The 144,179-nt window shown below is 45.7% G+C and overlaps 2 protein-coding genes, 1 long non-coding RNA gene and 1 pseudogene across 4 annotated transcripts in view; 1 reads left to right on the top strand and 3 right to left on the bottom strand.

Moving 5' to 3' along the window:
- The window catches only part of LOC126545807 (valacyclovir hydrolase-like), a 17,187-nt gene extending 12,868 nt beyond the window's left edge, over positions 1-4,319 (bottom strand). Inside the window, exons 1-2 of one of the 2 annotated variants that reach the window (XM_055061811.1) lie at positions 4,156-4,319; positions 2,757-2,818 (exon numbers count right to left, since the gene is read on the bottom strand). In XM_055061811.1, the coding sequence (XP_054917786.1) occupies positions 2,757-2,818; positions 4,156-4,310 (217 nt within the window). In that variant the 5' untranslated portion in view covers positions 4,311-4,319. Of the gene's footprint in view, positions 1-2,756; positions 2,819-3,857; positions 3,956-4,017 lie in introns of both variants that reach the window. The other variant, XM_050193811.3, reaches the window with a different exon arrangement.
- Positions 4,320-15,921: 11,602 nt separating this feature from the next.
- LOC126545798 (uncharacterized) lies at positions 15,922-19,730 on the bottom strand. Its single transcript, XR_011892793.1, has 3 exons — positions 19,650-19,730; positions 19,139-19,568; positions 15,922-18,928 (listed from the first exon to the last, which is right to left on the bottom strand). It is a non-coding gene; the product is annotated as an uncharacterized lncRNA (long non-coding RNA).
- Positions 19,731-20,964: 1,234 nt separating this feature from the next.
- LOC126543284 (uncharacterized) lies at positions 20,965-119,643 on the top strand. The gene is made up of 15 exons (XM_055061813.2): positions 20,965-20,982; positions 24,220-24,272; positions 44,810-45,240; positions 45,889-46,045; positions 51,463-52,056; positions 56,053-56,281; positions 61,770-61,806; positions 81,375-81,438; positions 81,642-81,713; positions 83,707-83,909; positions 90,285-90,393; positions 94,812-94,904; positions 103,918-104,024; positions 107,411-107,531; positions 113,417-119,643. Exons 2-15 carry the CDS (start codon positions 24,228-24,230, stop codon positions 113,480-113,482), a joined length of 2,328 nt encoding a protein of 775 aa, XP_054917788.1. The 5' UTR covers positions 20,965-20,982; positions 24,220-24,227; the 3' UTR covers positions 113,483-119,643.
- On the bottom strand, positions 53,363-53,595 carry LOC126546440 (U2 spliceosomal RNA; annotated as a pseudogene).
- Positions 119,644-144,179: the final 24,536 nt, after the last annotated feature.

Here is a 144,179-nt window from a genome sequence, read left to right on the forward strand (position 1 = left end):
TTTTCTAGGATTTAGAGGTCCAGGACCTTCATTTAATGCAAAAAATAAAGAGGTCTAAAATATCATGTCAGTACCCTTTTAATTTAAGACTATAAATGACATTGACCTCACCTGTTGGGCATGGGTAATGAATAATTTGGCAGGAAAAAAGCCTAATAGCATATCATGTTTCAGAAACTAGACTTTCCTAAATCTGCATAAGTGAAGAACTACATCTCTACAGTTTAATGTGCGGTGCAAACTTCCAGCATGTTCAATTAAATTAAGAAAGGACCATTTTGTAACATCTTACAATTTATGCCTCCTTAAGAAAAAATTTTTTGTACTTCGGCAGCCTTACAAGGTACTACAAAATTTTGTGGGAAAGTGTATGCTGATCTTCTTTGTCAGGCAGTGAAATAAATGGTAACCATTAAAACACATTACCAATACAGCATCATGTGAAATCCGTGACCTGTTGTGAACTCTAATACAAAAGAATTGGGCTACATTTATACAGCCCCCAAGAAATCAAACAAGCAGCAAAAATATTTGCACAAATTGAGGATGTGACAGTCTAAGGCCATAACAGTTCATGGAAGGGGTGCTTGCTGAGCCTCTAGGGCTAGCAATTTAGCTTTAGTAAAGGCTAGAACTTGGCAAAACAAGAGAAGAATGGTGTGCTCTCACATTAAAAAATGAAAATAATTTTAGAAGTTTAATATCTTCACATGACTCATTCTACATTATAATACAAATCAAATAGTGTTTGTTAAGGAATTTATATTCAATAAGAAAATTCACTATTTGAAATTGTCGAACATTTGTTTTGCTCTAACACATCTGATAACACTTACTGTAGCCTTCGGAGAGAGAGATGAATGCAAGTGAGGACTGTTCTGAGTCATTCTGCTGCCGGAGAGCGGCGAATGCTGTGCAGATGCACTAGTTCCTGAGCAAATGTATGGGGAAGGTAACGTCTCAATAACTTCAGTTATTCAAAGAATACCTTGATTTTAGGTAGCCTATATACAAATTTGTCTTGATTTGGGCAAAGCAATTTATTATTTGGTCAGTCTCACCATACTTGCATGGATACCATTTAAGACAATGTGTAATGCTATAGTATCATATTTTGTGCATCTGGTGCATCTGGTGACATGTTGTTTCCTTGTTACATTAACCCCATAAGTGTTTGGATGAGCTCCGCTTGTTGATGCAATCCTGGTTAATTTTGCTTTGGACGAGCTCAGCACGCTAATGGCGATAATCCCATCTTCAAGACAATTTGAACAGGCTGAGCACATCCACTTGGTTTTTTTTTCTTCTGCTGCACGGATGGGTGCAGTGCCAGCGTTCAAAAATGGTGGTTCGTTCAGTCTTTTAATGTGTTCGCATTCTTAGGGTGCTTCACGCACTTTTGGTGCGCTTTCCAGGGGCTCCAATCTATGTGCTCCAGATGCGCATCGATTGTTGTGTTCACTGAAGGAGCAAAATATGACGCTGTAGCATTATGTATTATGTGTTATGTATGTATGCATGCATGTGTACATTCATCTAACCATTTTCCCACCTATTTAGGTCACTGTGTAGTCCGTGGTCAAATGGTTTGGGGCCATAGGGCACCGGGCTGCTGTGCTTAGGTGACAGGGTTCGAAATCAACCAAACTGGGTCACTGAGTATATGGCAACGTATGTGCCACTTCTCAACAAGCCTTTTCCATGCCAACATGGGTCGCTTTAGATGTGGGACTAGTTGGCAATGCTGTTCGAAGAAACCATTTTATGGTGACTTGGAGCACTGCGTATGTGCCACTCGGTGAATCTCTTTGATGCCAGCTTGGGTCACTGGGTATGTGCCAGTAGGTGTGTGCCGCTCTTCAATGAACGCCTTCGACGCCAACTTGGGCAACTAGGTATGTGCCACTGGGAATGTGCTGCTTTACAATGATGAAAAGAATTCCTTAAATTTCTTCGATGCTGAGTGGAATCGAATCTCCGTCACAAGGGTTGTTCCTCAAAGACAGCAGCCCGACGCATTAGCAGGCTGCGCCACAAATGCATTGGGTATGTGCCGCTCTTCAATGAACCTCTCGCCAACTTGGGTGACTGAGTATGTGCCACTGAGTGTGTCGCAAGCGAGGGAACAATTATCAGCATTTGCAGGCACTGGCACACCATGCGTCTCGTCTCGGAGGCTGTGCGTGAACTTTTTGGCAGCGCCATTAGATGGCGCAGCATGTCGAGAAAGAAACACGAGATGCATTACTCAGCATTCGCACACACCCACACAACATGCATATGGAAGGCCACGTGCAGGCTTCCTGGTTGCGGCACTAGATAGTGCTGAGACAAACAAAAGAGGAATCCCACTGCAGTACACACCTCATATGTAACTTGTTTTGACTGTGGCGATTTGTTGTGTCGCTATATTGATTCAATGCTAAACACATTACTGTCAATAGTCATCATGAGATGGTTTCCACCGCTTTTTGTTTCCCCATCCGCACTGCATGTGCAATTTTGCAGAGCTCAGCACCTCCAAATACTGAAAAATCGCACACACGAGAGGGCTGATAGCATACTTGCTGCACCTGCAAATTGGCAAGTGTTAAATCACAAGCAAACTAGCACCAAAGAGTTTTTAGATTTTAACCTTTTTCAAGAGCAATTTTTGTGTTGGGAGGAAGGAGGAGGAGCCTTTATAAAGGACAAATAATTCATGGCACTAGACTGAACACTACTACTGTGCTGTACACGTGAACTGAACTACTTACTTAGCCACCAACTCTGTATGTAAGTGGTCCTTTCTCCATCTCCTTGACTATATCCTCTCCCCCTATATTGCAATTGTAATTTATTTTGCATAAGAGTAAGTCTGCGCTTGGTGACATGCTAGGCAAAACAGGTAGGCAAGAACCATGGTGCATGAGTGCCTGCAAGGCTGCCATCCAGTGCAGAAAAAAAAAGGGACGAATGCATACATAATGACAGGAGTGAGAGTATGGATTGAGAGGGAAGTAGAGTGGAAAACAAAGAAGGAAGGATGATGCCATAATTAAAGGACAGAAGTGAGATGTGATAGAGATGACGATGATCTAGTGAGGAGAAAATAGCGACTCCCTGACGGAGGGATGCGGAGTAGCAGTAAAGGAATACGGGTAGGATCAGGGGGGCGGGGGATGAAGCACAATGTTATGATAGACCTTGAAACACAAGACGTGTGAATGCCTTGGCGAATTCCCGGAACTCTGCAGGTGTGGTGGACAGGGGATGACGTAGGGCAACAGGGATGGATAGAAAATCCTTAATGGAAGCAGAGAGCAGAGACTCGCGGTGCCTGGTTGTCCTGCTGTGAAGTGGCTCGGCTCGTCCGGATCTCTTGCCGACGTACACTGAGGCTGACAGCTGGCAGTCGCGGAGGTAACTATCGAGGCGGCTGCAGAGCACGTGGACTGTGAATGCCTTGACGCTCATTCAGAGACAACCAGCCCAAAGATGCTAGGCGTGCACGGTATGGCCTTCCTGCCTTGTCGTGAGCCCGAGCGCAAATATTTCACGAAGCCCGGCGCTGGACGCCATCGATCAAGTCAGTCAATTATATGGCCTTAGCGAGGGTACCAGACAACGCAGCAACATTCAAGCAGAGGAAGGACATGCGGTGTAGAAGAATCGTAGCGCCGCAGGACCGTAGTGAATTTGTGGCACGATACGAAGCCAAATGTGCGCCGAGCTTTAGCGACGACGCCGGCAACGTGAAGTCCTTCACTCTCATACCCCTTCCCGTCACGCCGCTTCAGTTACATAGTTACAGTGCGGCCAGCAGGAATCTTGTTCTCTTTTGCCGAAGAAAACAACCAACTACTACTGCTACTCACCAATCGCACCGGGTAGCAAGACGACCGGACGAGGCCCATTACCAACAATTTCCACGTGAATTTTGTAATCTAGAGCATCTACATAAATACGACGAGGTCTGGAAAGAAAACGGGACTCATGAGGTGATACCCAAACGAACCATATAAATTAACCACTTACTTGGACGTGATAGCTGGCTTCAACGAAGTGGAATATCTAGCGAAACTACACCAGTAGGGCTGCAGTCTAAGTAAAGGACACGACAACACGGCTTTTGGGAAAGCGAAAAATGGGCGCATTGTTGTCAGAAACACTCACGTTACTAGCTGACAAGAAACGAAGACAGCAGGAATAGTTAAAACGGAGTAAGCAATAAAGACGACCTCAACATGCCATTGATGCCATAACCAGGGATTAGCCGCTGCCAAAGCAGCCGACGTGGCCGAAGCCAAGCCAGTTCTAGTCATGCACATATATCGCAGCCTCCCTCATCACTCTGCACTCTTAGGCAAAGTTACACCCTTTGGATTGCCTCTTCTGCCACACAACAATCGTTATCTGCCTTGATGCGTTTCCTTTCTTTAACGCTGCGAGCCCGGTACTTTCCAGTAACGAACGGCACGCGCGTTATCAGCATAGAACAGTTTACACCCTTTGGATTGCCCCTTCTGATAACGCGCGTGCCGTTCGTTACTGGAAAGTTCCGGGCCCGCAGCGTTAAAGAAAGGAAACGCATCAAGGCAGATAACGATTATTGTTGTGTGGCAGAAGGGGCAAGCCAAAGGGTGTAACTTTGCTTAATAGTGTAAAAGCAGTTGCACCCTTTGGGGTGTATATTTGTCCCACAACGATAATCGTCATCTGTCTTGCCCGCGTTTCCTTTCTTTAACGCTGCGAGCCCGGTACTTCCCAGTCACGAACGGCATGCGCGTTATCAGTGTGACGCAGCATTCTCGACAGGAAAGTAGCGAGCGCCGAGTTTTCAAGAAAGGAAACGAAAGCAAGGCAGATGACGATTATCGTTGTGGGACAAATATACATCCCAAAGGGTGCAAACTGTTTTTAGAGTGCACAACAACAATCTACACTCTAAGAAAAGTTTACAACCTTTGGAGTGCATCTGCTTGATGCGTTTCCTTTCTTTAACGCTGCGAGCCCGGTACTTTCCAGTAACGAACGGCATGCGCGTTATCAGCATGATAGCATTCCCGACAGGAAAGTAGCGGGCGCGGCGTTTTCAAGAAAGGAAACGCATCAAGGCAGATGACGATTATCGTTCACTCTAAGAACAGTTTACACCCTTTGACGTGCCCCTTCTGCCACACAACGATAATCGTCATCTGCCTTGATGCGTTTCCTTTCTTTAACGCTGCGAGCCCGGAACTTTCCAGAAACGAACGGCACGCGCGTTATCAGCAGGGGCACTCCAAAGGGTGTAAACTGTTCTATGCTGATAACGCGCGTGCCGTTCGTTACTGGAAAGTTCCGGGCTCGCAGCGTTAAAGAAAGGAAACGCATCAAGGCAGATGACGAGTATCGTTGTGTGGCAGAAGGGGCACACCAAAGGGTGTAAACTAGTGTACACTCTACACTCTTAAAACGGTTGCACCCTTTGGGGTGTATATTTGTCCCACAACAATAATCGTCATCTGCCTTGCTTGCGCTTCCTTTCTTGAAACTCGGCGCTCGCTACTTTCCTGTCGAGAATGCAGCGTTACACTGATAACGCACATGCCGTTCGTGACTGGGAAGTACCGGGCTCGCAGCGTTAAAGAAAGGAAACGCGGGCAAGACAGATGACGATTATCGTTGTGGGACAAGATACGCCCCAAAGGGTGTAAATTTTTCGAAGAGTGCACTCTAAAAACAGTTTGCACCCTTTGGGGTGTATATTTGTCCCACAACAATAATCGTCATCTGCCTTGCTTGCGTTTCCTTTCTTTAAAACTCGGCGCTCGCTACTTTCCTGTCGAGAATGCTGCGTCACACTGATAACGCGTTCGTGACTGGGAAGTACCGGGCTCGCAGCGTTAAAGAAAGGAAACGCGAGCAAGACAGATGACGATTATTGTTGTGGGACAAATATACACCCCAAAGGGTGCAAACTGTTTTTAGAGTGCACTCTTCGAAAAATTTACACCCTTTGGGGCGTATCTTGTCCCACAACGATAATCGTCATCTGTCTTGCCCGCGTTTCCTTTCTTTAACGCTGCGAGCCCGGTACTTCCCAGTCACGAACGGCATGCGCGTTATCAGTGTAACGCTGCATTCTCGACAGGAAAGTAGCGAGCGCCGAGTTTCAAGAAAGGAAGCGCAAGCAAGGCAGATGACGATTATTGTTGTGGGACAAATATACACCCCAAAGGGTGCTACCGTTTTAAGAGTGTAGAGTGTACACTAGTTTACACCCTTTGGTGTGCCCCTTCTGCATGCCGTTCGTGACTGGGAAGTACCGGGCTCGCAGCGTTAAAGAAAGGAAACGCGGGCAAGACAGATGACGATTATTGTTGTGGGACAAATATACACCCCTAAGGGTGCAACTGTTTTAGAGTGCACTCCAAAGGGTGTAAACTTTTCGTATACACTCTTAAAATGGTTGCACCATTTGGGGTGTATATTTGTCCCACAACAATAATCGTCATCTGCCTTGCTTGCGTTTCCTTTCCTGAAAACTCGGCGCTCGCTACTTTCCTGTCGAGAATGCTGCGTCACACTGATAACGCGCATGCCGTTCGTGACTGGAAAGTGCCGGACTCGCAGCGTTAAATAAAGGAAACGCGGGCAACACGGATGACGATTATGGTTGTGGGACAAGATACGCCCCAAAGGGCGTAAACATTGTTAAGAGTGTACACTCTAAAAACAGTTGCACCCTTTGGGGTGTATATTTGTCCCACAACAATAATCGTCATCTGCCTTGCTTGCGTTTCCTTTCTTTAAAACTCGGCGCTCGCTACTTTCCTGTCGAGAATGCTGCGTCACACTGATAACGCGTTCGTGACTGGGAAGTACCGGGCTCGCAGCGTTAAAGAAAGGAAACGCGAGCAAGACAGATGACGATTATTGTTGTGGGACAAATATACACCCCAAAGGGTGCAACTGTTTTTAGAGTGTACACTCTTAACAATGTTTACGCCCTTTGGGGCGTATCTTGTCCCACAACCATAATCGTCATCCGTGTTGCCCGCGTTTCCTTTATTTAACGCTGCGAGTCCGGCACTTTCCAGTCACGAACGGCATGCGCGTTATCAGTGTGACGCAGCATTCTCGACAGGAAAGTAGCGAGCGCCGAGTTTTCAGGAAAGGAAACGCAAGCAAGGCAGATGACGATTATTGTTGTGGGACAAATATACACCCCAAATGGTGCAACCATTTTAAGAGTGTATACGAAAAGTTTACACCCTTTGGAGTGCACTCTAAAACAGTTGCACCCTTAGGGGTGTATATTTGTCCCACAACAATAATCGTCATCTGTCTTGCCCGCGTTTCCTTTCTTTAACGCTGCGAGCCCGGTACTTCCCAGTCACGAACGGCATGCGCGTTATCAGTGTGACGCAGCATTCTCGACAGGAAAGTAGCGAGCGCCGAGTTTCAAGAAAGGAAACGCAAGCAAGGCAGATGACGATTATTGTTGTGGGACAAATATACACCCCAAAGGGTGCAACCGTTTTAAGAGTGTGCCCCTTCTGCCACACAACGATAATCGTCATCTGCCTTGATGCGTTTCCTTTCTTTAACGCTGCGAGCCCGGTACTTTCCAGTAACGAACGGCACGCGCGTTATCAGTATGATAGCATTGCCGACAGGAAATGCTATCATGCTGATAACGCGGGTTATGTTGTTGTGTGGCAGAAGGGGCCCTCCAACGGGTGCAAACTCTTCTTAGAGTGTAGCCCGCCAACGCATTGTGCTATATACCTTCGTGCAAGAAATACCAATCTTGGAGGTTTTGTTCTTGCTGGCTTCATGCTCACGACCGACTGTCACTATTGCGGCCAAGCCTAGCCAAGCCACGCTATGCCTCCCAGCAAGCCATGGCAAGCCGAAGGGAAAGAAATAATGAGAGCACAGCACACCATAGCACACCGGCAAAGCGACTGAATTAAAGACGATGAATTCCCACTAGCCACAAGTTATACCGTGGTAAATCCTCATGAACTGTGGCCCAGAGGCGACTTCTACCCACCTGAAGTAACTGTGGTGCCGACCTCCCCGAGTTGTGCCCTGAAGCATCATTTGCTTACAACCTCGGAGCTTGACCGCTGCTTCGCAAAAGATAGCTTGCCGGACGAAGGTTCAAATAACTGCAATTATTCTTGCGCACAGATTTCTTCAACTTGTCAACAGCGTTCTCATTTGATAACGTGTGTTGTGTACGTTGCGCTTCAAGCTGTGCCTCTAAACTTTTACTTTCAGACACAGTTGTAGTAGCAGACAATGCACACAGACTTGTCCCCTCACCTGCATTCCGAGGAATGCAACAACATTATAGCATTGATGAAGCAGTGCTACGAAGAGGTACGTATTTGTCGCTGGGTTAATGCTTTTGTGACATATCTGTGCTTTTACAGAACAAATGGGCAAAGTTCATTGGGGCCTGCAATGACGTCGACGTTGCAATGAGGAGGTGTTTAAAAAAAGAGGTAATCGTAAAATACATTGCTTGCTGTTGAACATCGAAGGGCATACGAATTAACTGTACCTATTATTGTTTACAGCGACTAGAAAAGCGTGCGAAGAACTACGACAAATCGTACGCGAAGCGATTTCGCGAGAAACAGTCGTGAAGCTTGCCCTTGTTTAGTGTATTGTAGCAGAAAAATGGCATAAAACATCGTATGCTTCCTTTGTGGCTGCGTTCAACTTTTTTTTTTGTATTGCACACACACGGTACGCTATGAAAAGAAATGAAAAAAAAATAGAAATAACCACCTATTAGCAATACAAGCAAGAGTCGCCCTATTCCCTTTCACTAGGAGTGTGTGAATATTCTAAATTTTGATTATGAATCGGCTGCTCAGTCTGTATTGATTTGTATTCATTTTGAGAATTCACTGTGCGAAATTGTTGAAAAATTTGTGGAGGCTGCTCCAAATGATTCTGGTGCAGGAGAGCCACAGTTGCTCCTGAACAAACGCGCGGGGAAGATAATTCTGCTTAATAATTTACAGTCATTCAATTAATACATCACTTTTAGACAGCGTACATTCTGCCTTGGTTTAGATGATGCAAATTCTTGTTTGGCCAGCTCGCCATGTTCACATTCCTCTAAAACAATACGAGGTGCTGTAGGATCATACTTCAACAAACGCACCATTCAACGTACATCTTGTAACATGCTATTCCTTTGCTTATTACTATCATTGTTATAATGCACCATGTATCCGTGTTGTATATGGGCATTATTTGTCTTCCTCCCTTCTTTGTTTTCTCTCTCTTGTATCACAATTTTCTCCTCCTGTGGCTTAGCATGAGAGAACACAAGCAATGTTTTCTGAACCCGTGTGAACCATGCTAAACCCATGTGAAGACAGTCCTTTCCTTTTGGGCGTCTTTCCCATAGGCTTTTTTGCATTATAAATTTCTGCACCATTATTACCAAACCTCAAAAACTTGATATTGATCCTGTTTCTTCTGTTGGTCGACCTCCATTACAACAAAGTATAAAAATGGGTTGCATAAAAAAATGCAGGCATAAAATTGCACTTGTCATACAGCAGTTCAGTTCACGCAGTAGATCTACTCAATCCTCTCAAGAGGGGAAAGCGAAAATGGTGCTGCCACAGCCTCTCCCGCTTCTTTGCTGACTCAGTGTACACACTTTTTAGACAGCCCTTGTTGATGAAGGTACATATTACCATAGTTTCCTCAAAGACACAAATCAAGTGCGACACAAAAAGCTTTGCAATGCCTTTGTATACCACTTTTTCTATTGCACAGGGCATTCTCTTTTTTTTTTTGCATATTTTACTATCTATACACAATGTTTAAAAATCACCTGTGGCACAATAGCACAATGCCAGTCTTCAGCTGGTCTAAAAAATTACTTAAATTTTGGAATTTTATGTGCCAAAGCCACAATCTAATTATGAGACAAGCCGTAGTAGATGATTCCAGATTAATTTTGGCCACCTTGGATTCTTTAATGCGCACCCAATGCACGGTATACAGGCGTTCTTGCATTTCGCACCCGTCAAAATGCAGCTGCTGTGGCAGGGACTTAATCCCACAACCTCGTGCTTCTCAGCACAATGCCATAGCCGCTAAGCTACACTCCAAGAGGCAATCACATGCATGAGAAATCAAAATACACAAACAACTTATTAACACAATTGAAGTAATGAAGTTTATAACTAATTTGTGAAATTAGTTATGAGGATTATACCAGTTTCAAGATATTAATTTCCAAAGTGTGCAATGAAATACATTGGTGTTCCAGTTACATTTAAGAGTGGATAAACTGCTTTTTACTGTAAATTTGAAGGTGCACATCTCGGAAGTGGTGCCATCCTTGAAATTTGTTCAAAGTGGATATGCCTTGCAAACTCACTGGCTACAATTTAAAAATTTAATCATATTTATTTATTTAAAATTTTCTTAGCTGCCTCGTATGAGGCATTGGGTAAGGGGGCATCACCGTAAGGACTAAAGGAGTATATATAATGGGTATATAAAAAAAAATAATATACGTGCATGATTAATAGACACTATAAAATTGTATACACAACATTTTATACAAACATTACAGCATTACACAAAAATGATGGGAGATGATAATGTACATATTAGAGGAAAGATAGTTCTTTCAGCAAACAAAATAACAATGTACAAAAGCATCCACTCCAATCTCATAGGATAAAAAATACAAGAATAATAAGCAATATAATGAAGCCATAAACAACAGAGCACACAGAATGCACATAACTGCAAAACAAAAGAAAATACAATGAATTTTGTTGAAGTTATGCAGCGCATTATGAACTCGTGAGCTGGCGGAATTTATCAGGGTTTGTTTTGGAGACGATGAAATCGGGAAGAGCGTTCCATAACCAAACGGCATGAGGAAGCACCGACCAATTGAATGCACGAGTGCTTCCATAGATGCATGTGAAGCTGAGGTGATTATGTAATCTGCAGGATGTGCAAGGTGCGACTTCAAGATTTTCTAACCGCATGAACATACTTGTCAAGTAATGATGAGTGCAAAATCATGTTGAGTTCTTAAGGGCGCAAGTGAAATATCAAGCTTTATTTGCAAGATGCTTGAATTATAGGTATAGTTATGCGAGATAAACCTAGCGGCCCTATATTGAACTGATTCTAAAAGCTGATTAGGTTATGATAGGGTGACCAGATTGGAGAGGCAAATTCGAGCTGCAGGCGAACTAACGTCTGATAAGCTAGCTTGCAGATATTGGAGGGTGAATTATGTAGGTTTTGGCATAAGTACCCCAGTGATTTTGAAGCATTGGCACATATAGTAGTAACGTGATGGTTCGAGGAAAGGCTCGGTACAAGATTAATGCCTAAGTACTTGTATGAAGTAGCTGGAAAAAACTTTATTATTTGTGTGATAAGGGAAACCAGAGATTGAGTGTTTACGACTGAAAGACATTACTTTGCATTTAGATGAATTTAGAGTCATTAATGAAGTGTTACAGCAATCCAAAATAAGCTGAAGGTCGTTTTGAAGAAGGAGGTGGTCATCGAGGCTGGTTATAGGGCAGTAAATAATGCAGTCTGCGAACATTCGCACTTGGGATGCTAAGTTATTGGGAAAATCATTAATGTAGATTAAAAATAGTAGTGGCCAAAGAACACTACCTTGTGGTATGCCGGAGGTGACATAGGAAAGGGGCGAAGAAAGATTGTTAACGATTGTAAACTGTTGGCAATTATAAAGTTCTGGAGCCAAGTTAGTGTCAGTGAATCTAATCTTAATGCGGTTAACTTTGAAATCAGGCGGCGATGGGCTACGCAATCAAATGCCTTGGAAAAGTCTAGGAAAATGCTGTCAGTCTATCAATGTGCCATAATTAGCTAAACACATAATTAGTGAATTTTTTTTTTATTTGACAATTATGCATTTAATTTGTTGCACAAATAATGTCCACCTCTTCGAGCAATCCAGTTCAAGGATTAGAATGGTGCTATCTGCCACAGGCATATTTTTAAAAATTCTGTATAGCTAAAATAAAAAAATGGTATGCTTATAAGCCATAGAAGGGCCCAATGTAGTGAGAAAAATTCCAAGGACCATACTGAAACATTGCTATGATATAACTTGGAACTGGACAGTGTTCCATGATGCCAAATCAGCATTGCTGGTAGCAGAGTGCTTTTTGAAGAAAGCACTACATCCTCATGCTACAAACCGCAGAGCTTCACAACAGTGCCCAGCGAAGTCGCCACACCTTCACGTTTTAATGCGCAATTACTCGCTGTGTCTTGGTTGACAATGAACTTGCCGACAGCGAGGCAAGATCGGCCTTCTCTACCTCTGACAAAATGCGGATTGCCTACTCGTGACCGAACTCAATGATCAAGTCAACCATGCAGGACTTTACAATGACATAGAGGGCTCATGCTGTCAACATCCACAGACGCCTGCATGTATTTGATCCACATAGAAAATTCCATATGCCACTGAAGGTTACATGTATCCAAGCATCTTTGCTACTCAGGATTCATCTAGGCATTACTTCCACCTGTTGCTATGCATATCTCATCAGTTGGTCAAATAGCCCCGACCGTGAACACTGCAAGATGTGTGAAACAATGGAACACATGTCATGTGTTCGCACAGCATTTGTGCGAGAGAGATGGACGATGGACAGTTTCCTAGGCAGCATCGGCAGGCAACCACTGTCAGGGGGCATTGTTCTCAGCCCATGCATAGCCTGATCCTATAACTGTCAGGCAAGCAATGAAAGCGTTGTTGGAGTTCGTTGCATGCCATGAGCCTGGACAAGTGGCCTTTTGTGTTATGTAGTTAACATTCACTCGCTCCCTTTTCCTCATTGTCATTCATCACTATACCTTCACTCCCATTCGTTCTTTCACAGCAGACTGGAGTCCATCAGCTCAGGCCAACCTCTCTACATTTCCTGTAAATTAAATCTCTCTCTCTGATTTGACATTGGCATGCAAAGAGGGTATCTGTATTAATAAACATTCAAACATTGCTTATGCCTGTTAGGAAGAGTGGAGTGGTATTATGCACCGAGGAGCAGGTTGTGTACTTCACATGCTGCAATCACAGCCTTGGCAACCAAACCGAAATCACATTATCCCATCCTCTACTGTATGTACAAAAATTATGCAGTGTGAATATAGTAGGTGACATCTAATACACCTGCAAAGTCTAGAAGTCAACATGCATACATCCAGCAGCCAATGAATTTGCAGATTCCTTCTCTGCATTCTTGTGATCTGCATTCCTGCCTTAACCCTGTCCAGCCGGTGGAATGGCATGAACTTTCCACACCCTTGAGAGAGAGAGAGGATACCTACGCTGCAATTTTTCTGAAGCACCAAGACATTTATAAAGTTATTACTATATCAAACGCAGATTAAATCTAAACTCGAGTATGCGTCTGCTGTCTGGGATCCGGGTATACGTAACCTTGCAGACGCAATAGAATCTGTTCAGAATCGTTCAGCTCGCCTTATCTTATCAAACTATTCCTGTACTGCCAGTGTTTCACTGATGAAGTCTGATCTTGGGCTTCCTAACTTGCTTTTAAGAAGAAAAATGTGACGTCTTTGTGTGTTCCATAAAATTTTTTTCATGAACCAGTCATTGAAGCGGAAATTTTATCGCAACCATCGTATTTGTCATCCCGCACTAATCACCAGCATAAAGTCACCATCCCTTTTTGCCATACTAACCTGTTTCAGGATTCATTTATACCCAAGACTAGTTCAGAATGAAACCACCTTCCTGGCACCATCACCAGCATTGAAGATGCAGTTATTCAAGGCCGCCGTCGTTGAACACTTCTCAGATTAACCTGTGCTGCTATTTGTTAATTCCGTTTCCTGTTACACATGTGCAATAAATAGTGTTGCTTACGGTATTGTCATTGAAGGCCTCTATTATTGACCTCTGTTAGAATAACTTGCTCAGTTCATTATTAGTTTTCTATCTTATTTCATACATAACAATGTTGTTTCTGTTATTACAATTGCATAAACACAGTGTACCCACCCCCTCTGTAATGCCTTTTGGGCCCTGAGGGTATTGCAATAAATAAATAAATAAATGATGAACCACTTTCAGCTAAACATTGGCCGCAATGTCAGAAAAGCTTGCTGCTCTGGTGATCATACACACTTATATTAAAAACTTCCAGGGTGTGTACATGAGGACATGATCGAAATTCTATGCCGCCAGCTTCAATAACATTAAGTACAGAGCCCATGTGCAAATGTTGATCATTTGCAAATGTTCACCACCATGAACAGATGTGTACAATTGTGTGCTGTGTAGACAAACAACAGCTACTGAGCCAAGAGACATTAAAGGAACACTAAAGAAACACTAAAGGCAAAAATGGAGTTGAAAGAAATTCAAAAATGACAAATGTCCCACTTTTTCTAAGAGTGAAACTTCTGTAGATCAGAAAATCTCCTGTAGGAATGTCCCAGTGAGCCAGTTGGCAACATTACTATAACAACAATAAACAGCATGAAACCTAGAATAAAGCTTTTTTTCCAATTCGAGAAAAAATTATGTAAATATGAGAGAAGTATGGTGCTTTGACTTTGTAATTATGAAACCAGCTTTTGCTGACATACATCCCAGTGGCAATTATTTATCAGGAGTTTGCACAGAATACAGTTCCTGTGCTTCACCAACAGCACAAGATGTGTTGCAAGGCACATCCATTTATAAATCACAGTAATAAATCTTGACCACGTGTAAAAGAAGACATGCTGCTTCATTGTTACAGCGGAGCTGTATATGGCTAGGGTACCATAGAATTTTCATGTCCGCACACAAAAACTATTATCGTCAATAGCTCATACCCCATAAACACTCATATCCCTGAAGCAAGCAAGAAAAAAAAAAAAAAATGCAATGGCTCTAGCCCTGCAAGATTCATGGCTACTCACTTTGCGTGGGTTAGTTACTATGACAGTACCCCTGTGGTCATTGTCGGTGATTTCAATGTGGATGTGTTGGGACCGAAAAGGGAGCGGTTTATGCGTTTCGTGTTGCAGACATATTGCTTGCGATGCCACACCGACCCGGCTCAGCCGACCAGCCAGCAGCGTACGTGCATTGATTTGAAATTATCAAAGAATGTGTTTGCAGTTGCAAGTATGCCGATCAGTGTATATCATAGCAACCCCAAAGCCATTGTGACCATCGTTACTAAGTGACAATGAGTGATGCCAATAAAGTCTTTACCACAAACTTTCTTACCACAATGTTTACAGTTCCACTGGTCATCCACCTTTGCAGGGTGGAATGGCATTGAATTTTTTGTACTTTGGTAACAAGTTTACAGATGTATAAATTCATTCCTAAATCCTGATTTTTAAGGTTTTTTTTCGTGTAATTGTTTTGATATCATCCAGTGCACCCAGTAGTAGATCCCAGCAATAGTGAGGGCACTGTTTTGTGGGAGTGAGTCACGAAAGGCAAACAGAATGAAAATGAGGAAAAACTAGACTACTACAAAATATGCCCCTAATTTACGATGCTAACCTTTACTTTACTGTGCCATATTGATCAAGGTGATTGATATTTTTTCACATGCTGCCACACTACGATGATATTTGTCAACAAACACTACCCACTGTAGAGCCCGATGACTTTCATTTCAGCTTCTTGGAGTGTAATTTCACCAAACGCTGCCTACATTGCACTTAGCAAAAAGAACTATGCAAACTGTGTTTTTAGCTGCTTGGGCCGCAGCTTTTTAGACAGCAGCAGCAGTAAAGGCAGTGGATTATGCTGTTACATGCGACTATTGCCTCTGATTTATGCATTTCATTACTGAGGCCTTTAACTTTTACATACACTCAGGTACAAGCGTTGTTTTGCGTTTATGTTTCTCCAACGTTGAACAGACATTTGTGCCCAAAGTGGTTCACATTTATTGTATGTTTCGACAGCAATGTACAAGACTAAACATAATGCACATGATCAAATAAGGCTTTCACTTGGATCAAAGTATTGTCTGCTGCACCTTGATCTCCTGTAATGACACGCCAAGTAATTTTTTTCCGCGCACCAGCATCAGCTTGAAGTGTTATTAAAACATGTTTGACTAGTCCGCAAGTTCAGCAAGAAGGGCTGCGCATGTTTTGCACTCATGTATTTGTTGCACCAGAAGCACGGTGAGATTGAAAAGTGGAAGCTTTGGTACAAAAATAAGACATTAGAACTGAAGTGAATCTTTTCTGTATAATTGGCGAGTCACACTCATTTTTGAACTGTAGGGACCAGCTACTTCTCTGCATGTCAGAAGTACCTCTCCTACTGTATAGTTTTGTGTTTTTCAGGGTTTATTAATAGCATTATACATCAGAAAAGTGATTTCTCACTGTACTTCTTTTTAGTGCATGTAGTATAACAAACATCTATTCGAAACATTTGGCCTGATCACTTTTGCATTGGCATGGTCTCCACACTACGGACAGTTGCAGCAACTTCTTTCGGATGACGCTCACCTTGTCTGTTACCCAAACAATTAAAAAAACTACCAGCCACATTATTTTTTTCGGATTTCACACTGTTCACACAAGGAAAAGCCAGTTATTTCTTTTCCAGAGACTACCTAGAGTGGACCAGCATTTATTGTGCTGAATTGCCTGCTTGGCTTACAGTAGGAATGGGGCAGTGTCTGCACAGTTTTCTAATTGATCTCAGCAACCTCAGAAGTTTTGTACACATGTAAAGTAAGGCTAGCCATAAGAACAGCAAAGGTGACCAAAGGATTTTGTGAATTCCGAAGCCAAGAAAATCTAGAATTAGTGTGTAGTGTGAAATGTAATAGAATTACATGTAGTGTGAAATGAAATAGAACATTGTGCGAGCTACTATTATAAGTGCAGACTGAGCATCAAATGCTGCCCACATGCTTATGCTGCTCTGGCACTTATCATAGGTGCAATTAACAAAAAGCTAATTTTTGAGCTAAAGTAATGCACAAACAAGCCAACAAGTAGGAGATTATGAAGAATTCAAACAAGTTGTGTACACAATATCCGTAGTATCCAGTGTGGAAAAGGTCACTTGATCATTTAGTTGTGCATTGAGCTGGTCAGTGAATTCAGTGTCCAGGCCACTTGGCAATAATATACCATTGCTCGACTCAGCAAGTACATCACTCTCGGAACAAGCAAGGCCACTTTCCGATTCATTTAGGATAGGCAGTGCCTGCGCCATCACAGATGTGTTCTCGAGGTCAGGCTCGCTCAAGCCTGAAATGGTCAGGAAAACTGCTGGTTCTGGCAAGTCTGTGCAAGCCTCCGTCATTTGCTTGTCATCGGATGGTGCCTTGGCAATTTCAGTGTCGCCCTCTGGCAGTGAAGCACTTTCAGCTGTTACACGATTAGCAGTAGCAGGTAAATCACCGGTACTACTTGCCATCGCATCCTTTGGATGCTTGTCTGAAACATGTTTTTTGTAAACACTGAATTCATTGCAGGCAAAACTGCACTGCCTACATGGGTACATTTTCTTTCCACCATGTTTTTTAGTGTTAAGGATATGTTTACGCATGTTTTCTTGATTGCTGCAGCGATAGCTGCAGTAAGGACAGCTGTAGGGTTTGAGGCCAAAGTGAATGCGGCTGTGCCGCTGCACATGGCCCCTGCGTGAAGACTTGTAGTCACAATGGGAGCACTGAAAATGCTGTTCACCCATGTGCTGTCTCCGATGACTTGGAGGCAACTGGCCCTTCCTGTTACTTCGATGGCAACTATTGCAAATAAACTGGAGTTTTGGGTTCAATGGGCGCTTTCTTCTGCAAACTGACACTGCACTTTTATGGGCACACTTCTGATCAGGGACACTGTGACACTGTCCAATGAAGTCCTGTTGCAACACAGGGGTGCTGGCTGCAGGAGAAGGGGGCTGCGAGCCAGCCTTGCACCGGTGAACAGCAAGCTCATGCCGACGCAGCATGCTGCGACGCACAGCCTGAAAGTGACAATGGGTGCAGTGAAATTTCCTAAGTCCTAAGTGGTGCTTAATGTGAATGTTCAGAGTACTGCGATGGGCAAAATGTTGATCACATATATGACATGCAAAGGGCTTTTCACCAGTGTGTACGTGCATGTGCAATTTCATGTAGGGCTTGCTGATTAGCTTCCGGCAATGTGGACAAAAGAGTCGCGGTGCGATTTTGCGCTGCTTCGGCACATTTGTGGCTCCCTCCATGGCTCCAAGCTCATTAGAAGCAGCAGTCGCTTTAGATGTCTTAGATGCTGTCGAGCTTCCATACAGGAACTGCTTGCTTGCTTGCCTCGAAATTGTGCAGCGACGTTCATGAAGCTTGAATTCACAAGTAGTTAGAAACTGGGTTTTACATGCAACACAATGCAGTACTGGTTGTTGACTTTGCACTGGTGTAGTGCTCCGTTTAAGAGTGCCCTGAATGGTTTGTTTGGCATGTCTTGAAGCAGCATGCTGGGAATTCATAACTACATTAGAATGCCTGTCTGGCGCCGGTGACTTATCCAGCTGAACTTCTGCACCATTACCGCCAATACACTGGTTTGCAGACGATAGCCGAGTTGTAGAAACAGCAACGTGCTTGTCGTGTTGCTGCTTACTTTGGGGAGAGTCAGAAGGGCATTTGCGGCGTCGCTTTGCTATGTCACGGACCTTGCACACTTTGTCTGTCTTCGTGCATTCCTGGCCTTTCTCCTGAATTGGTGCTATCGAGGGTACTGCACATCGTTGGCTGGATTTTATTCTAGCTGTTGTAATGCCACCGCTTCGCTTGAGATGGTACAAAGTTTCTTTGTGTCTCAATAATGTAAACTTATTGCGATAGTGTCTGTTGCATGGGATACAAATGAATCCTTCCGGAATGGCAGCAGGTTCCTTTGTAGCTTGTGATGGGAGCTCCTGCATGCAGGCATACCCAAAATGTTAGCGTATGCACATAATCTTAGGAGCACAGCATTTCTGTATTACGTTTGCCTGAAACGCAACCGAACTAGAATGCCGATTTACTTAAGGTTTTATAAAAGAGTAAATCCACTGTAGCACTTCTTAAAAAAAGGTTTGCCAGTTACTTTATGTCTCAAACACTACGCAGCTTCACGTCTAACTCACCCCGTGTTGAGGCACCGCCTTCCAGTCGGAACGAGCGGTCGGCCCCCAGCCAGGTTTCCACTTGCCGCCCGTGTGCGACGTCGGTGGGTAAAGGTCATTGTCGCTGTCTTCACCGTCTTCCAAGTCGTAATCTGCGTGGTCTACTTTTGTGGCAGTAGTTGGAATAACAGCTTGGATGCTTTGAAGCTCGAGTGAAGAAAAAAAATCGTCCGCCCGCAGTGATGACGGCTCATATGGATGTTCGGCTGTTGGTGACGCCACGGATGTAAGTGCACTGTCATTACGCACAATTTTGTAACAGTGCTGCTTGCGATGCGCGATGTAGTTTTTCAGACCGGAGATTGTTGCGCTGCACTTAAGACACAAATGCGTGTCGTCGTCTTCAGTGTCGTACATCGAACCGCTATTCCAGGACCGGTATCAACTTGACCTGAAAGTGAAGATCGTAATGGTACTTATACTACAGTTGACAACGTAACATCATTACTCCATTTAAAGATAAACCTATTACCTATTCTTAAAGATAGCCACCACTTGAATACCATAAGCATCCAGTGTACAACTCGGCAAAACTAAACCCCACTATCAAAACCATCCAACCATGCATGTTGTCAATGGCTGGTCGGCTGTCAACACTCAAAGTAGGGCCAGAGCACCCGTGTGGGATTCTAGCTCTACACGTTTCGACATTGCACTGTGCCGTACGGTTATTAGTGTCCTGCATTAGAGTGTACTACACTCTACCTGCATCGTGACTAGCATGGAGGAAGGTATCCCGTGTTTTCGATGTCGACGGTTTTATAAAAAAAAATAATGAAAGATAAAAAATATCGACGTAGGAACGGCTCTGCGTTGGCGCCAAGCTTTCTCACCGTAGAAATATAGGTCGGAAAGTGATATGACAAGGTCGTATTTTTATTAGGCGCTGTTCTACTTCAAAACGTTGCAATAAGGCGTAAGCTGTCCTCCGAGATTTCGGCGTTCCGTAGTTTCAAAACGTATCGCTCTGTAGTGGCGAAATACGTGTTTTTTTTGTTTTTTTTTGTGCACTAGTTTGGCCACTCGTCCTCAGACAAGCAAAACGCGCTGCGCACAAAATCAGATGTGCGTGAACGGTCAAGAAAAAGGCCCGATAGTAATGAGCAAACTGTAAACGCAGTAAAGGCTTCAAAACAGCCACAGGTACCAGGACACAACCAAGACAAGTAAGCAAGTGTTGATATTCATCGCAACCATAGAGGTAATTACGTACACAATTACACTAGTGCATTAAATCTATGGTACAATTTATAGTTACGTGATTACATAGAGTTTCTCACATGTAATATAGTGAGAAACTCTATGCGTATTGACTATGCTATGCGTACTTACTGACCCGTGGTACTAACTGTACTGATAGCAGCAGCTGCTTGAGAACCTTTGGAGTTGGTTCTTGATTATCCGCCCCCTTTTACGCTCTAAATTCGATAAGTAGAGTCTACATCATTCTCCCGATAATGAAAACTAATCGTATCAATCTCCAAGGCCATGCTTTTGCGGCGGACGCAAAGTTTACGTCATGGGCGCCATCAATTTAAACCACCTTGTTGTTGCTTATATAAACGGGGTACGTCAAAATAACTACCGCCAAATTTGAACCTCCTGAAGGCTGAAGGTTGGTCACATTCAAACTTGCATCTTGTGACTGCCGAACTGTCGTCGCTGTGAGGCGGAGTGTTACTTCAACAGGCTCATCGTGCGTTCTACTTCTATTCGTACGTAGTGACCGAATTATATATATAGCTTTCGTTCTGACGCCATTCAAATACCCTATATTTTAAGAAGGCAACTGGCGAAACACCGGAGTGAGTTTGTGCCTACTTGTACTGCTTGATGATATTAGCAGTCGACCAGTACACACTATAACGGTTGCTGTTTGCGAGTTTTGGCGCATCTGCGGCTATCACATTGTCGGTGACCGAGACAATGTTATTCACTGTCAAAAGACGTTAACCTTTATTGGTTGCGGCGTGTGGGCCCATCAGATTGTTCTCCACGGTATTGTCATGTTATCCAAAATCATATCTGATGTCAAGCTTAAATAAACTCATTTGACAATTCGGCACTTACTAATGAATTCATTTCTTGAGGAACAGTGGTGTATTTAAAGAACAAAAAATTAATTATGGGGTTTTACGTGCCAAAACCACGATCGATTATGAGGCACGCCGTAGTGGGGGACTCCGTAAATTTGGATCACCTGGGGTTCTTTAACGTATACGGGTGTTTTCGCATTTCGTCCCCATCGAATTGCGGCCGCCGTGGCCGGGATTCGATATCGCGACCTCGTGTTTAGCAGCCCAACACCATAGCAACTAAGCAACCGCGGCGCGTAGCGGCGTATTTTGCTTAGATTGATTTGTGCGAAACATTTATGGGAAGAGCTTTTGTTTGTGTCTTTTAATGGTGGAGCGGCCGGTGATAAGTACTAAAATTTGCGCAAGTACTAGATTGTGCCTTGGAATTATGATCCGAGTGTTAAATGGTTCTTCGTAATAAGATCACATTTGTCTGTTTGCGTGTATTTTATTAACATTCAGAGTATTGTACACGACCGCGGAATGAAAATAATTTTGTATTTTCAGCGGTTTGCACTCTCAGAGAATGCGACTTTATCGTGAAAAGCAGATGCTGTTTTTATAGTTAATAAATACTCTTGCGAAATGTCACTAGGTGTTTTGGTACATGGTAGGCCAGTTGAAAAGACAGGCGTACGAAACATGGACACAATCAATCAAATAATATAAATGCAACATAAGTGGCTAAAAGGAGAATATAATCATAGTGTAGCCGCAGCCCTTCGAATCGGGTTGTGTATAGATTCGGCCAGAAGTAGTAGCAAAGAAAGATCACATAGTAAATAAGTATTGAGGTCCTATAGTTACAAACTGCAGGTGGGACCTACTGTATTAATGCAATAAAAAGGTAACATTGTGAGCAAATCATAGGCTAAAATCTATATGTTAGCAGCTGCAACAACAGTAAAAAAATTCAATGGCTAGCGTAAAAATAGTTATGGAACACAGTTTAAAGAAGTTAATGGAATGCAGTGAGAGAAATGGAAATGACACTAAAAATGCTGGTGTTTGTGTTGTCCTTTTCCTTCCTCTTGGGTCTGCATTCTACATGCCTGCCTTTTCATACCATGAATCCATACCAACTTGCCTAGCTTTCTGTCATTCTAAGGATGCTTACAACTCTGTTATGCTTTTATGTCGTCTCTTGTATCTCTGCTGGTATTATTTCTTTTTCTAGCTTACACTGCTATCGTTTTCCAAGCAGAGCTCCTATGTCAATAAGCATGCTCGTCTCTAACCATGCCAGAACAAACTCAAGGCATCGAATGTTCAATAATGACACTATAAGGTACCATGTTGAGTCATAAATGCCACCTGGAAGCCCACACCACGAGGTGTTTTCATCAAGTTGATCAGCTGGTTGGGTAGATCCACATCTGTTTAGTTATATTGTAGCATCTGAGGGAGATTTGGGTCGTATAAACATCCAGATTTTCTAAACATGGAAAATGGTGAGAAAAATAACATGACATAGTGTCCCGCTCTAATAAGGAAAGTCAGCATCTCATTGACTGAAGAGTTTAGTGATGTTACATAATGGTTTCTTGCCTTTGCACCTTGTAAACCTCTGGAATCCTTCACATAAACTGTGAAGGTGATCGCATTTTGTATGGAACATATCCACACCATTCTAGCACTTGGTAGCATCTCAACAGCAGCAATCTAACAGAAGTAGATTCCACTCCACCTGTTTTCTTGTGTATTAATAGCAAGTTTTGGAAATGGAGGATCCAGGGGCCATTTTGACCAGGCATACAAAAGAATGCAAAAGGCACACAATGGAATTTAGATTTTTGAGTGCACAAAGCTACTTGGGGACATTAGTTCTAAAACTCCTTAATACTAGCAGTAGCAATACAGCCTAGGGTATTCAGTGTCTTGCACTCATGAAATACTTTAGTTCATTGTTTTAACAATGTACCAAAGTATTCTAAGCCATTTCATTGGCAGTGCAGAACCATGGCCCCTAACAGTACACATGCTATGAAAAGTGTTATCAAATTTTTGTCACAATGAAAACAAAAAAAACATTCTGTTGCTCCACCTCACAAATCTCTTTCTTACCAATATTTTTTCGAATTATTGTGTCTCTTAAGAAGCTAGTGAGATTGGCAAGCAGTAATTAATTTATAACAGCCCTTGTAAGTAAGTTTTAAGTGTTTACTTAAATGAAAATGTTACTTCCTAATGTTTTTTTGATTGAAAGTAAGACTTCACTCATTGGGTCAATATACTGCATTTGTCACTCAATAAACATTAAAAACAATTTGAAATCTAATTACCTTTCTTCTAAGTCAGTGTTTAGCATGTTAGCATCATTACTATTTTATGGTAAAGTTATTTTCACGACAATAAAGGTCCATTCTTTTGCTCTCTTTTGTAATCTGTAGATCACTTTATCTAGAAGACAGGTGCACTCACAAAAAAAAAAAGTATCAAGGCTCTGTTTCTGCACACTGGTGCACAAATTTGCCTTGCCACTACTGTGTTGCTTCATGAATGTAAAGCTGCTTCCCAATTTAACAACACGAGTGGCTGTTATTCATAGCATAGATGTTCATGATAAATATGGCATGGGGTTGGCTGGCATGTGGCAAAGGGGGGAAGGAAAATTTTCAAGGGTAAAGAAGGGAACTCAGTTCTGGGGATGTATATGCACATTCTCTCGGTTGTGAGAGAGGAGTTGAACTGATGACAAGTTGCTCTGCAACACTTTCGAGCCTTGTTCACTCCTCTCGGAAGCATTTAGAGCATTTCTCTTCATTTGCGCACGAAATGAAGTTGAATGAAGACATTAAGTGTTTATACCCAACATGAAAATTTGTTTTGTATATACCATCATAGGTTGGCATGCTTCGTGTCATCTGATTAAACTTGCTTTTTGAGAATTTGAGTCTCAACTATATGTAGCTATACTCAGGATTTTCTGGACAGACAATAATATATTGTTCCTCTCATCACCAGATCCCAAAATGATTGATGACCTCATTCCAGAAAAGAAAGAGAATCTGCCTCCGGTGAGTTAGCATAGAAAAATTTGCACTTCTGTTTAGGTGCTCCTCATAACGTGGCCATGTACTTTTAAAAGGAGTATAAAGACTGTAGTGTGGCCAAGTACTCATTTAGTGTCGTCCATTCCAATGAAACAACTTAGCTGCCCCTTTTAAATAGAGACAACTGGGAACATAGCAAAGCAAGCATATCTGCTTCGACCAGTGACGTGATGTGAAGTCTTCTGCTATTAAGTATCTTTAATGTTGGATTGAGTTTTGAAGGTTGAGTGGCAGCTGCATAAATTGCTGAATAGTTTGTGTTTGTTTGGCTAGTTGGAAGTAGCTGCACAAGCTGAGCATTGTAATTAATATATTGCTTGCCATAGGTGCCATTCCAGAGCACCGTTCATAGGATTCACATGCTGTTGGAGAGAATATTAGGCAGAAACAGCATGTTTTCACTGTGATGATTGGTGTCTGTAATGATCACGTCTGTAAAATCGCAGTAGTGTATTATTGATTTCACTGACCTCTGTGCTAGAGAAGATCACTACGTGGCAGTGCATTTGAAGTGATGTGTTCATACGTAGTACCGTCATCTGGTGTAGCATGCTATGCGTATGGCCAGGCAGACATCTTCAGCATCTGTTAAAGAATGTTTCTCTCTCACTGTGCAACAACGCAAGAATTCACTGTGAATTTCTTATGCAGTTGCCTCCAAATTGCTGCAGTGCAATATTTATGAAAGCTTCTTGGTGCACCCATGTGTATACTAACTACAGTGAAAGCATTTTGTCCTTTGCTGCTGCTTTGCAGCATGTCCTGGTGCAAGCCAGAGGTGTGACAGCCATGATTCATGTTATGTTTATGTTGCAAGCTCTATGTGAAATGCATCTGACTCAGCAGCTCACAGCTTGATAGCTTGTCACAAACCCATCAACTGATGTATTTTCTACAAGCTACCACATGCTACAGTGATTTTGTTTCATCTTTGGGTGACTGTGCTGCCTACTGTTGGAGAGGGCTAAGTAGCTATTGGAGTCTTCGAGATTAATAATTAAATAATCTCCTGCCACCCTTTTCTAGTGATGCCGGCAACTGCATACCCTTGTGTTCTGTCTATTCTCAGATCTCCTTTAAATTCACGATTTTCTGAAATCATTATCATCATTACCATGGTGTCGCGACCAAGAGTGCCTACCATTTCATAGTAAAATATTTAGCGCGCACAATTGGCAAGGACAGAGTGAAGGGAGACACTACTATGAATTCGTACCAACTCGCCCAACTATGAGTTCTGCTGCAGTGCCTACCAGAATACATGCAATGCCCAGCTAACTAGTTCATTGTGATAGCGTAGTTTTTTTTTTTTCTCTGATACTTTTCATGTGTCATTGCTGCAGAGCTGGTCCATTGTTTTATGATCGGAAGTATATGGCACTTGCTTAGAATGTAGGTTTTTAATTTAGTTATACTCCTGATTATACACTGCAGTGCTTATTTGCCAGATCATCTGGATATGTGCTGTGGTGGGCAAATAATGGGATGGTGTGGTTAAATTGCCTTGTTGCCTTTTGAGGTTCTGGAGGACTGCTTGCACGTATGCTCTATGCATCAGTAATATTGACTCGTTGGTACACTATAAGATGTTATGCTCCAGCATTTCCAATGTGCTAGTGACTCTGTGGTTAGTCTTTTCATGTCAAGATACTTTTGCCATGGCATTGCTGCCATTCATGAAGCAAGTATTTAGAACATGGCAACTGACCGTGGGTGTGTGGCAGGTGCCCAGCATGAATTCGGGCATTCGCTACTCACCATTAAAGAGGAATATAAAGTTCAGGTGAATTGCTAATTAGGCTTTTGAAATACTAAAAAGATCAGTTTAAGATGAGTGGAGACATGACAAGCCAGAAGAAAGGCGACAAAAGAATGAAAGACACATGGCATTGCCGCTTTGAACGTTCTTGCCCTAGTTCTTGGTGAAATCACGGATTTCAAGTGTTTGCTGGGGCCCAATTAAATTTTTGTTCATAAACAAGGATTACACTGCATTCTAAAGCAACCAAAGAATCGCCCTAGTAATAATTTGGAACGTTACCCACAGAAAAATGGCCCATACACATGAAAATATGTTCAAATTAATGATGTCGCACTGATGTATTGGCACTGTCATTGTGATATGAAATTCGGAAAGGGAAACCTCAGCCTTCATTTTCTTTGCCAGTAACCATCACTTTCCCACCAAATAAATGCAAACAATGTCTCAACTGGTTTAGTGCTGCTTTTTAGTGTCCCTTTTAAGGGAATGCAGTCTACCACTAAATATATCAAGGTTGACTAACCAGTGAGACCATTTTGACTTTATCTCTTGCTTTGTAGGAAATATATTGCAGTTCATCATTCCTGGCAAAAGAGATGGCTTTACATGCCTTTTGCACAGGTTATGAGATGTTCTCTGTAGTGGTAACACATGCGCACACACACACACGGCAGGCAGGTGGACCGGCAGACAGAATTGGGCTCTTGGCGAAATTATTACGTTTATGCCAATCCTACTGACAGTGACCGCCATTTTGGCATCTGTTGTGTGAAGTCAGGAACTGTAGTGCTGCCACGGTGTCAACTGCTTCGAAAGAGTCAGAAACCTCATCGGACGTCTTGCTCCGCGCACCCAGCAGTGCAGCAAGAGCATCGCCAGGAGGTGTGAAAACCGGCTGCTTCAAGCATAGAGTCTCTATGCTTCAGGCTTACTGGAGTGCACGGTAGCTGCTCGCAGCATCTGGCATTGCACTCGTGTTGCATGATGCTTGCTTGTCCAAGTATAAGTTTTGTTACCATTCAACAACAACATTGCCCTTTCACGATATACGGCCTACAGCACCGGAGAACGTCCAACTGTGGCATCAGCACGAACCTTACACTTGCAAAAATAATCCACCATCATGCAACCATTCTTCGGAAAAAGCATATTTTGAAGGTAGCGCATTTTCATTGCAATTGTTGCGAATGCAAAATTATCTCAACAAATTTTTATGTGATTTATCGGTGTAGTTAAGGAGAGCAGCCCGAGGTTGTACCAGCAGGAGCTAGGGTGGTATCTTTCGGCAATATTTCATTGTTTCAATGGCACTCTTTGGCCATGTCTAGCAATTGTGCCATTAAACATTATACATCATCATCATTGTTTCATTGCCCTAAAATTAGTGTGCGTTAACGTATGAGATATTATGACTCTTACTGTGGCAGTTACTGGCATTTATTGTGAACGATTGCATCTATTTATGCCTTCTCTTTTTTTCTGTCCACCTTTGAGTGCTGCCTAAGGTCGTGGAATTGCAGAGCCAGTATTTATGCTCAATGTTGTAGAGAAATTGAGACTGACCTTTGTTTATGGCGTTATAACACATAACTATATCAGTAACCTTATCTGTGACTCTGTGGTGGATGGTGCCTTAAGCTAAGCAAGGCTTCAGCCTCTTTATTTCTTTTTCCATTTGCTACTTGCTGCTTGGCTGAGCCACTTTAACAAGAAACTAATCCTTGTGATAAAAAAAAGCTAACTAATCAGGTTACTTTGTGCAAGGCTTGGCAGCTAGTTTGTGACATGCTGCTGCCTGTAGTATGTAGGCTGCTTACAATCTTTGAATGCATGCACATTGTGCTAAACACACATTGGCCTGCTTAATTCAACAGCAGTAATCAAGTTGTACAGTGACCCTGATGGCTACAGAAGACAGAAGCCCTCCAAAATCCCATTCCTTGAATACATCAGTAGGCACTTCCGCTACAGCACTGTCTGTCCCTTGGCACATCGCAGGCATCCTTGCATATAGAACCCGCTCACTTGTCACGTTACCTGCAATATAGTACACAAGGCGAGCATGACTGCATGCATTGCTTTGCGTAGTCAGTATATGTGTAGTCAGTATTGTAATTGTCACAAATTTTTTTCGTTTCATTGCGATAGCAATTATATGGACACTCCAGGCACTTTTCTGCCGTCGCCGCTGCCACACGCCGTATGCTGTATGTGCGAATAAAAGCGTGCGAAGGTGAACCTGGGATCGCTGCACAATCTCACTCCCGCAACGAAGGAAGTGCGCCGTCGTCCGTTGTGCGCAAGGCTCCAGGGGGAGGGTAGGGAGGGGGAGGGGTGCGTTCTGCTCCCGGCGTTCCGGGCCGCTGTATCTTGAAAGATATCTGCGACGGGTACACAGCCTGCCATGCGCTGTTTTCGGGGCTTAGTTCGCCTTTATGCGAGAGGCAGCATGAAGATCAATTCGCTACCTGCTGCTGCCGCGCTTCCTCACTCCAGCGTTTTGACAGTGAGCTTACGTGGTCTGTGCTCATGTTTGCTCGTGCGCGCGTGACACTGTGCTTGTTAATTTAGTTAGTATGCCCGTGTTTAAAACCATATACGGTCGATAAAACTACTATCCTTACTTTGTAAGCTGTCCACTAACTTCCTATCGCAGTCGATGCTTCGCATTTCGGGTGAAACTGCAACTTTTTATGACATACTTAATACTAATTAACGCACGATAACACAAGGGAGCTTTGCAGATAAAAAAAAAACATGTGGAGCGGTAATCTATGAATGTAACTACTCTGGTTCTGTCAATCTCATCCTTGTTTTCTTCACTCGAATGCTCAAATGCCTCTTGCATATCTCAACAGCCGACCAGTCCCCTGCGCTCTCGACCTAGTGGAGGGATTGCGCAAGGCGTCGCTTCCGGGCAAGGGAAATGCGCCGCGTTCTTCACAGCCGCCCTAGCCGAAGCGCTCATGCGAAAACAAAGTAATGCATGGTAACAACATCGTTTTTCCAGCTCCTACAATCGCTTCCGGTGCTTGCAGTACATAAAAGTGTGGCCTTCGAGATCTAGCTTCGGTATACGGTTCTGCGATATACAACAAAAAATGCAAATAGAAGTTTTCTACCGCACCAAATGCGCTGAAATTTCGTGAACTTGTCGTGGGACCCGTAAGCATGCCATGTGTAATCAAAACTCGAAAACTGGGTGTCATGGCCACTTTTAAAGAATGTTCCTTGCTTTTTTTACTATGCATGTGCAGTAGAATGCCATTGTTACATTCCTATTCATTACATTTTCCCCGCTCTGAAGTAGCGGCTCCGCTTAGTTTCCATTGGGCCATGTTTATTAGCTTCCCATTTGTTACGTTTGCCTTCCTTGTTACATACGTAAACTGACGGCTGTAAGAGTTGGAGGACAATCCCACCGCTAGCAACCAGTTGTAAGGTTTAGACATAGTTGAAGGGAGGGACTTCCCATCACTGGCTACCAGTTGTACGGGCTGTAGTCGGGCATGAAATAAGTGGTAGCTGGCCCATGCCATCGTCCAACTCACCCACGCTTGAGACGTGGTTGTAGGGAGGAACTTGCTCTCATCGAGAACTAGGAGTACGGGATTTATTTACAGTATTTACATTACGACAGGAGGTACATTTCAACACTCTAGCATGACTCCCAAATTGAGCATGAAAGATGAAGCACATGAGCACACGAGGGAGCACACGAGGGAGCACCATTAGCAGCCGACAAACTGCTGCTTAAAAACCCTCCATCCTCCCTAGATAACTAGGTGAGGGAAAACTGCTGTCCAACTTTCGTGCAATCTGACCGTCCACAGTCTTTGGAGGCATAGTCGACCCGCCTTTGAGGGGGAAGGCTCACACACTCACATACGCACTTTGAATTCCCAGAACCCACCGAGTTGAGCGGGTCCTCGTAGCCAGGTTGTCACGCTTGACCCCAACAGGTGCGTCTTCCAGAGCTGACTTCTCAGGTAGCCTCCACGACTCTCAGCAGACTGTGACGAATTCTGGGGCCCGTGAAAACGCACCGCAAGACGCATTTTTCCAGCAGCTCTCTTGCTGCAAGTAGACCATGAAGGCGACAGCGAATCAAGTAACAATATTCGGTCCGCCGAACGTGGCTAGACTCGCTGGCTCATCGAAGGAGGCGCATGGTTGATTAAGTTTGCTGTGGTCTCCAGTTCTCCGAAGGAGGTGGATGGTCGGTTAACTTTGCGGGCGTCGCCAGTTCTCCAAAGGAGGTGCATGGTCGGTTAACATTTCTGGCGTTGCCAGTTCTCCGAAGCGACTTGTCGCAGCGCTCCGCGAAAGGTTCGAAGGTGGCTTCTCCGAAGGACGCCACCCCCGCAGGCCGATCGTAACACGGCGCACCACTGACGTGGCATCGTGCGTCAGCGGCACTTACATTGACCGTCGCATGTCACCGCTGAAAGCGGTCATTTCATAGAAGCTGCCATGCGGCGCAGAAGGATCGCCGGATCACTGTCACTTCGTACAGATCATCGCTGGTCGCCGATCACAACATGGTTCATGAAAAGGACTGCCAAGGAAGAAGGCACAAAGGGTTGCCCTACTCCGACGTTTTCAGACGCTTCCTCATGACCTTCGCTCTTAAAACAGTTGCACCGTCTGGGGTGTTTATCTGTCCTACAACGATAATCGTCATCTGCCTTGCTTGCGTTTCCTTTCATGAAAACGCTACGCTCGCTACTTTCTGTCGAGAATGCTATGTCACGCTGATAACGCGCGTACCGTTCACGACCTGGAAGTACCGGGCTTACAGCGTTAAACAAAAAAAAAAAAAAACCAATATGCGGGTAAGACAGATGATTATTGTTGTGGGACCAGGTACGACCCCAAAGGGTGTAAATTTTTATCTGCGTTTTATTTTTATTTTTTTGTAGCTAGATGGTGCGCGATATGTTAAACAACCAAAGCGGTTCTCTGCGTCCTCTAATAGGATTTCGTTTACCCGTGGCTGAGATTTTAGGGCGGACGATTGCGATGAGAGTTCCGTCCACAGATCCCACAACTTCGAGAATCTTGCCGCGGTCAAGGACGCGTTCTTGACAGCGGCTTTCTCCTGCACCGTGGATAAAAATCTCACACCCGTTTTCGGTTTCCCTCAACCGTAATGACCCTAGCGACGGCGGTAATGATGCGACTGACTTACGGTTGCGACAACCCAATAGCTTCTACATTCCAGACGCACTGCTGAAAGCAACCCGCGGGGAAAAAAAAAAACGCAGCGCGCACACTTACGTTGCAGTGTTAACGCTACTAAATCTTGTGGTCCGTGAAATTCTAGCTCGTCGCAAATCCATCGCACTCCGTTTTTTTGCAGAGCCTAATAATGCCTTCGGAACTCTCCTTCGCTCATGTCGGACGCGTCGCGCCGTTGGCCCTTGTCGCGCCGTTGTCTTTGGCCAACGCTCGCCAGTAACACAACCAAAGAAGCCGCTATCGGCGTCTCCCTCTTCGTGCCGGTCAGCGCTAGACTAAGCCACATTGCCCTAGCAACCCCCGAGGTCATGCTCGCGACCGCGCGCGAGCCACGGCCGCTGGACTCCAGCGAACCACTTCTCTGCGGTTCCGCTCGTCGAGACGAAGGGTTCGCTTTCCAAATGATTGACAACCTGTGTGACGACCAGCAAATTTGTAGTCACGGCCGCCAGGGATGAAAACGAAGCGCCGACCAATGGCATTCGTGAGAGCGAACAGATTCCAAAGCGAACCGTCACAGAATATGGCCCCAAGCTTGTTACAGCTAACTGGAATGTTAATCAAGGCAGCACTGACCGGCTTGTCTTCTCCAACCTGGAAAAATGGTTTCACACCACCTTACAGCCCTGTAAATTTCTATTATGTATTGAAGGCCATTGTCGTGCGTTACCCTCTACACTCTAAAAAAAAGTTTGCACCCTTTGAGGTGTATCTCTGCCACACAACGATAATCGTCATCTGCCTTGCTTGCGTTTCCTTTCTTGAAAACGTCGCGCCCGCTACTTTTTTGTCGGGAATGCTATGTCATGCTGATAACGCGCATGTCGTTCGTTAGTGGAAAGTACCGGGCTCGCAGCGTTGAAGAAAGGAAATGCGGACAACACAGATGACGATTATCGTTCACTCTTAGAAAAATTTACACCCTTTGGGGCGTATCTTGTCCCACAACAATAATCGTCATCCGTCTTGCCCGCGTTTCCTTTCTCTAACGCGGCGAGCCCGGTACTTCCCAGTCACGAGCGGCATGCGCGTTATCAGTGTGACGCAGCATTCTCGACAGGAAAGTAGCGAGCGCCGAGTTTTCAGGAAAGGAAACGCAAGCAAGGCAGATGACGATTATTGTTGTGGGACAAATTTACACCCCGAAGGGTGCAACCGTTTTAAGAGTGTTGTGTGGCAAATATACACCCCAAAGGGTGCAACTGTTTTTAGAGTGTACTTGGTCTTTCTATAACATATTTTCTTCTCAATATGTTTTTGAGTGTTGTGTGATTCTGTGTGCCAGTCTCGTGTTTCTGGGTATTTACTTTTGTACAATTGTTTATTTTATATTTGTGTTTTGTACAAGCTTTACACTTGTTCTGAATGTCTTTGCCTATTGTATTTATTTTCCTGCCTGTATATACTGATATTTACTTAAAGAATCCCTGTCCCAACTAACCGTTGGCTAGTGATGGAGATGCACATGCAACAATCTGTCTTGTTATAACGGACATGATATCAATAAATTGAAGCCTCACATATTCCTTACCGCTGGGGACAAACAAAACAAAGTAAAAAAAAAATAAACAGGGTAGTCTATTGTTCAGCTCGAGCCTTTCTGCGAGACTTACAGTGCGCAATTAAGTGTTGTGCCACTGCCGCCCAGGGCTCAGTCCCCGGCACGGAGGCCTGCTGGCCGTGCATCCACTGAACTTGACTCGCGCGCGAGGCGTCCGCGTGATCCGGGGCGGCGCCCCTTCGCCCCACTGCTTGCGGAGGCCGCGCTTGGGTGGGAGGAGGGCGGCAGGTTTGCGACATGTGGCTTGCGCTGCGAATAGCGTCCGCTATATTTAGGGCTCTTTGGGGTCGGGCATTGAGGTTTTCGTTCACTGACGCGTTCGGACGCGTGCAAAGCGGCGGCGGCTGAGTCGCGACGTATCCAGCCGCCCTGCCATGGGCAACCAGCCCGGTGTGGCCAGGATGGACACTTCGGACCCGGTGAGCCTCCGCGTGAGTGGTTAAACGGTACCGAGTTCTGCTGGCAAAAGGGTGACGGGGCTGCGGGACACGCCTTATTGGTGGACACGTAGCCGAAACTACAGAGCTCGGGAAGTGTGCGTCAATGACCATCCAAACTACGAATACTCAATAGTTTGCCTGCCCAAGTACTATAGCCGCCGACGCGTACGGGCCCACGTACTTCTGCTCCCACCGTGGAGGACATTTAGTCAGCCAGGCAGGCGGCCGTGCATGCAGTTGGTGCCAATGCCAAGTTCACGGGCGGCGCGCGGTGCCTCCGTCACGTGTTCTGTCGGATGCGGTGGCGACGCTTATGCTTGACCGCCCACGCCCCTCATCTCTTCCGTAATTGGTTTCTTGGTCGCGATACGTTGCTTGGTAAGGTGTACACGACTACATCGATGCGTGGTACACGCCTTGGCATCTCGACCCTATGTCAGAACCCGTGTGCACCTCAATGAATTCGACAGCTCAATGGCAAGTTGCGTCCAACTTGTATTGCACAATCAGTGGCATTGAAACTACGTCGAAAATCGCAACGCGTTCGTTCACCAGCATGTAGATGATGACAGCCAGAAAAATCCGGTCCATGTGTAATGCTTACGCTATACACGTGTCCACCATTTGAATGCACCCCGTTTTCTTTTAACACTACAGTAATGCCAGTGATTCCTTTAGGTTCACGGATCTGAACTCATTGAAAAAAATCACTTTCCTGGCACTTTGGTCATGTGTACAAAACGATGTGACAAAAAGTTCTGTTGCTCTTCCGCAAAAAAAATCACCCCTCACCAAGTTAGGACATTGCAGATAAGTCCGGCGCTTATATGACACGGTAACGATCGTGGCTTGAAAATGTTGCACATGCGCGCCGGGGCAATTGGCAATTTAAACGAAAACCTTCGCGCCCACATTTTCGGAGTAGCCAGTCTCTCCATCTGCAACATCAAAGATCAGGACGCTGTGAAAACGCGAAAAAGAAAAACACGGGATTGAACAGGCAGGATTGCCGTCGTGTATGCGCCTCGCTGCAAAAATTGAAGTGAAAAAAAAAGAGGAATAAAATAAAATGAGGTGAGGCTCTCTAACACGATATATGGTAAACGTCGAGGGAGATTAAGGTAGCTCAACTCCTCGCACTGTCGTCTCGCAAAGTTTCATTCGTTTTTATCTCCTTTCGGGAAATTGCAGCGGAATGCTCCTTGTAGCAGCGCCGTACAACCTCCAGAGCATAACAGTGATTTTAGGGATCATTAAAATGTCGGCGCGCACACTCGCGATCTGTGCCATACGTAGAACATATAGTGCCTAATGGCAACCCAGTGCTTGCCGCTCGAAACGTCAACATGGAGCCGCAAAGGAGGTTCTCCTTGGAAGCAGCACAAATTCACTTCATAGCAGCAGCGTTGGGGCCGACATCTTGCGAAGTTATCATTAAGTGACATTTGCAGGGTAACTGTGTTAAGCTCATTTGCTGGTGTAAAAGGTATGGGCAGCAACATGACCTTCACAAAGCAGTATTTGTTTATTGCCAGGAAGAGCCGTGCGGCACAAGGACGCCTCGAAACACTCTCACAACAGCTTGTTGCTTTCTTGGGAGCCCATTCAGCTGAAAAATAACGCACGCAAGTTCTAAAAATGAAATACCGGGGTTTTACGTGCCAAAACTACGAAGTGCTGAAGCTTTGTTGAATCAATGCGCTGTGAACGGTATTCCACAGGGTGTCCCAAGTAACTTGAACCAAACGCAAAATTGCCGCGCGACTGGCCGCTCGAGGCACTTCGCGTGTATTCGCGGGCTTCTATCACGCTCGGAAAAACTTTTATGTAGCACGTATTGAGCAACAGAAAGCTGTATTGGGAATTTTTCATGTTGGTTTACAATTCTCTCATTGACACTTTTAATCTAATTATAATATGTGAGAAGCTTATTAATTAAGACTAATTATCTAATTAGGCGGAATGCAAAAAATAACCTGAGTATCTCCAAACGACGGCAAACATTACCCTGGTTCTGTCCAGCCACGTGGCATTTGCCTATCTTTAATCTTTGGCTCAAGTTGCGTGGGACGTCCTGCATAATTAAAACGGGCAGTGGCAGGGCAAACATTTTGCTCAAATACAGGTGCCTTGATATTCCAATTGGCCTCTCGCTCTTGTGCATATCACGTAGAGACGGAAGTTTCTTGTACTTCCTCCTCGAGGTACATACGTGCAGCCCACTTGTCGTTGACCAACAACTTTTGCCAGTGGGCGTCGAGCTTTTTTTTTTCTATTTCTTTCTTTCTTTTATTATCTTGTTTGAACCTTCAGCAGGTCAGCCATTAAAAGGATTCTGATTTTCCTCCAAGCAAAGCAGGAGCTCATTAGCGTGACTGGGGGCGCCTGAAATACGAAAAAAAAATGCATGCTAAAGGAGACCGAGTGATTCGGACATTTATGCTCTATCTGAGGATGTCCGATTGGGGTATTTATCTGAAGCGATGTACTTGTGAAAAATTTGAAGAAATGAATGAAGACGCAAATACCTGGTCGCGAAGGTGGCAATGACTTATCGTAAGCATTGGAGAGCAAGTGATGTTGAGATACTTTACATCAATGGCCAGCTGTAATGCTTCAAACTTGCAGACTTTTCCAATTCCACAGCATGTCTTGAGGCTCTCTGCATACGCAAGAATGTCCTGCGCTTTTTGTTCCGATTGAAAATCGCATCTTTTGTGAAGTCACAAAGAATCACAAAGGCTCTCACTTTCTATGTGATACAAAACTGCACCAACTCGATGTCTCCAGTGGCCACAGGTGGCGCAAAAAAGAGCTGACAGCCACGCGCTGAGAGTATCATGTTTTGATCGCTGAGCGCTGTATATATACGTCACTCTTAAGTTTGCACCCTTTGGGGCTTGTGGCCACACAGTAATCATCTATCTTACGTGCTTTTCCTATCTTTACCGCTACGCGCCCGGTACTTGAGGTCACGAGCGGCGTGTGTGCCAGAAGCGTGACAATGGCAAGCATTCTTGTCAGGAAAATAGTAAGTGCAGTTTTCAAGAAAGAAAACGCAAGCAATACACGACGGTTATTGTTTGGGAACAATATGAATCCCAAAAGCTACGAACTTTTGTTACACCGCTCTCAAGGGTAATACTCCGCGCTTATCACATTTACCCATCTACCCTACCGGCACGTGCATGTCACCACTGCTGATGTCACAGAAAGCATCTATCTGTTTTCGAGAAAAATTTAACCGGCGGAATTATTTTGCCTACTTCTATCTATCTATCTATCTATCTATCTATCTATCTATCTATCTATCTATCTATCTATCTATCTATCTATCTATCTATCTATCTATCTATCTATCTATCTATCTATCTATCTATCTATCTATCTATCTATCTATCTATCTATCTATCTATCTATCTATCTATCTATTTATCTAATCTAATCTGGCAGCACAATTTGTCTTCCAGCTAGTGCGATTGGGTATGAGCATGGTCGTGATGCCGTTGTGTTCATTCCAGCTTCGTCATCTGACTGTCGGCATGCCGTCCTCGTCGCGCCTACTATGCCGATCAAGTAGCTTAAAGGCCAAACTACACGTACGCTTGCAGGCGCGCAAAAGCTCGCACCCGCGACCTTGCGTTTACCGCGCCTCGTGAGGTATGGCGGCTTGAATCTACAAGATGTGCGCCAGCGCGCGCCCATTTTGGCTCACTATTTTCGCCTTGCTAGACATTTTGTATTTTTGTGAGACAACACCGATATTTGTCTGGAGGAGATATCCGTGCTCGTGCCGCGCTGCAACGCGTACTATCTGCCCCGCATCATCTCCGCAGGCGCTAGCTTCCCTGCGCCGACACGCGTACAGGTAGTTTGGCCGTTGTTTTGGACCACTAGGTATGTGCTCGTGGTCGTTCTGTTGTCGTCATTCTAGCTTCGTGATTCAACTATCGTAATGATGGGGGCCGAGACGCCGTCGTTATCTATGCACCATATACCGTCGTGGTCATTTCATCGTCGTCATTCCAGCTTCGTCATTCCAGCTTCGTCATTTGACTCGTCATGCCATCGTCTTCACGCTTTCTACGCTATGTGCCCATCGTCGTGATGCTGTCGTAGTCTTAGAACGATAGAAAGCTGAGCTAGTTGGTAAGAATTCATATATGCAAAAAAGGGGGTAAGGCGTGCAGACATGGACACAAGTGACAAAGGGTGTAAACTTTTCTTGCACTCTACACTCTTAAGCAAAATCACACCCTTTTGCCACACAACGATTATCGTCATCTGTCTTATCCGTATTTCCTTTATTTAAAGCCTGTTTCACATGATGCGATTTTCTTCGCACCGGAAGTGCGATTTCCGTCGTTTGCGACAAACATCGCAGTCGCAGTGCCGACTCCCCGATTTTCGGCAGCGACCAACCGGTTGGTCGCGGCGAGCCCGCACCTCCTATAGTAACGAACAGCGTATATGCGTTATCAGCATGACATAGCATTCCCGACAGGAAAGTAGCGGGCGCGGCGTTTTCAAGAAAGGAAACGCAAGCAAGGCAGATGACGATTATTGTTGTGCGGCAAATATACACTCAAAAGGGTGTAAACTTTTCTTAGAGTGAACGATAATCATCATCTGTCTTTTTCGCATTTCCTTTCTTTAACGCTGCGGGCCCGGTACTTCCAAGTCACGAACGACATGCGCGTTATCAGCATGATAGATCATTCTCGACAGGAAAGTAACGAGTGCAGCGTTTTGAAGAAAAGAAATGCGTGCGAGACAGATGATTATTGTTGTGTGGCAAATATACACCCCAAAGGGTGTAAACATTTCTTACACTCACTCTTAGAAAAATGTAGACCCTTTGGGGCGTATCTTGTCCCACAACAATAATCGTCATCTGTCTTGCTCGCGTTTCCTTTCTTTAACGCTGCGAGCCCGGTACTTCCCAGTCACGAACGACATGCGCGTTATCAGCATGGCATAGCATTCCCGACAGGAAAGTAGCGGGCGCGACGTTTTCAAGAAAGGAAACGCAAGCAAGGCAGATGACGATTATTGTTGTGGGACAAATATACACCCCAAAGGGTGCAACCGTTTTAAGAGTGCTCTAAAAACAGTTGTATCCTTTGGGGTGTATATTTGCCACACAACAGTAATCGTCATCTGTCTTGTCCGCATTTCCTTTCTTTAACGCGGCGAGCCTGGTACTTTCCAGTAACGAACGGCATGCGCGTTATCAGCATGACATTGCATTACCGACAGAAAAGTAACGAGCGAAGCGTTTTGAAGAAAGGAAATGCGGGCAAGACAGATGACGATTATTGTTTTGTGGCAAATATACACTCCAAAGGGTGTAAACTTTTTTTAGAGTGAAGAGTGCAGCCCCCATTGCGGCTCCCATAGAGTTTCTCACCATAACACCTAGGGGGAAATCTGGCGCCACCGTCTATGGGAGTTTCCTAAGGGGCGCTGTGCTGTCATGGGAATCACAGTGGCTGTGTTCCAATACTCACCGTAGACGGCAAAGTAGACGGTTAAGCGGAAAGCGGCCTCCTTAAGTTTAGTTCCAGTTCTCACAAAGACGTCAAAGTAGACAGCTTCGTGAAGCCAGTATCGAAGTGAAAAACAATACAGGCTATTTTCCTGTCCAGAGAAGATGGCAGCTGAGCAGGATCCTTGGAAACTCGACGGGAAGGTCGTCTGCGCACAAGAAAACGTAGACACGTTTTTCCTATGCCACGTCACATTGTGTTTTTCATAAGTTCGCAACGCAAATACTTAAAACACAGAAATGTGTACTTTTGTCAGCTTTTTTTTTTTTTTGTCGCCGCGAGGTGGCGTCAGATCGCAGAAGCGTCTTCCAGATGGTTCTACCGTTAGAACCGTGTTCCATTACTTCGCATTGAAGCTGTCTCGGCTGTCTCATTGGCTGTCTACGTAAACTCTCCGATGCTGGCCAGAATTGGAACACACCCAGTATAGTGTCTGCGAGTTTTGTGTTGTAAGAGGCTTCGTCTAAAATGTGGTCATGGCTACATAAAAAACGCGTTCTCAAAGGGACTGACAACCGATTTTTAAGGACCTCGTTTTTTATGCCGCAACGCAAAGCTCACCTTCGGTAGTGTTTACATCTGCAACGGTTATTTTCAGAAGCGCGTGGATATTTAGTAAGCAGAATTTTTCAATCTGAGCAGCCTCTAAAAACGTATGAGTCCCTCCTCCAGCAACGCTGAGAAGTGAGGGTGATGTCGATACGCCTCGTAAGTTGTGAAAGCCGCCCATCCTTTCGCTTTCGCAGGAGTGAGTAACTGTGGTTACCCACCTACGTTTTGACCTTTTCAAACACTTTTGAATATAAAAGGCTGCTGCAATAAGTTTTCGTTGTTGTAAAGACATTGCTTATATTTGTACCGCGTTTTCCCCCAAGTACACGCCTACGTCATGGCTGGCTGGCCCCCGTCGTCGTTGTTCTGTTGATAGACAAGCCAAGCCAACTGATTGAAAACGAAGGCGAAGGCAATGCCACTTTTCTGCTCACTACAAACGAAGGCTTATCTGCACAATGTAATTCAGGAAAAACTTATAACAAAAAGTATATACTGCATTTCAATACTAATAAAGGGACCAGGAACCCCGTATACTAGAAGGTCACATGGTGGAGCTCTTATGCAGCTTCATGTTTTTGCCGCGTGGGGCGCCAAAGGTAGTTTTTCTTGACTTTTAGTGATGAATTAAAAATATAGATCCACGTTTAATGGGAAAAACATGGCTCGTTTGAGCCACTACGATAGGGAATCATTCCATCAGCGGTGTTATCTCGATTCATGTTCTGAGCGGTTTTGTGATCCTTTGAAGTAAAATCTCCATAAAAGGTTTTCATTCACTCATATTACATCTTCCCATGAAGTTTACTCACCCACAATGCATAACCAAGTGAAGAAAAGCAAAAGCAGACAACAAGCTGTTCCAGAGCAAGCGCGAATCTTGTCGGTCCTCCAATTTTAGCGGCCCGCTGATGCTTTTTACGTTTCAGATAATTTTACATGCAGTAACAGCTTCTCATAATTAAACAAAACATGTTTTTGTGTTATAATAAACAAACGTAGAAAGCTGTTTTAGCTTTTAGTCGAAAATGAATCATTTTGACGGACGGAACGGTGCTTGCCCGACGCGTCTTTAAGGTGCCCAGGGCCGAATCTTATAACGGTTCGGTTGGGGAGCCGTTTGTTTGGCCTCACCTGATTGGCCAAAATTTTGGTTACGTCACAAGTCGTCAGAGGCAGCGGGGCGGGAATGCAATTTATGAATACGTCACGCATCTGTCAATCATCTTCAAAGCGAGCCAGTCGTAGGAACCGGCGAAGGGGTAGTCCGCTTTGGGTTCCGTTGCTGTGGCTTGGCTGTTGGCTTGCGACCCTGGGCGCGGGCGCGCGAGCGTTGGTTGCTTCGGAGGCTATTACTTGCCTTCGTCCTCTGCTTGGCATTGCTCTTTCGGTGTCGACCACGGCTGGAAGTGCGATACGCGTTCGAAGAAGTGAGTTGCACCGCCCTTGCTGGCTTTCTAGTAGACCTTTTTCAGGCTACGCTAGCAAATGGAGGAGACTCGGGTGCAAACGTACCAGTGGTCATTCCACGCAGAGGAAGGAATATTGCGCGCTGCGGTTCATCGCCACCGGCCTGCAGCGCCCAGAGGTCGATCGGACGCGAAGCATTAATCGGAATGGCCTAGATCTCTGCTGCCGACACTGTCCACAAAGTTGCCCTCGCAGTTACTGTGTTGGCCGGTAGAAGGGCTGGGTCAGCTTTCCCGTGACCTTCGCTTCAAAGCCAATGCCAAGGAGATATTTGCATGGTGAGATCGAATTCCCAGTGCTATCGCCAGCGTGAATAGCTTGCAGATCGCCGTTCAGCAATGAGAAGAGTTCAACCTAGGCTGGTTCAGCGCTTCCTTCGTTCGGCAGATAAAACTATACAGTCAGGACGGGAAGATATTGTGGAGATCTCTTATATGGCTACCCTTTTTTCTCTAGTTCGGGAGTGCCGCACTTTGTTCCTCAATTTGACAGCACAGCGCGCACCGTCAGAACATCGCTCTTCGATTTTACTTCGCGCAGGCAATGCAGGGCCCGTATATCGTGATGTTCATTTCAAGTTCCATTGCTTCTATCACGCAACGCGCCGTAGGGCAGATCGCAGGGAAAGCGGCAGCGCGGCGGCGAGCAAGTCATGTCCGAGCCGATGACGAAGGGTGAAAAAAAGAAGGAAAATTGATATAGTCGGCTAGTAAAGGTGTCCCTAAGAACCAGTTCATGGTTTTGTCGCTCTCGCTACTTAAAGGGACACTAAAGGTTACTATTAAGTCGACGTGGACTGTTTAAATACCATCCCAGAAACCTCGAAACGCTTGTTTCGTGCCAAGGAGAGACTTACTTTAAGAGAAAATGCGTTCTGAAGCGTCCGCGTACCTCTAGCGCAGTTCAAATCGCCCGCCCTCCGATCGAGGAGTACTGACATCATGGTCTCATAGTGACGTTGCGCCATCGGTGAGTAGAACGGCGTCCACAGACGGCACTACGTCTTTTCTGCGCAAAACGCAAACGCGCGGCCAGAAAAAGAGCCAAGACAGAGCCGACAGCAGAGCGAAAGCGGGAGTGAGGTGGCTAGCGGAAGGAGAAACGCGCGACCATAAGCTGGTACTTCATTCTATGACGCAAACTTCGACGTTCGTCGCAATGGACCCTGACAACGACAGATGCTGGCTCGCGATGCTGGGCTCAACTTCAGCGATTTGAGCACTGACGAGCGCGACCTGCTGCTGAGGGCTCGCGCAGCCGGCGTCGTTGCGTTCTACGACGGCGGCCTCGACACCGGCTCTCCGGAGCGGGAAAGCAACGAGGGCTTCCCACGATATCACATGGACGTGGCATTCTCGCTGCTTGTTCCAAATGAAAGTTTCGCGAGCCAGCAGAACCCGCACAGCACGACGCGATAACGAAACTACTGAAACTCCAAAGCGTGCGTGGCGCAGAGTCGAGCGAAAACGAAACCTTTTGACCACCCATACTACTGAAGGGTAACGTCAAAACGTTATTTTTTCTTATGTTGAATTCCAATGGTAGATCGCGAGCGCTCGGCCGGATCACGAACGGAGCGCGTCGCTCCGACTGAGATCGCTCTCATGTGCGCACACCATATCTGCGAAGGGAATGCGTGCGCTCCCGCGGGGGCACTTAGTACACGAAAATCAAGTGAGAGGGCGCTAGGATAAAGAGAGGAACAAGCGCTTGGAAGCGCAACCCACCACCCCATTTCACTGTCCGTGTCAGAAGAATCATCACTCGACTTGGAAATTGTACTGTCTGAGTCGGAGCTGTCTAAAAGCGCGAACAAAATCGCACGGCGCGAAGCTGCGTCCACGTTTCCCATGTCGTCCATAGCTGCCCGCGACCGGAAACAGGCGACCGTGACAGGAAGCAGAGGCGGGTGAAGGAATTACGTCACGAGGACTTCCGGTCAAATCTGCCGATTTCGGTGGAGCAAATATTTTTGCTCCACGGAGCAATCCGGGATCAGCGGCTGGTCCCAATCTGCCATTGGAACACACAGCTCACGCTTCTGCCATTGGAATAGGATTGCTCCATACAGAGCAGAAAAACTTGATCTGGATCTGCCATTGGAATTCAACATTAGAATCGAATAGACGTAGACAAGTAGCATTTTCTTCCGTCTTATAATCGAATGAAATGATATTTTTAATACGGGTAGTTGAGTATTAGTAACACAAATTATGAGGAGTGCTTTCGTCATCGGGCTAGTACCGGAATGTCGCTGGGGGGTCTCAAATCGTGTCATGCATTTACCTCAATTTCTCGGTTACTAAAGCTCTGTTCGCGATTATATTGACGCCTTAGACGTTCTAGAACATTGCTCTACCACTTTAACTTGACTTTGTGGTAACATTTAGTGTCCCTTTAAGAAGTGATGGCAGTGCGTTCCTGTTGCGTGCATCGTGCGAGCTCCTTGTAGCAGACGACATAGCGCTACGCTCTGCCAACTCATTTACGCTTGCGATACCGCCCATCAGCTGAGAATGAAAAAGAATGACATTAATAAATTACTTCTGCATTGCGTAAACGCCCGGCACCACACGTTTATGCGTCAGAACTTGGCGTATAATATTTAATTTATGTTTTACATTTATTTAGCAAGCAGAAACATTCTGCAATTCCTCGATTAGCTCGTCATATAATGACGTACACTTCAGAGGTGGCACCCTCTCATCTATTGGTCGCCTCCTCCCCTTCTTCCACCACCGACTTGGGAGCGGCACATTTAGTGACATAAGCGGCGAAGCGAATGGTTCGTATTCCGAACCGCTATAAGATTCGGCCTCAGGCCAGCTGGCTGTCCGAGAACGATGCCAATCCGAAGTCACAATATACCGGCATTCCCATGTATACATGGATGAAGGAATCTTTTTCCTTCCTCCATGCATATATACCATAGCGCAGCAGCACCAGATTTCCCTCTAGGTAATGTAGTGAGTTGGTGAGAAACTGTATGGCAGCTTCCCTAGACACTAGCGCCACAGTTCCCTCTGTAGTAGGATACAACTTAAAAAAAAAAAACAGCTGAGTGCAACCAAGGCACACGGACCGCGCGGGTTTGTGTTACTCCGCTAACCAATCACAGAACAATGCACAGAAGCAAACGAAGTCGTCGTCATGTGACGTTTTCACAATGGCGTCGTACATGATACCTGCTGTTCTTGTAGTCCTTCCATCGGCGGAAGCGATGAGGTGTGCAACAGTCATGGAAACAGTATATGGAGTCTGAGCATTTCACTCTTCAAATGTCCACGATACAGTTCATTTCATTGCTGACTCCGTCTTAATGATGAAACTTCAATGCCAACTGGAGTGAAACTTGACAGTAAATATTTGGAGCGAAGCAAGCGTTTTATTTCAGTTCAATAAAGAATTACGCTTTCACCATTCCACTATAATAGACGAGGGAAAACGTATAAAATTACGCGCTTATAATTTTAGTTTTGTGGTTACCGCCATATTTAGTTGACAGGGAAGGTTTGAAGTACGAACTATTTGCAGCCTTGCGGAGGAACAGTGGCTGGCGGTTATTAGGGTGTGGGCGGGGCTTCACTGCAGACATGAGTTGTATCCGACTATAGTAATTATTCTATGAAACGCTGTTTTAGCCGATGTAAAGTGGCGTCTTCATAGACGACGGCAGCTTTTTGGGGTGATCCGGCAAGCACAAAGAATGTATGGGAGGGCAGGCTATGATAGCAGTGCCACCAGTGCCACCAGTGCGAAGCGGTGTCACGTGATCTAACGTTCGAGTCAAAGCCGACAGCACTCGCGCGATATCGCCCACATATCTTGCGATGGCGTGCGTGCCTTCTATTGCTTGTGCACATTGTGGCAGCGTTGCAGAGGCAACTGTTATCTGACAGACTATTGCGCTTACCACCGTCGTCTAGGACGGAACGCCGTCAGCGAGCCGGCGAAAGTCGGGCGAAGCGTCCAGGGAACAACGCACGCCCGTTGGTGGTGGACCCCTTGCTTCCATCGAGCACCAAGGGAATCTACCTGAAGCCCGAGCTGTCCTGAGCGAGATGAACAACTGTGTCGACTGCGAACCGATTTCTGAAGTGACTGCAGCGGCTTCGGGCGATCACGAGGACGGCATGATGAACAGAACGTTCACTCCTCGATCCCCGAGTGCCGTCCATACGGGGTCGTCCTGTGTGCCCGAGGAAGGCAGTGCGGAGCTCACCTTCGCTGTAGATGGAACGCCGCTCACAAGCCTGCAAGTTGGAGAACGCGATGACGTCGAACATGCATCGCACGAACAGGGAACAGTGCTGGACATCCCTTCTAACTCTTCCGACACGCTTATTGCTGCTTCTAGGTAAGTTGACTTATCGCAGCTCTTTGGATAGTGCATTTCGTGCAGGCATAGCCCCATAGCGTTGCAGCAACGCCCTACTCGTAGCGTTTCGTAGTACGCGGCAAACGTCGTGAAAAACTTTGCTTGCCGCTGTAATTAATGATTTTACGAAGTCGACTGCTCGTCGCAGCGCCTTGGGTACTGCATTTAGTGCAAGCGTTGCAGTTCGTTAGCGTCGCAATATGTTCCTGCAGTTGTCGCGTTTCGTAGTACGCGGCAAAGGCCGTGAACGACTTTGCTTGCAGCTCTGGCAACCTTTGTTGCCATACGGGGCGTCACGTGACCTCATCACTGCTTGCGCCTGTAACTTGTGTAGCGGAACTTTACATGCAGTTCCTGAGTGCCTTTTAGGGGTGAGTAGTTTTCCTTTTCCCGATAATATAATTGGTTACTAGCGTGGACTGCGTAGCCCTTTTTGCTTTGTTTTATAAACCATTGCGCCCAAACGCGGTCGCTGTTTTGGTGCCGAGCTTCGCGGAAAGGCTCCCATTACCGTGGCTCATTGCGTTGGCGCTGTGACGAGTGTCTTGGTTATGCGGGAGGAGCCTCGCCTCTTTGGGTGGCTAGGCTGCGGTCCTTCGTTTATCACTTGCGGCCCTGGTTTTGCAGGCCCGAGAAGCAATCGTCAAACACCTCTCTTCTCAGCGACGACACAAACAAGAGCGAACTGGATTTGACTTACACCACGGCGAAGGGCTCTCCCTTGGGGGCCACTCATTACTTTGACATCAGCAGCAACGACACTAGCATTGCTGAGTCGGTCGAGGTGAGCAAACATAGCTTCTCTATCTCCTTCGTTTGCCGGTTCCGTACGAGCGCGGTGGGTCATTGATAGAGCGAGCACACAGTGGCTTGTGATAATACGACGGCCGGTGTTAAGCACATCGTGGTTCCGAAATTCGTGGCACCGCTTGTGCCAGCTTTTGCTGTTAGATATTTGCTTTATCGTAACAGCTTGGCTGCTTTCGTAGTGTTCTTGTAGACAAACAAGAGAAAATAGCATAATGAGTTATTATTGCATTAACTCGTGTGCAGGTGCTATATTGCGCCTTTTCTGGTTTAGTATCTGACTCGTATAACTGACGTCATGTAATGGCCAAATGCATGGTAGGTGGCTGTCATTGCTTCGGCTTGAATTCTTTGGTATTGCATATTGAGCCTGTCACCACAAATCTATAGGGTTGCACATAACTGCCCGTCACGGCTTCTCAAGCTGCTTAAATGGTGTTTAGTAGTCCTCACGTGTTTTGCAGAGCTGCCTTTACATAGTGAAAGCATTTGCTGTGTATTCTCCCATGGCATTCATCATGTTGTAATGTGAAAAGCTAGTGTGACACTTTAGTGTGGTCTGTACTGTATACTTTGCCTCCTTTAATTTATTTATTGGTGGGGTTTAATGTCCTGAAACTGGCACATTAGGTTATGAGACACTGTAGTGAGGGAATCTGGATTAATTTTGCAAACTGGTATGTTTGAATGTGCAGCTAATTATATGTGCATTTCACCTCCCTTCATAATTCGACCACTGTGCCCAGGCATAGAATCTGCAACATAGTGCACAGCAGCAGACCACCATAGCCACTGAGCCTCTGTTGGCTCTTGCCTCCTTTCATACACATACAATTACTATTTTTATTGCTTGAACTGGTGCAATAGCAGAGCAGTTATAATATATAAGGTTGGTGGCATTCTAATGAGTGAGCATGTCCAAAGCATTGCTTCAGGTTTGTATCACTCTTCATTTATTACAGCTGAGGTTTATGCCATATTGCTTGCTGTAGGCTGTCCTAACGTGAAAAAAAATCCATCTGCACTTATTCTTGCATAAGTGCTGTACGGGCCATTTAAAACCAATTGTGAGCTTAACATATAGAGCAAAGGCAAAATTTTTTGGCTTTATTTAGTCTCTAGCCATGTGAAAACAAGCAATACAGAAGCCAATGGGAGTGCAGCTAAAGCAGCACAACAAACCCTTGCTAGATTAAATTCTAATGAAAGATGGCATGTGATTAGCTTGCCAAACCTTGTCAAAGCAGCAGACTAGGTGAGATTTTTCTGTAAGCAACAAATTTCATTAAAGCAGCACTAGGTTAATGGAAGTCATGCATGCACCAAGAACATTTTGACAGCTGATTGTGGGTTTGATTGCCTCCCACAGTGTATGTATACATTTCTATGGGGGTGGAGTGCAAAAATGCTTGCGCACTTTGATTTAAGTGCATGTTGAAGAACCCCAGGTGGTCAAAATACATTCAAAGCCCTCCACTACATTGTCCCTTGTAACCCCCTGGGCAGCTTCGGGACTTGCAGCTGTCATGCACAATTTTCTCTGCAAGTATGGATGACCTGTATGGGATCTGCCTGAAACCCCTTGACAGCTACATTTTGTCGACATGGCCAAAATATGAATTGTGACATGAGACATACTTTCAAGAATTTCACAAAAACAAATGCTGTTTCATCTTTATTCCTCAGAGGGAGCACTCTTGTCTCCCAGATAACTTCTAATGTTTTAGAAAAATGGTGCTTTTACCACAATCATCACCTAATATCTTCATACTTTTATTTTTATTGTCGGCTTTTTGTGCGTGATGCATCATGGCCTCAGTTGTCTTTGCACCATAAAATCTGACATTACTAAATATTGTTTGATCCTAAATAGTGGCTGATGGAAATAAAATATTTGGGCCTAATGTAGGCTATCAGCTGGCCCAGCTCATAGCCTGCATTAGGCTTTTAATACTGAGGCCGGCTTGGTTGCACTTCAGTTTGTCTTGGCAGCATAGCTGATCGTTGTCGTGGCACTGACCTGTGGTCAGGTGTAATAGCTTGCTTGGAATGGGCAAGCAATTAGACTTGTGGCAAATGCATATTCACAAAACATTGAAAGAACTTTTTATAGAATGTAACAACTTTCCCCCAAAATTAATGAATTGAGGTTGAAGGGCCACTTTATTATTTTTTTCCTATGTACGAATGATGCTGCTGTGACATATTTAATTTTGTTTTACACAGTGACATAAGCATGTGGAGCAAAGTGCTGTGTTTATTCTGTTGCATCTAACCATCGCTGTAGGCATGCACACACAGCTACTGCAGCTTGCCATCTGTTGCTACTCATTGCGGCTTCCTAAATAGATTTTTGAGTATCTACTACTGGTGGCCATTGTCTGTGTCTTCAAAATAGCCTGTAGAACCACATGTTGTTGTATTCATGAGTATACTTGATTGGATTTTCGGTTTCCAATGTTGCTGTTTAATATAATACCTGATGCAAAAGCTCCCAGGCCTGGACTTGTATGGCCGGGTTAGACGTGGTCATGTGATGGTGCTAGGCTTACTGCTGCTGACCTATGTCTTGTGCGTAGACATATGCAGAAGCCTAGACATCCCTATACTGTTAGAACAGCCCAGTCATTTCTGACCACTAGCTCCTTGGTCCGGGAGCTTCTGTGACAGTATGTACATTATAGTGCTTCCTGCTGTGGAATGCTTCGAACGTGTCATGCAGAGGGCACAGTGTGAGGTTTCACCACCAAAGGCCTGGTACTTCTTACACTGTACATGTACATTCTTTGCTGTGTTGTATAAGCACAAACAGCTTTGCTCTGTATCATCAGTGCTGATTTGAACACTTCTCAATCTGTGTAACCCTGAGGTGCTTGCACATGTTTGTACTAGGACTTGGCTCTCATTGGTATAAAACTTGTTAAATATTCAGGTGTTTCTCTTTCTTCTTTTTTATCTAGTCATAAACCTGTCTCAGGAATGTGGATGGGAATTACTTTGCTACCTATTTTCTTGAGTGTTCAGTAGCACTTCTCTATTATGTGGGCAGAATATCAGTGACTGAAATAGAAACCTGAGCTAGTAAACATTACGTGAGAGTGCATCTTTATTTTCCCCCGTTCAGCAAATGGGCGAAACTTGTAAGTCAGGTTTCAGTGCGATGCTTTGGCATTGCAGTGGGCTTGGCAGCTGTGTTTGCAGCACAGCTATGGACATCATACCTTGAAATCATAAAAAGTTCTAATCATACTGAAAGTGTTATAGGATGAGTTGTGCTAACACAGGACAAGGGCAACTGGAAATTGTTGGGAGGGGTTTTCTTTCCTGCAGTATACTAAATATAAGTTGCAGCCGCAGCCCATGAAGCGTTCTTTTTCACATTGCTCTTAGTTCAGGTTGGTGGTGCAAACATGATGAATGAGTTATTTTTGCTGTTCATGCGTTGACTACTGAATTATGAACTAGCTATGTAACATAATTGTCAGTTCACAAAAACTCTTACAAAAGTGATCTTTGGAAAGGCTTGCTGTGAAAGTTGAGGTAAGTCTGAGGCCTAGTCAGATGGTTTAGACAATGACCTTTGAAAAATAATGTAGGCAGATGTGCAACTTGCGTGCATGTGCATTGGATTGCACGCTGTTCATCATTTGCTTATATGCAAGTTCTTGTCTATATACAGATAACACATTCATGACAGGATCCAGCATGCTGTCAACTTATAATCTGCCTGAGAAAACTGTATTGCTCAGCTCAAGTAGTTGTTCCTAGCTTAATACATCAATATATAGGACAGAAGTCCTGTCACTCTCGCAAATAGGGCATATATGCATAGTATTCTATCTGTGCGGTCATTTAGCAGTAGCTTTCTTTTATTCATTTTCTCAATTGTTATTCACTGTTCATGCTGGCTTGTGGATGCTTGGTGAGTGTTCTTGGCTATATTTTGTTTTGACCTTTCACTTAATTTTCTGCACATCCATTTCAGTGTTTGGATGGTTACAAGTACTGTTGTCATTACACTGAAAGAAAACGCTAGAGTTGGCCACTTATACGAAGTGTGGAAAGCTTGTATAGTAAACAAAGAAATTGTAAACAGCGAAGTTAAAAAAACTTGCATGGTTAAAACAGCACTTGCTGAAATCGTACGAAAAGAAATATTAAGTTTAAGGTAAATTTTATTTTCTCTTAGAATATACATTAGCTAAATGTACATTCTCAGGAAAAAACTTAATATCAAAATAGTAAAAAGAGAAAGTTAAATGGAGCTTTATTTAATTAAACAATTTCTGGCCCCATTTACATGCAGTATGTGTCTTCCAAGGAGCATAAAGCATCAGTACAAGCTGCATTTGTGTAGATAGCATAGCATTTTAAATAGAATTTGTGAAAGTTCAACTTAAAAGTTAAGAACGACAGAAAGCTGAGCTAGTTGGTAAGGATTCATTATACAAAAAAGAAGTGAGGCGTGCAGACAGGACACAAGAGTAGAGAAGTGGACAACACGAACGCCAACTATCAACTGAAGGGAGCACTGAGGCGAAAAAAGAAAGAAGACACAAAACTCATCTGCGCATGCTCAGGAATGGTAACACCACATGTCAGTCGGGTACACGTGCCGGTGTACGTGAGAGATAACTGTTAAGGCACTTAATCTCTTCCTTATGTAAGGTAATCGAAGGCTGACTCACGCACGCACTTCCACCATTATAGATATGCCATGCCTCTACCATAAGACTCGTATCTTCATTCTTATGCCTGTACAATATCGCGCATTCATCTAACTCGGGCGTGCAGGTGGATGGCCTTCTAATCTTTCGCTACATTGCCAAGATTGTAACTGCACGCCAGAGTTAGATGAATGCGCAATATTGTAAAGGCATAAGAATGAAGATACGCGTCTTATGGTAGAGGCATGGCATATCTATAATGGTGGAAGTGTGTGCGTGAGTCGGCCTTCGATTACTTAACACAAGGAAGAGATTAAGTGCCTCAACAGTTATCTCTCACGTAGACCGGCACGTGTACCCGACTGACACGTGGTGTTACCATTCCTGAGCATGCGCAGATGAGTTTTGTCTTCTATCTTTTTTCGCCTCAGTGCTCCCTTCAGTTGATAGTTGGCGTTCGTGTTGTCCACTTCTCTACTCTTGTGTCCTGTCTGCACGCCTCACTTCTTTTTTGCATAATTGAAAGTTAAGGGGCTTTTTTTCTGTTTGTTCCACCCTCAGACTAATGTTGCTGCTTTCTAAGGTGCAGGGGTGCTTAATTTGCTTAATTTCAGAAATATGTAATAAAGTTCTGACTTGAGGGGATTTCACTCTCCCACATTAAGAATTCAACTTTACAAGGAAAGAATTTTGCCAATGATACATTGCAAAATTTTCTTCCCTGTAGGGACATGAAGTGAAGGCACCTGCAGCCTCTGCCTTAGATGAAAGCCACCATCAGCAGAACAGTCTTGAAGCTCTGCCAGACAATACTCTGGAGTCGCCAAGTGTGCTTTTGGAATCCAGCAGCAGGGATGTGACTTGCATTCCTGCCAATGACACTGTGCTGCATCTGGGAAATGACAGTGCTTTATCAAATGCAGCTGGATTATTAAGCCCTGGTGTAACCAATGAGCCCTTAGAACCATTTGAGTTGTATGACCAAAACGTGAACCTCCTCGAGCTTTCAGACTCTCGGAAGCTGCCAGACATCCCAGTTTTACAGGACACAAACTTCCTCCTGTGCTTTGACAATTCCTCTACTCCAAGTGCTCCGGCTCAAAGCAAGGAACGTCGACAAAATTTCGTTGCTGGCAGCAGTGCCGGAGAGTCCACAAGTACACCCGGTCAGGATGAAGAATTGACCATCTGTGTTACTGACTCCAATGACAACCTGGTGACCACAAAAGGGGATGCAAGCGGGGCTGGAATTGGCGTGATCCCAAAGTCCTCGGGTACTGCTGCTGTTGGATCTGGTGACCAAGTTGTTGCCCAAGTCCAGGTGAGCTCTTTGCATCCTTCCAGGAGTTTGGGATATCTTGAAAGCAGCAGTGGTTGTTATTGTACCACTGTATTTTTGGCTGAATAACCTCCCCGTTATTAGTGCATGCAGCTGCAAGCTGATACATGCATCCTTCCAGATGTAGGCTATCTCCTCTCTTCCCTTAAGAACCCTTAAGATTTTAAGTGCTGAAAATGGGCCGGATAAACATAAAATAATTTCACGATTGTTATCACAAAATGTGTGCAGCAATAAAAGTGCCAAAATGTCGTGTGTGAGAAGCATCAAGAGTATAATGTAGTCACTAATAAACGATGTGTCCTCGTAGCTGGGCACACTAAGGACAGCAGTGATGTATTTCAGCTGACCCAGTGTTGTACGTTGCTGCATACTGTATGAACATAATTATGCACTGTCTACTTTAACATACTTGATGCATTCACATAATTGTTAAGCACTACTTGGAATAAAAGCACAAGCAAGCAGCAGATGTGAGCCAATTCAGCAAATGGGAATAGTTATTTTGGAAAATATCTTTTGTGAGAGAGATGTTCCTTGAAATTACTAGAGCAGGCTTGCAAGATTGAAGCCAACCTTACAATAAATATGGTGCACGTGTGCTAGCTAATAGGCATGTTGATCTGTTGTATAGGCTTGTCTAAAGCTTCCTATTAAAGTGGGAAATGATCAATTTAGTAACCTTCTGCACAGCTTGCTACTGTAGTAACTGTTAGTCTAAACCAACTGAAAACTAGTGGTCAGACAAATTCTGAAGAACAATTTTTTTATACTGTTATGTGAACAATATGGCAGCTGTGCAGTAGGTGCTGCAGGTCATAGCAGTTTCTTTGCATTCTGATAAAGTGGCACTTTGTGTTCAAACAGCGTCAGTGCTTACTCATCTTTGTTGCTTGTGGCATCAGAACTTGATCCTACACCAATAGTATTAGAGTATGTGGCCAGTACTGATAACACGCTTGAACAACACGCCAACGCAAGAGTGAAAAAAATTTTGCCAGGTGGGGCTGTTCATTTACTGTTTTTTGCTGCTGCCATTTACTTGTGGCCTCGTTACAGCCAGCCATCTGGTGACTCTCTCTTGCTGGAGTTGTCAAGCTGCCTGGCCTTAGTTGTCAAGCAGCCTCTACATTAGTTATGTAATAATTACAATAAATTGACTCTCCATATTACAGATTATTTTTACAGCGAAGCTGTTTACCGCTAGCACCTGTATGCATCCCCCGCATGGGTTTGGAGTGTGGTGGGGAGGGTACCTTGGCAAGCTTGCATCTGTATGGGCGACAGGAATATGTGTGCCGATCCTGGAGATATTGCAATACCTGGCCGACCCGCAGCGGAGGTGAAGCAGGCTTCAAGCACTCCACCAACTTCCATAAATAAGTTAATATCTTGAGTCCAAATAGAACCACATAAATTTGGCATTGTAAGGGAAACTATATATATATATATATATATATATATATATATATATATATATTAGAAAGTACACTTCGCATAGCCAGTTGGCCTTCATGCACTTTGTTTTAAATCCTGTTTGACGAATAATGAGAGGGGGAAAAGTGTGGCGATTGCACCTGTGCACTTGGCCTGCCCTTCTTTAGCTATAATGTCATGCGTCGGAGGTGCCGGCGCGGCTGCAGCAGCAGTGGTGTTGGCGACAGCTCCTGTGAATGTGGCCTACGCTTCTGTGGTTACGTCACGTGCGTCAGAGGTGCCGACATGGTGCAGCAGTGGTTGCTGCATATGCATGGGAAGTGCGGTGACCATGGTGGTGCTTGGGTCGGCGTAGTGTGGTGCCTTATTAAAAACATACGATTTCATAATGTATGCAGCCTAAGCAGCTTCGCTGTTAATCCATCCCCATATGAATGTTGTGGCCACATGATTTTTTTCATATCAATAGTAGTACGATACTTTGCCAATATTTGCTATTGATAATGCTATCAATACTCCTGCAGTTCTTGCGATACTGCAAAAATGCCCGAAAGTGCCCCATGTGACTGGGGTATAATTTAAACATGTCAGCCAGGCGTTACCTATTTCTATGTATTTATGTCCAATTGTCTTAGCTAGTACTAGATTTTAAACTGTAGTGAACTTTATTGTTGTTGCTTCACCCATGGTGCACCTGATATATTCTTGAAATATTAGTTTTTCTTTTTCTGCCCCTACATCTTCGGTAACAAAGTGACGACTGACCTTCAGATGTCTTTACCATGTCGGGATTTGCAACAAGGCCCAGTAGTTGCCCAGTTCACACAGCTACGAATATTGATAGAGGTACTGTGAACAGTTAGGGCCTACAACACATCTAGAACCATAACAAAAAAATGAAACTACCTTTATGACAATGCAATAGAATACAATAGAGAAGAATGTGCAACTGAGCTGTTGGGAAATATAAAAAGGAAATCTGATTTATTGATTGTTGTACACAAGAAAAAGAAAGTGAGTCAAAGCTCGGGACATTTGCTTGTTGACTGTCCTGCTAAATTAAGGACGGGTGGCAACCCTAGCCATCTTGGCTCGCCCTAGTGTTGAACCTGCTGCAGATTGCCTCCAATATAGTGTATGGGCCGCATATCCACTCAGCCACACAGACAGCCATGTCCTGCCATAATTGGGCTTCAGGAGATGCGAGCTCACTTGACTGCATTGAAGTATTGATCCTGTGAAAGAGCAATTTGTATGCAAGCCAGTTTTGAGGCTCAGGCTGAGTGGGGCATGCCCACAATGCTTCACCTGCTGAACGCTGCCATGGTGCACAGTTCAAATTTGATTCCGGATGTTCACGTACACACGACTACTACCAATTTTGGCGCACATGTGCCAAACATGGTTGTTCTCGGCAAGCTGCAGTATGCTCTGCCAATGGACTCGTCGTAGTCCCCTGCAGCGCCTGCGGTATCTGTGCTGTGCACCAGACTGCAGCTACATGCAACTGTAAGCACGTATGTGCAGCATTCGCTTTCTGCACGACAGGACTTGAGTGCACGCTCGTGCTCATATGCTCCAGTCTGGCTGTGCTACGTGGTGCGGACCAGTTTTGTCCTGCACCAACTTGACTTGACCAACAGATAGTAACCACATCCAACTCTCTCATTTTGAAGTACTGTCAATAGCCTAATACGAGGCGAAGTTTGTCGAGGTGGCTAGCCAAGAGTGAGTGTATGTTGGCAAGTGTGCTTGTGATCTGACCTTAAGTTTCGCTTGGTTCGAGGCAAGTTGCTAATTTTGACTAGTTTCGAAAACTCCACACCCGAATGCTATGACACCGTTAAGCAGGGTGGCCGTGGCTGAGTGTGAGCGGATGATGGTTGGTTTGTTCTGGAAGTACCTATTTATTGAGATTCGAAAGCTGATTTTCGCTTGCTTCAGCCTGCGTCGTACTTCAACTGCATCAATATACACATTAACAGAAGTGCACTGATCCAAACACCCTTCTTGATTGATGTCAGCTATTCGCCAATAGTAGCCGTGTATGGGAATCTTCTATATTAAGAAATAAAGCCTCCAGTAAAGAGTGAGGAGGCAGGCTTCTGTTGAAAAGAGAGCGTTTGAGAGAAAGGTGACTTCACGCTCCACTTGCGAGCTTTTACACACTAATAGAGCAATTTAAAATGTTTCATTCAAGAACATGTACAGCGTCACATCGAGCTTGGTCAAAGCATGGAAATGCTTTTTGCAAAGCTTCTGTTTCCTGGTGCAAAAGTGTGACCTCTTGACAGCCAATTGGAGAGCCAACATGACTGATACCAGTGCCATGCAGCAGCCCTGAGTGATTAGAATAGAGCCCCTGGATATTTTTACTTGTTGCATTGCTTTTTTGCATGTGTGTCAGATGTGCTTTCAGGGTCTCAGTACCATGTCAGGCATGTATGCCTCTGACTTCAAACTCCTAGACATTGTCTCTAAAAATCATACCAATTCTTATTGCTTTGTTGTGTTAAGTGCCCTCTTTCTATTCTACTTCAGCACTCTTCAGACAAAGATAAGACGGAGGGAACATTACCCGTGGATTCTGAGGCAGGCCCCGAGGTTGCTCAGTTTTCTGAGGAGGAGTTCAAGACAGCTGCTGACTACTTTAAGGAAGATTTGGAATTCCTTCATAAAGTGGGCAGCAGCCAGCGGCTGGGCAGAACCAGCCTAGGGCGCTGCTCGCTTTACCTCAATTTTGACCCCCTGGCACGAAGGCGTAGTGAGGGTGAGTCTGTGTGTTTGCTCTGTTTCTTTTACTGAAACCTTTTGCACATGATTGTCTTCTTTTCAAATGAGTGGTAGCAAAAAGTAGGGGGAATAATACTGGCTACCTAAGCAGTGCATAAACAGGCACCAAAGTGAATTTGTCTTTTATGTATCTTATTGACCATGTTGTATAGGTCGCTAATGCAATTATTTATATTTACCTTATTCTAACACGCCCCCGAATCAAATGCGTTCCCCGCTTTGTATGTATCCAAAGTAGTTAAAAAACGCAGAAATTACATTGAACTTTCTAAATAAAGGGAAAATCGAATGTGCATCCGATTTTTTAGCGAGCGAGCGAAGCAACTTTATCAGAAATGCCTTCAGAACGATTAGCCTTCCTCTGTAAGGGAGGCGTCGCCGTGACGCGGCCATGACGTCTTCCCAGTGTGTGGCCTCTACTCCGGCCATGGCCGCACTACTCCGTTTGGTCTACCGCGCCTGCCCCTCTTTTTGTGGTGGCAGGCTCCCTCCGGTTTCGCTCGGTCTTTGCCTTTCGAGGGCCGCCGAGATCTGCTCGACGGCCTGGGCTTGGACCTCGTAATCGTAGCACCTCGTTGCAGCCTCGAGCCGCGGTGGGATCGTTGTCATCGTTGCAGCTTCATGCGGGTTCTTGGCACAGTCCCAAAGGATGTGAGCTGCAGTGGCTCTTTCCTTTCACCACACACAACACAGGTCACTAACATAAACACTCGGACACACGTGCCTCATCAGCACCGGGGTGAATAACCGCCCCGCCTGAAATTGTCGGTATAACACCACTTCCTTACGGGTCAAGCCCGGATGAGGTGGCAGCATAGTCCTCTCTAGTCTGTACCACTTCACAATTTCGTTGTAGGAGGTCATTCTGTCCTTGGTTTCCCAACACCACGACGGGTCGACCGCAGTAGCAGCAGCACAGTTGGTTAGTCCTCGCGCCGCCACGTTTGCTGTCTCGTTGTGGTTTGTGTTACCGCGATCCGACACATCACTGCCCATGTGGGCCGGAAACCATTTTATCACGACCCACCGATTTTCACTCGCGAGATCGACCGCACGCAACACACTTGCGGCTTCACCACACACCCTTGCTCTGGCATAATTTCTCACTGCTGTCCTAGAATTACAGAGCACAGTCGTGCACTCGGGGTCGGCGATAGCCAGGGCAATGGCCACCTCCTCGGCTCGATGCGCCCCTAGAGTCCGCACACTCGCCACAGTTTTCGTTGCACCGGTTGATGCCCCGACGACTGCTGCGGCAAATGCCTTTCTGTCGTTTGGATACTATGCCGCATGCACAAACATGGCACCCCTGTCTTTGGCATAGAGATCGATGAGCGCCTTGGCCCTCGCCACCCGCCGCTCTTTGTGGAACTCGGGGTTCATGTTTCTTGGCACTGGACATACCAGTAGCCGTCTACTAATTGTGTCTGGTGCAGGCACTTCTGTATTTTTCGGTCCCCCTTTGGCCCCAGGCCTAGGTCACGCAGCACTTGTCTGCCCGTTATTGTTTCCAATAGCGGCGCGAGCTGGGCGGTCCTCTTTGCCTCGGCAATTTCTTCCAGGGTGTTATGCACTCCCAGGGCCTATAACTTGTTGGTGCTTGTGCAGTTATAGAAGTCGAAGTGCTGCCTTGTACGCTTTGTGTATGAGCGCATTGATCTTATTTCGCTTGCACTGCCTCCAGTTGTGGAAAGCAGCAACGTATGCAATGTGGCTTAGAGCGAAGGATTCCACTAGACGAGTGAGGCTTTCTTCCTTCATGCCTGCTGCTCTGTGTGACACCCTCTTGATGAGGCAAATGGCTGTGGTGACTTTGGCAAGAAAAATTTATGCACATTGGCAGCCGGTTTCCTAAAGTCAGCGTCGCCGCAATACATACTCGTTATGCAGCAAAGCACTCGAACATTGTGAAGCCAGTTTTGGTTTTCTGTCCGCGTGCACCGAGCAGGAATTTTCAGCCCAATTTTCTTCTTAAATATAGGCAGGCATTAGAAGCGCGTAAAAACCGTAATGAAACATTGTGAGCTATGGTTATTGCTTCAAAATCTTCCAAGGGCAGGCTGAAGATGGGTGTTTTCAAAAAGAGATGACGTGTGCTCAATGCATACTGTCCCCTAAACTCTGCCAAGACAGACGCTGCCATTAAAGGAGTCATTATTGGTGCCACCATAGGGGTTAGGTGCATGTGTGCTGACTGGTCAAATTAGCCAATTTTAGGATCGAATTTTAGAATAGCCGGCCAGGATCAAATTAACCGAAACATTAAATAAACTGTAGTTGAATTAACGGAAGTCTACTGTACCCGTAGTCATTGCTTTGTTTGTATTAAAATATGTACAGTGGGCCAAAAGTGTTTTGCATGTTTCTCATTTTTATGCAACTTTGAATGAGGCTTAATAAAAGTTTAACTCCTTCCTTACCATGGCGAAAATGGGTGTTTTTTGTGGGCCACGGCAGATTTTTTTTTCTGGAGGAACTACTGCACTCAAGGTTTTATGTAATTCACAAATAAAAAGCAGAATGAATGCACTTTTCATGCATAAAATTTTTGTAGATGAGATGTCACGAAGAAAAAAGATAAATTGCCAGAATCAAGATTGTGAGATAAAATTGAACAAAGTTTGTAAAAACACTTGTATCTACAAAGAAAAAAAAGGTAACAAAAATTATGAAATGTACAGAATGTATTGGCGTGTAATAGGTACTAGCTTAGAAAAAATCAGAATTTTCAATTAACAGGTATTCCACTACAAAAATTTGCAAGTACTACAGTTGGGCATGCCGGGCTGCAGCCGCTAATGTTCCGGGCTGGTTTGCATTGTTGCTCCGAGCCAAAGTCCGACAAAAAGGCAGCATCCTCAGATTGCTGCTGCTTTGTACGTTGATAAAATCTGCCACAGACACAGTGGAATTACCGGATCTGGGACCTTAGAAGCGTGTGCGCCGCTCCTGGAGGTGGCATTTCTTCTTTTTACTTTGACGATAGCGAAATTTCGGGGCGCTTTCAAAAATTACCCCCTGGTAGGAAAAAGGCGAACTGCTTATAAAACAAAAATATAGTTCTCCTCCTTCACGTCCGATGGCCAAGGGTGTCCGTGAGTGGTGCAGAAGGTCTCAAAAGCGGCATTTCAAACTATCGATAACGGGCTAACAATGCCCAATGGGTGTGGTAGGGAAAGAGTTAAGCTAGTTGTTCCATAAGTGAAAAGGAAAACAGAAGTGTGAAAGGAACAAGGACGAGACAAGTACACAGGACTCATGTCATCCTTATTCCTTTTGCACTTCTGTTTACCTTCTCAATTTGAATGAGGCTTTGTCACATGCTTTTCTGGTATGACCGTTTGCATTGCTAAATTTGTTGTTATCCATATTACGATTTCTGTCATAAACTGCGACTTTCTTTGTTCCAACGCATGAAAACACATGAAACACCTGGTGCTTTTTTTAGGTTTTTCAAGAATTCGTGCAAATGGGTTGTCAATGTTAATAGCCGATACAATTCTCTAACTATAGTCGGTGACAACAGAAGATTGCCGTGTCAAGTACACTCCCTTGAAACAGAAAATTTGTTTGGCTGTGCCAGCCAATTATTTTCATTAATTTTCGTGCTTTGTTAGTGGTGCCAAACTTTCTCAATAGCGTCCCTCTCTCGGCAACTATTTTGGGGAGCCGAGGCATAGAGGACAGCTGTAGTGTGGCATTGTGTGCATAACTTCCATCGATGTTACTGGGTATGTAAACAGTAAATTCCATGACGTGCTCGTTAGAAACACTGTACTAGTTGCTTAAATATTTTAGCTTGAAGGTTAATGTGGATGGTATCTAGCAATTGACAGAAAGCTGAATGAACAACTTTAGAAAATTGTGCGTGCCGTTAATAAGGAGCCGCTGGTAAGGCTTAAACCTGAATCTTGAGGGAAGGTGCTCTGTCATCTGCTTCACTTGCAGCCATCCGCATAGGTTGTGCTTCGTGGACCGGAGTCAGCCATTTTTCTACTGTCTTAGCTAACTGTAGCACAAGGTTACATATCACAACAAAGGTGAGCATGACCCAATTGGCCACAAAATGGCGTGCGGGTACCGCAGCCATCACGTCTCCGTGCAGTCGGTGCGCAGAGTGCATCCATGCTCCAGCACCCACGTTTTGTCTGCTGGGGACATGAAGCTTGAGAGTGATGATCTGCTTGTGCTAAATGCAGGAAATGCACAGCCATAAAACACTGTTGAGAAGACAGTGGCATGTAATCGCAACATGAAGTTTTACGTACACTAATACTTGGTTGCATTTTGACTGTCTGCATGTGCGGAGGCATTCTGGCCAGAATCGCGGTAAAAGCGATTCAGTGTCTAAAGTTTCTCGTGGGGCCCTTCGCCATGTGTTATCCACTAGAATATGCCTCATGCTGGTTAGAATACCGAAAATTTTATTTTCAATGGATATCTATGAATGTCTTTCAACGCGTTTCGACCAATTGTCTGGAATGACTGGTGGATTGCACGTAAAATTGCCTGCTGCTGGCGCTTACTTCCATGCGTGTGCTGAAAAATACTTTGGTCTATACTGGCAACAGTTGCAAGGTTCCTGCCAGTGTGTTTTTCATCTTTAGCAGTTCGTGAGAGGACAAAATGCTGCACAACCCCTATTTATTGCAGCAGCCATATGACAATGTTTACAAGCCTTTCGTGTATTTCACAGGCAAATGACTTCGCAGATATTTCTTGCAGAATTGAGGTTGTGTCCGCAAGTGTAGTCAGTCAGCAAAACAAAGTATCAGTTGCTTACCCCACACATTCCCGTTCGTGCGTACACAGCACGAGACATCTCTTACGTGTCGGATGTGCAAGTGGCACGAGCTCGGGCTGCCTTGCGACACCACGCTCGCCTTCAGAGACCGATTGGAGCTCGCAGCTTGCTGAGCGCCTCGATGGTGATCTCGGCAAGTGGGCCTCAGCGCCTCCTGTGGCGCCAAGGGCATTATGGGAACTTTGAGGGTCACTTTCGGTTTTGGAGGCCTTGTGCTGCGCACCTAGGTGCCGCCACCGCCGTAAGGTGCCACGACGGGCCCACTTGCCGAGATCACCATCGAGGCGCTCAGCAAGCTGCACACTCCAATCGGTCTCTGAAGGCGAGCGTGGTGTCGCAAGGCAGCCCGAGCTCGTGCCACTTGCACATCCGACACGTAAGAGATGTCTCGTGCTGTGTACGCACGAACGGGAATGTGTGGGGTAAGCAACTGATACTTTGTTTCGCTGACTCTGACTACACTTGCGGACATTAGTTGCCCATTAAATTGCGTTATTAATCTTGTGGCCCAGAATGTTTCACTTACTATTTTGCTCAGTTTCTTACTACGTGCCGTAACTAAAACTTGCTTTTAAATGCTGCACTAATGGTTTCCATTTACCCTGTCGCCCACTGTCCTGCACTAAAATGTGTTTTTTTTTTTTTCCCCACATACTTGCAGCAAATGAAGATCTGAAGCCTAAACACAGAGCTTCACTGTAAGTTGATATTCAGTGCTTGATAGGGCATGAACATAATTCTAATTGCTGGTTGCATAACCTGTATTAATGGAGAAGTAGTTTTATCCATTCATGATGCTTGCAATCTTTGCAGCTTACTTGTTGCTAAACATTGCCTCGAGCTTGTTCATTTTGAATTACAAGGCAGGAGTTTGCCACGTGATTGTGGGACCAAGTGCCCATATGTTTGCACCATCAGTTAGCTTTGCTGTGGATTGTGTTTCAGAATACATAATATATATACACATACAGTTTTTAACTCGATTTAATGAAGTGATGACTATGCTCGAACTATTTAATTAAATGGGGAAGTTCATAAAATCGAGAAAGGAATTTTCGCTCTATATAAATCTAAAATTGTAACGTCACCCGCAGAAGCTACCATGGCATTGTATTTACTGCTAATCCAGCCATTTGTCGCACAAACCATGGAATAATGGAAGCAACCACCGCCGCCCCTACCGAAGTAGTGTTGAGTCCGCTGTTTTGTGCATGGGTGCGGCATGCAGCCTCGTCAAAATACAGCTAAGGCCTAGGGTGCCTAGATGGTTTAACACAATAGCTTTAGAGCACACGCTCGAAGAAAAGCCCGTCTATGCCAAAATTAGAAAGAAATCAGCGCTTTTCTTTCTCTAATTTATTTCAGGAAAGACTTCGTTAAATCATGTTCGGCCAAGTGCGTTTCGTTAATTCGGGTTGATGACAACATCGAACCCTATGGGTACCTGCTGGGGAATGGAAATTTCTTCGTTAGATCGGGAACTTCGTAAAATCGGGTTTTGTTAGATTGAGTTTTAACTGTATACAGTGAAACCTCGTTAAACCATAGTTGGCCGGAGCTCTGAAAAAGTATGTACTAAACGGTAGTACTGCTTAACCGAAATAGCATGAGAGTGCGATGAAAGGGGAAAAAAACATGCAGTATTCATTCACTTCGCGCGACAAAAGCGGCCTCAAACTCACTGAAGCTGCAAGCCAGCTTTTCAGCCAGTCCCTGCTTCTCGGCAAACACTGGCATGGGAGATTCCTTGTTAGCATTACGTAGTCTCCGTGCATGTGTGTGGTAGCGCTGCAGAAGTCGCGGGGTGCCTTTGTCATTGCGGGGTGCTGTTCTCGTCGCGACAATTTCATTCATGAGGCTGACGTACGTAACATGCAGCTTCTGCCACTGTCAGGCCTGAATCGCCTGTGCTGGCACTTTCCGTATCGTCCTCATCGCTGTCGCTAGTCGACACTTCGACAACAGAGGCAACGACGGTGAAAAGTCTTAACCTCATAGCAGACATCTCTTCGCGGTTGCAGCAGCGCCGCCGAGCAACTTCTTCGCATTCCACATGCCACACCACACCGTAGTCAACAGCAGATCCCTGTCGCGTGCCAGCGCAGACTTCTTCGTGTCACGTTTGATAGCACGAACGGTCTTTTTCTTCTATGCTGAGCACCTGGCACCTTTTCTATCCGAGCTTTGGCATGACGCGAGTCCTTGGTCTCGCGATGCCACAACGGTCTCTGGCACGGCGCTGAAATGATGTTGATGTGGCTTCACGCGCCAACGCACAGGGCGTTTGGAGGCCGTTCCGATCTGAGGCTTGTTGTTCTGCCAGGCCACCTGATGGAGACTGCTCACTGCCATGCTTGCGTGCCGAAAAGTGGAAACACTACGTGCTAACCAATACGTACGCAATAAGCTGGTACGGTTTATGTGGATACAAAACACATTATGTTCAATGGCCACTGAGTCGGGGATTTGACTTTACTACATTTAAAACGAAACTACTGTTTAAGCGGGTATGGTTTAGCGGGGGTTTTACTGTATGAATAAGTAATATAGATATTGTTGTGGCTAAGGAAATCACACTGGCCCAGGTAGTAAAACGAAGAGTGCATTACATACGTTGGATTCGCGCAGTATATCTTACGGACATTTCGACTAGTAGACCAGCCAAAACGTTAGTCACTATACTGTTCAAGTGGACCCTATGCCCTACTCTTTCTCTCTACACACACACGAAAAAAAATGCGCATGGAAGGCAAGCACACACATGATTACCATGTGCTAGCTTGATACCCAAGAAAAAGCACGGGATGTTATCTGGTTCAACATGTAGTACAGCATGCTCCACATTATCGCAAACCTGCAACGCAAGGGGAATTAGACACTGCATCCCTCCTAGCATGTGCTAACTATGTCACTGTCTTGTAAGAAACATTCAAACTAGTGTTAAGCTGTCTGCTGAGCTGGTTTCATTGTCTGCTGGTCAAGTTGCTTTTTAGTGCCAAGAGCAAATGCCTACCAAGAAGTTGCTGGTGTTATCTATATCTGGTTGTGCACGTGTCGAAGTTGTAGTTTATTTTTGCACGCAGTGGTGGTCCAACTGCGCCATTTGCACCGTTTTGCTACAGTTCAACTTCCGTCCTCCTGGCTGCCCACTCATGTACCATTTGCGCCAACTGCGCAAAAGTTTGGTATTTTCGTGTTTTCACGGCAATGCAATGTTTTCTGTTCGGTTATCCAACCATAGTGGGGGACAGATTTTGCGGACACCCAATTTTTCGGACGCCTTCGCGGCACTGCCACAATACCCCATTGAGTCCATGTATACCATATTTACACGAATGTAAGTCGACCCTCCCTCCCCCCCCCCCCCCCAATATCGCCTGACAGGAAAAAAAAGAGCATACCCGAGGGCATATTCGATAAAGCAAATTTATTAGTAGCTTACATGGTCACCGGTCTACTTGACTTAACTGGTGCTGCCATCGTCAGTGCTGCTACAATCCCTCAGTGCGTCGTCGTCCAGCAAAATTCCACATTTCGCAAACGACCGCACCACGACATCTTGTGGAACAGCAGCCCACGCCGAATGCACCGAACCACACGCAGCCGTCGGGGAGGCTCTTTTGATAGGTCTGGTTGGCGTAAGTTCGCGGTCTTATGCTGCCAGCCACTCGTACTACCGGCGGAGTAGGTCCTTAAAAGGCGAAGATCCGGGCTTGTTTCATGACCATGTCGCACTTCACTGGCAGGGACCACTCATTTCAGCGACGTATGCCGCAAGCTTGTCCTACAGCTCCGGAAAGCATCCATACTTCAGCACGTGGGAAATTCCTCACTTGCCATCAGAAGTGACAATTTCACTTCGCTGCAGTTGCCATTCTCGCACCACCCGTTCAGAAACATTGAACTTGGGGCCCACTGCGCAGTGATTTGTTTCTTCGGCGGAAAGGATGGCAGCCCTCTTGAACGCTGCTGTGAACGAGTGCCGAATGATTTGTGGGCCTGGAGCACTCGTGATGACTGAAGAAGCATGGAAGTAGAATGTAGCTGGCAGTCAAGTCGAACGCATCAAAGCAATGCCTTTGTATGCTCTTCCATGAATACTCCCTGCAAGCGCCGCCGTTCTGAGGGTGCTGCCGCGAATGGAACAGCGGTGCTTCAATCAACTATCGATCAACCCCCCCCCCCACATGAGTGTTATGTGCACTGTAAAAACTCTCAAAAATGATGGAAAACCCTTCCGAAAATTGAACAAACACGCGGGATGGCGAAAAGCTACTGGTAGGACCATAGAGCAAGCATAAAATTGTAACTACGTTGTAGCTCCCGTTGGTCTCGCTTTTTTGTCAGTGCCATGTTTCGGTTTCGATTGTAAGTCGACCCCCCTCCCCCAACTTCAGATTTTGAAATTTAGAAAAATGGGTCGACTTACAATCGTGTAAATACGGTAAGAGCATCTGAAATTTCGTATGTAAAGAACCTTCGCTGTCCACTTCTATGGACTTTTTGCCATGACCACAAGTCCGAAATGGCATTGATCGAAGCTACCACCGCTACCATATTGATTATCTCGCTGCCTCGAACAGGTGCTCTCACACACAGATCCGCTGGCAGCCGTAGCCACCACCGTGGCAACATTAGGCCTAGCTACTTCGACATTTGCTACCAAGCTTCTTACTGTTCGGTGCCATATGTTCCATTAAAACAATTCGTCGCTGTTAGCAATGGTGCCGACTCTTTTGTAATCTTCGCCATTGACTTTGAAGCTCAAAAAGCATGACGCGTTAGATAATGCCTGTTCTCCAAAATCGGCTTCGCCTCAATATAGCAGTGTTGCATGGTGAAGTGTACGCAGAGTATTGCGTTGAAGCACACCAAGCGTGGGAAGAGGCAATTGTCACAGGACACAGTATGTATTCCTTAATTATACCTATGTGTACCCATCATCTTCTGTCGCAGTATGAGCACCAATGCGCCTAATAATTGTACTGGCAGGCCTTCAGAGTCAGAGCTATTTCGGATGTGCCTGTGGTGATTGAGCCCTTGGGGGTAGTAAAAGGTAACACTTGAAAAGGTTGGTTGGGTATTGTTATAATCTCTGCGCTGACGCCCGTTGTTGCAAATGGGTCGCAAGCCCCAAGGGTAGCGTTGGCCTGGCGGCCTGGGGCACAACTGGAAGCATCCGAAGGTCCCGGCAAAGCATGAGTCGACTGGTAACAGAACAACTTGTTTATTCTAACATCGCAAAAGAGCGGGCGGTCAGGTCGACCGAATTGGAGAGACGGGAGAGCACGTAACTCAACGGAAGAAATCTGAGCCTCTCTCTTGGCGTCCGGGGGCAGCTGCTCTTATACTCTCGGAGTCGAGGGCAAGAGGAAGGCCTCGTGACGAGACCACGTGACGGCGGGCACGGACAGGCTGAGAGACACGTTGAGACGAGTGTAGTGACGCATCCGCCAAGCCGGCGCCTGTCAGACCTCCTCGCTTCACACTTGGGGAGCTCCTCTCCCCGGCTGCCGCACTTTGACAAGCGTGGGCACGAACATGCACACACACGCACACTTGAAGACACGTAGCACTGAAACATGCCTGGACGCGCTTGGCGGGGAGGCGTATCGGTGGCGCTGAACGGGCCAAAATGTCCGCCGCTTTGAACGAAGCCCCGGCGTCCGTTGCATCCGCGCCGGCTATACCGCGCGTCGTAGGCGAAACGTAACAGACCGCCCCGCCGGGGGAAGGAGATCCCGATGGTCAGGGGACGGCATCCGCTGTCCGGAGGGATGTCGCTTGATGATGCTCATAACCGAAGTCGATCGTCCTTCGGCGTTTCTTGAGCGCAGCGCACAGAGAAGGCCTCGTTCTCTCGTTCAGGTTCACACAGGACACTGCAAAGTGACTTCGGGAGAGTTGACATTTTTGTTCTCGTTCCCGGCAAGCGTTAGAACTACGCCGAAACTCAACCGCTCAGTCAGCAAGCACGGCACAACCCTCACCAAGTCCTGCCAGGCTCTTTCCCCTTTTATACTACTGCCTAGTTCCTTACAGTAGTTTAGCAGCACTCAGAACGCGTCCACAAATCGGAAAATTGCACTAGAAAGCACGTCATCACTTTGAAACACTACACAAAAGCAATATGTTAAAAATCCTGCCTCAGGAAGAAAAACATCAGTAACAAATAACTTTGAGGCTGATTCTTACGTTAGGGGCTTCGACTTAAGCCATCGGCGTTACCGTTGAGACTCCCCTTTTTGTAACGCACCTCAAAGGAATGTTGTTGCAAAGCGAGGCTCCAGCGCAGGAGGCGGCCATTTGTGGAAGAGATGGTCTGCAGCCATTGGAGAGGGCAGTGATCCGTCTCGAAGCATGCGAAGCGGAGACCGCAGCGAGCGACCGTACACTAGCTCAGCTGGCGAAAACCCCGTAGCCGCATGCGGCGCGGTCTTTAATGCCAACGTCACCCCAGGCAGACACAGCTCCCAGTCAGTTTGTTGTGCAAACCACAATGCTCTCAACACGCGCTTCTTGACGGAGTGGAGCTTCTCAACGGAATTCGACTGTGGGTGGTGCACTGAGCTGTGTAACAGCTTTACCCCGCACCTTTCGAGAAAGGCTGTCGTCAAAGCGCTCGTAAACACCGTGCCCTGATCTGACTGGATTTCCGCAGGAAAACCAACTCGCGCAAATATGGACAGTAGTGCATTGACTATCTCAACTGAGCTGAGTTCTTTAAGCGGCACTGCTTCAGGGAACTTTGTCGCTGGGCAGATCACAGTCAAAATGTGTCTGTACCCCGTGGCTGTTACCGGCAGAGGTCCCACTGTATCAATAACGAGCCGTCTGAAAGGCTCCGTAATGATAGGTACCAACTTCAATGGCGCCCTCGATTTGTCCCCTGGTTTGCCCACCCGCTGACAGGTGTCACATGTCTTCACAAAGTGGTCTGCGTCCCGAAAACACCCTGGCCAATAGTACTCTTGCAAGAGACGGTCCTTAGCTTTCTTAACTCCTAGGTGTCCGGACCACGAACCCCCATGCGACAAGCGCAACAGATCCTGACGATAGCATTGAGGCACGATCAGCTGATCGAACTCCACTCCCCTGCGGTCTAAATACTTCCGGTACAGGACCCCACCTCTTTCCACAAAGCGAGCATTTTTCTTGGCGATACCTTCCTTGACAATGCAGCGTATGTTTTCTAGGCTGCCATCCTTCTTTTGCTCGGCTATCAAAGCCGACCGGCTGACTTTTAGCAACCTATTAAGTCCGTCTGACGTAGGCGCGATGAGCAAATCTGCAGATAGCTCTTCTAACTTTCCCGCATCGGGAATTTCCTCTCCAGTATCTGGTGCCTTTAACGCTACAGGCTCAATTTTATTCAGTTCGGGCGTGCTCTGAATATCAGCTTGCTGCGCCTCTGACCCTTTCTCATTGTTCGACAACGTCGGCCCCGCAACTACCGCCTCTGCAGCGAGCTCCCGAACCTTCGATCTGGTTAAGGCCTGAACGCTAGCCTCACCAAACAAAAGCCCCTTCTCACGCAGGAGGTGATCGGACCTGTTCGAAAATAGGTACGGGTACTGGGGGGGCAGCATAGATGACACTGCGGCCTCCGTCTCAAGCGCTCCGAAAGGTCCTTCAATAAGCACTTTTGCTACGGGCAGACACACGCTATGAGCTTCCACGGCTTGCTTGATCCATGCACACTCGCCCGTGAACATATCGGGTTCTACGTAAGAGGGGTGAACTACATCCATTGTGGCTGCGGAATCGCGAAGCACTCGGCACTCTTTCCCGTTCACGAGGAGGTCTCGCATGTAAGGCTCGAGAAGCTTCATGTTCTCGTCAGTGCTGCATAATGACAAAAACACGACTTTTGTTTTTGTTTCTGGACACTGCGCCGAAAAGTGACCCGGGTTCTGACACGTATAACACACGCGCACTTGCCTCGTCTCGAACCGCTTTCTGCGTTCGGCTTCGGCTGCCGCCGTCTCCTTACGTTCGGTCGGACTGCTTTCACTCGCATCCGCACTACGTGTGTCCCCCTTTGCTCTCATGGGTGTGAACTTCGGCCTCTCAAACTTGGAGCCAAATTCACCCTTTTGACCGTCCTTAGCTCCGCGAGCCCGACGCGTCACAAACTCCTCGGCTAGCTCAGCGGCTCTAGCCACCGTACTAACGTCTGGCCTATTCAAGACCCAGTACCGCACGTTCTCAGGTAACCGACTATAAAACTGTTCTAGCCCGAAACACTGCAGAACTTTCTCGTGGTCACCAAACGCTCTCTTCTTTGAGCCACTCCTGCATGTTTGACATAAGCCTGTAGGCAAACTCTGTATATGACTCACTTTTGCCTTTCTCATTTTCCCGAAACTTCCGACGGAACGCCTCCGCGGACAGCCTGTACTTTTTTAGCAGACTCGATTTCACTTGGTCGAAATCCTCTGCCTCCTCTCTCTTCAAGCGAGCGACTACGTCGGCCGCCTCGCCGGGTAACAAAGTGAGCAAGCGCTGTGGCCACGTTTCCCGAGAGAACCCCTGCTTCTCGCACGTTCGCTCAAAGTTAACCAGGAACAAACCAATGTCCTCTCCAAGCTTAAACGGCCGCATCAAATCAGTCATTTTGAACGATACTCGTTCTCCTGCACCGTGTGCCTGACTTCCATTACGAGCGCGTTCCATCTCTACCTCGAGACGCTTCATTTCCAAAGCGTGGTCGCGCTCTTCTTTTTCTTTCTCTTTTTGTTCTTTTCGTTCGCGCTCCTGTTTCTCTTTCTGTTCTTTTCGTTCGCGCTCATCTTTCTCTTTCTGTTCTGTACGTTCGCGCTCCTGTCTTTTTGCCGTCTCCCTCTCCTCAATGGTCTCAAGGCATTCCGACAGCTCGTCATCCTCAGCTTCTAACTCAAGAACAGCCCTTAGCAGTTCTGGTTTTCTGAGTTTGTCTGAGACATCCAGACCCAACTCTCTTGCAAGCTCCAGCAATTTCGGTTTGTGCAACGACTTCAAATCCATGGCTGCTCTGAATGCTGCTTTCTCTACTGCCTACTATTGTCTTGCCGCAAACTAACCCGGCAGCAACGACAACCACAATTACCAGCTCTGTTTCTGACACTAACAAAAGCCTGGCAAAACTCGGAAGAAGAAAGTCCCGCACTCACCAAACCTCGCAGCCAAGAATTCAGCGCAGTCGTTCCGCTGCAGGCAACCAGTCATCACACAGGGCTCGTTGCACTGCTCCCGGATGGTCGTTGTGCTGCTCAGCATACAGTCAACCGCATATCTTCGCTGCTGGCCTCCGTTGTCGCGATCTCACCGCTAGCAGACAGTTGTTGCATATCCCACCGCTGCCACCTGTTGTTATAATCTCTGCGCTGACGCCCGTTGTTGCAAATGGGTCGCAAGCCCCAAGGGTAGCGTTGGCCTGGCGGCCTGGGGCACAACTGGAAGCATCCGAAGGTCCCGGCAAAGCATGAGTCGACTGGTAACAGAACAACTTGTTTATTCTAACATCGCAAAAGAGCGGAAGACGGAAGACTCAACGGAAGAAATCGGAGCCTCTCTCTTGGCATCCGGGGGCAGCTGCTCTTATACTCTCGGAGTCGAGGGCAAGAGGAAGGCCTCGTGACGAGACCACGTGACGGCGGGCACGGACAGGCTGAGAGACACGTTGAGACGAGTGTAGTGACGCATCCGCCCGCCAAGCCGGCGCCTGTCAGACCTCCTCGCTTCACACTTGGGGAGCTCCTCTCCCCGGCTGCCGCGCTTTGACAAGCGTGGGCACGAACATGCACACACACACACACACGCACACTTGAAGACACGTAGCACTGAAACATGCCTGGACGCGCTTGGCGGGGAGGCGTATCGGCGGCGCTGAACGGGCCAAAATGTCCGCCGCTTTGAACGAAGCCCCGGCGTCCGTTGCATCCGCGCCGGCTATACCGCGCGTCGTAGGCGAAACGTAACAGACCGCCCCGCCGGGGGAAGGAGATCCCGATGGTCAGGGGACGGCATCCGCTGTCCGGAGGGATGTCGCTTGATGATGCTCATAACCGAAGTCGATCGTCCTTCGGCGTTTCTTGAGCGCAGCGCACAGAGAAGGCCTCGTTCTCTCGTTCAGGTTCACACAGGACACTGCAAAGTGACTTCGGGAGAGTTGACATTTTTGTTCTCGTTCCCGGCAAGCGTTAGAACTACGCCGAAACTCAACGTTCAGTCAGCAAGCACGGCACAACCCTCACCAAGTCCTGCCAGGCTCTTTCCCCTTTTATACTACTGCCTAGTTCCTTACAGTAGTTTAGCAGCACTCAGAACGCGTCCACAAATCGGAAAATTGCACTAGAAAGCACGTCATCACTTTGAAACACTACACAAAAGCAATATGTTAAAAATCCTGCCTCGGGAAGAAAAACATCAGTAACAAATAACTTTGAGGCTGATTCTTACGTTAGGGGCTTCGACTTAAGCCATCGGCGTTACCGTTGAGACTCCCCTTTTTGTAACGCACCTCAAAGGAATGTTGTTGCAAAGCGAGGCTCCAGCGCAGGAGGCGGCCATTTGTGGAAGAGATGGTCTGCAGCCATTGGAGAGGGCAGTGATCCGTCTCGAAGCATGCGAAGCGGAGACCGCAGCGAGCGACCGTACACTAGCTCAGCTGGCGAAAACCCCGTAGCCGCATGCGGCGCGGTCTTTAATGTTAACGTCACCCCAGGCAGACACAGCTCCCAGTCAGTTTGTTGTGCAAACCACAATGCTCTCAACATTTTGCCTGCTCCAAAAATTGCTCCAAATCGTAAACTGGCTGGACCACCACTGTGCACAGATGCAATGGTTGTCTTCCCAGCAATAAAGAAACTGCTTTTAAGTGTGTAACAATTTTGACGCCTATGCAACGAGGAAACCAATCCATCCATTCGTCTGCCACATAAGCAGAGCTGGGGATGTGTTCTGAAACGTTTGCCTCCGCGAAAGTTTCGCCCTGGCCACGCCTCCGCCAACGGCGCGCGCAGATTGGAGATTTTAACAAAACCAAAAATTAAACAGCGCCATCTAGTAGTTCCGGCCTACGTCATTTTAACGTCGTGGTGTGGATGGGTGCTCTCGACATGTATTGAATAAATGAACACGTCTGTTGGCATTCGGTTGGTGGTGGAGTGTAGTAGAGGTGAGTTAGGTGGTAGTTTATAGTAGCCTTTTTGGTGGCGTTTTACACGCGTTGTTTCGCGGCGATGTTTGTTGATTCATATAAAATAAAACATTTCACACCTCCTTATTCAATTTATTTTACCTAAAGAGGCCATAAGCAAACGTAGTCAGTGCGCAGAACCCGTAGTGTGGCCACTACACTCGTAAACAACACACCCGAGCCGCTCTGCACTCGTTGGGCGCGATCTCTCATGCGATGTGAAGCGTTCAAGACCGCGCGTTGGTAGTGCACGCTGACGTCGCGGGTAAGCAGTCGCTTGGCTTATTGAATGTGACTTTGGCGGCGGCGAAACTTTCGCGGAAGGCAAACGTTTCAGAATACGGCCCCAGCTGGAAGTGCTGCACCAAATGCGCCATCTTGTGCCAAACAGTTGAGCAGCACCAACCTGCGGCAAAACTCGTAATTTCGAATGAAGTCTCCAAATTTAGCAGGATGTGTGTTCAGTGTTGCAACCACGCAGCCATGGACTGCAGTGCTAGGCGCTAGCCAATGCATGTCTCTCTAGTCCGTTTTAGCGCAGCCTTTAGAGTGTGGGTGTCTTTGGTACAATAGTTGTAACTAGGCCGCAAGAAAACGAAAACTGTTCAGTGTTTTGTTTTGTTTCATATAAGTTTTATGCATTTGTGTATGCACGGTCAAGCTAAAGATTATTTGAACTGGCACTCATTTCATGGGGCAGTTCGGAAGGAATGCCGCACTGAATAAAGTCGTACAGTTTGCTTAGTGTGTAGCTCATCAATTTTGTTACACATTTTGAGCACTTGCATTCGTGCTCTATTGGTACATCTGTGTTTATTAACGGGCGAACGCCATGCGTGTGACATTCTAAATCGATTTCACACGTGCACCATGTCCGGTTAGTGCGGCATGCAGACAAATGCCCCGTTTCCTTTCATGAAACTTCATGGTTGCAGATGTACAACTTCAACCACAACATCACTAAAATGTGCTCTTGGGCTACACCATTTTCTGCTCGGCCACACCACACAAATTGGGCTTTTTGTTGCTCTAGAAGGCAAGCCAAGGATGTAAAGTCTTGTATTCAGTCAACCTTATCGATCAAATGGTGGTCATAATTAAATGTTTGGTGAAAATTCGAACCTTCAAAATTGCCTTTGCAGCAACAATGTTCAGGACGTGACTTGCACACATTGAGTTCAAAAATTTGAATAAAACACTGTTCGGCACACAAAATATCGGTTCCTGTTTTACATTTGCTTTATGGCGCCTGTGGCGGAACCACAAATAAGACAGAATAATCAAGCGTACTCAAAATATTGGTGCATGATGCAGATTGGAAAGCCAGTGAACATTTTTGTCCCTTTATTGTTTTCAAAAATACATTAAGAGTTTCTTAGCAAGTAATGTGAAATACTGGCAAACATGCAGTGACCAGTATGTCACTTCATTTATTCTGCCGTATTCTGCTATCTTAACCCTTTCTCTGTCGGACCTTTCTGGCCGTGACGCACCCCCAGCGTCGGCTTGGTTTCAGGGATTGAGCATAACAGGGAATGAACATAGCAATTTATTTTTGATTATGATTGGTATACAAATAACATAGTCAATGCAATATGCACATTTCAGTGTTCTGCAGCTGTTAGTAAACATTATCATCATCAGCCTGACCATAACATCTGTTCAACATTCGAATCCGACAATGCGGAACTCGCCTCTTCCTCGCATGAGACTGTCCAAATCCGAGCTCGGCTCGTATTCTGAATTGGAAGAGCCACTGCTCCAATGAGCAGACGAAGGTCCCGCGCGCTCAGCCATCCGAAAGTAACCGCGCGCAGGGAGGATGCGCTTTCAGCCACCCGCACAACGGAGAGAAATGGGACGTTGTGTGATCAAGAAGACAGGGAGATGGAAAAAGGCTAAAACAAAGTTCGAAGGGCTTTACGTTTACTGCTGCAAGTCGGAAGCGAGGATGCGGTGAGAGCGAAAGCAGCAATCGAGTCACTCTTTTCGGAGAGGCAGCAACGCGTGCCCCTGAACTTGACGCGCCGTAGCAGACATACCAACAGAAGAAAAATAAAAACTTTCAAACAGCGGAGATGCCAAAACAACCCTTGAACCCATAACCACACGTGCGTGACGCATGATCCAGCGAATGCGGAGCCACTGCACCACTCGGCAAGGAGAGAGGGGGAGTGGCATTCGCACCGTACTCTTCAATACATGTACCAACACAGGTCGGGGCGAAATACGAACTTGTAGAAAGAGTCAACAGATAGCGTGGCCAGTCCAGGAGCGCCAGCGGTGCGCTCAGGCGCGGAATTTTGAACGCACGATAGAGAACGTACTGGTATGTCAGTGACACTGTGGGGGGGAAGTGCGAAGACGTACCAATACGTCCATGACAGCGAAAGGGTTAACTGATCATTGCAAGAATTAGATTACGGGAGGGAACTACACGATTGGTGTTCTGTACCTTGATGGGTGTTCATGGTAGCCACTGAATATTTCTCTTTCATCGTGCAGAAATATGTTTATCTAAATTTATACATTTACCTAATGAATGAGATTTCAATGAAAAAGTTGGGTCATTGAGAAATGACCCAACTCGGTCCCAACTGTTATTGGTCATTGAGAAATGACCGATAACAGTACAGTCGACTCTCATTGCAACGGACCCTGATAATCCGACAAAAAATGTCCATTTTATCCGAAGTCCATAATATCCAAAACGCCTCACTTCCGAAACTTTCGTCGGGATTTCTAACTACTTTGCGATATTGCAAAGATTGAGTGACGAACGTTCAAAGTAAAAAACAAAGGTTCAGTTTCGCCTAAAAGGGGAAGCATCGATTGCAATAGCAAATTCAGCACGATACGCATGTCAACAGCAGCGACAAAGTGACCTCCGTCCATGATAGTGTATAAGTGCGACTGAACGAGGACTTAGAAAGAAAGATACACAGATGCGCATGACCTTCGTGCTGTCTCTCGCTTCAGCGCAAACTAAACGTCAAAAGCACAGCACATTTGATGCTACTGGCAGTGGGCACACTTTGTCCGAATTGTAGATCGCTTTCAAGATATGGCAGCTGCGCCGTAAGCAGCAGCCGCGAGAGTAGAACACCCCCCGTGCCCCATGCGCAAAAGAAGAGTGCACGTTTCTGCCCTGCCTTCCTACCTTCCTCGTGCGTGCGTGCGATATTGAGCTGCGATCGTCGGCTGATCCTTGCAAGTCGGTTCTCAGCCCATGTCTACACGGCAAAAGTATGTTTTATTCGTCTGATCTTGAAAGAAATTGCCACTAATTTCGTTCCAGCTGTAGCTGATAGTATGTTGTAGCATGGTGCGTTAAAAGTGAGCTTTGTTTCAGTAATAAATAAAATAAGTAGAACTAAGGCTGAAATATGGTTCATTGTATCCAAAAGTCTGTTGTACACTGGTCCATTTTAACAAGCGTAGACTGTATTTAAAGCAGCCTAGGATTCGTGAAGAGCTTTTTTTTTTTACGATAAATCTCGTGCAATAAATATTAGAAAAACACTGACCATGACAATGCTTCTGCCCACCAAATATTGCATGAATCTTTATAAACCTCGTCAAATAAGGGCACTGGGAATGAGCGTCGGCAAGTTTTGGCGCGCATCTTCGGTCCTTCCCAAACGCGAGGTAACGCGATCTTGTAATTGTTCGCTTTCCAAACCGGTGCAAGACCGTGTCCCAGGTTTGCAAGATTGTAATACACACTATGTACTGGTGAGAACTGGTGAGGCTTATACAGTGCTGAATAACGGACATGTCCTCTGCTATAGAGGTCTCCTAGATAAGAAGCGATACGGGGTAGGATTCGTAATCCATAAGGACATATCGGGCAACATTGAGGAATTCTACAGCATTAATGAAAGGGTAGCTGTAGTCGTAATCAAACTTAATAAGAGGCATAGATTAAAGGTAGTACAAGCTTACGCTCCAACATCCCGTCAAGATGATGAGGAAGTAAATCAGTTTTACGAAGATGTTGAATTAGTGATGAGAAAAGTGTGCTGTAACAAATTTTAATATTTTCATATAGTACACTTTCTTACACAATACAGAATTTTTAAGAATTTCCTGTGGCAGATGGCCTCGAGCCTTCTAGTCCTGGAGCCAGATTTCTTGAAGTGGACATTAGATGCACCAGAAATCAAAATGCGTAATTGACTGATTAAAGCAAAATTTCAGTAATTACTAAATAATTTGACATACAACTCGCGAATTGTAGCTGGTAAAATTACAAGGCTTATCCACTTGAACAAATTCCGAGGATTGCATCAGTTTAGAGATAATGTGCTGTAAACTCGCATTAAATATGCACTGTGGCTCCACTTTATTAACAAAGTGTCCCTTAGTACATTGAAGGACGAAAATTACTTCGAATGCCGTTCTATTCGTTGAAAGCTTTGGAAATGATTATCTCGGAGCTGGTGTTGTCCTGAGCACTTGTTTAATTTGAGTGGATACACCTTCCGAATTCTCTGGCTACAATTTGCAAAGTGCAATATTTGCTGTAAAGTTTAGTCATTTATGCATTTCAATTTCTCATGCAAGTAATGGGCGCCTTTGAGACATTCAGTGCGAGGACAATTATGCTATTTGCTCTAGATTTGTCAAAATTATCCATGGTTAAACAAAGCAATTGCCCACTATTTTGGCTGTTTTGAGCACAACTTCTGAACTTTCTAATTTGCATGTTTGGTTCATTTAGAATGCACTAGTCTTTCTTAACTTTTATAAACAATTGAACTCAAGCAGATGCAGTCGAAACCTGTTACGTAGCAGCAAACTGGCGCAGGAATTTCAGGGTAGCATCACCAACAGTGTTCCTTTTTTGCCTATTGTCTGCCTCTTCTTATGGTAATAGTGGTCCGTTTACTATTGAAGACGCAAGATTTGCTGGTAAATGCAGCTTAGTTTAGTATTCCTTTTTAGGGTCCATTTAAGATGTTTATGGGCAAATCTTTTGTGCACTGTGCAAGGAGCTACTTCTGCGGGTTTTATTCCCCAGTTATATATGGTCATGAAAGTTCCTTGTACAAATTTCAGATCTTTTCATGTAAAATTGCGGAAGTACGCTGGTGGGATATATTCTTCCCACCGCCTAACATAGTCGCACAGAAGAAAAAAGATTCCCGTTGCTCCAGAAAGTACACCACACTTAAAAGATGCATTTCTATGGTTCAGAAAGCAAGTCGCATTCTTAAAGGGCAACTCCGGTGTTTTTTGTCATTTTCTTGTCATTTTCAAATGGCATAGGCAGTGCTGTCACTGGTACGCTGGTGGGATATATTCTTCCCACCGCCTAACATAGTCGCACAGAAGAAAAAAGATTCCCGTTGCTCCAGAAAGTACACCACACTTAAAAGATGCATTTCTATGGTTCAGAAAGCAAGTCGCATTCTTAAAGGGCAACTCCGGTGTTTTTTGTCATTTTCTTGTCATTTTCAAATGGCATAGGCAGTGCTGTCACTGGTCGGGTGGTTCAGTTTGCTTAGAAATGCATCAGTAATATTAAATAACCAATAAACGACATATCGAAACCAAAACGGGTAGCTGCTTCGTGTGACGTCACGATGAGTAGACATCATCAGATCCTACACTACCACAATGTACACACTCAGAACCTGTGCTAAACATGCAGTATACATGGTGCTAACGCTAAAAATCAAAGCTGATTATATTTATTCATTTTCAGAAAAACTAGATCACTTGCAGCCATATTGTTTGGTGCAGATAATGAGTGCAAAAGAGAACATATATTAAAAAGTTTATTAAGATCAATGGACATAGAAAAATCGCTGGAGTTGCCCTTTAAAGGGGCCCTTAACCACATTGCTTTGAAGCCTGAAAAACCCTTTAAATGAGTATGGTATCTCCCCAAAACTTATTACCGAAATAACTTCTTCAAAAAGACCTAGTACGAGCGTAAGTACTTCGAATAAGGTATTTACCTTTCCGATTTGCCCTCAGTGTCTTTTGTTCCGAAGCAGCAGAGGAGTGCCGTCAGCGATAGTAGCGATACCTCGCCTATGGCATTACGAGTGGGCTCATCACGGCACCCTATGGCGGCTTTGATTGTGCTACACGGCTACGTGTACCTATGCGCAGCTGTAGTGCACAGCAGGGCTGGAGTGCGCACTCGCCTGCTTCAGCCTGGCTGTACTGCATGGTGCAGACTGGCTTTGTCCTGCACGGATAGTAGACAAACCTAGATTACGTACTTACCATATTTACTCGCATAATGATCGCACTCGCGTAATGATCGCACCGCTAAATTTTGTCGTCAAAATTTGATTTTTTTTTTTCCCATGCAATGATCGTATTCTGCACTTGTCGCAGCGATATGTCATGTGCCAATTCTAGCTAATAATGATCGCGCTTACCATCTGTCGAATGCTACGTGAATGACTCTTGAAGACATACCAAGTGGTTTGCACGCACCGAACATTCTTAAGCAGATGCCCTATTTCATTCCTTTAATCACTTTCCGCACTTCCATAAAAAAAAAAAAAAAAGCTACAACCAAACTTGCCTCTGCTTCATTATTTGTAGGCTTCATAATGGTTTTTGTCAACAACAACAACATAACGGGTGCCTTTCGATTCTTCTCATCTGCACTCATGGGTACGCAATAAATCGCAATCGGCAACGATAGTGGCCACGTTTACACTGATACATTGGAAGTGTACCTTATTAATACGCCGATGCTTGTAATGCAGTTAAGATATTCGCTCACCCTTAGTGGAAACGTGCCGTATTAGGATAGCAGTGAAAACAAATGCCGCAGTTTCCGCAGCATGCCCGCCATGTGTTTCTATGTCACTGGCAGCTAAGCATGCCCATCTGTTTCTGTCCCCTCAAAGTGGACATGGCTACGTTATTGTCGCAAACTTGCCGATATTAACAATAATATTCATTACTGATATGGAAGAAACTGTTTCAATGCGGGTAATTTACTCGCGAGAAGAAAAAAATAATCGCGTCCGGCTTGCTCCTCCGGCCGCCATTTTTGTTTTGGTGTCCCGCACTCACAGCGGCAGCCGCCTGCTGTCATCGCGCAGCAAATGTGGGATGAAAAAAGAAAATGTTTCTTTTCGTGGGAAATTTAACCCGCGTGATGATCGCACCCCTGAATTTGCGTCAATATTTTTTACAATATAGTGCGATCATTATGCGAGTAAATATGATAGTAGAGCTCAATACAAAGCATGTCTAGCCAGGAGTAGCTGGGAGTGAGCGTGCACTGGCACCCCTCGCTTGTAGGTACTAACCACTATTCATTGCGAGGCACTGCAAGCACAGCGTACGTGTGGTCTGGGCTTAGATTTTGCATAGTTTGAGGCTAGTTTAGTGTTCCAGACTGAACGAAATCAGTGAGCTGATGGTTAGAACATCCCGATAAGCAGTGTGGCAAGTTTCATTCCTACGTGGGCGGGCACAGCTGAGCGTGAGCGGACTATTGACTGCTTGCACGTCTTGATGCCAGCTATTCGTTAATAGCAGCTGGTATGTGAAACTGCTATATGACGAAACATGGCAGGGCCTCAAAAAGGGTGAGAGGGCTTCTGTGAATAGTTTGAGAAAAGGTGACTTCACGCTCCACTTGTGAGCTGCGTGCACCACACATCAGTGCAAAATTGGGCAGAGATGTGCACAGCAGTTTACGCTGTCCTTGAATGTGCTTTTTCGCTTAGCTCGAGGGATGGTTCAGGACCCCTTTAAAGAACAGCTCTTCACTTGCCGTGATCTTCCCGAGGCAGGGGTCTGCACCAAGTGGCACAGGGCAGCCCTGGCAAATGTGCTGCATCTGCTTCCCTGCAGCCTTCATGTTTGCAGTGCTGGCACATAATAGTCGCAGCGAATTGAAAAGAAAATTGCACGTTTTCGCACACATTCCGAAGCTGCCACTCACGTAAAATGATTCTGTATCTGACAGCATTGCTGATATCTGCTCAAAGTGCAAGATGTGCTGTAGATCCATTTTTGCAACAGAGGACACCACTGCATTTTTACTTTCTTAATTTTTCAAAGGTCTTTATAGATGGTGACACATTCCTGAATTCGGAATAATGCTTCCCACTGCCTTGTTGAGCACATAAAGGGTTAAATGGCTGAGGTTTCATCTCTTAAAGTCAGTGTGGATTTTCGTTCAGCCTTTACTATAGTAAAAATGTTCACTTTCAAAAGGAAGAAAGTATACCTTTCCTGTTACAAAATATCTTCAGTTTTATTCCTGAAAGATGTGCAGGTTCATTGTATGGGAATATAAGTGATGTTTGGTGTTTCTGTAAGTGAGCTCAGCATGCCCCCTTCTCCCCCCCCCCCTTTTATTTTGTGAATTAATCTAAAGCACTACTGGTCTTGCTGGCATGTCGGTGGTTCATACTAGGAGATCGCACACTAGAATGTAGCTTGGCAACTCCACTTACACACTGCACATCATAAGCATATATATTTAAAATGCTCGCAATGGCTAAAGCAGTGAATAAGGGTGCCATGGATAGCCAATAACTGAACTAAGCCACTGAGCTAATTCACAGCAAAAGAAGCAGCCTCTGGAATTGAACCACCAAACTCTCATTTGCCTTATTGGCAAGTTTTTCTGAATATTGCTTTGTTGTAGCCTCAACGATTCTATAGACTCGCCAGCAGGCTTATACATACTTATAATCCTGTATTTAAGTGGAGAGCTAAAATACAGAACACCGACCAAAATGGGGTTGTCAAAAAAATTTCTTAAACGAACAAGGCTTCCGTGTGCAAGGCGAAACGTTTAAAAATTTTTTTTACAACACTGTTTTGGTCGGCATTCTGTATTTTATTCTATTATGCTGTTTCTTTGACCAGACGAGATTTTGTCACTCTTAATTTCAAGTGGGGAGCTATTTGCTGAATAAACATATTTTTCAGTACTCCTGAAATTCTACCTGAAACGGGCGCATTTAAACATTTTACCCACTTGTCAATCTATTTTTAATCTTCTAAACCAGTGCTGTACTTTTTTCCTGCACGACCAGTGTTTCTACATTTTGTCTGGTTTGTATGAACAACATCATCTGTCTTATGTTCCAGTTTACCCTTGGCTGGTGACAACAGTGAACTGTTGATCAACCTGAGCCCTTCTAACAACAGTAAGGTGAGGTGCCTTATAATATATATAGTAAATCATGATTGTTTGGAGTTAAAGTAAATCTGTTTGAGCTACAAAGATTTAATATATATAACTGTGCCTCTGCACTATGTAGTATACTTTTTGGTTGCTATGAAAAAATGGATGTGCATTTAGTGTCGTAGGTATGAATTGCACACTTTTCTTACCTTGAGCTTCTGACCTCATAGGACCTGCTGAACTTTTCAACGCCTTCGAAAGGATCAGTGTCTTCCCCCAAAATTCCAGCAGCTGTTCAAGAGGCGAGTCTCTCATGTCTTTGTTGCATAGTGAAAACTGGTGCTGCAGTCTCTTATCTTTAATTTGTGACATGTAATCTTTTTTTTTTTTTTTTTTTTTTTTACTGTAGTCTTTGGGTGTTTACTACTCACAATTCTATTACTCCTTCATAAACCAGGCCGCATAAACCAGGCCGCATAAACCAGACCGCATAAACCAGACCGCATAAACCAGACCGCATAAACCAGGCCGCATAAACCAGACCGCATAAACCAGACCGCATAAACCAGGCCGCATAAACCAGACCGCATAAACCAGACCGCATAAACCAGACCGCATAAACCAGACCGCATAAACCAGACTGCATATACAAGATGCAAGGCTATTCAGAGACTTGTTGCCTTGTCACAGTGGGTCAGTGGGACTGTATGCTATATGCAGCAAAGGGTTGCAGGATTCACGTTTGGCCATGCTATCTAGGAGTCAGTTCTATTATAAGAATAGTGCTAACATGAATGTGCTGCAACTTCAGTGTGCATTAAAAGACTAAGCATGTTTGATGCCGAACAGGCACCACAGTGTAACTTGACAGCCTAACGACATGTATGCACATTAGCTGCAGGAGTGCTTTATATTTATTCTGATCATGTTTCCATGTGAATAGCAATTGTGAATGGCACATCTTATTGTCAGTTGAAATCTGTTATAACTACAGTTGAATCGCAATAATTCAAACAACTCGAAAGGGCCCGAAAATTTGATAGAATTAAAGGAAGCTAATTGAATGAAGGACGCATTGAATGAAGGTGTGTGGCTTATGGTATTCGCATATAACCCGCACCTCAACTTTGAAATTTGTGGTGCATATTATATGTGCCAAAATAAGGTACTTGCAACGGGAGCAGCAGCTGGTATGTGGCCGCACTGCCGGGTTGAAAGCGCTGCCGTGCAAGTTAGCGCGCTGCTGAGAGCACGGTTGATGGTGCAATTTGTTCAAATGAATCGTCGTAAATGGTTATGAGTTCGTATTACCGTGCATTTACGCACATTTAAATGGACATAACTTTTATGGGACCACAACATCGGTTCGAATAAATAGAAAGTTCAAACTAAGCCGGTTTTAATAAACGCGATTTCATGTGGGGCCTCCAAGATTGTCGGCAAGGTGCTGGGCATGATGCTGCTGATAATTTGCGGTCATGCTCTGTTAACGTCAGTGAGTCAGAAGTTGGCACAGAAGGTACCATGGTCATTCAAATAGTTCTGGATAAGTTGCGTATACTGGTAGCATCAATGAGTTCTGTAGCAAAATTCAGGAAAAACTTAGTTCACAATGTTTTACATCAGGCATATTTTTCGTGTAGCTGGATATGTTTCCCAAGTATGCTAGACAGACACTTATTAGTTAAGGTTGTATGTGATGCTCCTGTAGAGGGTTCTCACATAGTGTGTATTCTGAAAACTTGACAAAACTCACTGAAAGAAAGAATAAACATTTTAAATTCATTCAGCAACTGTAGTCTTTCCATAATTCTGCAGATGCAAGAATTTTTGTGAAGCTGTTCATTGGACATAACTGGCGCCTGAAAGGCGCCAATTATGTGACCTCACCGCTGGTCTGCTGTAAACACTGAAAAATTTAAATGAAAAATGAGGTTTCTGAAAAATTGGCAGTACCACAGGGGGTAGGGGAGCCTTATGGCATTTAGTCTCATAGTGCAAAATTCAGTGTGCCCCTTTCCCCATTTTATTTATTTTGACAATTTTTATGAGCAAACTTTGCAAGATACCATATCAACGGGAATATAGGTCTGCCCGGAATATAGGTTGACCCCTGACCTTGGTGACATGTATGCTCGCAATGTACTCTAAAGACTCCTATATAAAATGAGGGTAGAGTTTAGTTCCCCCCTCTCTCTCTTTATTTTAGGGATAGATCTCAACATATATTCTGGTTTATACTTCCTGTTGAAGTTTGCTTCTTAAAAGTTGGTGCGGTTTTGGCATTTGTTTCAGGAGCAAATGTTTTCGGAGAAGGAAATGTCACAGGCGCTCAAGTACCAGGAGCTGATGTTTCAAGAGCGCCTGCTTAAAAAGGACCAAGATTGTGTTCGACAGCTGGATTCTGTTCGGCAAGAAATGGAGAGTTACCGTGGCAAGCTTGGCGAAAGCCAAAAGCTTTGCCAGATGCAAGAAAGAGCTCTGCAGTGCCTTCAAAAGTGAGGCTTTCCGATTTGTCTTCTGCTTTAACCCATGTGCACATTTGTGCATGCTAGTACATGAAAATGAAAAGCACTGATTAAAACTAACATTTAAAATATGTCTCATACATCTTGTAGCATGTCTGATTGGACCTGTACTGCAAGTTTGGATAAGTGTACGGTGTTTTAGTAAAATGAGTTGGAAGCTACATGGCTGGATGTTTGCCCTTGCAATGTCAGCTTGTCTTCATGTGGCGGGTTTACTTCTTCCATTGGTTTCGCAATGTTCTGCATCAGGCCTATATTTAATGTGTTTGGATAGGTGTTTTCTAATTATGCTACACATGAAATGGTTGATACTCTCATATCTGACGTTATTATGGAGTTCTCACATTGAGTCCACTTTCTGTAAACTTAAGAAATTCCCTAAACTGAAATTTTTTTATTTGTTCTGCAGCTGTACAGTGTTCATGATTCTCAAGGCAGAACAAATGCAAGGAAACCAAATTTTCAATGGAGAGAATTCGCACCTGAAGTGGCTAACCTGGGTCCAGTAATGCTGCCGCAGTAATTGGAATTTCTTGGGCTTGGGAAGAACGACCAAATTACTATACAGTAAAACCTCGCTTATAATGAATTTGAAGAGGGGTCATAATTGCTTCGTTATAACCATTAGTTCATTATAGCCACTATCCATTTCTATATAGACCACAATTACCAAGCAAGAGAGGATGTACTCACCAGCGAATCTCACACCAGCCTGCCACGCTAAAAAGAAAACTGCTGTTGCACAGAATAAAACGAGCGAAAAAAAGGCAGCAAGGAAATGCTACTTTATTCACGCCAAACGGCTCATCACTAATCTATCAACAGCCCACCAGCTGGTGACTCGCTTCGCAGAAAAAAAGTCCTTGATAGATTTTTGCCGCGTCTTCGTCAAGCGAGTGATGGCTTTTTGAGCTGCAGCCGCTATTTCGAGTCCGTCCTCGCCATCATCGTGAGCGCCAAAGAAGCGGGGCAGCAAGCGGGGCAGCAGGTCTGCCGCATCCAGCGCTTGTGCGGGTGTCTGTACGTCAGGTTCGCCAACATTAGGCTCCAAGCTGTCGTCGACACACTCATCACTGTCGTCATTAGGCACTCCCGTCACCGCGTCAGCATCTGAGCTGACTTACGTGCAGAAGGTGTCGCAGTTGGGCACAATGCCGGCGTCAAGGAGAGCGTCCCACGACGCTAGGCCTTCGTCGCCCGTGGCACCCTCATTAGCAGCAGCACTGAGATCTTTGCTGTAACTGCTACTGCTGACGCCAAATGAGGCATGCCAGAAGCAATTGGTGATCGTGCTTGCCGGTACAGCCATCCAAGCAGCCTGTGGCATCTGGACTGCCATGTACAAGTCGATCGTAGACTCGCTTCATGCTCATATCGAGCAGAATCTCGTCGATCACACGCTTGTGCTAGGCTGACTAAGTCCATGATAACTCCTTCTTGGTCGAAGGGTTGCACAACTGCAGTGGATTTTGGGGGCAAGAAGCATAGCTCGATGTTTTTGAGCACAGCGGCAGTGTGGTGGGCCATGCAGTTTTCCAGTACGAGGCATATCTTCCGGTTTAGCTTGCCCAGCCGTCCAACTCCCGCAGCCATTGTGCAAAAATTTATCTTGTCATTCAAGTCTTACGGTTGGACACATAACTCACTTGGAGCTTTCGTTTGCCTTTGAAGCATCGTGGTGACGCACTTTTGCCGACCATGAGAGCTGGCACCTTTTCCAACCCATCCATGTTGGCACAAAGCAACACGGTTATACTTACTGCCCTGGCAGCGTTCACCTTTGAGGGCCAAGGTCTCTTGCGGCAGCATCTGATAGAACAGGGCTGTTTCATCTGCGTTCAACAAATCCTTGGCACTGTATTTTTCTAGCAGCTGTCCAATGTTTGTCTCCACCCACACCACTACAGCTTCGCAGTCGACAAACTGCACTGCTGACAGCCCTGCCGACGATGTTGTGGCACTCCTTGTAACACTGCAGCCAGCTGACACTCGCCGCTATTGCGACTCGGGGTCGTGGTCAAGATGGACTCTTGGAGCCGACGAAGAGGAGACGAAAAGCTTTATACAGTATGTACAATATAGCAGGTAATACTGCTGGTAATAGCGTGTAATAGCATAAAGTAGCGGAGCTGAAGAGCGCACCAGACCGACGGGGCGGCTGGTGGTGACTCTTTTCTAACAATCGCCTGGCTCTGCCTTAAATCCCTTTGGGTGTCCCATCGTCGGCAGGACCGGTGCTGGACCGGTGCTGGCATGAACCGTGTCGATTTCCTCTTGTCAAAGAAGTTCAAGCTGCAGAAGACCGGTCTCCATGGCAGGGGTGAGCAGTTCTGTGGAATTCTGAAGGCTGCCAGTTTATTTGTCATGATGCTCTGTGCCCCTGGACAACTCAGTTCGACCCAAGAAAAGGGTTTGGCAGTTTCCTGCAACTTTGCCGGTTGTCACCAAGGGCAACCATTTCCGAAGAACGAGGTGGAAAGGGAGGAGCACCCGTTGCCTTGATGTAGGCGCTGCCGTGTGGCACAACACCACAAAATCATCATGCCCCATAATGCACGCGAAGTCCCTCGCTTTATGCTGCAACAGTGCTCCACTCACAGGAGTGCCGCTTGCTCTTGCGTCCAAAAATCACTTGAAGACCGCCTTCTCTATAGTTTCGAAAGCGGATCCTGCAGCTTCTTTGTGTCGCTTTTTACGCCACATGCGACAGCGCTGGTGACAGTTTCTTTACTGCTCAAAATTGTTGACAGCTTGCTCAATGCTATGCCGAAATCTTCGGCCACTTTTTTCTTATTCACGCCGGACTCGACGGCTTTCAGCATAGCTACCTTGTGCTCAATTGATATTGTTTCGCGCTTCCGTTTGGCCACGTCCATCTCCTTTCTCGCAGCGGGAATTAGCACAAACGAACCGATAGAAACACTGATATTGTTGATGCGCACGGAGGTAACGACAAGCAACAACAAGCGGAAGAGAAGCAACGCAGCGGAAGAACAGGCGGGTCCACCAGTTTCACAGGAAAGGGGAGGGCGGGAGACGCTCACTGGAGACGCAAACGTCGCACGCTATAAGACCTGACCAGTACCAAAATGGTCAGTAAATGCTCGTTGTGGAAGAAAAAAATTGTCGACGGTTACGTTACTTCCCAATACAAAATTTCAGCACAGCTCTTCAGCTGTTTCAGCTTTTCTATATACTGAGGCAAATAATTCGAGCAAGACATGTATGTACAGTTACAACTTTTTATTCTTCACTTCAAGAAACACTCCACTCTCAGTTCTTGGATTGTCTGGTCGGAGAAATAGGTGGATATATGCTAGACTTGCTGCACCAATACCTCGTTCGGCGTAGCGCACCTCTGGATTCTGGCGGCGACGGCGCTGGGCCTCTGCTCTGGCAGCTCGTTTATGGTGTATCCACATGACGGACGGCTCCGCGCAAATCTGTGCCGCGGACGCTTATTCCGCCGCCCGTCCGGCTGCGAAGCGCATCCAGACGACGGACGGACTGAGTAGACGACCGCGCCGAAAAAATAAAGATGGCGGCTACGCCCGAAGCGACTGCCGTCCGCCTCGAACCTGTCAAGTCGTCGTCGTCCACTGTGTGGCCTGTAACTTTCAAACTGAGGATTGTATTTGGTTTAAATTTGTGTCCAGAAGCTTCGACAGCAATGTATTCGTGATGAGTGGACACCGTTTCCGAAAGAGATACTCAGATTCTCGGTGTGTAGGCTTAGAGTGGCTGTATTGGCTGAACATGGCCTCGAAGATGTTGCGGCGGCCCGGGCGGATCTCAGTGGCATGAATTGCTTGTTTTTACTCACTCTAGATGGCGCCATCGGTGTAACAAAGACTTTGTCATAGGTGTTTTCACTGAATGAAAATGGAGATCGAAAGGAAATGACGGTCGGCCGCAATGGCTGTTGTTTTGTCCGAATTGGACACGAATGGTGTCAGCAGCGATGAAGCTGTTTCAGAAAGATCCCAAAGCCGCGCTTGTTGCCAGACTGTAGAGCATGCTAGGCTAAATCCGCAGCATTCGACCCCCAAAATCCGGATGCAAAAAATAGCTCGGCATTTTCCGTCCATGGGGGTCGCGGACGACGCGCGGACGGCACAAATCCGTGACGCGTAGTCACGTGATGCGCAGTCCGTCGCGAAAAAGACTGATTTCGTCCGTCGTGTGGATCCACCATTAGCAGCAGCGGCAGACGAAGGACCTCCGCCGATTCCCTCTCTCATGGCTCAGAATGAACTGGTCGATAATAAACTACTTATATAGGCAGACGGGTTATAATATAAACTGTCTGCGAGCCTTGGACAATCCGTCTGGTGCGGAACATTTCGCACCAGCCGCTGCAAACGGAGCTGCGCTTAGCGCAGGTGCCTCGCTTATCGGGAAGTTGTGGGAGGCAGCACGTAGGAGCCTACAAACGTTCCGTGGCGAAGAGGTGGCAGCGACTGACTGACGCCACTGGCGCTGCTAGCGAGTCAACTGAAGGTGGCTCTGCGTTTCGGCTTGTGAAGCGCACACCGTGATCCGCTGATACAGAGTCGGTGCTTCGGCAACCGGAGAACACCGCACGCTCTCACGTGGTCGCAGCCATGGAGGAGAGGAGGGGGAAGGGGGTACATGCAGTGGCGAACGACAGCGGCTATGCATTTCGGCTTGGGCAGCAGCACATCATCGAGATCAGTCACAAACGAGCCGGCACTCTGATTGTCGCCGCACATCGGTGGCATTGGAGGAGAAGCGAAGAGAGCAAGGCTCGCGCCGTGCGTGAGTGATGGCACCAGGAGCGCATGCAGCTAGAGCAGTGTGCTGGCCCCAGCTACAGAGCTGGTTATGGCGAGGCACGACGGCGCCACAAAACGCAGGAACGGGCGCCAAAGAGCTGCGCTCTATAGAAAGGTTCGTTATACCCATTGCGAAGAAATTTTAGCTTCATTAAAACGAGGTTTTCAATACATGGGCATCTATTGAAAGTTCAAGGGGAGTCACTATTGCTACATTATATCCAGTCGTTCGTTATATCCTGTTTAGTTATAACGAGGTTTCACTGTATAGCTACTTCGTTTCCGGTGTATGCTACAGAAAACCTGTTGTCACATCTTCCAGGAAAGCCTTGACCATAAAGTTCTGTGGCTAACTGCAGTGAGTTTTCTTGCACAATGCTTAAGGTGGTTACGAATCGGAGCTTTTCTTTAGTAGTGTTCCGGCATGGATACAGTTTTTATTCGAAAGGAAGCTATTTTGTGGCTTGCGTCATGGCCTGGATGTAAAAGTGCTGAAAACATAGAAGAGAACATTGATATCCTGATTATGCCGCCAGACCCAACCGAAGATATGGATGAGGAGGAAGGTGACAATGACAGCACCGATGCTTTCACCGTGATTGATATCTGTGGCTGGTGTAGGTTAGCAAACCCTTGCATTGTTTCGCTGAAATGGTTTCATTGCACTAGCATTAAGGGCACCTTAGCCGCACTCGCGATGCTGGCGTTGCTCTTGCCATGCTCGATGGGTGTCACTACATGCGTGTTTGGACGCTCGTGGCGGACGGTCAGTCACTACCCCAAAAAGTTGGAAAGCAAGTGTGATGCCGATTTTGTCGCACCCGAGCATCATGGAGAGGTAAAAGTGCACGGCCACATTGTGCTTTGAAAAATGGGGCTTCAAAAAAATTTCATACAAGGAGGTAGGAGCACAATGACAAGTGCCTTGGCCATTGATATCCCATGTGCCCAGTGTACTAGATTTAGTACACCATTGTAAAGAAGCAATAAATACCTCGATAATTTTTTGAAGATGTGGTATTTGTGTTATTCTGTCACTATTTACAAAATTTGATGAAAATCGTGCGAGAAGATTTATCCTGGGTCATAATGGGTTAAACCTGACTACATAGTTGCTCCAAACAGAAATTGCTAAACATAGGGTAAAAAATTGATAAACATTTCTGTTGAATTCATCTCATTATCTTTTCAAAAGTTGTGCACTTCAAAAATGATAGACAAGGCTATGGACAGCACATTGTGGGAAGAACAAAGTGACAAGCACTCGTGTGATGTTGACGTGGATGACAGTGGTACATAAGGTCATTAGTATTTGATGTGCTATGCACAGCCATCAAAAATATTTGATTACTTTTGCTAGTGAAAATATGATTCTTCATCTTCCTACATGATGTAGCATGTTTACTTGGAGTCCAAGCAAGATTGTCAGCCCTACTGAATACTTGCCATTATTTTTCACACCTTATGATTATGAACTTAGATGTAGCAATGGCTGTTAGGACGGGGTTTTTGTGGGGAATGTACATGAGGCTTGTGTGTTACTTGGCAGGGATAACGAAAACATGCTGGCAACCCTGCAGTCCTTCACCAAGGATATTCAGAAAGAGCGTGCTGAGCAAGAAGACTTAATGCAGAAGGTTGTCAAGGATCGTGACCAGGTATGTTTCTATGTGCTCGCGACGGGCAAAAAAAGGGGGGGGGGTACTTTCAACTGAAAGCCGAAGCAAAACGGCAAAGGAAGGACCACAGCAACAGAGAGAAAGGCTAGTAACGTTAGCCACAAAAGACTAATTCTGAGTGTTTTGAAACCACTTGCACTTCTCTCACAATGCAATTTTAGGACACTTTTGTACCTTTTCCTAAACACATGGTGGGTGTATGTGAACTAAATTTTTTGAACATTTAGTTGGTGGCCTCGTACAACATTGGAACTAGAATTATCCGCATGTTAATGGGAGTCAGTGAACAAATAAAAAACGTCATAGTGGCAGGTGCACTATGTAAGAAAAAAGTTCACTGAAATTTCTTTACGTCTTGACGTATTCTAGTTCCATATGTGTAGCTTACCGTTATGCTTTTTGCGAAATTTAAAAGCTCTGCAACTGAGTTTTCTGAAAAATGAAACTAACTGAAATATGGTTTCATAAAGATTTCGAAGTCATAAACAGAACTATTACCGTAATTACTTGCATAATAATCACACTCATGTTATGATCGCACCCCTGAATTTTGTTGTCAAAATTAACTTTTTTTTCTTTTCCGTCTAATGATCGCACCCCGAACTTGCCGCAGCGATATGTCGTGTGCCAAGTCTAGCTAATGATGATCGCGCTTACCATCTGTCGAATGCTGTCGAATGCTGTCGAATGCTACACGAATGACCTTAAGACACACCAAGCGGTCTGCATGCACCAAACATTCTTAAGCAGATGCCCATTTCATTCCTTTCGTCACTTTCTGCACTTCCATGGAAAAAAAAAAAAAAGCTACAACCAAACTTGCACTCGTGGGCATGCAACAAATTGCGAGCGGAAACAATAGTAGCCACGTTGATACATTGGAAGTGTGCCCTATTCATATGCCGACGCTTGTAACACAGCTATTCGCCCACCCTTAGCGGAAACGTGCCATATTAGGATAGTAGTGAAGACAAATGCCGGAGTTCTCGTATCATGCTCGCCAGATGTTCTTATGTCACTGGCAGCTAAACACGCCCATCTGTTTCTGTCCCCTCAAAGTGGACATGGCTACGTTATTGCCGCAGAATTGTCGATATTAATGATATTATTCATTACTGATACGGAAGAAACTGTTTCAAGGCACGTAATGCACTCGCAAGAAGGAAAAACATTGCGTTCGGTGCGCTCGGCTTGCTCCGCTGGCCACCATTTTTCTTTTGGTGTCCCGCATACAGCGGCAGGCGCCTGTTCGTTGACCTGTTGTCATCCCGCTGCAAATGCCGGATTAAAAAAAAAGCAGTTTTTTTCTTTCTTTGGAAAATTTAACTCTCATAATAATCACACCCCGAATTTGCATAAATTTTTTTTACAAGAAAGTGATATCATTATGTGAGTAAATACGGTATACCATATGATAATTTTAAAAGCACAACTATGTGCATGGCTCTTCTGATTGCAATTGTTCCATGCCACCTTTCAATTTCTCGTGCCACCTTAATGCATCAAATACCATAGTGTTTAAATTCATTTTGCTATTGGCGACGACAGTGGCAGCTTCGTATGGCGCGGTGGAACATGGCCGTGCAGATGCTATCTTGACAGTGATCTCTGGTGGGTACAGAGTCTAGCTGCACTCAGGACTGATGGCTTCGTGTGCACTGTGTTCTTGCCGCTTAGTTTACGTTGAAGCGAGAGACAGCACAAAAGGCAATTTGCTTGCTGCTGCTGCCACTGTTTTCTCATGCCAGCATTTTGATGGTGCCTGTCTGTGGTTATTGAACAAGATGTGTTCATGTTAGCCTGTGCACACGTGACAGCATGCTTGTTAACGGTTAAGTGAATGTTTACAAATTTATATGGCTGATAAAACCACTATCCGTATAGCTGTCTGATAATTTGCTATCACAATAAATGCTGCGACTTTTTCTTGGCCTCTCCAAAGGCATGATACAAGAAAAATTAATTATTGCTTCTCACTTATGAAAATGTACTTGAGCAAATAATTACGAGTTGTTTCTCTTGAATATTCTTGAAGCCTTTCCCTACCATGAAAAAAGAAAATTGTACCAAACTTACTGGAAATTTTTTGCTCAGGTCGTAGAGCTTAATAATAAAATGGCACCACTACTTCAATTCAATGGGGTTCCTTTATTTCACAAATTCTGTAAAAAGATATGTTGAAGAAGGCTTCGCTGCATGGCCCTGGTGTCTTGCAAAAAGCGTTTTGCAGAGCTCAATACACTGTGAAAAAAAGAGTATACGAAGAAAAAAAAAAACGGTGCTAAAACATGCACATGAATAGTGACTTCTTTTATGCAACTCGTCAACCAGTTAGTAGGCAGTCTTCATATGGTAGACTTACAGGCAGCCGCAAGATCCTTTGGGCCATACATAGAATAGTCATCAGACTCCTCAGATGAGAACACATCACTTTTCATTTTGGAGCAAAACTCTACAGTGCTGGGGTCTAATGAGTTGTCAAAATACTTTCTTTTACGTGCGCTTTCATTGCCTCGCTTCAAGGAGGCAACCATGCTTTATGCGAGGATGTCGGAGGCGGCAATACAGTCGCCGACCGTTTATTCGGACCTCACGGGGACTGCGGAAATGTCCAAATAAACAGGTGTCCGAAAAAGCAGATTAAGAAAAAAATAGAGATCCGTTATTTCCACGCACTTATTCAGGCTCGGCAGTAGGCTTGAAGAAATTGTGAATGCGCCGTTGCACGCTGTTCCGTTTCTGCGCAAGCAGATCAGCCTGAATCTCGGAGAAGGTCGTACAGTCACTATAGGCGGCTGAAAGCACAGTCACTGCTTGTACACGCTCCACATGCGACGGCAGCATAGCACATGGTGCATTATCTTTCGACTCGGAGTCGTCGTCCGGCAGTGCAGCAGAAACCTGACGAATGATCTTGCCGTCGTCGAGTTCTGCACATGTCAATACAGCAGTGTCAGCACCTGTGAAACTGTCAAATGAGGCGGTGTCCGGAATCGCAATGCAACCACTGTGCAGGTCTCGGCAGACCATTTTCGGCGTCAGTAGGGAGCACGTCGGAAGGCGAAAAATCCTGGGCCTCCTGGCTCCCGCTTGCCGGCATTTCCCAGCGCAGTCTGCGCGGGCACTGTTGGCGCCATTAGACTCTTGACGCAATCTTTCCGTATGCCGCGTTGGATCACCGCAACCTAGACACAGCACACAAAGCAAACATCACCACGCCGTTACGCCGGCACCAGTCGCACAAACGAAAAACGTGGCCTACTCGCAGCGTCGTGCACGAAGAAAGAAACAAATCGGCTACTGGATTGTCTTGACATGGCTGAGTCGGCAGCAGAGCTGGTGTTCTTTTCCTTGTTCTTTAGAATCTTCGAGATGGTTGATTTAGACACATTGTTCTTCTGCACCAACACACAGTTTTCAGCAGCTCGAGACACTTCCTTCAAAATTGCTTGCTTCGTTGCAATGTTCAGCACTTTTCGTTTCGTGACTGTTGCAGGCACGGCATTCTCGTCCGCTATGCTGAATTAAACTCGGGCTCGACTAAAACGAAGCGAGGAAGCATGGAGACGAGTGTGGAGAGGCCTGCCTCGCGGTAACGGCCAAAAACAAAACTTCAGAACTTTAGCCGGCGCCGTAGCACACTCATCAAGACAGCGAGGGAGTTGCAAGAAAGAGTGAGAAGAGGGAAGCGGAGTTGCAAGGACAGGCGGGAGGGTGATCTTGGAAGCCACACACCGACACTCGTGGGCAGTGCGTGACGGCGGGGAGAGTGTAGAGGGGGGATAGTTCGCCTCTGAGGAAGCTTGGGAAAACAGACCGCTTGCGCAAAGGGGTTGGAAGTCATCGTCATTTTGCATTGCGGTGGTGGGTTAACGCCGTTCATTTGCTGTAACGAATCGGCAGGGCTCAAAGACGTTCGTTATACGTGCAATATTGTGCCATTGAAATAATGTATATTTTGACGGTCACACGGCTCTCATTCGTTTTAAGCTAAAGTTCATCTTAAGTGGGGCCGTTACATGTAGGCTGCTGGCATGAAATAAAGGTTGTTGTTATCGAGCCCACCATCGGAGTCTCCACTCAGTTCTTTCCTGCGGCTAGTCCGGCTGTGCTCGGCACATGGCCACACTCGTCAGCTCACCCTCGCACGCATTTGTTCGCACATATGGTGCTTGGCGACAGTGTTATCACCCTTGGACTTCATGCGGAACATCACGGCGATGGCAAAAATGCGCCTGGAGAGTCCGTATAGTTGTTACTGCAATAAAAGTTGCAATTTTCTACTAGGATTGTTGCTTGTGAAATGGCGATATAGCAACTGAAATTTTGTCAACTTTCATGTGCCTTATGTTCGCATAAGATTATGGAGTTCTAAAGACTTGACCATTGCTTTGCAGCTTGCAGAAGATCTGCAAAATATGGAAATGACTTTTGCCGACTTCCATCGTCGTTATGAGAAAGCCAAGCAAGTCATCTCTGTTATGAAGGAGGTACTGTTTCTTCGCCTTCTTTGTAATCTGATTTGTTAAAAGCAGTGTTTTCTTTTGTTACTATTTTGTTAATTAGCAACATGTCATTTATTTTACCTTTTTCTTTTCTTCGATTGTAGAACTTTTAACGGTTACCTTAACAGAATGCTCAGACAGATTACCAAAGTGATGAAAAATGTACAGCTATGGAAATGCTGTACCTATTGTACTATGTTGTGCCAAATGATCGAGGTGTGCCAACCTGCACCAAAACACTAATTTTGAATGAAGTTAACAAATTTATCAGGATGTACATATTCAGTGAAAACACCACAGCCGTAGCCATGCTTTGGTTACCGTTTAGCCCTGGAAACCAAGCCTAAGCAATCCATTTCAACGTCAGTGTCTTAGGAGTGTGTTTGGTGGTGCATTGTAAGTTGGCCGTGTGGAAGTCAAATTCATAATGCATTGTATAGCATAAAACGATTGTTTTATAGTTTGTGTTCGTGTACAATGCGAGCTAGCTGATTTCAACTGGTGCTCTTCTTTATGTGGCAGTCGGGAAGGAAAGCCACGCTCTCAGCTGAATGAATGTAGCTCAACAGTTTCGTTATGCAATTTAGCACTCGCTTGTACTGGTAAATCAGAGTTGATTAATGGCCAGTGTTCCAGAATACGTGTGCACCACATCTGGCTACCGGGATGTGGCATGCTGACAAACGACCCGCTTGCTCACTTCGTGAAACTGCTAGGCTACAAATATCTGATAGCAGCCTCAATCAGATTTCGACACCAGCTACACTATTTTCCACATGACTACACCCACCAAAAAATCGGACTTTTGCCACTGCAGAATGCAAGCTAAGGGTGCAAAATTTCGGTTTTAAGCCGCTTTCACATGATGCGATTTTCATAACACCGGAAGTATGTTTTTGGTCGCATGCGACAGAAATCACAGTTGCTGACCCCCCCCTTGTGGCTGCAACCAGCCAGTTGGTCGCACCAATCGTTGCGATTTTTCGTCGAAATTGCACCAAGATTCGCAAGAGCTATATTGCAGTTTGTTTTGGGAATTGGCATTCGTCACTCAACACAATGTTTATAGGCCCCCTTTTATCTATAAAAGGGGGGTCAAGTGGCCTTGAACAGTGAAACTAATTATTGTGCAAGCTTTGCTCTGCCTTATGTCCAAAATTCTACTCAGCTGAACTTGCTCCCACTCATGTCCACCAAAATTCTACTCAGCCATGCTCGCACTAACTTGGCTTCACGGGTTGGTCCAAGTCTTAGCGAGCTGACATCTGAGCGAGTTCACTGAGCTATGTATACATTACATGACATTAATGTTGTGACCTATGTGGTGCATAAACAAACGTTGCATAGGAGTCCGTGTTACACCGGATGAAAATAAAGGCAATTGTACACATTGCAGTTTTACGGAATTTAATTGGTTGTTGCATAAAACCGTCATTTATGTTGATTCCGACAAGTGCATTGGATCTGCACCATATTTTTTGCCGATGCTGCTGGCTGTCTTCACCATTACTGGGTGGCCATATTTTGTGCATTTCAACACAGTTGAATAAATGACTGTGGTGCAATGTATTTAAAGAAATGCTTACATCACTGCAAATACAACACTCGCAACATGATACAACACATGCACATAAGATGCACAAAAATGTTATAACATGTACAGACAGAATTGCAATCCAGCCGTATTGACCACCATCTATTGCAAAAAAAAAGCACAGGCCAACACTGCAATGAGACCACGCATGATCATGCCACTTGCCATGTCCATGGGCTATAGGAGAAACATACGTGAAACCTAGCAGTTACCTCTAGGTGGCAGCTACAGACGCCGTTGCATTCCACAGCTGGCCACTCAACCACTCAAGTGTGTTTAGTCTACACTATAGCATACTTTTTTGTCTACATCTTAAAGGGTCCCTCAGCAGGTCTGGCCATTTTGAGCTGACAAGTGCTGGGCATACAATGCACACTAATGATCGTGTTTGCAAAGAATTACATCACGAAGGTCTGAAATTTCAATCTGAACGCCGTTTTCCCTTTCCCTCACGGTGACCGCGCTCCAAGTGTGATGGTGATGTACTCATGTCCCTTCCCCTATGTACCCGTGTCCTCAGTGTGACGTCGCTCGTGGTGACTTGGGACTTCAAGAATTATTCAAGGCAACATCTGTTATTTGTGTAATCTGTTGCTTGAATTGACAAATTCAAGTTTAGAGAAATAGTAAAACACACAAACGGAATGTCTGCGTGTTTTTTACTTAGCAGCGAAGCAAGAGAGATGTACTTACGCTTCGTCTGCTTGTTCTCGCAGTCGTGCAGTCGTGTGAAGGGACCGAAACTATGCCATTATCTCCCGTGTTCCAGCGCGTGATCATGTTTTGCGATCCACTTGCTCTGCCTCAGTATTCGTGTAGCACTGAATTATTCCGCTAGTCATGCGTCCTTGCGTACAGTGCGCAAAATTGTGCGCTGTGCAAAAATGAGACAAAAATCGCAACGGCTTGCACGCAACGCCATCAGCGGAAGTGCGCAGCGCTTCAAGAAAAAAAAAGTTAGGCGGGGCCCGTGACGTATGCATCATGCGATCCTCAAGGTCTGGTATGGAAGAATGCAGGGAAGGAATTTTGTTTGCGGAGGTTAGATGGGGCGAGTGGAGAAAGTGTCTCGCTTGGCAGTGGAGCTTGCCGCCTGAAATCATGGGTTCGCGGCACTGAAATATTTCGATCTTGGCTATTAATGAGCCGATCTGAAAAACTTTTGCGGCAGAACGCTCCCTAGAGGATACGTACCAACTTTCAGCGCATAACCAAAATTTGCTGTGGGGCCTGGTGAGAGCCCTTTAAAAATTTAATGTGGTCTCCTAAAATTTAATCTGGTTTGGATTCTGAAAATTTAAAAGGTAGACAGTTTTATTCCATTGTTATTCATGAAGAAAGCTCTTTTAAACATGAAGAAAGCTCTTTTAAAAGCTTAGAGGGTATTGTCCCTGCTCAACACTTTCCCTCAGAACAATATGTAGTACGCTGTTGGGATTCAAGCAGCTTTTCAACAGCAAGAAAGGAAAGTCTTGTAGTATGCCATTGGGATTCAAGCAGCCTTTCAACAGCAAGAAAGGAAAGTTTTGAGCATTGGGTTAATGCAGGAAGTTCATGCAGGTATAAAATTGGGCTAATACAATCCGTTTGGGAATACCAGATTAGATTGTACCTTGATGCTTTCCTTGCACTTTCTTATTTTGGTCGAATAATCTAGATTGAAATTGCTTCTATTAGCATACTCTAACATTGGTCTAATACAGGTTAAGCATATGACTAGCTTAACAGATTGGGATGCTTGCTTTAATTTCCAGTAAAGGAGCCATAACATCTAATCCGGTTGCATAGGTTTTTGGTAATGTGGAGTTTTCATCCCCACCTTAAGATATTGTACTCAAGCAGGTAGAAGCACATGCATGTCAACCAGATTGGCTGATAGTTACGATAGCTTCCTACTTTATGCTTGACACTACGAATACAAAATTCAAGCGCTCTATTTTGTTATTAAACAAACAAATGTATACTCCTAACAATATATTTGGTGTTTCCTGTGAAGCTATGCCGCCGCGCTATGTACTGTAGCATATTGATTTAAGCTTCTTCATACATATTCATAGTATACTAACAGCACGAGACAGGACGAGAAAGTAGACAATGCCCATGTCTGTTGCTATGCACACAGATTATATATATATATATACATATATATATTATACACATACATACATACACATACATCACTAACGATTACGATACTACCTAACGCAAACTTTGAGTTTAGGTGTTTTGAATTCGCAATATATTGTGGCAAAGAATTTGATTCTGAACAACAGCGTGCTCTTGGTGGCGGTGCTGAGCCTCTGCTCGGGCAGCTCATTTGGCAGCGGCAGCAGCAGACGAAGCATTTCCAGTAGTTGTGTCGCTCATTGTTAAAAAGAAAACGTGAATACGGGAACACATGACTTGTGCGAAGCGCATTCTCTAGTGGCAGCATGCGCAGTGCGCAGTGGGTCCGAAGCCCACACCAGTGCTTCGTTTCCGCGCTTGCCACATGTCTGGCCGCTGCCAGCACTCTACTTTCCTTCTCACCCTTTTGCCATACCCTCCTCTCTGCTTTTTCCCTCACACCTCTTTGCTCTCATTGTTTTTTTTTTTCATCCCCAGCTGTCCCATGTCCTCTGCTGAGAGACAGTTACTGCACTGCACTTTACCCCAACCTTTCCTTCCCATCAACAAGAATCTCCTTCTCTCTCATCCCCAGCTGCGCGCCGCGTTCACTGTCATCTTTCACTATGCTCGTTCGCTCAGTTGCATGGGATGCCGACGCTCGCCACAGGAACGGCTGCCTAAGAGCTGCACTTCTAAAATTTTGTATTGTCTGCTTTTACGCCTTTCAAAATATTCAGAGAGGACTTCTATACATAATTACAGCACATGCGGCCATGTTAAACAAACAAGAGTAATGCTAAGATTGAAGTTCACAACAAAAGTCCATTGTACGTTCAGTGATCGCACAGATCATTTGCGGCTTCCTTCAGGGGCAGACGTGAGCTTTCGGGTTGGTGCTTGCTGCCAAGTTTGGTGCAAGGATATGGCTAGGAGCAGGAAATATTTATGTACAATGACAAGCAATGTAACACGTCACACATAAAGCACGGGTATCACAAGGGTCTCTGCGCTGACATGACTTTGTTCAAACAGAATTCCAATTACTGCATATGCGATCAGGATAGCTATATTGGCTTGTTGATAGGTCTGCTTGTAATTAGTTGTCATCATCATCATCAGCCTACCTTATGTCCACTGCAGGACGAAGGCCTCTCCCTGTGATCTCCAATTACCGCTGTCCTGCGCCAACCGATTCCAACTAGCACCCGCGAATTTCCTAATTTCATCGCGCCACCTAGTCTTCTGCCGTCCTCAACTGCATTTCCCTTCTCTTGGTACCCATTCTGTAACCCTAATGGTCCAACGGTTATCTAATCTGCACATTACATGGCCTGCCCAGTGCCATTTTTTTCTTTTAATGTCTATTAGAATATAGTCTATACCCGTTTGCTCTCTGATCTAAACCGCTCTCTTTCTGTGTCTTAAAGTTATGCCTAGAATTCTTCGTTCCATCGCTCTATGTGCGGTCCTTGTTCTCAAGCTTCTTTGTCAGTCTACAAGTCTCTGCCCCATGTGTCAGCACCGGTAAAATGCACAGAGTATATACTTTCCTATTCAATGATAACGGTAAGCTCCCAGTACGGAGCGCATGATGTCTGCCGTATGCGATCCAACCCATTTTTATTCTTCTATGAATTTCCTTCTCAGGGTCAGGGTTCCCTGGGATTAGTTGACCTAGGTAAACGTACTCCTTCACAGCCTCTAGAGGCCGACTGGCTGTCCTGAACTCTTGTTCCCTTGCCCGGCTATTCTTCATTATCTTTGTCTTCTGCATGTTAATCTTCAACTCCACTTTTACACTCTCTCTCTGAATAGAACAATGTCATCGGCAAACCGAAGGTTGCTGAGATATTCGCCGTTGATTCTTACTCCTAAGCATTCCAAATTTTACAGCTTGAATACTTCTTCCAAACACGCATTGAATAGCATTGGAGAGATTGTCTCCCTGTCTGACCTCTTTCTTTATAGGTATCTTCCTACTTGTGAAGAATTAAGGTAGCTGTGGAATCTCTGTACAATCTGTCACAATTGGTTGTAGCGCAGGCAGATCAGACAGCACGCAGCGGTGAACGACCAGCTGCAAAGAGCAGTATGTGTCCTCCGTGTGTCCTTGCACCGAACTTCAGCAACCGCTGTTGTGCAATGAAGCATTTTTAAGTAGTTTAAAGCATTTAAAAATGGTTGTCACTTAGTTCTTCATTGTGTGTGAATATGTTTAATTAGCTCAGTTCACAAACTCACCTAATCGATAAGTCAGTGAAAAAGTTGTGGAGGACATTAAGCAATGACCGACAACTGGATTTAACCCCACAAAGCCCATCTTATCATTTTTCGTAGGCTGAGTTTCATGGCTAAAGACTGATGGAAGTGCTGAAAACCCAATGTTAAAGCCCATACTAGCTTTTTTTGTATGCTGGAGGGAGTTTTCAGTTGTGGATCGTTCATGAAAATATTTCCTAATTAGATTTTAATCGATTATTTATCTGTTTTCTTCATATAGATATAATATCCGTGAACAGAAATAAATGGTAACAAGTTATTTTAATTTGCTTTGATGTGAAATGGTGTTCGGGCTTTGTGGGGTTAAAGCAACCTAGGGTTCATGTGGACCTTTTTTCTAATGAAAATGAAGCGCAATATTTAAAAATATATATATGCTGTGAATCTAGCAATGGTTCGACGTGCCAGATTGCATAAAATCTTATGGGATCTCAAACATGCTCTTGGGCATTTATTGCACCTTTGATACACCAATGCCAGCTAGTCATATCACAACCAACAGGGTATTGAGTGAATATGTTTGGCCTCATGCTGGACACAAACACCTAATGGTTTGCATGTACAGTCATGCATACAGAGGCGCATTCTAACAAATCAAGTTCGTCCATCCTGGTGCCTTGCTCCAAAGCCTCGCCAAACGGTCTGACAGGAAGTGTGTAGATAGGCACTTCAAGTTCACCCGCTCTGCCGACCCAATATCCAAGGAGGAACAGCATACTCCAGTGTGGGCCAGAGTAACCTTGCTGTTGGGTGGCGTTAGCAGCGCAACACCTTCGCCATCTTTCATACTAATTTGCAACTACACCGACCACCGGCAGTGTCCAGCTACGCAGGCTAGCCAGATAACAGGAGATGCAAGAGCCATGCGGGGAAAACATCGGAGACACGTGAGAATCGAGCATCTCCGCAATCTTTATGGAAACCTCGTCAAATTTGGGAGCTCTGAACGAGTGGCTGCGCTCTTGACGCGTCAGCAGCTTTTTGCATGCATATTCAGTCCTTATCTTATGCGAAATAGAGCAATCTTGTAATGGTTTGCTTTCATAACCATTACAAGACCATGCCCCTGGTTCGCACATGTGTAATCTACACAACGCACTAGACAACTTATGCGTCTAAGACTGCTAATAATATTGGTACGGGGACGCATTGTCACTTGAAATTTTTTTGATCACTTGTTTTTTTCCAGAAAAAGACCACATAATACCTATTGTTTGCTTTATGCACTCATGTTTGTCATTTCTCGACGTTCTCCACAACCTTTTCATTGGAACTTTATCAAATATGTAATAGATGTTAGATAATTAAACTTAATGAGTTGCTTGTGCACAATGAAAAGAAAAACACGATAGCATTAACAAGACTATCAGCATACAGTGTGCGCAGCTCTCTCAGAGCCCTCAGTTATATTTTTCTTGGCCACATCTATTTGGGTACATCCATTATGTAACTTGATAATGGTTTCTGAGAAACCCTTATGGGTTTCTTTTGTAGCTTCATGGCTACAATCGTGTGAATAGGAATTTTTTCCTCATGAACCTTCCTCCACTTTGTTGCCTTCCGCAGAACTGATTTTCTGTACCTTAATAGTATTTTGCAAAGTCAAAGAACATCTGTTCTTTATATGCCTCTACTTCACTCATGTTGGGCTTTGTAATACTGCTCCAAAATGCATATCTACTGCTGCATAATAAACAATTCGTGCTCCAAACCTGCTCTAAATTAACAAATTTGCTGCTTCGGGAGCTGTTCCAAGACTTGCTTTGCCGCTTCCATCCCCGAATGGGTCACATTTACCTAGATAATTTCTCCTTGGGAAGTTGACAACTGTTGTGGGGTCGTTGGCATGGATTATTTTCTATCGTCCAGCAAACAAACTGACTGGGAGAGGCCCATAATGTGGGTTTCATGTGTGTAGTACTTTCATTGCACAGCAATAGTGTGTGGAGGTACAATGTGGGCTCTATGAAAGCTTTGCTGACCTAAGCTTACTGTCATCCTGGTGCTTCGTTCTCAAGCAATTTTTGTACGTGCATTTGTAAGCTGCTGCATAGTGATTCTCGGTTAACCATGCTGTTCTGTAGAGGGTTGCTTGTGGAACTCATTTGGGCAAGGAAACCACCGTGGATGTCATCATTTGCATTACCATGTGCTACAAATTGTCATAGTGGGGGGCTTGTCTGTTGGACACAAACCTATTTCCTTTACCTATTGGGAGGCTAGGTAAGGTTGGGGATAACATTTTAGAGACTATGGTCAGCTGCATGTATGAATTCATGCTCTGTCAACACCTACAGAAATGTTTCCAGTTTCTTTGTGTGAGCAAACTTTGTTCACATGCACTGACCTTCCCTGTAAAGCTGCTTGTGCAGAGTGAAAAGGGAAATCTATGAAATCAAGTGTATTGTAGTGGCATGCATACCTATTCTTCACATTGCTTGATCAATGGTTTTATAAGTGCAATTTCCCAATTGTCCTTTTGTATTTTATCACCTTTGTACATCATATGTACAGAACACACTGCTCAACTGCCCAGCCTTGGATGAGTGTGTGCACAAGTATTTTTTGCAGCTAAGCATGACTGTGTTTTCTTTGGAGACTAAGCCTGTGTGGAGGTGCTCAAACTTGTTGTGGCATTGTATACGGCGAGAGGTATTAAGCAGGCAGTGCCGAATGTGCCCAGACTAACTGTGTTGAGCATTGGTCTCGTTTAATTAGGCCTTGGTGAGTGTGCAGGGTCAGCCTATGGCTTAAGCCCATCATTGCACATGGCCACAGAAGACTTTCCTTATGAACCTGAAGAGACTGTGAATAGCTATTTTGCCAGAAGTTCTAACAGAGCTTAACAAAAATGATTGGGAACTAAAAAGTCTATATTGAAAGGAGTCTACTGTAAGGAAACATACATTGTTAAATTGTTTACTGCACTTGTACGTTGCTTCCAATTCAGATTAGTTGTGCACTGCTTGTTCTTGTGGGTGATGCTAATTCGGTTTGTATTTATTTTGTGTGCAGAATGAAGCTCTCCTAAAACAGCAGTTAACTGAGGCAAATGAGGCCCTGGAGAAGAACTGCCACATGGTTCACATGATCAAAACCAAAACAGAGGAAAGCATCGAAGGGTGGGTACTGCTTTGTAGATACTGTAATAAATTGTATAGCCTTCCGTAGCTGGCTGCAACAGTGGCCATATTCCAATGGGGGCAGAATGCCAAAACGTTTGTGTAGCTGCTTTGGGTTCACATCAAAGAACTTCAGGTGATAAAAATTAATCTGCAGCCCTTCACTACAGCATTAGACAGTTTTAGAATAGCGTTTGTCGCCTTACGTACGTTAAACGTAAGCACCTTTGCGGGACGTTAATGTGCGTGTCCTGTCAAATCTTTTAGTTTACCTTACGGAAACACAAATGTAAAGAAAACTTTTTAAAACGGCGCCGTCTGGTGCCTCGTGCCAAACGTATCCCAGCCAAGACTGTCCATTAGCAACCATCCTGCTGTTGCTATGTGGACGCATCTCGTTAGGCGTACGGGTGCCAGAATCACCGAACGATCTTAGAAAATGGACGTGCTATGCGTTCATAACTAACCTATCAGGTGAGTTTAGAGAAAGTGAAAGCTCATTACAATAGTTACTGGCGATCAACGCAAGTGAGAGCGTAGCCATCACGAGAATTCACGCTGAAGCGGGAGCCATGGTTGCCCCCATGTTCGACAACGCTATTTCTTAGCGTCCGTAAACATTAGACGTTAAACTCTCCAAATAATGTACGTTGTCATAGGGCGCGTAAACCGCAGAAAGCCGATACCATTCCGAGCATGCACAGTGAGGATGACACTATTTCTTTACGTACGTGATGCTTTTACATTCGGTTGCAAACACTAATTTAAAACTCTCCATTATTTTGCACCTTCTGGACATTAACCCTTATGGATGAGTGTTGCCTACAGGTAACACACGATAGAAAAATGTTTTCTTGCAGAGTTTTGGTAAGTATGAAGTTTCTGGCTAATGGCTAAATGTCTTTGGCCAACACTGAATAATAGGCAGCATGTGTTATTTGTTGGATTAAAGTAGGAACACAGGACAAGGAAGAAGTTTGGCACACTACTCGCTTTCTTTTGACAGCATGGTCACAGGACACAGACTGGCACTTGATTTCTAGCTTCAGTGGTATAACACAAGTAATGTAAAGCAAATGCAATGTACAGGGTGGTACTTTATGAAAGGGAACATGCGGGCGCGTGACCCGTGCTCTGTGGAGGTTGCTTAGAGCGCCAGCAAGTGGCAGGAAGAAGCATGTCCAACTACAAAAATTTAACTGCAAGCACTACAGTTGGGCTTGCCAGGCTGCGGCCGCCGATGCACCAGGCTTGTTTGTGTCATCGCTCTCAGAGCCAAAGTCCGACAAAAAGGCAGCATCCTCAGACTCGCTGCTAAATCCATAGATAAAATCAGCCATGGATGTAGCAGAATGCGAGATCTGCGATTTTTGAAGTGCGCACACTGCTCCTTGAGGCGGCCATTTTTACAGCGAAGCTGTATACCTCTACCGTCCAAGGAACTTTTCGTGTGATTTGCGTGGTAAGCAATTACCTCCCCATGCGTGGGCTGATCCCGGAGATAGTACAAAGCCGGGCCGACCCGCGGCGAAGGTGAAGCAGGCGTTAAGCACTCCCCATACGGGGGCTGATCCTGAAGATAGTACAGTGCCGGGCAGACCCGTGGCGGAGGTCAAGCAGGCGTTAAGCGCTCCCTATACGTGGGCCGATCCCGAAGATAGTGCAATGCCGGGCCGACCCGTGGGGGAGGTGGAGCAGGCGTTAAACACTTCCCATACGTGGGCCGATCCCGAAGATAGTGCAATGCCGGGCCGACCCGTGGGGGAGGTGGAGCAGGCGTTAAGCACTCCCCATACGTGGGCCGATCCCGAAGATAGTGCAATGCCGGGCCGACCCGTGGGGGAGGTGGAGCAGGCGTTAAACACTTCCCATACGTGGGCCGATCCTGAAGATAGTGCAATGCCGGGCCGACCCGTGGGGGAGGTGGAGCAGGCGTTAAGCACTCCCCATACGTGGGCCGATCCCGAAGATAGTGCAATGCCGGGCCGACCCGTGGGGGAGGTGGAGCAGGCGTTAAACACTTCCCATACGTGGGCCGATCCCGAAGATAGTGCAATGCCGGGCCGACCCGTGGGGGAGGTGGAGCAGGCGTTAAGCACTCCCCATACGTGGGCCAATCCCTTAGATAGTGCAATGCCGGGCCGAGCCGTGGGGGAGGTGGAGCAGGCGTTAAGCACTCCCCATACGTGGGCCGATCCCAAAGATAGTGCAGTGCCGGGCGGAGGTGCAGTTTGCCATTAAGGGGCCCACATACACAGCTTTGCTGGTCATCCTTCTTCAGATTGGAAGGCACTGAGTTTTTTTCTTTCTCCTTTGATAATCGCGGAACTTTGGAGAGTGTTCAAAAATTGCCGCCTGGTGGGAAATAAGCAAACTGCTTAGAACACAAAACTGTAGTTCTCCTCCTTCATGTCTGATGGTGCAGTGTGTCCATGAGCACCGCAGGTCTCGAAAGCGGTGTTTCAAACCATCGATACTGCGCAGCCATTTTTGCTTTCTACTTTGATGATAGCAAGAATTTAGAAACGGATTCAAAAACCACCGTCTGGCAGGAAAAAAAAGCAAACTGCTTAGAAAACAAAATATATTTCTTCATGTCTGATAGTGCAGTATGTCCGTGAGCAGCGCGAAAAGTCTTGAAAGTGGCATTTCAAACCGTCAATAGTTGGCTAACAATGCCCAAAGGACACAGTAGGGAAAGAGTTAAGCTACTTGAGGCATCTAGAGTATTTCAAAACCATTTTTATTTTGTGGAAACGGGGAGAGATGAAAGCGTAAGTTCCTGTTGATGCGTCAGTGCGATGTCAATGATTTCAAAGTATGTTCTTGTAATTGCACCATTTTGGTGCAGGAAAGATTCTCTTAATTTGCTAAATGGCTAATGGCTAACTTAGTGCTTCTCATCTATTCTTGCAAAACTGTATTTTTGTATTGTTAAAAACACTCAGCAGCTCTGCGCTGCCCATGTCTTGTGATCATAGGGGGCAGGCTGGGTTTTTTTTTTTTTTTTTTTTTTTTTTTTTTCAAGCTGCACTTGCAGCTTTTCTTCCCTGTCTCCCCCAATCTGTTGGAAATAAAGATATTCATTCATTTGGTTCCTCTAGCGTATAATTTATTCATTCTTTACCATTAAACACTTAGCTAACATACAGCCAACGCTGTAACACTCTGATGTCCAGGCAAGCCGGTGTGGGAAGCCGGTGTGGAAAAGGCAGGCGGTGTTACCACCGGCCTGCCTTTTCTTGCTTTCGAAGCCTCCTTTAGCAGTAAGAATGGCTGTGCTATCGCAGAAACTTAATTTACTAATACAGCTTAACTTGATATTCCCCTTTCGCGACCCTTTAAATTATCTTTCCTGTGTCCTGCTTCCTTTTTTTTTCTTCCAGTGCCAACAAAGAAGTGGAAAATACGAAACGGAACTTTGAAGCAGACATCACTGTTCTGAAAGGTCAACTCAAGAAGGCTGCAATGACCATCAATAGTCTTGAAAAACGACTAGAACAGAAGGTATGCCCTTTTGCATCTAAAAGTGGACGGGGCTTGATGGCTACTTTAAATGTCGTCCCCACACCTAAGTTGGTTACCAAACAAAATGTTTATCTTTAGAAAACTCATTTCTTCATCTTCAGGACATTACTAAAGTTCATCATACCATACCATTCTACTTTCCTTTGGTATGTAGCTTGTTATAATAATCATGATTATCTGCTCAATAAATAATTACTAAAGCCTTTAAAAAATTTTACAGGGTAAGGAAAAAGTAAACTGCTTTACACTGCATCATGTATGTGCCAATTATAGTGCAAGTTCCATTACAAAATATGACCGGTAGGTTGTCAAAATACGTACAACCATAAAATGCCCCTGCATCCAACTTTCCTTGCACATCAATGGACAAGGGTCATGGGCAATTGGCAAGTGCTGCACCCAATTTCAGTTCCTGATGTCCTTAGGGACTTGCTCCACCATAGTTTTAAAAAAGTAGGCTTTAGTTAGTTTCAGAATTCATTTTTTTGCCGTGTGGCAGCAATTTTTAACTAGTGTTTGAATCGCACCGCTGGTGCGAGTTGTTGGGGTTTCGGTGCTGACGCCCGCTATTGCGAATGGGTCGCAAGCCTCAAGGGTAGCGTTGGCCTGGCGGCCTGGGGCACTGGAAGCATCCGAAGGTCCCGGCAAAGCATGAGAAGACTGGTAACAGAACAACTTGTTTATTCTAACATAGCAAAAGAGCGGCCGGTCAGTTCGACCGAAGTGGAGAGACGGGAGAGCACGTAACTCAACAGTACAAATCGGAGCCTCTCCCCTGGCGTCCGGGGGCAGCTGCTCTTATACTCCCGGCGTCGCGGTCCAAAAAGGGAAGGTCACGGGATGAAGGTCACGGGATGAAGGTCACGGGACGGCGGAGCATGAGCCCACGACGGCGCGCACGTCCGAGCCGAGAGACATGCTGAACCGAGTGTAGTGACGCATCGCCAACCCTCACACACGACGGCGCGAACGGTTGAGCCGAGAGACCTCCAGGCTCCTCATTCGGGGAACTCCGCTCCCCGGCTGCCGCGCTTTGACAAGCGAGGGCACACACACACACACGCACACACGAAGACACGTGGCACTGAAACACGCCTGGACACGCTTGGCGGGTAGGCGTTGCGGCGGCGTTGAACGGGCCAAAATGTCCGCCGTTTTGAACAAAGCCCCGGCGTCCGTTGCATCCGCGCCGGCATTACCGCGCGTTGTAGGCGAAACGTAACACTAGTGTCTGGAGGTGTGCACCTTGCAATTGTGAAGATTGCAAGTGCTTCAGTAACTTGGCCCTCATGTGAATGCAGGTCTCACAATTTTGTTGCACCATCAAATGATCATCTGTATGCTACTAGTATCTGTCGATCTGGAGATGATGGTAGATCATGGAATGTAATGTGGACCATGGAGACCCACAAAACCAACAGTCAGCTGTTCAGCAGAGAGTGTCATTTTCTGCGTTTTGGCAGTTTGAGAAATTCTTGTGCCTATCGAGATGTTGTAAAGATCTTAGTAATATCTCATGTTTACAATGTTTCTACAAAATATGATTTCCTTCCCCCAGCCCAGCAGTATGTAACATTTTGCCCAATACAGTCGAACACGGATATATCGAACCCACATATATCGAATTATTGTCTGTATCGAACTCGTAAATTATCCCCTTGAAAATTCTGTGTTAAAGTATAGCAATCCGTACGTTTATATCGAACGATATTGTTACCCGCCATTGGATATATAGAACACCGCGCGATCTCGGCACTCGCTGCACCCGCGAGCTCCACACCTCCCACGAAATGCTCGGAAAATGTGAGAGTGAGAGGGAGGGAGGCTCAGACTGTACTCCCGCTGCGCACGCTCTCCGACTTGCGGAACTGCTTTTTTTTTTCCTCTCTCAAAGTCTCTCATCCTTCCCCCGCGTAACCATAGTGATCGGCTCGGAAAAGAGGAAAGAAGGCGCCGGCGGCCTCCTCCTTTTGCCTTTTTTTTTTCTTGTTGCTTTTTCACGAGTTTTGCTCAGCCAACCACAGCTCGTGCCTTTCGTGCGTCGCTGTCGCCCTCGGAGGTGACCATCGCGAGCGGTTTGTTGGCGTAGGCTGCGCACGTGAATTCTTGTGTTTTGTGCGCGTTCTTGTGTTTCGTGTTCATTATTGTTTTGCGTGAGTCTCACGACACGTGTGACTGGATCGTGCTGAGCTGACGCGGAAGCAATGGCTACAGCAAGCACAAGCAGCGTCAAGAAGCGCAAGAACCTGGACTTTGCGACAAAGCTGAAAGCCATTCAGCGTGTTGAGGCGGGCGAGAAAAGTGCGACGGTGGCAGACGACTTCGGGATTCCTCGGAGCACTCTAAGCACCTTGTTAAAAAACAAGGCGGACATAAAGTCGAAAGCGGCGGAGCAACGAACGTCGGGAGCTTGTCGTGTGCGCGCTCCTGCCCACGAGAAAGTTGAAAAGGCCCTCTATGCGTGGTTTTTAGAGGTGCGGGCTAAAAACATTCTGGTGGATGGCCCAATGCTAATGGCTAAAGCTAAATGGCTTGCCGCTGCACTCGGTGATGACAACTTCGCCGACAATACAGGGTGGCTGCAGAGGTTTAAGAACCGCCATAAGATAGTTGGCAAAACCATTTCTGGGGAAAGCGGAGCCGTCATCAGCCAGGATATCCAGCAGTGGATTTTGAACGAATGGCCGGAAATTTGCGCGAAGTTTTCACCCGCGGAAATCTTCAACACCGACGAGACCGGGTTGTTTTGGCAGATGCTGCCAAGCAAGACGCTCGACGTCCGGGGCAGCACGTGTCACGGGGGCAAGATGAGCAAAGTCCGCGTGAGCGTTCTGCTCGCTGCAAACATGGATGGCTCTCAAAAGCTCCAGCCCTTTGTGATCGGCAAAGCAAGGGCACCGCGCTGCTTCAAAAACTGTAAGCAGTCCCCGTTCGCTACGCCTTCAATAAGAAGGCGTGGATGACGCGTCAGCTGTTTATAGAATGGCTGCAAGCGTGGGACGCCGAACTGGGCAAGTCGGGGCGTCACGCTTGCCTTCTCGTCGACAATTGCTCGGCCCATCACACCACCTGCGAGCTCAAAAACATCGCGCTCAAGTTTCTGCCGGCAAACACGACAGCGAAGTTGCAGCCGCTCGACCAGCGCATCGTAAGTCGTTCAAAGTCGGCTACAGGAAGCGACTCATTGATAGGCTTTTGGTGAACCTCCGCATGGGCATGGAGCTTAAGGTTGACCTGCTGGGGGCCATTCAAATGATGACGGGCGCCTGGAGAGACGTGAAGCAGGATACCGTGGCCAACTGCTTCCGGAAGGCAGGCCTCGTGACGGCCAAACTTCCCGAAACCTGCGAAGACGGCGACAACGAGTGCATGGACGACTCGTTTCGCGAATTGTCCCTTTTCCCGGCTGCCGTTCCAGCCGAAGTGTCTGCTGACGATTTTGTGAACGTTGACAGCAATGTTCAGGCTGTTGCGAGCCTCGCCGACGAGGACATTGTAGCTGCAGTCGCAGGGACCCAGGCCGACAGCTCGAGTGGCGACGAAGATCGTCCGGACGAGGGGGTGGCTACACGCTCGTACTCCGCCGCTGAAGTGGCGGCCGCGTTCAGCTTGATTCGCCGTTGTTGTGGCGACATGGAAGGAACCGGGCTTTCGCACCTGAACAGCCTCGATAAGATCGAGGCTGGCGTCTTTAATTTCATTTGCAAGGCGAAGAAGCAGACCAACATAAGCGATTTTTTTTCACGCAAATAAAGCATTACGTTGCGTCGTGTGTGCGGAAATAGTTGTCATTCTTGAATGCGCCGATCGGTAGGTCATCGTCCGCCACAGGTAGTCTCTGGGCCTGTATTTTTTTATATCGAATTTTTAATATATCGAATTAATTCGTGATCCCCTTCGAGTTCGATATATCCGTGTTCGACTATATGTGTGGGACCTACCTGAAAGAGGAAGCTACCACCAAGCGCAAATATGTAGAATATGTAGCACACCTTACTTATGAGCAAGAACGTGGAAACTTTTATGGGTTGTTGAATATGGAAGAAAAAGTATTTGAATATATTGGAATATCTTGTCTATTATGTTAGCAGTGCAACATTTCATATAATTCCTATGCTTTTCGGTAAATTTCGCTTTTCACAAATTATATTACTTATTACGCCCTAAGAGGTGTTTTTGAAGTTTATATACAGTCGCCGACCGTTTATTCGGACCTCACGGGGACTGCGAAAATGTCCGAATAAACAGGTGTACGAAAAGACAGATTAAGAAAAAAAATTAAATCCTTTATTTCCACGCACTTATTTGGGCTCGGCAGTAGGCTTGGAAGAAATCGTGAATGCGCCGTTGCACGCTGTTCCGTTTACGTGCAATCAGATAAGCCTGAATCTCTGAGAGGGTCGTACGGTCACTATTAGCGGCTGAAAGCACAGTCACTGCTTGTACAGGCTCCGCATGCGACGGCAGCGTAGCACATGGTGCGTCATCTTCCGACTCAGAGTCATCGTCAGACGGTGCAGCAGAAACCTGACGAATGATCTCGCCGTCGTCGAGTTCTGCGCATGTCAGCACCTATGAAACTGTCAAATGAGACAATGTCCGGAATCGCAATGCAACCACTGCGCAGGTCTCGGCAGAACATTTTCCGCGTCAGTAGGGAGCACATCGGAAGGCGACAAGTCTTAGGCCTCCCGGCACCCGCTTGCCGGCATTCCCCAGCGCAGTCTGCGCGGGCACTGTCGGCGCCATTAGACCCTTGACGCGATGTTTACGTATGCCGCGTTGGCTCACCGAAACCTCGACACAGCACACAAAGCAAACACCACCGTGCCGACACCAGTCGCACAAACGAAAAACGCGGCCTGCTCGCAGCGTCTTGCGCGAAGAAACAAATCAGCTGCTGGATTGTCTTGACATGGCTTACTAAGCTGAAACTGGAACTGCTGCAGAGCCACTATCTAACCAGGCAGAAACGATGATGATGAGCGGGGATTTCCAGTAGCGCCACTTCGTGGGGCAGCAAGGAAGCTCCGTGCAAAACAAAAATGGCGCTCAGCAAGTCGAACCATGCACCGATCAGAGTCTGTGCATGGTGCTCTCGACCGAGTTGGCTCAAGGAGTGTCCGAAAAATCAGACGAGGTTGCAAGGTGTCCGAACTTTCGGCAGTTGTTATACATTATGGTCTATGGGAAGAATGGCGGTGCCGCGAGGCTGGCTGAATAATCGGGCATGTCCGAATTTTCGGAGTCCGGAAAATCGGTCGGCGACTGTATTTAGAAAATACATTTATTTAGCTTTCTACTGTCTCGCTAAATTTTGATGACTTCGTTTAGTGAACACTCTTGTACTGGTCTAACTGCCATTTTTAATAGAAAAAGGCCATAGTGATGTGGTGCATGTTTTTTCATATTAGAAAGAAAAAAAAAAATTGTACTGAATAAGTGCAGTTAGACAAAATGTTAACTGGAACATTAATGCTTGGACGTCCATGCTCAAACCATTCGAGTATGCATTCCTCGAAAGTAGTGGTAGGCATAGCATTTGTAGCAAACGGTAATGCTTTGCATTCCCGCTGGCTTCGATTTTATTTGACATACCTCGGGAAGTTAGCTAAAATATTAGTTATATCCAGTTATAATTAATCTTTTAGTAACTGTCGCACTACACTGGCATCCATCACTTACGAGGTCTTGCGAAAAAAGATGGTTTCTTAATCTAGGCTGCACTGCTTGAAAATCGAGTGTTCTCGAAAACACCCTATATTTGCACCATAATATTATGCATGAAAGTGCAGTTTCATACCTGAAATTTAGTGATCTCTTTATTTGCAAGTAAAACATTTTTTTTTTTTTGGTTCCCACAGAATGAAGAGAACACCGAACTGACAAAACTGTATGATGATCTCCTTAACCAAGTCAAAGCCAAATAGACTGGAATAGGCATGCTCAGTTCTGGCATGCTCTCACAGCTGCTCCGATTACTTCAACAGCGGTTCGTCGTGTCATGTTTGAGATGCACTAATTTATGGTTTCACTTCTGTGTTGGCACTGCCTAAATGTCTCAGCTTACTAAAGAATGTCACTGTTTGAAGCACATCCTGCAATGGTTGTTCTTAGCTATTCTGTTTCCTTGTTTTATGTGCATTGATCCTTTCTTAAACTGACCTTTTCTCAATCCTTTTTGGTGTCAATGACAACCAGAGCTCATTTGGGCAGAAAAACAAATTCTTTACCATAACTGTTTGCTTCTATTTATGTAAACATATTGCAAGATTTTTAGCTTTTTTGTATTGCCTTATCCACTGGTTCAGACGCGTTCAAGCTTTGCTCATAGACTGCATCTTAGTCATTTTTTTTTTAGTGGGCACAGTAATACAAAATTCTTGCAATAGCAATTTATCTTTTTGTATTATGTATGCATGAAAGTGACATGAAATACTGTTTTCTAGGTTTACCAGCCCAGCAAACATTATGCTTGGAACTGTGCTCCAAATATAATGTAGATTTATTTTTAAGGTAAATTTTGCCTATAAAGATGCAGTGACCTAAGGCACTAGGCAAACTAAACTTTGTGGGCAGTTCCTTCCTTTTTACTTGGGGAGGCGTGTGTGGACCTGTAAATAGCGAGAGGGCAACTCACTCCGACGAAAAGTAGGGTGTGTGGCTGCAGTGAGAACTCTTTCTGGGCATCAAGTCCAATGAACGTGGTGTACACTACAGTGCATCTCTGCAGCCTCACTCAAATGCAGTTGCCTTGCTGTAGTGCACCTGGATCAGGCCCCTTGATGTGTTGCCATAATGTGTACCCACATGGGGTCTGTCACTGTGTAGCTTACCTAACCTGAACACTAAGAGGCACTGTTCGCCAACACAACTGCATTAGGCATTTAGTTTGCATTATAATTGTCTCTATATTTTATTACACATAATTATATCCCAAGTCGAAATTCCTTCCACGTGGTCTATTTGTGCAAATGCAGGTTTTAGCTGCTTTTACTACTATTGACATGTCTTGTTCTCCTTGCATACTGCAATTTCTTGTCAATAATAAGACACACATGCAGCTGCTATTTTTTGTAAAGTGTCAAAAATAATGAACGAGCCTGTGCCATTTTGAGGTGATAAAAATGATAAAAACCCCATAGGGAATGCTGCTGCTATCACCTGACTGCCTAAGTAAATGTACGACGTGCACAACTTGCTTTGACACTTATTGCCCCAATGAGCCTTTGATGCTTCTTTTCCATTCATTGCTAAATTTTTGAGTTTGTGCAATAACATCATTTAACAGCTTAATTGTTTAACAAATGCATTTGCCACTGCCTTTTAAGTGTAAATCACAGAAGTGACATTTTTTAATTGCTTCCATTATGCAATTTTTACGTAAGTGACAAGAAAATTTTAAGAGACCTTAACTCTGCATAGTGTGCATGTGTGTATACCAGGCTTGGCTCTATGCACACGAAAAATGCTTGAAGGCACGTTATGATCTGAAATTTAATTTATCTGTAGATGTGTAGGGTATGTCTGAAAAGAAATGTCACCGAGTCAATTCAAAAATATTTATCAGGTCACTACAACACATTAAAAGGTTTCAAAATAGGTTCCTCCTGCGTCGATACATAGCTTCAAGCAAGATTTTCTAGGCATATAAGCGTCGCAGTAGGCCTCCTCCAGAATGCCCCTTGGAGCTTTGGTTCAAGCCTCTTTACTTTCTAATTTGTATCAAAATGATGTCCTTTCATGGAAGTTTTCCAGTGCAGAAAGAAAAAAAATCTTGGGGAGCCACGTCAGGACTATGGGTGGCTGGGGAACCATTGGCACCTTTGAATCGACCAGGAAGTGAATCGCAGGGAAGGCGGTATAGGCTGTTGCGTTGTCATGGTGAAGTTTTCAATCTCCTGCTATATCAGGCCGGACACAATGAACCCTTTGTTTGAGTCTCTTGAGAACTTACACCTAGAATTTGGCGTTGATGGTTGTACCATGTGGTACAAACTCATGGTGGACGAGCCCCTTGATGTCGAAGAACGCAATGAGCATGGTCTTGACTTTCTGACTTGCTCATTCTGGCCTTGGGCTGAGGGGACACTGAGGTGTGCCACTCAATGCTTCGCCTTCTTCCTTTCTTCCTTTCTTTTCTCGTCACCTGTGATTGACATCTCCTAGAAAGGGGGGGGTCACTTTCACACAAGTCCCAAACTTCTTAGGACGTTTCAACTCTGTGTGATTTTTGGTCATTTGATAACACTTTCAGCACAATCTTGGCACACATTTTTCGCATCTGCAAATTATTTGTAAAAATGTTGTGAACAGTACTTTTCGGAATGTTTAATGTCTCTGCCACTAAACACACAAATGGCGGTCTGTCTTCGAAAGATCTCTCATGTGCGTAATATTTTGATTGGTGATGGTCATTGATAGCCATCCAGCACAGGCTTCATCGCTGACCTCTTCATGGCCTTCTGAAAATGCCTTGTGCCACCAGTAGACTTGGATGTTCTGACAGTTATCACCAAAGGCAGTCTTTATCATAGGAAAAATTTCCACTGTGGATTTGCCGGGTTTCACACAAAACTTTGTGCCAATCCTTTGTTCCAACGAGTGCTGCATTAAAGCGTGCACGGGAAGTGAAAACGAGTCCCACTGAAAAGCCTGTCCTTGCTCTCCAGATGGCAGCAGACAACAGAGTGACCATGCTTAGCATAAGCTAATTTCCCCCTCCACCAATCCCAACCGGTCCTAGCGCGCTGTGACTTATGGTCACTTCACAATTTAATCGCTGGCATTACATTTAGGACAAACCCTGTATGCAAATAAAATGAGCCTATTTAATGTCTCATTTGTAGCGTTTTCCCAGAATGGTGTAATAGTGCTCCTTCTTGTGGTCACTTAGGCATGGTTTCATTAGCTTGCAATTCTAAGCCATAGTTTTCTCTGAACATGTGCAGCACTTTAGGCCAAACTGGGGCCTTTCAATCATGTTCTGGAGATATTAGGCACTAATGGCAAGCCTGTTTAACTCAATGCCTCCCTAGATTTAGGTTAAAAAAAAGTTCGAAATTTAAAACACGACCATTACATCGATTTACCACATGAATGTGTTACTTCAAATAGCTCACACAATGCTAATGGTTGCATGACTGTGGTTCTTAGCCTTGCTTCATTTTGTGAAAAATTGTTATTAAAATATATACTCGTACCAGAGTCACTAAAGGGAAATTCTAAACCAGGCCATATGTCGAGCTGGGAAACATTGTTTAGTGGAAAACGGGATTGCCTTTTGAAAAACGTTGCAGTTGATGGCCAAACGCTACTCTTGTGCCCAAAGGCCACAGTGGGGATGTTTTCATTGTCATCATCTCCCCCATTTTAGCCAGGCTTAAGGTAGATTTCTGTAGCTTCATCATTATGATTGTGCCACATCTCCGTGTGATGGCATTTATTTTGGGCCTTGTTCCAACCGCTGATTAGAACGTTCTCACTAGGACTGGGGGATTAAACCCCACAAGTTACTTATATTAAACAGTGCCTGATAGGGCTGGTTAGTTCTTCGGATGCGCAACTTTTCAAAATATGGTGCTGGTGAGAAATTGAAGGGTAACCAAAAATGTTCACTGTGGCATCAAACCTTTTTTTAACCTTCTCCATGTAAAAGTCTGTTGCATGTGTGGGCACGCAGAGGCAACTTTCTAGTGTTGCAAGGTTTAATTTTGTTTTGAATTTAAATTGGTTATATTTTTCTTATTGGCTGTTGCAGGTGGGAATAGGAATATTTTTCCAGGAAGAAAACTTGTATCTCTAATTGATAACCACTTTGCTTTTTGCAAAGAATCAGTGTGGTACTCAACTGCCCTCGCTTATTAAGAAATTTTTCATGACTTTTCAGTTGATTGTCATCATACAATAATAGCTTGTCATATACATGCATAAGTCCCTAATTGGACAGCACTGTATTCCAGGTGTGAAAACAGTGTGGTGTAAAAGAAAAAAAAAATTCCTGCTGCTGTATCTAGGCACGGAGAATTAAGATTGTCAGAAGGCCCTGGTTTTGGAATGTGAATGACATCACTGCCAGTCTTTCTTGCGGTGTACTGGTTTACCAAACCTCTTTTTGACGAAAGTGGATTGCTGTCACAAAAGTGCAGTTCATCAATCTAAATAGCTCAAAACACAGGCTATTCAGAAACTGAAGCTCCTGCATGTGCACAATTTATAAATTTTGCGACAGAACTGACAGGTAACTCAATAATGTGTGACGGAAGAGTTGCAGTGCTTTTCAGCTGGATTAGACATAGGCATTAGTGCTGCTCTTGTTTTTCCCTCAGAACCTGGCTGATCTTATCCACTTGTGAGGGCAAGCGTAGCAGTTCAACAAACACAAAGGGAAGTACTGTAGAATGTGGTAGTATGCAAATTGCCCATATTTAGTATGCAGTTGTGGAAGGTGTCCGTCTGATATGAACCAGTGGTGGAGGCTATTCAATTACTCATGTTTTCAGTTAACGGAGATGGTGAGCTAATACAACATTCATTTGTGTTTACAATAAAATTGCTGGTAATGGAGTTTTAATCCATATTTGAGTGCTGCACTCTTTTTGTGCAACTTGTCAGAATTTGATGACTGGTACATTCCAGCATTTCTGTTGTGCTGCACCTATGTTTTTAGTATTGACAAAATGGGACTGAATTGAAAAGGGGAAGTTCTCGCTACTGTGCCATCATTTTGAAATTGCTCTTCTCTCAGCCAAATTCCAGACAAAACAAGTCGCCTAGACTGAACATCGGTGCGATAGCCAGGCTTTCTCAGTCATTTGCTCCTGATAGTTACTAGAAGGGGTCACCTAATTTCATGTCTGTTTTGCGAAAACAGTTCATTGTTCAGTACACTTCTTGCTGGTTCATGTTTGTATCAAAAACTTACTATTGGTCACGAACTTTTTTAATCATATTAGTGTAAAGACACGGCACACATAATATACTTTCGTGTGTGTGTGTGTGTGTGTGTGTGTGTGTGTGTGTGTGTGTGTGCGTGTGTGCGCGTGTGTGTGTGGGTTACTGGTGGGATAGAAATAGACTGGACTGGCATGAATTTTTTCGTGAAGCAGGCGTATTGAAAACCAATTTCCTATCTTTCTTCTGTTTTAGCTCCAATCTCGTGTGTGCCCACAGCTTGTAGTTTGCATCATGCTACGAAATACATTAACAGCTACAGTCATTACGAAGGTTGACAAGACTTAATGGACAAGATTTATTTCAGTTTCCGATTTCACTTACATTGCTACCAGTTGTTAGACGTCTTACATCCATCCCATCTCATTGCAATTTATATTGTTGAGTGCATTTCTGTGTGCTTGACCTGACTTCTGTATGGTCCAAATTTTTCCTCCGATGTCTTCCCCTGTTGTATTTACCTTCATTGAGGTATTTAGCCTTTCAATTGTTCTGAATTATGTGTTCCCTTTTTCTGCATTCTGTCTGACTTTGACAAGTGCTCTCGTGTCTTGTTTCTTAGGCTGAACATCTTTGTAGTCTGTAAATGCACATTTGACATGTAAAGCACATAGTGGTGAAGCTGTTATCTGCATTGCACTTTGCCACTTCTTTTGCATTTGTTGTGGCAAGAGTTTGCTGATGCGGACTAGTGCTGTCCTATTGTAATTTTTTTCCGTAGCACTGCATAGAGGCTACCAGAATGCTCAAATGTGTAACATTGACTAGGCGCTGTACTGTGGGCTAGCTGACACTGCTTGTGGAATGAAGTGCTGGGATGCTAAGATGCTTTAGTGAACCTATGAAAAACAAGCTGAATGTCCCAGTGACCATGCAAGAATTTGCTTGGTCCATTTGGACATACAAAGCTTTTTGAGTGGTGATGGCAGTACCTCGCAGCATTTCTTCATTGTCTGTTCTGGAAAGTTCTTGTCTTTTGATGCTACTCTTTGTAAATAGTAAGCTTTTGCTATCACTGCTGTAAATGCATGCTGAAATATAACTTGTGCACCTGTCTTGCTCCACAGTGCAAGACATCCCATGTAAGGTTGCTGCAACATATAGAAGTGATTAAATGATGCAGTTTTTATGACCTATATTTTTGCCGCTTGATCTACTGAATCTCTCCAGACAGGCTACTGTCCTGTACTGCTTAGTAGCATGTGTATATTGGGAGTTGCTACATTTGCACCACTGAAGACTTCAGAATGTGTTTGCAGCATGAATGGAGATACGTACAACTTGATGGGATGCCTTTTCTTTCTCTCTTCCTTATGAGAAAGAAAAATTTTCATGGTCGAACACTCGCTTCCATAGGGCAGATACACTGCTAGAATAGCTGCAATTTCCGAATGCACTAGTTTGTTGCATGGAATGAGCTGCTGCTACTGGTGAATATGTAAGTAGAACACATGAAACAAGTCTGTGAAAGAAATGACAAGGAACTTGTTCACAGCATGCTGCAAAACTTTTTATATAGCACATTACTGAACACTATAAAACAGCAGTATTAACTTTGTTCATACCTACAGTATACCTATTGGCCACAGAGCAAGATAAGCCCTGGCATGAACAAACTAGCCTTGGTGATTACAACGAAGGTGCCAAATAAAACAACGGACGAAGGAAGGAGACACGGGACAACCATGTAGGCACGTCCCGTGTCTCCTTCCTTCGTCCGTTAATTTATTTGGCGCCCTCGTTGCAATCGTGTATAACCAACTCGCCCACCAGCACGTGCTCAGTAGCTTTAATGGAAAGCCTTAGATTCTAGCAAAAGCTGTACCAACCCTTGACAGAAGCAGAAGCAGTGCTTTACTGATGCTCCCTAGCGATTTATGCAGTGCGGTCTCCATTGTTTTGAAGGTAGGGGATGCAGGACCCCTATATGCCTATCTTCCAAGCTAAAGTCCCTGCTCCTTCGTGTTGATGCTGACCAAGAGGCTGGAGGGACGCTGCTGCTGATAAACTTAATATTTATATGAAAGGCACATCGAAAGAAAAAAAAAATCTTGCACGAAGTTGGTCAGAAAATAAGGGGAGAGCACTTCTTTATTAGCGGCGCATAGATGTCCTTTTATATCGACTCTTGTCCCGCCCTGCCCCTTTTTTCCCCCACATTGGGGGACATCGGCTGACCTGTCAACGGCCAATGAAAGTTATGCAGTCTCTAGGCGCAAGAAAGGGATGTGCGCACTTGCACGTGGCGCGGCGTCCTTCCCAAACTGGCTGTCGAGTCTGCGCAGTAATTAGAAAGATTCACCCGGCAGAGTGGCCTAGCTCGTTTGCGCTCATGGGTACTTGCAGTGCTCCTCCTTCGAAGTGGCCATATGTGCACTGCACAGCAATCAAAGGGTCCCTCAGCACTCCAGATCGCCAGGGATAAAGCGTCGCCCTAGCCCTGATGAGGTGGGTGGCATTAAGTGAGGATGTCGAATCTCTGCGCAGCAACACAGATATGGCACTCTTCCTACGAAGAAAAATTTACATTTTTAAATTGAAATAGAATAGCAATGAGAATGAATGTGGAAAAAAAAAAAAAGGCAACTTGCTGCCAGTGGGAGCAGCACCCACGACTTCCGGGCAGCTGTCCACTTGGTCCACCCAGCCAACAATGTTGCCACCCACTTTCTTGCGGTATTTGTGTATGTGTAGAACACCTAGCCCTGGGAGTGTTAACCAACGCCACCCACGGCCATGGAAGCAGGTGGAACACCCCATCAATCGCAGACATCGCATGGTACGCAAACAACCGTGCAATGAACCCTCGTATGCTATCTGTAGGCATCAAGGCTGCCAGGGTTGCTATGCAATGGGCAAGAAAAGGGCGAACCAGGGGCTCGATTGCCACAACCAAGCGAAGTCAAGGAAAACATGGGGAAAGTTCACTGTTTACGTGCTTCTTTAGATGCCCACTCCATGTTTGGTGTTCGTATGTAACACCTGTGGTGATATTGCAACAATTTAAGTGTTGCATTTTTATAATTAATCTATTCTCGGTTGAGTAGCATTTTTTTTCTTGGATGCGAATTGGGAAAGAAAGCCGGCAAAAGGGTGTGGTGCTTGGGTGGAAAACGATACACACGTGAGTAGATTAGCATGGCAGATTATCCCATTTTCTGACGCTTGCACCACCACCTTATAGGTACATTCGATTGGTTTCTACCACGCCCAGACTCAGTTTGCTGCGATGCGGACCCAAATATGCCCAAGCCGCATGCTCAGCTGCTACCATAGAAATTGGAAGAGCCACGGGAACGGAATTCTGTTGGCTTTCTGTCGCGCTCTCAGCTCGTACAGAGCCTTCATACAAAACGCGCTCAAGTGCTGTTTCAAGGGGGCGACATCTCCAAAAGTTTTGCGTCTATTTGCCACCAAATTTTGCAGACGAACATTTTCATTCTCATTTCAGCTTAAAAGCACACCTGTTTTGTTACACACAGACATGTGCTTAAAATGGCGAGACTAAGTTTATTTCGTTTTATTGCAAAGCGTGCAGGGAACCTGCATACGCCTTCAATGTATGTGTTGCCTTTCTTTTTTTTTGAAAAAATGACATTATTTAACGTTTGCATGTCGCACGAAACAGTGAAAGCAACAAGTACTGCAGCATGAGTAGCACGTACTTGGTAGCATCATGTCCTCATTAAGAACAAGGGCATTAAGTAGGGTTGCAAACCATCCTAAATTTAACGGGATAGTTCAGACTCGCAGTAAACATCCCGAGTTGCGGACTGACGCAGTCGGGTTGGCCAAATGTCCCGACGATTGCTTTTTTCTACAGTATAATAATCTATACACCAGAGTTCCTCATTGTAGTGCCTGGCAGCCCGATTGCACATTCTTATCTGTATTCTATTGGTAGCCGTGTTATCCAGTCACCTTGTTTGTAAAATCGTGACACGGAACGCCTATAAAATATTTGTGCAACTTCATCTCGCGGCTCTCTGTACTGACAGGGTCGCTCGTCAGGAGCGAAAACCTTCCCTTTCTCCACACCTTGCGCTCTCTCACCCCCGTCCAGATTTCATCCACTCGAGAGTTGGCAAGCATAGCATTAAGCCCAGGTTTTTGCATTCGCACTCGTTCTTTCGCTTTTGTTTGTTTGTTTTGAAGCGTTCGGTAATAAGGCGTTTGTCCCGTGTTTTCTTTTTTTGTGTGTGTCTTCGTTTTGCTGTGCGCTGCTATCATAGATAAAAATGTAGAAATGGAAGAAGTTGCCTGTACCCTTTGCAGTACGTGTTTCTATGGGCTTTTATTTTTTGACACTCTGTTCAGTCTTTGATAGAAAAATTTGTTCATCGTTTATTTTGGTGTGATCCAGCCTATAATTTTACCTCCATGGTTCAATATTTTTTTCTTATGTAAATAAATTGAGTGATTTGGACTGAATTTGAAGCTTTTCTGCCCTTCCCCCAGTGCAGACTAGCTAACCGAGCAGTTACTATGGTTGACCTCACTGCTTTTAATCTTGCGTTTGCTGAGCTTCCCCGTGGCAATGTTGCAGCCCTCCACAACTTGTCACTGCCACGCTTCTTTCGCCCAAATTTGAGGTATTTGAATTAGTATGTATTTTTTTCCCTGAAAGCTCGTTACAGCTTTGCTTTGTTGGCGCGGATGTGTTTAGCGTTTTGTTAATCCATATTTTTGCCTGAAAAGCATTAACCAGACTGGCACTGGCCGGCTCATGTCTGTTCTCTAGCCTCAACATTCTTTCATTTCCTCATTACCCGCAGCGGTGGCGTAGTAGCTGTGGCGTTCCGCTGCTGAGCATGAGGTCGCGGGATGCTGTCCGCAGCGGCAGCATTCAAATGCTGTCAGAATGCAAATACGCTGGTCTTGCGTGCTTTGGGCGCACGTTAAAACAACACCAGGTGTCCAGAATTATCCCGGAGACCATCACTGCGGCATCCCTCGTAGCCCACTATGCAGAATCGAGAGGTTCAATCAACTGCACAATTTAATGTTAAGTACTGTGAATGGGCGCGCGCGCAAACGCTCGCACAGATTATATATATATATATATATTGTAAGAGGGTGTAAGATGCGGTAGGAACCGTGATATTTCGCTGTAAACATACGATGCAGACCAGAGGTCTGGCATGGAATGGAAAGCCACACGAACGAGCCAATAGGGAAAGTGGGGGCAGGTTTAGCCAAGTAAAGGCGTTCTTTTAAGCGAAGCTGTCCCATACGTGCGCCGATCCCGAAAATAGTGCAATAGCGGCCCGACCTGCGGCGGAGGTGAAGCAGAAGCACTATCCATACGTGGGCCGATCCCGAAGACTGGCGAAAGTGAAGCAGGCGTTAAGCACTCCCCATACATGGGCCGATCCCGAAGACAGTGTAATGCCGATCCGACCCGCGGCGGAGATGCAGTTCGCCATTAAGGGTCACTGAGATTTTTTTAAGAACTGGCGTCACAGATGTAAATGAGTGTGCTAGTTGGCGGCACTCTCCGGCACATTGAGCGAGTTCTGAGGCCGGGCAGTGTTATGGAAGTATAGTATCCAGTGTGGAAGAGAGCTCACGTCCGTATAGTGCGGTGACTTGTGTGGCTGTTATAGGCATATATTACGAAAGGAAGCACCAAGTTGCAATGAGAATAGTCGGATGCTATGTACACGGAGAGCGTATCGCCAAGCGTTCGGTGAAAGAGTTCCGTCAAGCCATTAGTCTGCGGATGTAGTGGTGCGATGAATAGTATTGCACTCACTGAGAAGCTCTTGGACGACCTGCGAAAGAGACGGTCTCTGTCGCTAAGTAGCTTGCGTAGCGCGCCGTGGCGAAAAACGAAGCTGCGCAAGATGAACAAGGCAGCATCACGAGCTGAAGCGGCTGGAAGAGCGGCGCTTTCGGCATATAGAGTGAGATGGTCGACGGCCACAATAATCCACCGTTTGCCCGCAGGGGTGGGAGGAGCCCGTACAGGTCTATGCCGATTCTACCGAACGGGCGAGATGGACACTGCAAAGGTTGTAATGGGCCAGGCCTGTGACAAGTTATTTTCCGGCGTTGGCACTCAATGCTGGAACGAATGTACTTGAGGTCGTGTGTGTACATTGCGCGCCAGCAGAACCGCTGACGAAGTCTATAAAGTTTTCAAAAGGCCAGCGTGCGCGTTTTGTGGGTATGCGGTGAAGGGCGTGCACAGGTCGGAGCGCTTATTGCGAGGTATAACAAGAAGGCCATTTGCGACCACCTGGCTGATAGTTGCGGCGGTACAGCATGGCGTCCCGGAGTGCATAATGTACTTGGCGATGAAGGGCGCGAGAGAGCAAGGTTACCCTAGCACCCTACCAAGGATCCTTGCGCTGTTCTGAAGGCGTGTCAGTGATTGACGTTAGCGAAGAAAGTTGCGGCAAGGGAAATAGGTGCGACGTCAGAAGGCACGGGCGAGCGGGAAAGTGCGTCGGCGTGTTTGCGTCACATTCCTTTTCGGTAACCGAGTACATGCACTCTGCCTAGTGAGGGCACGGCCCTAGGAGGTGTTGGCACGGCTCGCATATGCAACTACGTACTCACGAGAAGCCTGGCTTTCGTTGGGCAAGTACAGCGCTAATTCCGATCCCACTGACATGCGTGTGTACCTCGGTTGGAGTAGTAGGGTCGTAGTGACGTAGAATGGGCGGTAAAGTAAGGAGACGGCGTATTATTGCGAAGGCCTCGTCACACGCCGGCGACCAACGAGACATAGTCATCGCCGGTGAGCAGCTTCGTCAGTGGTGCTATGATGGAAGCGAAGTTCTTCACAAAACGGCGAATGTATGAGTACAGACCAAGGAAGCTGCGAAGCGCTTTCGCGGTGGTAGGTTTCGGGAATTCAGCAACTACGGGGCCCAGTATGGTGAGTTTGCGAACTCCGAACTGGCACTTCTTGGTGTTAAGCTGAAGTCCTGCGCGTCTGAAACAGCTCAATACTTCGTAAAGAGGACGGAGGTCACTGTCGAAATCAGGGGAGAAAACGACGACGTTCATCCATGTAGCACAGGCATGTCTTCCATTTTAACCCACGTGAGACGAATGTTGCTGGGCCATGACATAGGCCGAAGGGCATTACATTGAATTCGTACAGCCCATCGGGAGTTACAGCAAATTTCGGGCGATGGCATGGTGCATAGGGACCTGCTAAAAGCTGTCATTAATCTAGTGATGAAAAGAATTCGGCTCCTTGCAAGCAGTCCCATATCGATACGTGGCAGAGGATACACATCTTTGCGCGTAACTTTGTTTAATCCGGGGTAATCGACGCAGAAGCGGATCGATCAGTCTTTTTTTTTTTTTCTTGACAAGAACATGAGGCGAGGACCACGGACAGCAGGATGGCTGAATGATGCCGCGCTGAAGAATGTCGTCGACTTGTTCGGAGATCACACGTCGCTCAGCAGGGGATGCACGGTAAGGGCGCTGTCGCAGAGGCGCTTGGGAGCCGCCGTCAATCGGATTAAGAACAGTGTGCGTTCGGCCTAATGAAGTCTTCTGGCAATCAGAGCCACGAAATTGGTGTGGAAGTTCAAGAAGTTTCTCGCGGTGCGCCTCTGCAAGTTCGCCGTCGATGGCGGAGCCAAACATTTAGAGGTGGGTGATCAGGCGTACCAGTTGAAGGTGTCGGCACTTAAGTTGCAAGTTGTCCGCGTCGTCGAGGCGGAAGATGGGGGATCCGTCGAATACCTGAATTGTACCTATGCACTCTCCACGGAGTAAGGTTGAGGGAACTGGGAACGGATTCGTAACAAACAAGGATGTAGCGCCGTTGGGCATGTCGAGAACGGCAAATGGCAAACGCGAGATTCCTGCGTTGTTGAGCGGCCTCGGAGGGTGTAAATAGAACCTTGGAATCACCGGCACAGGACACGGGGGCAAGGGCTGTACTAGGTGGTATGTTCGTACCGTCGGCGACATACAACTTGTCCAACTTAGGTTCAGACGACGCGAAGCACAACGCAGAGAATCCCACTTCGCCACGAGCGCAATCAATAACAGCATGATGGCGAGAGAGAAAATCCCAATCGAGGACGACATCACGGGAACAGGTTGGTAGCACAAGAAACTCAATGGGATGCACTACACCTTGAATGGCAACGCAGGCTGTGCACGCGGCTGACGGCTGAATATGGTGTGTACTGGTGGTACGGAAGAACAAACCCCTTGACGTCGTGGTAAGCTTCCTATGCAAGCGGCAAAGTTTTATCTCTATCACTGAAAGGGTAGCACCAGTGTCCACAAGCGCAAGGGTACGAAAGCCATCCACAGGAACTTCGATGAGGTTTGCCGAAGAAATTCGAGGACTTCAATCTTTCGACGACGACGCAGTTCGGGCCTCAGGAACTGCGGCATCTAGTTTTCCGCGTCAGAAGGGCATACGGTCGACGGTGTTAGATACGGGACCGTTTCCTGAGCCTACTTCGAGTTCGCCAGACCACATCGAATCGCACCACAGCTAATTAAGGAGCGCAGAAGCACGGATACCACATTCCTGAGGCGCGGTACGTGCAAACAAGTTGGCGGCCCCCACTTCGTGTGCTGCAGGTAGAGCTATTCACTGCTTGACTCTTCCCGAAAGTGAAGCGAGAGCCTGGCCCTGTTGCAGGTAAAGTGGGTCCCGAAGCAAGGCGGCTGTAATGCACCGTGAAAACCTGGCAGCATCGCCCCCATCCGCATATTGTGACGGCGCATTGCAACTCAGAAGGCAAGACCGCAGGGAGAAGTAAGCCCTCGGACAATTGGGGACCAACCAGCGACCCTCTCCGCCGGGTGTGACACCATCGCACGGGCGCCTACCATTGGACGAAAATGAAGACACCTGAGCGGGCTCGCCGATTGGCCGAAAATGGCGTCACCTGAGCGGGCTCTCCCATTGGCCGAACGTGACGTGTCTTCGAGACACCGAAGGGCTTAAAAGACACAGACCGGGAGCAGCAGGAGAGCATTCCTAGAGCATTCCTTGATTCATCTCTTTCGAGCTTCTTGCCACGGGCCGCAGCGTCCGAGTTGCTGCCGGCCCGTAATTACTCTACGACTGTTAATTGACTCTCACTGTAAATAATGTAAATAAACCTCCCAAGCTTTCATCCCGACGTCCTCCTCAACTCTTACAACAGCGCATATGTGACATAGAGCGACGTCGGGGTGATGGGGATCGGCGGCTAGCTGAGGGCAGGCGTTCGGCCGAAGAGGATTGTTGTAGCCGCGATGTGCCGTTAAATCGGCGAGGATCGTACGCAGATGAGCGCGTGGCCGCAGTTTGAAAAGGAGGACGACTGCGACAGAAGCGTGCCATATGTCCTGCGTAACCGCAAGAATAACATATAGGGCGATTGTCCGCCCGATTGTCTGCCATGGATTCGAAAACGTGGGGACTGGTCGGCTGAACGGAACTGGTCGTGGCCGAACGGGTGCCGACGCGAAAGAATAGGGTTGGTTGGCGGGGCGTGCGCCAAGGGTGCAGACTCCAGAGGTGAAGGACGAGCGAGAGGCAAAGCGTCAGTGACCTCTTCCTGTATCACTTGTATGACTGGCGCCAGATATGCCTGTCTTGGTTCGGGCGTGCTCGATAAAATGGAGAGCTGTCAGGTGACCTCACGCACGAACTGCTTGATCTGAATCAACAGTACATTATGGTCGCCCAGAGTCAAGGCCGAGATCGAGTCGTTCTGTTCCAGAGGGCCTCGAGTTGGACGCGTTGCTTGCGGATTTCGTTGAAACTGGCACAAGCTGACATCTGCGACGTAGTGGAGTTCTTTGGCCAGTAACATTTGACATGCGTCATCGGCTATTCCTTTGAGGATTTGCTTGAAATTATCCGACTCGTGCATCGACGGGTTTATACGCTCACACAAGTCGACGACGTCTTCAATATAACTGGCGAAGTTCTCACCGGGTTGTTGAGCGCGTTCACGAAGTCACTGTTCTGCGCGAAGCTTGCGTACCGCGGGGCGGCTGATTTCCGAAAATGTCTTGAACGACGCCCGTTATGAGTCTCCGCTTCGTGATTTCGAAACCAGAGACTGGCGACTCCGGTCAAATAAAATATTACATTGGTCAGCCTAGTCGCATCGTCCCATTTGTTGACTGCGCTCACCCTCTGTTAAGTTGCCAACCAGTCCTCGACGTCTTGGTCGTCAGTCCCGCTGAATATCGGTGGTTGACGCTGAGGCAGCACGCTGGGACAGATGGTGGCTTGAGTCTGGGAGCCTTGTGTGGTGGTTCCTTGCGGCATCGCTCAGTTCCTTGCGGCATCGCTCAGTGCTTCGTAGTTCCAGGTTGGGAGACTGGAAGACTACCCGGCACCTTCCACCAAACTGTATGGGGGTTTATTTACAAGCGGGTGTACGCAACAACAGTCTTGGTCCAAGAGCGTTAAAAAAAAAAAATTGGGTTTTTACGTGTCAAAACCACTTTCTGATTATGAGGCACGCCGTAGTGGGGGACTCCGGAAATTTTGACCACCTGGGGTTCTTTAACGTGCACCTAAATCTAAGTACACGGGTGTTTTTCGCATTTCGCCCCCATCGAAATGCGGCCGCCGTGGCCGGGATGCGATCCCGCGACCTCGTGCTCAGCAGACTAACACCATAGCCACTGAGCAACCACGGCGGGTTCCAAGAGCGTCGGTAGCTATCTTGTTCTTGTTTTTGTCCCCTAATGAAATGGCGCAACCCACTTTGTTGGATCGGCCATGAATCGGACGGTGAAACAACTTTCTTTTTTCTGTGACTCGCGCTCTCAGGGCTGCCGGAATTCGTCTTCTCTCAATAGTTCCTGACTCATTTCCCCACTACAATACATACATACATATATATATATATATATATATATATATATATATATATAATATTTCGCCGATGATTACGATACTCCCTAATGCGCATTTTGAGCGCAGCTGTTTAGGTTTTTTTGATTTGGCGATACATTGTGGCAAATTTGTTTCTGAACGACAGGATCCTCTCGGCGGCGGCGCTGACCCTCTGCTCGGGCATGCAGCTCGTTTAACAACAGTGGCAGGCAAAGCATTTCCACCGGTTGGGTCACGCATTGTTCAGAAAGGAAGCATGAACTCGGGAACGCGTGGCTTCCGCGGAAAGCATTCTCTAGCGGCGGTGGCGCATGCGCAGTGGGTCCGAAGCGCAAGCCAGCGCTTTGTTTCCATATATGGTATCGGTTGACGCGCTCGCCGCATGCCTGGTCGCCGCCGTGGAGCGCGTCTCGTGCGGTACTCTGCTTTTCTCACCCTTTCGCCATACCCTCCTCCGCTTTCCTCCTGGCGCTCTCTTCTTTCATGACCCGCGCTGCGCTCCGCGTTCGCTCTTTCATCCTTCGCTCGGTTACGCCGAGGGTCGCCGACGCTCAACGCAGGAACTAGCGCCTAGAGCAGAAACACACGGTACTATTCGCCGTCCGATCAGAAGTGCGGCGCTGCATGCCACGGCATACGACGATTCGGGGCACACGGTGCGTGCTTCCGAATGAGCGAACGGCGCTATAAGCTTCGCCTAGATCCAGCTCCCCGGCTTGTATACGCTCGGAAGACTTCATTTCCACTTTTGCTGAGCAGACCATAAATATGATCGCTTGGCGCAAACAAGGAAAGACGGCCACCCGTCCTTCCTTGTTTGCACCAAGCGATCATATTTACGGTCTACTCAGCAATATGAACCGACTAAACCAGCAACATGTACTTCTGGATTCATTTCCACGTCGAGAAATACATTATGAACAACTTACACAACGCTGCTTCGCCTTATGCGAACACTGTCAATAAAATTATGCCTCGTGACAAAACACTTCACAACGGCGCGTGGTCCACTGACGGCTGTCACGGCTCTGCTGACAGCCAGCGATGGGGCCGGTAGGCCTAGCTCGGCGGAGGCCACGGCCGACGTCGTTTGCGAGCCAGCCCGAGCTCGTTGAAGAGCGCTTATATTTTCTAACACGATTAACACTGTAAACTTAGGGCGCCCGTAATTAAATACAGATGGTTTATTCGACGCCGTCGTTGCGATAGGCAAACGTGCAAGCCAAGCGCGCAGCCTCGCTCGGGCGGTCGGTGTGTGCTGTCTGCCTGCGATAGGCTCTCGCTTCGCGGCTCTTGGTCTCGCCAGTAGCTTAGTACTAGTGTACGAGGCGCTACTTTACAGAACAAGTACACGTTCAAGATAATTTTACTGAACTGGTAACTATTTTGTGCCGGAAAGGAATTGTAGCCGCAAGAAAGAATAAAAGAAGCGCGATAAACCTAAAGTCCCTTGATAATTTGAAAGTACCGCCACTCTGAACTGTGCCACCGCTGCGCGACCTCCTCGCCTCCTACTCGCCCCCCCTTGCGCGTCCCCCCCCCCTTCGGAAGCCAGTTTTGCCCCCGTTTTTCTGCACGACGATTGGTCTCCCTGCCGTTGCCCTTGGAAACGCGCGGATCTTGCATTTTTCTTGTGCTTTTATTTTTCGTTCGCGCCATTTTTCTCCTCAGCGCGGCGCTTTAGCTCGGCGTAGCGAACGTTGTACGCTGTGTTTACTGCTATATGTGCTAGTGCTATGCCGTGCTGTTGCGCATATAACTGCAGTAAAAAGCCTGAAGGTGGTTATGCCGTTTTTATTATACCACAAGGAAAGCGTGACGGCTTACGCAGGAAGCAGTGGCTACATAACATTGGCCGAAAGAACTTTGTTCCAATAAAGAACAGCGTTGTTTGAACTTTGAACTTTATTTGTACCTATACAACGTACAGATAGCAGGGGCACAGACAAAAAGCCATAAAATCTGCTTGACTAGGTCTGTGTCCCTTATTGGTTTCTTTGGCATCACGTAGCAATGCGTGCACAAGTACAAGATGAACAATAAAAAATATAAACAATATGTGGATAAATGGGACTATTTATACAAAGTTACTTCGCACTGCGGCGAGAAAATTGACATGAATGCAGATATAGTATTGTCATACAAGTTACGAAAAACACGAACAGGAAAACAACAAAATGCAGACATTATGAATCCCTTTTCATTTACGGGTAACATTCACAGAAATACAAAACTAAATAGGTCACTGTGCAATTACAGCTTAGAACACGTATACATCAGAACAAAACACAAATAAAAACACTAAGCATTCACGTGAATGCCAATATGAGTGGCAAGTTTGGCCACCCAATTGAAATGATAATAAGTAGGGTGATTAATGAAAAGAGTTAAGTAGAGATGGTAGTTCATGGCGCAGCATTTGATTCCCGTAGTTAGTTCTTGAGTGCGGAATATGCCAAGTTTCTCTGTGACGTGTACTGAAACTGCTTGTATTTAGTGTTAGCCTTGACAAGTGCACAAGAAAATGAGTGCTACCTTTTCTTTCTGTAAAAAAGCGTTTCAGCAAAATTGTATTGTAGACCGATTTTATCGGCGCTATATCTAATTGACAAAAAAGAGGTTCAGTATGCGCATCGAATGAAGAGTTTGAAATTGCACGGATGGCTTTCTTTTGCAATAAATATAGAATGTTGATGTTACTGCTAGTCGTGTTGCCCCGTACGAGGTGACAATAGTTAACATGAGATAAGAAAAGCGAATTATAAAGTAGGAGCTTCACTCTTAATGGTAAAAGGAAGCGTAATCTTATTAGTATTCCAACAACACGTGCAAGTTTGTTAGCAATAATGTTGACATGGTCATTCCACAGCATATTCTCTTGGAATATGACACCTAAGCTTTTAACCGATGGTACTATGTCTATGAAAGATGTGCCTATTTTTAGATGTCCGTCAATACTGCGCCTCTTGTTTTTTGGCTGGAAAAGCACGCCTTTTGTTTTGGTAGTATTAATAGTTAATGAGTTGAATAAGCTCCACTTGTTTATTTGGGCTAGTGTATCATTAGCAACACATAGTAATTCTTTCACGTCCTTAGAAGTTATGAACAAACTAGTGTCGTCGGCATAGATAACAAATTGGGCGTTGGTATTGATATTAGTTATGTCATTTATATACAGGTTAAACAAGAGTGGTCCTAGTATGCTTCCTTGAGGAACTCCAGTGAATATAAGCAAATTTTTTGAACAGTTGTTACCTACGACAACGGTCTGATACCTGTACTGCAAATAACTTCTAATTAGGTTCAGGAAAGTTCCCCTAAAGCCATAAATGTCAAGTTTTGTTAGTAGAGTGTCGTGATTAAGGGTGTCAAAAGCCTTCGAAAAATCACTAAAGACACCGAGAGTAAGTAAATTGTCTTCAAAGCCTCGTAAAATTATCTCTTTTTGCATCAGTAAAGCTATTTCTGTTGAACAACCTTTTATAAACCCATACTGGTAATCTGTAATTACATTGTGCTTTTTACAAAAAGAGGTTACTCTGGTATTAATCAATTTCTCAAGACATTTAGAAAAAATAGGCAGGATCGATATCTGCCTATAATTGGAGAGGTCGTTTCTGTCGCCAGATTTGAAAAGTGCTGTTACCTTCGCTATTTGCATGCGCCGAGGAAATATACCATTCGCCAATGAAAGATTGTACACGTGCTCTAAGACAGGACAGATTAGGTCTAGAACATGCTTAGCTGGGCGAATCTGCAAATCATCGATATCGCAACTTTTGCTATTTCGAAGGCTGAGAAACGTGCTGTAGATTTCATGAGTGTTAGTGGGGCTTAGAAATGCACTTTCGACGACTTTTGGTTTCACGTATTCTGTGCAACGAGGATCGTAGGAACTATTCACCAGCGATACAAAGTGATTGTTAAAAGCGTCAGCCAATGCCGTGCCTGATGTCGGCTGATTATTTATTTCTAACTCTTCTGCATTATCTGGCTGATTGTGTACACGAAGTAAACTGTTTAGTTTTTTCCAGGTGATATCGGTTCGCATTATCGTTTCTTGATTAAATAATTTCTCGAAATATTGCGCTTTTGCTGCCCTTAGAGTACCATTAACTTTATTCCGGAATTTTTTGAACTCTGCTAAATCTGTTGCATCCCTTGTGCCTAGGAATTGCTTGAAAAGAGCATCTTTTTGTTTGATCAACTTCAACGTACTGTCAGTAATCCAAGGTTTCCTTGCTTTTCTGGCTTTTTTTGTTTTGCGTTTAAACGACTTTCTGTAAGCGCTCTGAAAAAAATGATAAAAACAACTCGTACGCTTTGTTGTCAGTCTTTTTCGTTATACACGTCTTGCCAGTTTATGCGCAATATTTCGTTGCGAAATTTCTCAAGTGTGAATGGGTTAATATCCTGAAATGTGAAGTGTTGATCTTTAGAAAGACGCGAGGGCAACACAGGTGAATTAACAAGTAGAAAGATAGGCAAGTGGTCACTGACGTGAGCAGTGATTACGCCCGATTCAATGTTTTCTGTGTCAAAATTCGTAATGAAAACATCGAGTAAACTTTGGCTGTCACCTTGAACACGAGTAGGAGCAGTAATTGTATTAATGCAAGCATTTGATTCAAGTACCCGCAATGTGTCTCTGCGAAGTGGGCTATCGTGTAACATGTTAATATTAATATCACCACCCAAAACTAAACTGTAGTCGTTATCGTTAACCCAGGATAGCAGGTTGTCGATGTATTTAAGAAAATTAACCACATTCCCTCCCGGTGGGCGATATACCACAGAAAAAATGCTGCGACCATGAAGAACAGTCAAAATTTCAAAGTCAGCAGTAATTTGAGTAAAGTCTTTCAACAATTCGCAATGCAAGTTAGTCCTTGTAAGCAACAGGACACCGCCGCCTTTTTTATTGCAGCGATTCAGATAATGAGAGACAGTCTGATATTTGCAACACTTCTTCATTGCGATACCATGTTTCGCACAGCATGACAATGTCAAATAAAGAACCAAAAGAAGACAGCGATGCGTTGAGATCATCGTCCTTATTGCGTGCAGATTGCGTGTTTAAATGTAAAAAGGACGTGCACTTACTTCTCTTAGAAAATATTTTACCAACGTCAGTTGGTGTGAACAGTCTTTCAGCCATGTTTAACTGCTGCAGTAAGGACGAAGTCCGATGCACACTAGCAAGTGCTTACTCCATTTTATCAAGGTCTTGAACTGCAGATATGCGTAGTGCCCGTGACGTGTCAGTTTTCCGCGCGAAAATTCTACCATCCCGAGTCCACGCGTACTTCCACTGTTTGTCTTTCTTCCGCGCAACAACTTGCCCAAGAAGCTTCTTTAGTGTTGGGCACAGGTGCTCATTTACGAAAATAGAAGCATGACCAGATTGACCGAATTCAGTGGCGGATATACGCTTCTTTTGCGCCTTTTCAATGAGCCCATCACGCTGTGAACGCGAACGAAACTGAACGACAATATTCGGACAGCCACCTTCTTTCCGCGGCACACGGTGACAAACATCGACGTCTGCGTCACAGATAGGCTCATTGACCAGGCTGCCGAGCTTCGCTACTACTGCAAAAAGATTTTCATTTTCAGTGAATGGCACACCTTTAATTTCAACGTTTCTGTTTCTAGAATACTGTTCCTGGGTTGTCACCCTCTCCTCAAGGCCAGACACTTGCCCTAAAAGTTCCTGACATTTGGCTGTCAAAGCAGCGTTTTCCTTTTTTAAGGAAGCGTTTTCTTTTTCAATTGCAGCACACCGTGTCGTCATTACGTCAAACTGGGTGCTGAAGAAATCAATAGAATGTTTCATATCTTTGAATTCCTTTCGGAGTTCTTTTTCAATAGCGCTTCGCATGTCACGCATTTCTTGCCGAATGTCTTTTAGGAACCTGGTTAGTTCAGGCGTCACCCTAGTACCGGACATTTACACTTCACGTTTGGCAGCAGTGACGGAGTAAGTAAGAAAAGGAAACATAAAAGATTGCGCACAAACCTGTGTGTAGGACAATCAACGTAAGTAAATATGTCGGCTCCGCCGCCACTGCTGCCAAAGTGCCGGTCAGGTAGACGATGCAGGTCCTTTATAGCCAGGGGCAGTGCCAGTTGAAGGTCAGGGGGCGCTGATTCCACTCGGAAAGCTACGTCAGCTGTAAGCGCGTATGCCACCCAACCGAAGACGGTATGATGTGGCAAAACGGGAACAATCCCGCGCAGACGCAGCCGTGAAGTCCCCAAGTGGCAGTCGACGTCGTTGCGGCTCGAGGCAGGCAAAACCTGTGTGTAGGACAATCAACGTAAGTAAATATGTCGGCTCCGCCGCCACTGCTGCCAAAGTTGCGAGGTGAGACGTCTCGTCTTTCTTATTGCTCGTAGCATAGCATCCCGTAATGCTGCATTTTTTTTTTTTCATTCTTCCGGCCTGCTCACCAGCATTTTTGTTGCGACAATTTGTACGTTGCATAAAAATGCGGTTGTCCTCAGTAGGCTTAATATTCTGCGGCGGCTCCATCACCTGGCACGTCACCAACTGTTCCTTTATTCAATCGTAAACGCAGCACTATAGATTCTGCTTTCCGCTGTGAACAATTATGTGCGAAGATGCAGCCTCTCGATCGTACTGTTCGCGATTGCTAGCATCCGCTGCCTGTTTTACTGAAAATTTAAATAGCGGCTTGTAAAGGAGCTGTTATTTCTACCTTACGTCGATTTGTGCGTCAGTCAGATACAGTGAATGCAAGCCCTGAAAAAATACCGTGGTATTGCAGGTGATCAGCGCTAGCTAGTCCACATTGCGTTTAACTTTTAAGGCGAAAACTTTTAGATCTCTGTTTCAAGGTGGCGTTGTGAACAGAAATATCACGTTACCCAAGGAAGGCCAGAGGCGTCCCAAAGCATGTCCACCCCTGTATAAGAGAATGATTAGCCAAGTTAACTGACGATTCATTAACGATTGAATTAAGGTGAGTGAGTGAGGATTAAAGTGGATTAGAGTGTATTAAGGAGTCAAGATGGATTAAGGTGCATGAATAAGGATTAAAATGTATGGGAGAGGATTAAGGTGGATGAAGGACTAAGGTGGATTAAGGTGAATTAGGGTTGAAGAAGGAGTATTAAGACTGATTAGGATGCATGAACAAGGATTAGGGAGGATTAAGGTGGATGAAGGAGGATTTAGGTCGATTAGGGTTGATAAAGGAGGATTAAGACCGATTAGGATGGATCAGGGTAGATTAAGGTGGATTAGGTTTGATAGAGATGGATTAGGGTTATTAAGCAGGAATAAGGTGCATGAATATGGATTAAGGTCGATGAAGGAGAATTAAAGTGGATTAGGGTTGATTAAGGTGAATTAGGCCTAATGAAGGAGTATTAAGACCGATTAGGGTGTATAAGGAGGATTAAGGTGCATTAACAAGGATGAGGGAGGATTAAGATTGTAAAGCCTACTGTATTAAACCTTAATGTATGCTAATCCTTCATCCACCTTAACCGGCCTTAATCCTCCTTAACCTACCTTAATCCATCTTAATTCACCATAATCCGCCTTCATCGACCTTAATTAAGCCTAACCCGCCGTGGTTGCTCAGTGGCTATGGTGTTGGGCTGCTGAGCACGAGGTCGCGGGATCGAATCCCGGCCACGGCGGCCACATTTCGACGGGGGCGAAATGCGGAAACACCCGTGTGCTTAGATTTAGGTACACGTTAAAGAACCCCAGGTGGTCCAAATTTCCGGAGTCCTCCACTACGGCATGCCTCATAATCAGAAAGTGGTTTTGGCACGTAAAACCCCATAACTTAACTTAATTAAGCCTAATCCTCCTCAATGCACCTTAATCCTCCTTAATCCACCCTAATCCTGCTTCATTCACTCTAATGTACCCTAATCCACGATAATCCTTAAGGTACCCTATTTCACCTTCATCGGCATTAAGCCACCCTAATCCTCCTTAATCCAGCATAATATTCCTTCATTCGTTTTAATCCACCACAATCCTCCTTAATGCACATAATCAACCTTCATCCACCCTAATTCGCCTTCATCGACCTTAATCCACCCTAATCCTTCTTCGTTCACTCTAAACCTCCCTAATCCACCGTAACCTCCCTAATGCACCTTAGTACACCTTGATTCGCCCTAATCCACATTCATCGACTTTAATCCACCTTAATTATCTTAATACAACTTAATCCTACTTAATACACCTGAATTTATCTTAATCCAATCAGTAATCAATAATTAATTAACTTTGCTAATGAGTAATCTCTTATGCATGGCTGCATATGCTTTGGTTCGCTTCCGGCCTTCCTTCGGTCACGTGATATTTTCTGTAGCTCACAACGCGACCTTGAAACAGAGATCTAAGGCTTTCGCTTGATAAGCCACAGACAAAGGGATGTGCCACAAGCAATACTAGATAAGATGCACAAAGTAAAGCATCTTATCATGTGGCAGAAAATTTGTCTGGAGTATAGAACTCGCCCCAAAGCTCCTTTTACATCAGTATACCCCGTTCATAAGGCTTTAAGAAAATACCAACCCCCTCATAAACGTTGCCTTCAGCGTTATCGATGCTGTTATCAGCATTTCTCAAAATTTTCAACACCACTGGGGCGCGCAACTGGCCCAAAATAACGCGCCTCCATAGAATGCTGCGGCCCGTGAGCGGGAGCCCAGGAGAAAAGGGGTGCCGTGCGCACCGGCGGGCGAAGAGATTCGAGGAGGAATGCGCCGCGAGGAGGAGAGTGTCGCTACTTTCAAATTATCAAGGGATTTTAGACAAACCGGCCCGCCAGCGCCGCCTCTGTGGAGGGAACGTCAGAGAACGTCACATGCAGCCACTCTGTCATTTGCTGCGGCCAAACGACGGTGCTGGTTGTCGGAGACATCGGACGATGAAAACCTGCGCGGTTTGTTGCACGCCGGGCGTCCGATCCGTCGCCTCGGCACGGCAAAACACCTCGATTCCGGAGCGTCGGACGCCGTATCGGACACCGTATCGGACACCGAATTGGACCGTGTGTCTCCCGCTTAGAAACTTCTCTCTAAAAGGAGAAAGCTATTGTAGTAACTAACTTTCAGTTCTAATGGTGTAAGTAGGCGTACCTAGTGAATGCCAACCACAATGTTCGCAATACTTCCAACATTGCATTGCAAGCTTTCCGACTCCAGAAAAACCCGGACTTCAGTCATCTCTACGGTGGAGGCGTTACATGTATTCCACGACGTGCGAAATGGACATGAAGGATATGTGTCGCGACATTATTGCTTCTATTTATAGTACGAAACGCTGGCGGCTGACAAAGGAACTGTTTGATCGTTCACGAAATTTCTCAGCGATAGAAACATCGATAGAAAATATAAAAACTTCTCAGGCTCGCCAAAATGGCACCCAGCCGGGCTCACTCGATCGAACTGACATGAGTAGTAATCACGCACAGCAGGACTCACTCGCAAAAGTTGCGGCCCGTATTCACAAAAAGTTCTTACTCGTGAGAACAACTGTTAGCCAATCCTGAGGCTGGACATAACACACATTAGCCAAGACATCCGGCCAATAGCAAATAGCACTTGCGAGAATTTTTTTTTTTTAAAGTCTGTTATGGTTGGCGTGTAATACCCCGGGCAAAAAGGATGCTCCACCACCATGCCTCATCGAAATGAAGGATCGATTCCTAATTTCCCATGGTAGTCTCGAGTGGATGACCGGTCTGGCAGAGCCCCGCAGTGGTTACAGGCCCCTTCGTGTGTGTGCGTGAAAACCCTTTCCGCGAGCGAGACAGGACCCCGGGCTGCCGCCAGCGGAGGCATGCTCGTGAAGACGTCAACTGGGACAATGGATCAACCGCCTATCCACAACCAGACGCCCTTTCCACGAACTGTCAAGCTCTACAGGAGAACTTCCGCGAACCATTGTGGCCTAGAAAAAAGGATAAGCGCCTACGATCCCGGACCTGCTGCTTGCCACCTGCGGAGGCGGGCTCGTGAAAGGTCGCCGGGTGAGTGGGTGCCGCTGCCAAGCCCCGTGGAACTCAGTGCATATCACGTGACGTTGACGTGAGCACAATCCCGCCTACGACTTTAGTGGGCCTATTTAAATGGCCCCGCGATGTACCTTTTCACCTTCATTCGCTTCTTCTCGTCTTCCACCAACCATTGAATAAACCGTGCAAGTTTCGCACTAGAAATCGTCTCGTCCATGCCTGGTCGCCATGGTCTACCGGACGCCTGCAGCCTACTGACAACGCCACGCTACCCAATAGTAACGCCGGTCGGGCTTCGAGAAACGCGTCGCAACAACTGGTCGGCAGCGGTGAGGTACGCTACCCTGGAGAACGCAACAAGTCGGCCTCAAATCCGGGCCGACTGGTCCACCGCTGTGGTTCAGTGGCTTTAACGTTGCGCTGCAGCTGAGAACGAGGTCGCGAAGTCTAGGTCACACGCACTCAAGCTAACCCGGGCTGACAATTACGTTTGCATAAGGACATACGTGGCGGTGGCGCATGCAAAGTGCTCTATCCTTAGTTGGTTCTGCTTTTTAGGCTTCTTGGACAACGAGCGAAACGTGGTCAGCCTGATTATGGCCATTTCAAACGAACATATAAAAGCTTGCGGAGAACAGTGAGTGTGTGCACCGTGGCGTATCAACGCTGCTGATTTATTACGCAGAGAGACGGAGGCGTTTGATGACAGCTGAATGCACACGAATTGATACGAGCAGGCTGTGTCCGAAAACTGGTGTACTGAACACAAGCGCCGAGATATATGCTACCTCATTCAGTGATCACAATTACGCTCCCCGTTGTAGCGGCGGACACAAACGTTAAGGAAGAGGTCGTGAGCAGAATGTCGAACCGAAACTTTTTCGGGTGCGGTTCAGGTTCTCTTCCTGAAGGTATAACGGCTCGAATCGGTTCGGAGCTTTCAGAACCGGTTAATTCGGTTTCAAACGGGTTCGAAGAAAAAACATTCGCGTAGCTCCGATTTCCGCAAAAACGTGCGGTACATTTATAGAGACAAGTTCGCTTGGGTTAGAACTACTGCTCACGGTTTTCTTTTCCGCGGGTATTGAAATAAAATCAAATTTATTTCACATCTATACATTATGTGAAATAAATATAACTTTAAAACAATCGCAAAGAATGAGGCGTCATGCCCTTTTATAAATAGGCATGTCAAATTTGTATATTCAGAAGACTTCGTGGCTTCCTGCGAGGTTATAAATAAATGCGTTTTCCCAACGTGATTCTTGTGACGTCTAGAGGAGCCTTTGTTAACAAACCTTACGCCAAGAGGATTTTGTGAGAACATATACACTTAGTGATTTCTTGCGCGTTCGAGGAATTCTGGCACCTGTTATGGGGACGGCGTTTTGTGACCTTCAACAGCGTCTGCTTGGAGCTCGAACGGATCGGATATCTTTGTTCGATAGGCGTTCTGTTCGGTTGCGGCAACGTCACAAAGTGGCAGTATGCAACATTTCTGAGAACGGGGCGGAGAAAGCAGCCAATCGGCAAGCGGTGAACTCCCCGGAAGTTTACTTCCCTCGTTTGTCGTCTGCTTGCAGACAGTATAAAACAAAACGATATGTTCCTCGTCTTCCAATGAATGAAATCTTTATCTAAAAATGTATTTTTTTCTTCTCAAGCTTAAACACGTTTTAAAATAGTAGTACGTGTGACTACTACAATTTATAACTATTCGTTTCTCTGCGTCGTTCCTAGGTGGTGTCGCGCACAGCGAGAAGAACGAAGAAAATAGAAACGACGGGAGCAGGGGCGCACTTTTCAAGAGGCAACAAGAACATTCCAGTGGCTCGCTGGCACAGGTGATGGGGTTGATTTCGCTGTACAACCAACACACTATTTGTTTCGAGAAACGAAAGCGACGCCGGAATTCGCTTTCTGCCATTTCATCAAACGCGTTTCGCACCGCCACCCGCTCTCCTTCCTCCTCGAGCAACGCCAGCGCAACCACCTAAATTACCAACGCAAGCGCCATTTTCTCGAATTAAACTATGGATTCGATCCGAACGCACCATTCCGCACCCGCCGGTTGGATCCAATCCAATCCACCAGACGCGCCATGCGAAGCCTGTCTCGTAACGAGCGTATGATCGCTCCAAACTTCCCAACTCCCGTCGGGTTCGGCGCCTAGCAGACGACGTGCTCGGTTGCACGATGATTGACAGGAGCATGTCGTCATTTTGACGTCACCAAAAACGTGGCCGCTCCCCGCGGCTGGCGACGTCGGCGCGGAGTAGTCCAATAGCGCCCCCCAAACGGACGAACGCGCCGAACAACCACCTCCGATCGTACCCCAGGTTGACCATTGGAGAGGGTCCGGCAGGGCAGACGAGATGATGTAAAAAACAACAGAAGTTTAATACATAATTACGGGTGAGCGGTGCGCTCCAAGACAAAAAAAAAAAAAAATACAGAAACGTTCAGCGTGCGTGCACCTACACGCAAGGGCAGAGAAGATGCGACCACACGTGGCGGCTCGCTGGCTTTCACCATCCGGGCACCCACATTCTCTTCTGGCCCCTGGTAGAGGGCCTTGTCAGGACACGTCGGGGCAACCCGCACAGAGACGCACGGAAGGGAATCCACTCCTTGGCGTAGAGGGGTTGAGCGTAGGACAGAGGGGAGTGGGATTTGCACTGCTGCATAATCCCGTCGCACACACCCGACGGACAAGTCTTTTCATGTTGACGAGCGTTAAGATTAGGCACGCCGTGCCCCCACCGTTTGGCATTTGTTCCATTCCAATTGCCGCACAAAGTGAACCGTAACACACAGGAGTGAAGTTGAGGGGCCGTGCAGTCATCCAATAGAGAAAATAAGCAAGCCAAGCATTTTTTCAGTACTCTGCTTAAGCTGGTTGCCCTCGTTGTCCACATTTTCCTGTAATAAATTAATATACCTCATCTAACGCTTAATTGGTGATGTATTAAGTGTTAACTTTTGTAAATATGAAAGAAGGCGCCTAGTTCTACGAGAGCACGTAATATTTCGCAAAAGGGAACACTAACGCAACTTTCCATATACTTACTGAATCCATAAATTTGTGGCCAAAATATTTAAAGAAGCCAAGTAACTTAGTGAAAGTACTCAGAATATGTATATTATGTTAAGTAAGGTGCGTAGCCATCGCAGAAATACAAAAGAAACTATTGCAAAAATAGCATTTAATGTTCTCTATGCCTACCAAAACAAAAATCGGCTCCCCTTTCTTAAAGAAAGATGGTTGAAGGCGAAGCTTTCCCCCAATGCAAACTGAATCAAAGTCAGTCCAAAGACAACGACCACGCAACGAACCCAAGAAACGCTGAGCGGTGCGGTGCTATGCATATGTGATTTGATTGCTTGTTTAGGATTGTATTTTGTTTTAACGTTGAAGTTGAATGAATTAGGACACATTTCGTTAAGTTGCATAGCCTTTATTTTAGATTATGTAGCCTTTGATTACACGCACACACACTTTCACGGATGACTTTACACTTGCACAGTATATATAGTTCGTCTAGATTGCGTGGTGTATTATTAAATGATAGATTGGTGAGATGGGTGGGCTTAGCTAATCGCGACGGGTGGTGTCATGCCTAGCAGACCCAACGTGCGCTTCCAGTTAACTTTGTGCGCATGCACTATTCATGCTGACCTCGTCGTTTCGCACCGTTATCAGGCACTGACCTGCCGGCCAGTCGACGCTGGCGCGGTACAGCGAATGTAAACTAGTGTTCTACGCAGACGTGTAGGTTGGCTTTCCTGCAGTGCGTTTTCGGCACAAACGGACGAATCAGCGAGCCATAGAAAGCTTCGCTTTAAAAAGAAAGCTGCACAGGGTGTCTACCGACCAGGAAAACCGGGAATTCTCAGGGATTTTGAAAACTCAAGGAATTTGTGCTTCTATCAGGGAAAATTAGCTGTAATTGTATTCAAATGGAACGGAAGTCGCGCTAATGCTGGCTTCGAGTAACAGAGAGGGATCGTAACGAATCGTCTTTGACGCTGTGTCGTTGGCTGGAGGAGTTGCCAGTGTACAGTCAACGACAGATTTTCCGGACGCCCGACTTTTGGGACGTACCTGATAACCCGGGCGGCCCGCCATTTTGATTATCTCGCCGCCTCGAACCGGTGCTTTCGCACGCAGATCCGCTGGCAGCCGTAGCCACCACCGCTACAACGCTAGGCCTAACTGCTTCGACCTTCGCTATTCAGCTTCTTGCCGTTCGGTGCCGTGTTTTTCATTGAAAGAATTCGCCGCTGTCAGGGCAATGGCACTGACTCCGCCTCTGTAATCCTCGCGATTAGCTTCGAAGCTCGGAAAGCACGACGCGTTGCATAATGCCGGTTCTTGAAAGTAAGTTTCGCCTCAATACAGAAATGTGACGCGGTGAAGCTTACGCAAAGTATTGCGGTGAAGCTTAAGCGTGGAAAGGAACAATTGTCTCTGTACACAATATGCATTTATAAACGCGTGCACACGCCATATCCTGTCATATTACGAGCACGATATGCCTAATAAGTGTACTGACAGGCCTTCAAAGCGTTTTTCGCACGTGCATGTGGCGATTTGAGCACCTTGGGGGCAGTAAAAGGCATGCATTCATTTTTTCTGATTGCCCGATTTTTCGGACGTTTTCGCGGCCCCTAGGGAGTCCAAAAAATCGGGCGTTGACTGTACGACTGTCCAAGAGGATGCTTCATATGGTGCGTGGGGTGAACGCGCGGCGGAAGGAGGGCGAGGATAGAAAGGACCGACGCATTGAGTAATGAACGGGAAAGGAAGTGTGCCGCTGCTTCTTTGAA

Source organism: Dermacentor andersoni, chromosome 1, assembly GCF_023375885.2.
Source record: "Dermacentor andersoni chromosome 1, qqDerAnde1_hic_scaffold, whole genome shotgun sequence".
Lineage (NCBI taxonomy): Eukaryota > Metazoa > Arthropoda > Arachnida > Ixodida > Ixodidae > Dermacentor > Dermacentor andersoni.

Bases quoted from the DNA above. Each gene is read 5' to 3' on its own strand.
- LOC126543284 (XM_055061813.2), top strand. From the start codon at position 24,228: ATGATTGATGACCTCATTCCAGAAAAGAAAGAGAATCTGCCTCCG. The intron at 46,046-51,462 runs GTGAGCAAACAT...TCTTCCCTGTAG, and splicing joins GCATTGCTGAGTCGGTCGAG to GGACATGAAGTGAAGGCACC. The intron at 90,394-94,811 runs GTATGTTTCTAT...ATTGCTTTGCAG, and splicing joins TTGTCAAGGATCGTGACCAG to CTTGCAGAAGATCTGCAAAA.